Here is a 144179-nt window from a genome sequence, read left to right on the forward strand (position 1 = left end):
GCTGTATTGTTAATGTTTTAGGGGATCAGACTAGATATAAAATGTATATTATATGAGCTATATATGATATATAGGGAGACCACTTGTCTCACTAGTGTTGGATACAAAGTCTTAATATCTGGTCATGCAGCATAGAGTTTTACTTCACAGGATAAACAGAGACATCACCACTTTATGTATTTTGATAGAATTTAAACATATAACTATGCTGCACTACAGACATTAGCAGAAGTTCAACTTTTGGTTAGAGAAACTTACTTAAACTTGTCCCCTATTGAAATGAGGGCAAGTTAACGAGTATTTTCAGGGTCAAAGTTTAGGATTTAAGCACTGTTTACAGTGATTATGAAGTCAATATATTTTTCCTTTATGTGTCCTTTGGTTTTCCTCTTTACAGATCCTTCAGTGACAAATAAGGAAATTGTAAGTGCTGATTCATGACTATTCGTGAGACTTGATCAGTTTTGGTATTGTACTTCACTGTGCTGTAAACTCCCATGGTAGGAACACTACAGTTAAGAAACTACAATTTAGTCTAAAGTGTCTTTTTTAAAGTTTCTTGAGCCTTATATAAAACAGTTTTGCTGTCAGACTGGGCTGTTTCAAATGCACTTAATCTTAACACTTCACTAAAGGTGAGAAATTTAATTTTCTCTTATTTTTTTTCAGTTCTTTTCCATGAGGCATGCTTCAAGCTTCACTGTATTGCTCATTCTCTTGAAAAACTAACAAGAATGCTAGTACATATCTATTCCTTCATTTGTGCAAAACCAGTAACAAGTTATGGATAATGCCTTCAAGTTACAGAGTTCTAACAGTTACCTGTTTGGTCAATGTAAAGAATTTTCAGGTAGAACATTTGTGAGTTCTTTCTTCCTTGAGCACTCAGGGATATTAGAACAACTTGTAAAGAACAGGAGTACTTGATGACATTTACCAGGCCTTGCTGCTCTGAAGACTGATCCTATTCTTACTGTGATGCTGTTAAAATTAATAATACCATTTAAATCAGAATAATTTGTGATGTCAGCAACAAGGTGGCTGCTGCAGATGTAATGGTCTTGCCTTGCCTTTAGTGAACCTCTTCTTGATGTTCTTCTCAGAGGCCAAGAAAATTATTTATTTACTTATTCATTTATTTTTGCTTTCCTGTGTACTGTTTTTTCTTCCTGTGAACTTGAGAAGCCCCCTAATATTGAGTCTGAACTAAAAGCAGGTCCGAGAAGCTGTCCTATATGTAAATCACAGAAGAAGACAGGATGTTGGCAGTACTGAAGGCTACAGCCATATGCTTGAAACCATTTGGAGAGACTATGTTGGTTTATGAACCCACATACAAAGTTCTGCAGGACCCTGGCTGGTGACAGAGTGAATAACTCAGCTGGGACTGTGGGCTGTGAAAGGTGAAGTTTTATTAACCTGCTGATTGCTCACAGGCTTTTTGTCATATTGTTTCAGTTGCTAAAATAAAAAATCATTTCAGAAATGCTTTTCAAAATAAGCTATAGTTAAAGAATATATACCTCCAGTGTGTTTTAAAGAACAATGACAAGTAATTAATAAATGAAAATTAATTGGCAGATCTTCAATAAATAAAGACTTGTAATTATAAAGATTTGTAAAATCTGAATGCTTGTAAACTTAATACAGTACAAATCTTATGCAATAATAATATAATGAATGAAGAACCTCTAATACTTCTCTAGTATTTCAAAAGAATAAAATACTGTTTTTTCATATATACACCTGAAGCAACATTGACACATCTCATTGCTGCACTCCTTGTAAATAAATATATGGAAGTGCTGTCAGACAGTTTTATATTTCCTCCACAGATGACACAAATATTTACTTAATAGGTATTTTAAAACTCATTCTCTTATTTTTGGAAGTTAGCTTTAATGAATACCTAATCTCTACATAAAGCATGTATTTCTAAAGGACTACATCTTCCTCTAATGGATGTAAATGACTTGATTTAACCTCACAAAAAATATTTCAGTGTTTGCTTTTTTTAAGCTTACCTTACTTTAAGTTAATCCCAGATATGTATCCTGGCAGTATGTCTGCTCGTATGTTTACTTTTTTTGTTGTTGTTTTTATTCTGAAAGCAACAAAATTCCAAGGTATTTTAGTCCTTAGGTTATTTGCTGTATTATAAAATAAGTATCTCTTAAATGGCCTCTTAAAAACTGATTGGAAAAACTGAAACCAATACAGAATCTACTTTGATGTTAACCTATGAACTAAGTTGAGCCTAAAATGTTTGGTGACTTGGTAGCTCTGTGCATCCAAATTACTGGTCAGAGTGCATGCTGATGTAAAAGCACATTCATCTTACGAATACAACCTGAGCTTACAAATACAGTCTATCCTTAAAAATGGCATTATCCTTCTGGGAAGGACCTTGTGGCCACGTTTCTCTACCTTGACAGTAGTGTAAAGCATAGAGGTGGTACATCTGTGCCAAGGAAGAGAACAAAAAAATCTCTTTTTTTTGTGGTACATTTGAGAAGTCACCTTACCTGCACCCTTGAGCCCTGGTTTTTTTGGGTTTTTTTTATCACACAGTGTGAATGAGCCCTGAACATCAACTCATTAACAAGGGTGACTTCTGCTCCAAAATGCTGTGCTGGACATCGAGGACTGCATGAGTGTGATGTTAGACTGCAGAAGCAGTATCCGGCATCTAACAGAACTAAAGCTTGGTTTTTTTACAGGGAGGGTAATATCATAAATTGTCTTTTATGTTTAAAGTGTAATTTGCCAGGGTGACTTCCACACCTGTTACTTTTATTTGCAACTATGCTTTGGGACACTCTGAACTGTAATAATTTTTATTATTATTATTTACTTAGGCAGATTGGATTTGCACACTTGGAATGTGAAGTTTCAGACTTCCTTTTAACATTTGTTCTTTCATGTATCTACAATTAAGACTATCACTAGACATCTAAAAACAGATTAATCCTATGTTGGCACGGTTATTTAAAGTAGAGAGAGGAAAGAGGTCTTAATGATAATAAAGAAAAAAGCAATGTCACTTTTAGTGAGAGGTTGGATATAAAAGGGAAATGAAACGATTAGAGTTAACAGTGATATGTGGAAAGACTAAAAGGGAAATACAGATATTCTTATGAGGATACTGAGATATGGTCCAGAAATCTAAGAGAAGTAATTTAAGTTGAGAAAGGGGGCAAAGGGAAAGAGTTCAATGACCACATACAACTGATTATAAACATAGAAAATGGATAGAGTTTGCTGAAATTGAGTTGAAAGGTCACTGTCTGTCAGGAATGGATGCAGTACCCTCTCTCATGAAAAATATCTGAATCTGCAAGATGTTATTTTCATGACAATGTTTTGCTAGGAAGGGAAGAGAATAAACGGTAATATACAATTTTCAGAGATTTCCATAGTGAGTGGTTTGCCACAAGTAGGAATGCTTATTGAAGAGAAAAGCATTGTGTTCCAAGATTATCTTTTTTTTTTTTTTTTTCTGGAATGTGCTGTGTTTTGTAATTCAGTACATTCTCAAGCTGAAGTAAGGTCCTCTGATTCATAGCTTCAGACTATAGAGAAAATACACATTTTCATAATGATAAATAACTGACACTTTAGAAACTGTGATACTGTAGAATTGGTGACCTCTTAATGTTTATGACTGTTCAGATTCCATTAACAATATCTGGACAAGAAGATAGAGATAAAATTAGTTCAGATATGTTTTTCTATATAAAAAAGTTTTGATCTATCCAAAGCTTCTAAGAACTGTAGTGTAATCTGGAGTTTTAAACCTACATTAAAGTGGCATAATTTTATTAGTCTGTCATAGTTAATACATTAAAAACAATACCTGGTCCATTTGATCTTAGTATTTCAACGTTCAATTAGAAAGTTGACATGTGTTCCTTCCCAGAAGTTTTATCTGAAATGGGAAAGAAAAAGAGAAAGATAACTAAAGGAAGCTATTAAATAAATTATCAAAAATTATTTTCTTTGTTTTAGTAAAGTAAAAATCTAATAATAAAAAAATGATTACTATATCATATTGACTAAATTACAAAAGTTTAGAAAATTCTGAATCTTTTAAACTTTTCTACTTGAGGGCAACCTTTTGAAATTTCAAGTAATGCAAAATTAAATAACATTTAATAAATTAAATAAGTTTTGAATAATATATTCTTAAACATAAATTAAATGTTTTAATTACATTATTCTTAAATTAAGTATAAATTAAATAATATTTAAAATAATAGAATCTATTTCTCAAGCTAATCTGTTGATGCACTTCAGTGGCCGAATAAATTATTCTATGCTGAGCTTTTGGCATAGATGTCACAGCTAGCTACACTTCCAGAAAATCAGAGAAAGAGTGAGAAATGTAAAATTTGAAGGGCATCTGGAGTTGTCACTGAGATCTGAAGACTGAGGACTGAAGAATGAGGGCACTGAAAGCAATCTTAACACTAATCCTTACACGATGATATGGTGCATATGCAAGATTTCATGCTGGTCTTTCAAACAGGACAAAGATAATCAATTTACAACCAACTTGTTCAATGTGAATTAAACAAACATGTTTAGCAGACTAATAACAGTCAAACTGTTAACAGTCCTTCTGTTAACACAGGCAGAGATAGGTTGCTCTGCATAATTTGTGGCCTTCACAAAGCACAACATTGAAGGAGCGCAGAAACTGTTTTAAATTCCTGATGAAAAGCAAGCATAAGTCTGTTTACTATTAAATGAGATATACTGCAGAGTAATAAACACACGCTCTTCTTCCCACCCTTGTATTTTTTTGTAGACGTTTACAGGGGTTTTAGACAACTAATGATATAAACTTTTTATTCTGAGTTAGTGCGGAGTAACTTGTATATAGTTATCACCTCTACTTTTAGATATCCTTTCAATTTTTATAGTCTCATTTTTAGATATTTAAGAATACTAAATTAAAATTTGAACTGAATATGAAAATTGAAAGAAGACTATAATAAAATAACGCCTCAAAACTGAAACTGGTGTAACTCTAATCAGCAAAGAAGGCCTGCTATGCAGATCGAGCCACCACTGTATATTTTTGCATATTTTGTATACAAACATTTGTTTAAATATAGATAATTTTGTGACAGTACCATGATAAACAGAACTACATTTTATCACATAGAATGAGAAATCTGTAGCCCATTCTATTGATAATTGTGATACACATTGTGCTCTTGTGAATAATGTATTTTTAAAACCCCACTATTGGTTATATGTATCAACTGCTTGTATGTATTATTCTACTCTGCATACCTGTGAAAATGGCTGACCAGTCACTTTGCGTAGACATAAATCTGATTTACGGTAACTTTTAGAAGTCAGTTCTTTGTTTTCTTACCTCTTTTTAGAGTTGCAGATGTTTGATTTTGCATTCTCTCTAATAAAGAGAAGTCTTGACATTTTTTCATATAGAGATTATGTCAATCCATATCAGAGCAGTAGAAGTCCTTTCATGTGCTCAATGTACATTGTATTTTTCTTTCCTTCAAAGTATTTTTGCACACATATACATTTTTGATCAAGTTACCTGATTGACTATACGAAAGAGTAAACTGCATCAAAGCATTCTGAATTATTTTGTTGTGAAATTTACAATATAGTCTGTAATGCTCAAAAAAAAGCACAGTTGGTATTTCCACTTTCATACTAATACCCCTCAACAGACATTATTTTTACATTTTTCTTTAGGAACATTAACTAGAAATAAAATAGAAGATGAATATATTGGAATGTGAGTAGTTGATTCTGTCCTTTAAAATCTAATCCTTATCCTTGGGCAATGTTTTCATTATTTACTAATGGTACTTGCTTGGCCAGTTTTCTTCTAGAGACAGAAATATCAGTAGGTCATGAAACGTTAAGTATAACTCCTATTTCAAATGACGTATACAATAGGTAAGAGAAAGTGGCTGTAGTCTTCTTTTCATTAAAGTGCTTTTTCTCAACTGCCTTTCTCCCTTTTAAGAACCCTGATAATAAAGCTGAATTATAGTTACTTTCTTTAGGCAGATGATTAAACATTCTCACCATTATATAATACAATTTCCATTTTATTTTAAACATACTTTGCATGATATAAAAATATTGATCACAGTGAGCTTTAACAATTGTTACTGCTATAAACAGAAATGCTGCACAATGGTTTTAGTGGAAATAAATTATATAGTCATTATCTCTTTAAAAAAAAATCACAAGAAGGAGAACCTAGGCTGTTTGGTCATTGGCAGAAAATAAGTCCTTATTGAGTTCCTTACAAAACGTGAACCTCAGTTATTTTCTACATTTGCTTTCCACATCTTGAGAAAAGCATAATGAGTCTGTCTCTGAAGGCCCCACAGGGTCTCTGGTGAACATTTCATTCCGACTATTAGCAAAGTTTCTGTTGTTCTTTTGTTCTAATAGAAAAATGTACACCAAAATAGCAAGTAGTGCTCTCTTCACTAATTCATAAGCGGTCTTTTCCAATATGTGGGTACACAGCGGCACACTTCTTCACTGAAATATAATCCAGCTTCACAGCGTTTCGTTCGAACTGTACATGGTGGTCTGTAACAGCTAAAGAAATGAAAAATAGTGGTCATTAGTATAACATGATCACTAACACTCAACTGGAGTAGAAATCTGTATGTATTTAGATTGCTATTTCTCAACAGTATATTCAATTCCTACAACTATTTCTTATTATGTTCTTGCAACTTCTTTTAATTGAACTATTCTTCAAAAAACACAATAAAATAATAATGAACGTTGTTGATATTACTGCAACAGATACTCAAGAATGTTTTTATCATACTGCCTGTTTGTAGTTGCATTCTAATATTGAGTAATACCTTTTAAAATTCAATTTTGAAAATACAACAATATAATTCTGTATTCTAATTAGCTGGTCATGACCTACTGCATTCTGCCAATTTGAAGTGGCAATACAAATTCTGTTGATAATCCAATCTACCATCTTACTGAGGACTGTTTCTCATCTTTTCACTAATGCAATAGACCTGAGACTCATCTACCTATATTACACTCTGAACTTGAAAATGAGAACATACTTCCTTTCAAGCTGCAGACTCTTACAGCCGCACTCTCAGGCCAGTGGGAATATATCTACACTTCATAGAATTGTAGAATGGTAGCATCTATGTGTATTATGAAGTAAGATCAGAGCCTACATGTTTATGCCTAATCTAAAAGGAAAAAGAACATATATAGTCTCTACTTGATTAAAATCAGTTGAACAGAAATAGAGCATTAAATCACAAGTCAAAGCTACCTAAGAAACAGCAGAAATTTTCTTCATAGATTCTTTGACTGAAAAAATAGAACCTATACAAAGATAGTATCTGTGGTTGTCCCTGAACTCTTCCTTTTCCTATTTTATTTTTCTATTAAAACAAGAACTTGACCTAAAATAACCTTACAATAACAATGCAAAATACTTTCTGGTGTATAATGCAGACAAAGTACAAATCTGGGGGGTTTTCAGACACTGGCAATGTGTCAAAAGACAAAAGTATATGTTTTGAATTGCAACACAGTTACACTTTAGACTTGTGCTTAAAGAATAGGTGTCTGTGAAACACTGATATTATGATCTATTACTATAATTCATACTTACTTTAGTTCAAAGACACAAAATACACTATATTAAGACAATGTCACTACCCACTTCCCTAAGCAGTTCTTGTTTCAGGATGGTGGCTACTCTTATTATATTGCATCTAGGTGAAAATGTTATGTGCTTGTTTTGGATGCCAAGTTATTATTTGTATATGATAATGAAGTCTGGATTACAGTTACATTAATTCACGCCAGCTAGTTCAACAAATGAACCCGGCTATGAGGAAAACAATAAGAATGAGGAAGACTGAAAACATAGCATTTATTAACTAGTGACATCTTGTTAGTTTTTTCAATGTTATTAATCAAAGATTAGTTCACAAATGTGGTCTCACATTAAAGGAGTAACATTATTTTTTGCCACTTAATATACATATTTAAGACGTATAACAGCTCATTGGAATATCTCAATGCCCAATAAAGTTTAGAAATCACGGTAAAAGGCAATAAAAACATTTGCCAAAGGATCTAATACTCTGAGTAAATGGGAAACCAGCAGTAGGTTTGTTCTGGGAAAAAAGGTACTCTGTAGAGATGGAATGGAAGAAACACACAACTCATTCGCCTTGTTGACTTTTTCTGCAATGAAAATTAGACCACTTCATGTACTAAATGACAGCAAAATGAAACAAAATAGGAAAGAAAAGGAAAAAAAAAATGCTACCAAACAAGACAAAGTCAAACTTTTCCACCCTCCTATGACATTGTACAAAATCAAAAGCAGTTATATAATCATTAAAATATGAGTTCCCTTTGTTTAGTGTTCATGCCTCCTAGTGAACTGTGAAGTTCAAAGTAACTTACAGTTGAGAGTCCTATAAAGCATCTCTCCCACATGCGTTTGTGTCTAGCAGCAGTCAAGGTCAGGTTACTACTGTCTTATCCTTATTTGGGGCATTTCAACATGGCAAGAGAGACCTTCTCCTCCTCTAAAATGCTTTGCAGCTGATGTACATAGTTATCTGGCCCTGACAAAACTGACCAAAATAAATTTTTGAGGCGATAGCAGAGTGAACAGCAGCAGAGTCATTGTAACTATATAAATAAGATTTCCTTAGGAAACTCAGCTAACAATAGACAAGTCTTTCAAAAGACTCGGGATGAATATTGTTTATGAAGTGTTTTAATGTGATAGATGTCTGTTTCACTGAGGACAACCTGATCATGCTGGAGCAAAGGCAGATGTTCAGCCAATGTGTATAGTGCTAGGTGAGTCGGTGGCAACTTTCTCTTTATGGTCAGTAGTTTTGCATGTTTGCTACTGGATGCCCAAGTTTGTCATTTTGGGCAGTCTTAACTCCACAGATAAAACTGAAGTAGAAGTGTGATTTTTATTGGTGGCAACAGAATAATCACCTTAAAAGCCAGTATACTTTATTGTGGGTTTCTGTCTCTCACTCCCCTCTTTCTTTTCTTTTTTCTTACCATCTTATGCTTTGTAAATGACTTTGTATTCCTTTCCTCTGGACCAGGGTACAACACTAGAGGCAGAGACATTTTAGGTGCATAAAAATGTTGGTACTTCAGAACTAGAACCTAGCAGAACTACTTCTCTGCACAGTGAGTTATCTAGAACATGGCTATAGGATTCTGTTTATATCTAGGTCTCAGGCATCTTACACAAAGTTGCCCTCAATTTACATGGTCTTATAATAGCAAGAGACCCTTCTTTTAAAGACAAACAGGATGTTGTAGGGGTTTTATTTCTTATTAGAGAAAGTTTCTGGTGGACAGACTAAAAATGTGAGAAACCTATGCTATCTCCTCTCTTAAAGAAGGAGGAGAGTTTGCATTCTGTATTTATCTTGACAGTGTTATTAGTTGCAGAGCTACATAGCAACGCCATACACAAATCATTCTTTCTCCGCACAAAAAAAACTGCTTAGAAAAGAGAAATAGTTAAAAGCATTGTATATCACATTATCCTTGGAAGTGAGAAAGCAATTAAAACTCTTTCTTACACTCAGTCACAAAACCATTGAGAAAAGCAGGGTTCAATTCCCTTCTTCAAATACCAAATCTTTAAATCACTAGAAGCGGTATCAGATATTCATTATGTAATTTCTTAGCTTATTAAATGCTTGACTAAAATACACACGTGCAGCACTACTGGAAGTGCACACTAGAGTAGCATTAAGTGTTAAAGCTCATGTAATCAGGTTGATTTCTTTTTCTCTGCAAACATAAAACTGAAATAAAATCTGAATGATAGAGAAGAAATTATTTATGCTTCAAACAACTATTCCACTCAAAAGGCTAAACACAGGAAAACAGGTAATAACTTTTCTGACATTTTGCAGACATTGACATAAGTATCATCCCTAATATTAGATGTTTTTTCTTTATTCAAAATGAACTAATATATATATATGGCGATATATTTAAACCAACTAATTACATATTATATTAAAAAATACATAAGGCTTACTTTTGACAAGTAACAAATTATCATAGACATTCACATGTCTCAATTTCCTGTTTTGCATTTCCAGTGACTGAACATTTCTGGAACTGTTATTTGTCATAACTGTAACAAAAATATATTATTAAGTGATCTTTCTGTTTAAACTGTATTGTTTCTGTTTTTAAAATTTTACTCTATATGATAACTTTCCTCTCAAAATATACAAAGCAGATGTAATATTTTTTGCTTCTCAGAACCTAAAGTCATTCCCATTGTTATGTGTATGTTGTTGCCACTATGATTGTAGCAGCTGTGGAAGGAAAACCTCCTGTGATGTATAAAGAAATTGTAGAGTTTTCTTCCTGACTAAACCCCATTTTAAACGATGAACTGGGTGGTCTGTTTTGTATCTGTCTATCTATCTATCTATATCTACTTTTTCCAGACATCAGCCAGAGCGATACGACTTTTTATGCGCTCACTTTCAGTATCAATTGAGTAAAAATGAAGGATATGCAAAAATTTAGGAACTGAAAATGAGTGATAGTCTCTCCAGAACTAACCTTTGAAATTTGCTTAATAATATTTGAGTTATTTGAATTGCAATATTCAGTTCTTGTGAAAACGAGAGTGAGACTTTAAGTGGCATTAAAAAGCAAGGAGCTTTAACTTAGAGTTGATTTTCATCAGAAATAAAAAAAAAAAATCAAATGAAGTACTATTAAGAATGTAAGAGACTAGGCATGTTTTAAAATACTTATTCTGCCTAGTACTTTATTGATAAAGATAATAAAAGTCATAAAAGATAAAACTGAAGAGAGGCTTACTGTTTACTAAAGACTACAAGTCTACAAGTCATTTCAACAAGACAGTTAATGATACAACCCAAAATTTTATGCTTTAAACACAATGAAAGGGCTAAAGACTAAGTTTTTACCTGCATGTCTGGTGATGGAATCTTTTTCCTTTCAAGAAGCATTTATTGGGAGATTCTATACATTCACAGGTGCATTTTGTAGGATTTAGTGGCTGATGTTTAGGACAGGTCTTTTTACATACACACTGGCACTTATCTTCATCAAATTCCTTGTTGGGTCCACAGGAAGCAGGAAGAAGTTTGTTTTTGCACATGCACTGACATGATGATCTGTCTAATTCTTTGTGAGGTCCACAGCTTGAAGGCTGCACACCTCCTTTGCAGACGCACTGACAGGTTTCTTCATCCAGCTCTTTGTTTGGTCCACAAATGTGGAATCCTTCAGATGTGTCTAGAAATACAGCAGCAAAATTGCACAATGATCAGAATTTGGTGTCTACACATTCCCCTATTCTTAAGTGAAGAAATGATAGCAAATTTACATATTTTAAGATGTTTTAAGAACAGGAATATGTCAAGAGACGGGCAACAACCAGTAACAGTATCAATAAAGATTCAACTATTTACTTTTCATGTCTTTAATTTCTCCTTTATGTAAATTAAAACATGAAACTATATTTAATCCTTTAAGTAAAACTGCTTACCAGAATCTTCAAGGTGAGAAGAGAACCCAAAATCATGCTGTGCCAAACATCTGCAAATTTGATTATTCCAAATATGATTTTTTGGACAGGTTTTATTTGCCACATGACATCTGTGGAATGAAAGATACTGTTGATTTACTACCATAAGAGTTCAAGAAAAAAACCCTATCAATTTAGATGCTGATTACTTTTGCTTCTCTCCATTACATAAGCCTTTCTAAGAGCTTCAGCTCATTCATAATCTTCTTCTCAATTCCTGCAATTTCTTTATCACCAGAGATGATGATATAACTGGTAACAAATCATGCCTAACTTCATGCATCCAGGCTGTGTCATTTATTCATTGTTTCTATAGTATTTTTTAAATCCTCAACTGTTAAGGCAGCACATACAGTACAGATTTTTAAGCACTTTTAATTCCCTTGAGCACCATTACTCATGCATTCAAAAATGCAGGTGCTGGGCCATTCTTCTGTGATCATCGTTCAAGCACATCACTTCTCATTCACCACATTAAGTGACTCTTTGCTTGTAAAGATTGCTGTAGCTTAACATCACCCTGCATTGCCTCATGTTTTATCAAGCTGGTGTTTCCCGATTTCATTACACTAATGATCTCACTCTTGCTCCCTCACTTGGCACACCCGTCCTTTTCCCTGCTTCCTGATTCTACTTGAGAAATAGTATGGTTAATTTACAGATATGTTATTTTATTCTGCTTTAAAAGAACATAACCTCACACCTGGAACAGTCTTACTCTAGCTTTTGAATGTTTAAAATTACTACAGCAGGATGCCAGGGTGACACTATGAAGAAAACATCATGCACACATGAACCCATGAGAAGACAGTGTTGATAATACAAAAGCCAATTTACCAGAAATTGAAGAGACTTATATGTATTTCAGCGTCAGAGATATTCAACAAAAGGAACTGGAACTGCTTGTTTACAAATTCTACTCTGGCTGCTAGTACAGAAAGTTACTGGAGGATATGGCTGAAATTTTTAAATTACTGACCATAATCTTTTGGAAACGTTCAGAAAGGATAGGCAAAACAAACAAACAAACAAACAAAAAAGAATGGCAAAGTCACTTTGCAGAAAATGGCACTAACTCTTTCCAAATCATTGTCAATTCAAGTTAAAAAAAAAAAAAATCCTTGTGCTAATTTGTTACCTGTCAGTGTCAGGACAGATAATGTGTAGAAGGGGTAATGTACAATGTACATACAAACCACACCTAAAATACATTTATCAGCTCAGTAAGCACCTACCTACAAACTATGGTGGAAAAAAAAAGGTCATCACAGAGACCTAATCTGAATTATGTATACTGAAGGCCTCTTTTGCTTGGTTCCTCCCCTCCTAATCGCTAAACTTCTAGAATGGAGTGACAATTTCCTAACTCAGTCTCGATGACATGCAAAACAGTACAACTTGAGACACCATTAATCTAGGAGGTATTTGAAACACTGGTTAACATGAACAAACATGCCTCAGCTCTGTCAGTATTTAGAGGTAGCTATTAGTTTTTAGAAGAAAAAAAAGGAAAAAAAGTGTGAGAACAGGCAAAGACCTAGACCTTATTTCTCAGGATAAAGTTACGTAGAAAATCTGTCTTACATTAAGAAGAATCAATGATTTGTATTCTATCTTACATGTCATTCCTCTCTCTAACATGTGCCTGTGCATTATGGCCTAATGCAGCCTTGAATTCTTATTGGATCCCAAATATTACTCCAAAACTAGATACTGTACTCTTAAGCTTTTCAGTAATAACATAAGAAAGTTGTTGCTATACTTCTGTTACAATTAGCATGTACATGATCTGCCACTCTGACAAGAAAGTACATTTCCAAGATTTGGCTTTACAGCAGTTTCACGAGCATTCAAACCTACAAATAAAAATCTTAAGGAAAAATAAAAAGTTGAAAAGAAACTGAGAACTTCAGTACAAATAAAAAAAAAAACTCAGTGGGATTCTGAAAAATATTCAGACACCCAACCAAAACCTGCAAATAGCTTCACTTTCTAGAACCTAGAAACACTGAGCTTGGGCTTTGGTTTGTCCATTTTGGTTTTTTTTCCTGTTTTAATACAAAAGCACCATAGATTTTAAACTTGAAGATAGTACTCAACAGTAGAGAAGGTCTTTATATATTCAGGTCTAGTACTACTATGTCTTACCTTTGCTGAAGCACGATTCCTTACTCACAAGATAGCCAGCTCACCTGTGAGTGCTGGTCAAAGTCTTGCATCTGTACACTTAGTTCCCTCTAACTATGGTAGCCAGTTCCTGGCTAGAATAAACTCTTCACTGGTAATTACAATTTCTCTTAATCTGGAAGCACTGAGAAGCTGCCAACAGCCAGTGTAATGTGGCTTTATTATTGACTCTTGGGTTTTGATGTTTTATGATTTCTTAATTATGTAATTAATTGATTTATTAATATATTTATTTCTGAATGTTCTTCCAGTCTACTGCTTATGATCCATGTTTTGATGGATAGATTCAACAATTTAAATTCAAATAGAATATAATCCATCTTTAGCTGGAACATGTCAGAAAACATCCAGATTTTAACTGAATGAACATGGAGAAAATGACCTAGATTACATCTCTAGCTATTTTTCACTATTCACTTACCACATTAAAAATGTCTACAATTAATTCCAGTTCAGCTTCCAGTCATTGGTTCTTCCATAAAGCAACTGGTAGTCTGTTATTTATTTTTGAACTCCTAAATATTTATGCTTCATTAAATCATCACTCAGTTCTCTAAAATATTCTTCAAGTGTTTTAGTAACATTAGTTTCAATACCATATTTCTTTTGTGATTTCTTTCATTCAAAATCACCAAACAAATCAATATGCTAATTTATCGGTCTGTCAATTAACCCTGTACTTTCTCTTCCCATTATATTTTCTTTTCACTTCTGGCATATGAAGGTGTCCAAAAAGATTTACAGTGAGAGATGCCCTAAAAATAGGGCTTTTAAAAGTTATTTTAAACAGGAAAATTCAGTTTGAGAAAGAAATGTCTGCTTCTCATTTGCAAAAGTATTTTTAGCAATTGTTTATTACTTTTTTTTTCAAAGTTGATTTTATTGATGTTTTTATCAGGCTTTTATTGCATTGTAGGTCTTTCTATGAAACAAATGCCAAAATCAACATTATTCTTTAAACATCCAGTTTATCCACTGGGAAAAAGGCAATATTACCTGAGTAACATTCTCTTAATGTAAAACAATATTAACTCCTTTGCAAAATGCATTGTGCTGCTACTGATGTGTAGTTCACCTATTTTAATTGTGAGAGCTTCCAGCAATATTATAAATCTAATTATATAGGCTTGCTTATAATGTGAAAGACAAGCTTCATACTTACTGAGTTTGTGTTGCTGGCAAGGAACGTCTTATGATAGAATGAACTTGTCTGTAAACATCCAACTTCGACATGCATCGGCAGGATGTGTGATTGGCAAAACTGACGGTTACAGGTTTGGGGCCGTTCGAGAGAGGCACTGTGATCTCAAACAGCTATAAAAGGCAAAGCAAAGCAAAACACTGTTTTTTTAACAGATCAGTAACACTACACATAAAAATAAGAATATACAAAAAAAGCTATAAGGAATTTAGGTTTTTGTTCTCTACCATCATTCAGTGACATATTCAATTATACCACTAAACAATAACTATGTGCAAAATGAACACAATAGTTATGGTATGACAACCAATATTTTTGATGTTAAACCATGTTACATGCTTGTTTGCCTGCTATAATATTTAAACTAACATGAAGAGAGGAAAATGTACAAAGAACTCATTTTTCGACAGGAAATGACTACAAATTGGCAGCCTTTTAAAAAACCCTAAATGTAACATTTGGAAAGCACTTCAAAAAGTTGGAAAACAAGACTAATTTAAAAGGGGGGTAAGTTACAACCTAATATTATCAGTTGCACAATTACAACAGCAATATATTGGACTTAGATCAAAACATTTTTAGATGAACAAGTTTTGAACTGCAGCATGCTGTATTATTGACTTTCCAGTATGGAAAGTCTACTCTAATGGAATGCATGCTGAACTATTAAGTTTTTTCAAGGTATTCAGAAATTTCCACTATTGATAAAATAATCATACATATGAATGAATCAACTAGTGGAAGAGGACAACTTCAGTGATGCCTTGTGGAGAAACTGGACCTGTGATAACAGATAAACAGTGAGACTCATTTCAGTAGTCAATTCAGGAGATCTACTTTATCAAGTCTCCTGAAAAATTAGTTTGGACAAACACTTTAGGTCAAAGTCTTAAAAACTATTTTTGGTAGTATCTTCAATAGGATAAAAATGTATTGTTATCTTTTAGGTGCTTAGTCACTTTTCCAAATTATATTTAAGGATATTCCTGCAATTTTTGAGAATTTTGCTACATTTAAAAACAGGATCATTGGTTATTACTGCAGTTTCAGTTGACAAGACTACATAACAAGAGTAATTCTTAGCTGAGATCCATTTGCAATGCTTTTTAATAATCAATGAGTTTATAGTACAGCATACAGGCAGCAAGTAAATGATTCAAATACAAACTACACCTACAAGATGTCCCAAAAACAGTCATTTGTGCTGAAGTAGGCTTGAGTATTCGATTGATTGATTGAGTATTGATTGATTGTATATTGATTGAGTATTCAGCTTGAGTATTAACAAGCATGCAGGTGCAGCAGTGTTGATATGTATTCACCAGGTACCCTCAAGGTAAATAAAAAAGGCACTTGTACAGCCAAAAATAAAGCTCATACTGTTGACTTACTTAAATCTAAACTTTAAAATACATCATCAACTTCAAGAGATATTATCTATCTTACAGAACAAACTTTCACATGATTTAGTGACTGGATTGTTAAAAAAGTGTTATCACACAAGACCTGAATTAGCAAAAGTATTATATTTGCACTTTATTCTATTACAGAAGATTGCAATACAACATTTTTTGTTGCAAAAAAAAGGTAATACATCTGTTATATTAGTTTTAAATGTGAATTTTTTCCCCATTAGAATCTAAAAATGCAAACTGATGTATGTTTACTTCTGTAGAAGGAAAACCAAAACAGAAAGTAGTTTTTTTCATCTTTGAAATACTGATGAAAAAAACTCTCTTTCTAGGGAGCTACCATGAAAAGTTTCCCTTTTTAGAGAGACTTCTAGTCAGAGCATAGTAGCACTTAGATTCTTGCTCCAGCTGCAAAATCAGTAATATTTCTTAAAACTTTGGTCTTGAGTCATTAATAAAATAAGGGGACAAGTTATGCCTAGTTATCACCAGACATACCTCCAGGATTTTTACTAAGTTCAATACAGTCTTCTGGAAAGAAGTTTTCTAATCAACTTTTTATTCTACCTATAATCCTATTTGCCTTCCAAACCAGTTTTGACTCCTTTATTTGCCTCTATTAGAAAAGTTCCTTTAAATCAGAATCACGGGGCATTTTTACCAAGACGTCTCATCCAAAAAGAATAGCAATCATAACACAGAGCTATCATTTTCATACTAATAAGTTATATGAAAAAAAGTTTTATGTGCTTACTATTTTATTTTTCAAATGTCCACTTATTTGAAGGATATTATAGGTTTTGTTATAATGCACAAAGTAACTTAGAGAGAAGACAGGTGGTAGTGTAGATGGAAAGGACTGTGTTTATGCAGCTAGTTTTCATTTCTGCATATAGTACACATTTGATACATACTGAATTCTTTGGGTATATATTTTTTTGAAGTACTGATCTTTAATTAGATGACAAAACTCACCTACACATGCAAGACTTGTATATACATTTCTTAAACTGGTTGTGCTCTCAGAAGGACAGCATAAATGTTGAGACCTCTGAAAATCTGGACAGCTAAGAAACTACTTACAGATGCAAATGCCTTTACTATATTAAATATCTTGTATGAAAACTGATTCCTAAAAGACATATATGAATTGAGGTGCAGAACAGGAGTATATACTTAATTAAAATTTCATATATGTAAAGAAAATCTTATTTTCTCTGCTCTCTTACAAGAATATGAACTCGCTTTTCCATAGCTGAAGTATAAAACTAGTATAGGGATAACTGATAAAACTTAGAAACTGAAGATAAGATGAATCTTTACATGGACTGAACTGTAGTTGACCAGAAAAAAAGTGCATGTTTGGTTCTTCCTCTGTTATTGGGGTAGACCATTTTGCCATGCTGTGAAGTGCAGCACACTCCAGACTGCTGGAGATGGCAGTGTAGGACTATTGCTACAATTCCAGATTATTTAAAAGAGATTCCTGTCAACCCAACTATCCTGTTCAGCTTCTGGAGTGCAGTGAGAGAAACTTCACTGAAACATCCATTTTTGAGTGGAAATTTTGGTACATATGAATTATTTAAATTTACATTTATCTTTTCATTTAAACTGTGAAAGGTTTAGAGATTAATATTGCTAACAAATATTCCCATCAACATTTCAGAGGTGCAATGCAAAAAAAGTCTAGTTAAACAATGGACTAGTTTCCTTGACATCATTTAATTACTTTCAGTTTGTTCAACTAAATTCTCTTAATGATGTATTTTGTATCTCCCAATAGTAGCTACTGTTTATACATAAATTAAAAACATGTAATCCAACTATTTATGCTAAAGATTATACTAAATCAAGTATTACATTTCTAGCTCTCACTCTTGAAAGTGCTTAAGGTGATACCTGGACTAGCATTTTGAAAAAGAATATAAACCAGATCTGTGATTCTATTTTCACACAATGGAAGTGAAATACTGGGGCTAGAACTATTGATTGGTTCTTCCTACACTTTTTTTTTTTTTTAGAATATCACATGCTGTTCAGATATTATATTTTAATCTCAGCTGTGATAGTAGCATCTCTAAATTAAATTAAGCTATTTAAATGTAACGGAATAAACTCTCAATATATATAAGATGGTTTCAATTACCCTCTTAACAAATAATTTCAAATTACGTAAAATGGGACCTTGTGTAATACTTTCTAACTTTGACAACATCTCTTACTTCTTGTTCATCTTCTTCACCGATAGAACAATAAGCTCAACTTCTGTCATCACTTGGCAACACGTAATAGTCAAATGTCAATATCTAGAACAGATATTTCTATGAGAAATGCACCACAATATCTGTATGTGTCTGGTTCTTGACCTCTTTTCTAGCAACACTGCTGGTTGTGATTACTACTGTTGGCACCCACATTGCCCAAATGGGTACTCCTTCTTGGAGATCTGATGGCTTACATTTCTGTCTGATCCTGTATTCAGTAAAAGATTTTACTGTATTCTTAGAGACCCAGGTCTTCTCTTCCTTCCCAACTAATCGCAATATAAGCAACAAGGAAACAAATTTCCTTTGGGTTTGTTCTTCAGGGACCAATGCCTGAAGATGGACATTACTGACTACAGACTGCAAGGAATGAGTTCCAGTTCCCAGAAGAACACGACAGATGACAGTAGTAGGGATTAGGGCAGTTTTTTCAAAGTAGAGAGCTTTTACTGCTTGCAGTTTCCAGAAAAATGTTAGGAATTTTAGTACATGAAACAGCAAATTAAAGTACATTAAACGAAAGTTAAAAAGAAAAAAACAGATTCAATTTGTCCATGCTGTCCTGTACGTTTGTGCTACCTACAGGAAACCAGTGGAAAACAACCAAAGTAATATGTGATAGCATAACTAAAGAGTATTATGTATTAAAAAAACCTCACAAAAATGAAAATCTATTGTAAACATAAGTTGGCAACGTACTGTTAATCTCAGTGGATAACACACACTAATGGAAACTCTACGTAACTGAAGAACAGCTGAACACCATACAGTTAAAGCATTTCATAATAACACATGCCATTCAGCCAGTCTAAGCCTGTTTTGGCACAGAAAGCCAGATGGCAGGTCTTACAGTCTTTCTAATATTTTTTATTACTTTTCTTCAACGTATTGATTTCCGCCCTTACATCTCCACCCGATATAATGATTCTTCATGCCAACCTTCCCTCATTCCAACCCAGCCAAAGTTTCCCTTTCAGCCACCTCATGAAACTTGATTTCTCTTCCCTCTTTTTGGGTTCCTCAGCATAATTCTTTGCATTCTGGTACACACATATCTTGTCCCAGTTAGTTTTGGACTAATCAGGTTTGTTTGTTGTTAGTTCCTTCTTTCCTTCCCAACAAGATCAAAGTGGGTGTACCACTGACAGGCTCTCTCTAGAAAATGAGATTTAGATGCCTAGACTTGAAATTGCGTAATATTTTTGTTCAGCTCCAAGCTAAAAAGTGTTCAAGTTGCAAATAAATCCAAGTTCTCAACAATTCCATTTGCCTCCTAGGTATTTTTTTTCCTAATACTTAAAAGTATACAAACAACAAATCACACATTCAAAATACAAACAAATATCATATCCTTTACCTAAAATAAGAGAATATGATTTTTTTTTTCAGATTAAAGAAAAAAAAAATCCATTTTTTGTTTTTAACAATAAAATCATATATACTTCTTTGTCATTGTGGTCCAACTAAAAGCAAACTCACCATATTTGCTCAAGTTTAAAAGCAAAAAAACCATAATAAGTAAAACCAATACATCAAGCTTTGTCAGGCATCTCACAGAGAAAACTTCAACCCCTATTGTTAAAGAATAGCAAAGTTAAGCTAAGAACGACAATAGAGTTTATAATGGACTAGGCTGAACAGTCTTTGTATCAGGCTACTTAAACTAGAGTCATTCACCATGGAACAAAATTTTGTGTGACTATAAATGTTTACTCCTTCATTTCCTCTGTCATGAGAAAATTCAAGAGCCTTGTACAATAGATGGTTTAAACAGGAGTTGTGTGCTAAAACCACGACAGTCGTTGGTACTATATGGATTTGAAAAAAAAAGTTTGGTTACATGACATTTTTTTGTTTGTTTTGTTTTTTTTTCCTCCACTGACTTATCAAGATGACTTTTTATCTACCTTTCAACCTAGTCAAACTTGAAAGATTTGTCTTCAGAAATGAAAGAAGATATTTTTTTTCATATATTATGATTACACAATCTGTAATAAGATGTGTTTTAGGCTTAATACTTAACCTTCATTCCACTGCATCAGCCAAAATTAAAAAGCAGCATAACCTAAAGACCCAAATGTCAGCTTCTTATGCTTCTATTTTCTACGTCTCAGGACAGACAGGTATACAATTAGAACTTTTATAATTGGACTGATTTATATAAAAAAGAACTTTTCAGACTGACACTTAGCAATCATTTTACAATCATGAGTGCAACACCTTTTTTTTTTTCCAAAGGATTTTCATTCTTTTACATATCAGTTTTTAAACCCTTGAACATCATTATATATGCTTCTCAGGTGAGAAGCACAGCAAGAGGATAATTGGCAAAAGTATTTCTGAATTGATCTGTGCATTTAGATTTGGCCTTTGGCACTCTGCAACCTGCAATTTCTGTGATAACAAGTGCACCAATCTCCCTTCTTCCCAACCTTGTTATTTTTTCAGCCAGAGTAATGTGGTCCCGCAGACCATCCTATAGCAAGCTTTTTTCAGTTCCCATACTGGCAATGGTCTTCCTGTAACCGTTTATGGAGCTGGGGTGCAGAACAGAAACAAGGATGGAACCAGAGTCTGGTCCACAACTTAGAGCTCAGCATGATTTTAACCTTTTTAATAAATAAGTTAAAAACAATCTAACAGCAGACAAGAATCTCTGAATGCTCAAGCAAATGCACTATCATAATTACTGGGTAAAAAATCCCCATATATTCCTCCTCATTAATCCTTAGAAAGGTATCTGTTTTGATTCACTGTATGGGTAGCTCATCTAGACTAGAAAGACTTCATGCCATACTTTTTAGAGAAACAGTTGATTCCTATATAAAGTATTTCTTTGTTTCAGTGGCTAAACAAATTTATCCATAGCTATCATATATGCCATTGTATCAGTACACATTATAATTATTACTCTGGGGACTGATTTCTGAAATATAATCAAAATTGTTATTTTCACATTAGAATGAGGGAAGCTTATCAATCTAGATGCTTTTCAAATACAGGATTTATCTATGATCTTTTTTCCCAGATTTACACTAACTACATTACGTTCTTCTGATGGATTGTGGTTTATTTTGGCAAGTTTCCCTTAAAGTGATTGACTCTCAGTTTCCATGCCTTATGATCTTTGCACTTCCTAAAGTGTCAGTAAGGCCGGCCAAATACAACCACTGTAACAAAGCACAGTGTGTCTAGAAAGACTTTTAAGCTAAAGATATAAGATTGTGTGATTTCAAAACTCCAAACATCTCTATATTGGAAAGAATTAAAATAAGCAATTTGAAAAATGGTGTACACTGCATAACTCTTGCCAAAACACAGGCTTATATGTGATACAAGTAACTTACCTATTTAATGTCTGTTTAATATGCTTAGGTTCCTTATTCTTTCTTTTTATATTTGAATCACTTTTAAAAAAAATAATTTTAACAAGAAACACTTGGAAATTATGCTGATATTTCATGTACTAATAATAGCACCTACTATATCATTGCAATCACCAGTCTAACGCAGAAAAATGCATGGGAAAAGGCATAAATGGTAAAGTTCAAAACAAATGAAAATTCTTTTGACATATGCATCTCCAAGCTGTGTAAAGGAACACCATGTACATCTCAAATATGGCAAATAATTTCAAGCTGTTAACTTGTTTCCTGTGAGAAAACTCCTCTAAATCTAATTTCAAACTGCTTGGAAAGATGTTTTCTCTTGAGAAACTATTATTGTAACCATGAAACGAAGATTTAGGATCTTCACATCAAGTGATCTGAAAACAGCCAAAAAACTGGCCACTTTGCCAGCCACAAGGAAGAATGGAATGAGACAGCTCCTCAACATCTGCTCATTGCTTCCGTTCAACCTATAAACAAGTACCTATAGATGGGGCATAAAAAGGTATAGCTGAGGGACAGGCTGCTGCTGCACCAGGTAGTTCCAAGCTTTGTAATTTCTGTTGAATTACTCTTGTCATAGAAACAGAGAACAGCTGTCTGATTAATACAAAATTAGAAAAAAAACAACACCACAAACACATCATAAATCCAAAAATCAACTAACTACCTTCCCTGTAGACCTTTTTTAGACAAGCCATCACTTACAAAGCTGAGGTATTGCAGTGTCACAGATAAAGAAGAAAAAGACCTACTGCATTTTATGAACTAGCTAAGAGGGACCTTAAATGTTTTCATAGACCTTGTACCACATCTTAATTAAGAAATTATCTCATATCCTAATCATGATTGTTAAAAAATCCTCTCAGTAACTACAGAAATGGATTTTTTGTGGAATAAATCGTATTGAAAGCAAATCACAGTACTTTTTGTTCTTTCTCTTAATAAAGTTAAGTAGCTAGATAGGAGAGACACAGACTGAGCAAGAGAACTATTGACCTCACTCGAGACCACCACAGTGTTCCACAAGCCAATCTGGGAACATCTGACTTAGTCCATTCTCCTGGCAGTCAATGATTTGCTCCCCATAAAAATAATTTCTATGCTTAGCCCTTTTCTTTTTAATTAATTTTTATGAAAGCTGATATCAAGTATCTTTAGATGTTAATGTCTGGAACCAAGGCTAGAGCTTACCCTCACATCAAGACCTCCAGCTGAAATGTTAATTTCACACTAAGCACTTTTTCTGCAGGGTGAACAGTATGAAGTCATCTTACAGAATTTATGCACCAAAAACAAAGCTACAAAAACAATGACTTACAGAAAAATCAGAAAATGTCTAGTTACTAACCATTTGTTTTGATTTCATTCAGGAAACAGATGGAAAATAGTAGTGAAAACACGTGTTTAGGGTACTTGAATTCCACAGGTGGGTCTGGAATCCAATACTTTTTTTCTTCCTAGCTCTCAGCATATATAGAGTAAGCTGTGGTCACATAACTTTAAAAATATTTGAGATGATGACAGATGAAGAGATATAGTTATAGCTCTCTTCCTTTTTTAAGGGTTTTTAAAAAAACGTATTTTGTCAAGGACCAGATAAAAATGGAAAGCAGAAGCAAGATAGAAAACTCAGAGATTAAATTGCTTGCCTGTACAGACTATGAAGAAGACAAAACAATGCTGTTGCCTCTTTCTTCTTTTGGCTAAGTCCTTTAGTATTTTAATTTGAAGAGTCTCTCAAGTATTTTAACTGTTCCTATATTATATCACCAACGAAATCAAGAGCTAAAGAAACTCTGTACTAAACATTTTCTACTAAGCAAAATAAGTTACTTCACTCAAATAGATATGAACAGAAAGATGAATCGAAAGAGATTATCTACTGCAAATTGACATGATGCTGAAAGATCAAGAAATCTATGCTAAATGAAACAACTTTCTGTAACTAGATCATTCTTTATTATAGTAAGCTAAAATTTATACATACGTGTCAAAATACATTGTCATGTTTCATTGTTTGTAGCATGAAAACTCATTTTCATCTTTCAAGAAACTGGAATTGGAGCAGTTGTTTGTGGGAATAATTACGAATTTGAACAAAAATCAACATTGTAGTTTTCCTTCTTTAAGCTATTTGAGTTACATTATTCCTGTGCTGTGTGTTTGTTTACCACTAGTTTAAATTTAGGATTGAAAATTCTTGGTAGAATATACCATTTCAGACAGACAGATCTGATGATAAATGAAGATAGAAAATGTATTTTTTTGAAAAATATTGTTCTGTTTTCTTTATATATTCTTTGACTAATCACCTCTCAAGAATGCTCAGAGCACTAAGTTTCATGATAAAGGGATGACATTTCCATGGGCCATGATTTTATAGTTCACTAGGGAGTTGTATATCTTACTTATAAATGTGTACTGCCTCTTCAGTTAGATGAATCTAGTTGAAAAAAGAAGCAAGATTTACACTAAAATTAGTTTTCTTCAAAGTATCAGAAAGATGAGGCAAAATGTGAAAAAGCCTACAACCAACAAAAATCCCATCAAATACTGTAACAAAAGCAAAACACTAACAAACATTTTGAAGTACAACTATTTGTACACAATTTTTGAGAAATGTTTTTGTAATAAAATTGTTTTAAATATATACCTATCTATTGAAAATAGAACATACTGAACATACATCTGAGGAATATGCATTAAAAAAAAAGAGGTACACTATACTAATATCTCTTAATACCATAAAGTTCAGTTCCTAAAAGGTTGTCTTTGCGATACATATTCTGTCTGCATCTGTCCTACATCAGTCTTCACTAATAAAATTACAGGCTAGTTTTCCAGTGAGTGTTTGCCTCATACAGCAGGCAAAAGAAAGATAGAGTTAAGTTGTGTGGAAAATGTCAAAACTGAGAATGAAATATTTTTTTGTTTGTTTCACTTTTCTCTGACTCCTAAAATAAAAAAAAAAAAACCCTAGTATATTTGAGGGAAAAGACTGTTAAACACTCTTTCAGGTAGCAGTCTTCTCAGCTATTTTTCTTGTGTATTTGAAAATTTTTTTTTTCCTTCCTTATAGTAGCAGTAAGAAAGTTTAAAATATGCATGATCATAAATGGGTTTACAAGAAGCACTTAATGTTGTGATATGAAAACTTACTGTCTTGCTGATGTAATTTGTGCTGATATTCATACACTGTAGTCCTTCACTATTGCAGCAACCTCCACATCTGTAGACGGATACACATGGGGGTTTAAAGAAGGTGTTTGTAGTTGCTCCAAACTCTTTTCCCACATCCACACACACTTCACGTGGCGTACATTGAGTTTTTCTCCATTCAGTATCAATACCTGCCAAATTATAGGGAATGTCATGTGTTATTAAGTAACTGTTTAAAAACGATACTCTCCTGCAGTAAATTAGCAGGATTTTTTTTTTTTACAAATTTAGAATCAAAATACACACTACTAGAGGCCCACCTTTTATACAGTGAAACACACATCTCTCTATTAAATTCAAATATTTTTTTTCTTCCTCATAGGGATATGACACATTGTCACACAGTAGAAGAAAAGGCACAAAGGAGCTAAGAGGGAACCTAAGAGACCAAATCTTGTGACATAGAATCATGTAATAGTTTGGGTTGGAAGGGACCTTTAAAGATCATCTAGTCCAGGTCTGTCTGCAATGAGCAGGGACATTGTCAACTAGATCAGGTTGCTTAGAGCCCCATCCAGCACAACCCTGAATGTTTCCAGGGAGGAGGCACCTAGCATCTCTATGGGGTATATGCACCAGTGTTCCACTACCCTCATTGTAAAAAAATTCTTCCTTATATCTAATCTGAATCTACTCTCTTTTAGTTTAAAACCATCACCTTTTGTCCTAGTGCAACAGACTTTGCTAAAATGTTTGTTCCCATCTTTGTTATAAAACCTCATTCTGTTTTGAAAGTCTGCCATAAGATCTCACCAGTTTGCTCTTCTCCGGGCTGAACAACCTCAACTCTCTCAGCCTGTCTTCATAGGAGAGGTGTTCCATTCCTCTACTTATTTTCGTGTCCCTCCTCTGGACTCACTCCAACTGCTCTGTGCCCTTTTTATACTGAGCCCTCCAGAGCCGGATGCAGTACTACAGGTAGGACCTCACCAGAGTGGAGTAGAGGGGCAGAATCACCTGCCTCAACCTGCTGGCCAGCAGCTAAAGCTGTTCATATCCTTTTTCCTGCACCTGGGGTGAGTCTCACCTTGTCTGAAGTGTGAAGTGCTGCAGATCTCTGCAGCATACACTTAACCAATCCCACACAGTACTTCACTTGGATACTATACATTAGAAACATTAAATTTGATTCCTACACACTCAACATGAAATTAATAAAGTAAATTTGTATTCAGATTAAGTACAAAAGTATCATTTAAAACAAAAAGTTATTATTTAATAATTACATGCTTAATACGATTTAATCTGAAATGTAGTATTTGTGCCCAGATTATCCATGCAGATTTAGGCAAACATTTTATACCATATGATACAGTCTTTTACCAAATGCAATCTTGGCATCAGTTTTTGGTAGGCTACTTAGCAAAAATAGAAATTTCACCCACTGTGTACCTTAAAGTCTCCTTTGAGGTACATGACTTCCAATATCATACAAAAATATACACCTCCTCCTATAAATCCTGTGTTTCTCTGCCTGCAAGCACTTCCTTAAACTGTAAGCCAGTATCTTTTTATCCAGGTCCTCTGAAATACTAAGGGGTTTTAAAGCTGTTTTCCTCTGGTTTGAGTATAATACCATGACAACTGTCTTCTAGTAACAGGAGAAAACTACAAGTGGATTATTTGTCATTCTAAAGCAATAACGCATAAGAGAAGAAAGTATTACCAGCTGTGACATAATTGCAGAAAACAAGTCGAAACAGTTCAATGAATCCAATTATTAGTGTCCTCTTTGCTTGCTGCAAAACTGTTACAGGCTCTAGAAAGCAAGTATCCTTATACTTGAAGACATAACACTTCCTACTTCTACTGAGTTGAGAAAGCAGCCTATACCTTTCTTACAACAGATGTACCAAAAATATACCTGCAGAACAAATAATTTAATTATGGACGGTTGACTGTCAAAGATTTTATGTTATAAACATTACATCAAATCAAACTGCTAGGGTTGGTTTACTGAGAACGTTTAGCTTTTAAGATATTTTTTACACAACTGAGAAACTTTCAAACTTTATTATATGTTAGAACGTGTTTTGTGTCCTGTACTTACTTTTCAGGATCTCTGCATTATAATGTGCTGCGGCAAATTTCAAGGAATCATCTGATCTTGTGTCAAAGCTGGAGTGTTCCCTGCTGTGTTGCCAACCTCCTTTCCTCAACTGACATTTGAACATTTTCCAGTATTCTGGGTAAAGTACTGTCATGAGTTCATCCACACTGGACACAGACCGCAACTGTTCTTCCAGGTCTTTGCTTGCATGAGCCTGTCAAAGTAACATGCAAGAATAATTACTTTTTCTATTACACAAAGTTTGCTGGAAACCAGCCTGAAAAACAACTCTCATGTTGTAAAATAAAGTTGTGTTCCAAGGAGTCCTCATTATAAAAAAACGCTTTTGACAGTCAAGGCCAATAGTACTATACTGATGAATACAGCAATGTTTTGCTTCTGCCACTAATTCTTTATCATATTTGTAGTTCAAAACAACTGTGTGAAAAAGAAGCTATAGTATTAAGTCTATACAAGTGCACTTTGCAAATTATTAAAAAAACAGAAGGCATTTTTATCCTGGAAAGAAAAATTTTCACGATAAAACTTTGAAATGCTTAAACCTCAAAATATTTAAGTGATGTTCCTGTTATTTAATATCACATACTCTTAAAGTAACATCAAATTTTTGTCTATTTTTCCTTATTCCTGGAAAAAAGTGAAACACCCTAAAATGCTAAAATGGTTAAATTAGAAAAAATATTATTAATGGTATTTTGTACCTTTTTTGGGAAAATCTTAATAAGCAAACTCTATTAAAAAAGCATAAAACCTTAAATCAGTAGGAATCAAGGATTTTGGTACCTTTAAGGATCTAAACCACACATTCCCTCACTGCTAAGAACTTCATCTGAAAGTCTTCAGTCTAAGCATTACACTCCTTCTTTCAAGAGTAGCCTCAGATCCTGTAATCTCACTTTCTTATTTGCTGGCTTTTACACAAACTCATTACATTTTGCTAAAGGACTACAACACAGATTTATACTCTAATTTCTCACTTATCTGGAAAATTCCTCTGTCCTCTTAGACAAAATGGTACACTGCCTTAAAGGACTGCTGTTATTCCATGCCTGCCCATCTCACCTGTGAATTTAGTTCCCAAAGGGAAGGGCAATAAGGAGAAAAAGTACTGAAGAACTTTTAGCCACCTTCTCAGCCTTCGCGGCCCTTAGATGGCAGTATGAGCCACAAAATATAAAGATTTACTTCATAAAAAGTGTCTAGCAACTGCTTGCAGACTGTACGGTTTACTGTTGCTTTAGTCCAAGAAACACCAGCCTGGTCTAAAGCCAGAAATAGGATGCCATAGAAATTAAATGTTAAGATTCTTATCAAACTCCACTTACAATAACAAAATTATTTCCATTCAGTGATTTTGAACATTACATAAGGAAAACAACCACTTTTGAACTAGTTCACCTAAATCAAAACCGTTCCTTGTCTCACAAACAACTAAGACTGCATAAAATAGTATATGCTGTCATAAACACTTCCTTATCAGGTGTCATATACAAGAGAAACACCTTGGGGTAAGGCAGATTCGCAGAACTCATTTCCATAAACACAGTTAAATCAGAAGCCAAAGCTAATAACAGATTTCAAAGTAATCTTACATGTCAAAGTGTTAGGAAGCTGAAAAAAAGTTTTCACTAAAACCCCGCTATAACCACATCATGACAGACTACTTGGTCCTGGTAAATTTCAGCAATCAAGCTATCATTCTCACAAACTCGCTCATTCATAACTTCATCTCTTTCCTTGCCTCTGTAGAAAGGGCAGTCTCTGACATAAGCCACTCAGCAAGCAGGATTTTGGGGCTTTGCCTTTGAATTCATTGGCAACTTGAAGCATCTCGCTCCCTACTACCTCTATTCTCCTTACAGGGCACCACATAGGTTCTCAATCACTGAGACAAAGACAAAAAAATACAAGCTGAATAAACAACTAATTCAGCCACTGTCTGCTTGCTTTCATCTTTTCTGAGAGGTGAAAAGAGTAGAGTTTGAATAGTCTCATTCCTGTCAGACTGTTTGCAGAGACTACTGCAGCATATACCCCTTCAGTAACAGGAGGCAGGTCACTTTACCAGTGCAGTAAATGTCAGTGCTGCAGGTGTGTGTCTGCCACGTGATGGGAATATGCATGGCATGGGAGGTCACAGCAGGGAGGTAGCACATATAACCTGCAACAGACTGGCATTCAGCCTTGTGACATAAAAGGCACAGGAATGGAAACTGTTTACTCATCTATTAGCTGATCCTAGGAGGTCCTAGCAGATCATGAAGGTGACATGTAAAGAGAATCCAATCAAAGGCTTACCAACCTTTGATGAAGTCCTTAAATACCTGTGCAGCCCACTATAGGCAAAGCAGTTATTGCTGTTTCAGATATTGCAAATACAGGCCTAGATCATCAGAAAAATAATAATTCAGAACTACTTGTTTTATGAGAAGCCAGGATATGAAGCAGGGAATAGGCTATATCTGTTAGAAGTAATGCATGTTGATAAAATCCTCTTTCATCAGGAAATCAAATCCTGTCTTTCCAGCTGGTTAGTAAATTTGGTATACATGCATAAACTATGTATGAATTAAACTAAAAAGATTACAAAACTAGTGGTTTTAATTAAGAATTGTATTGAATTTAATAAAATATTATTTGCAACTGCATTTCTTCCTGTGTATTCTATGGGCCATAATGACATGTATCTACAACATGAAGTGCTCACTTAATATGAACAAAAGGAAAAAGAATTATGGAGCAGATACATAAAACTGTGTGGGTTTTTTTCTTACAAAAAAGAATCATTATTATTGCTTCTTAATTATTTTGTGCTTAGTTTAATAAAGCCATTCCATTTGTAAAGATGGCTTCAATTCAAACTTTAAAATACACTGTTGAAAACTAACTTGATTACTAGAGGGCTTTTGTTCTCTCCCCTCTTCCAGTTTAGCAAAAAAGGGAGAAAGAAATTAATCCATGCACACTAAATACAGCACATGCAGGGCCTAGAGTTGGGAAAAAAAATCTAGCAATGTTGCTAGACAACATTTGATTTTATCCAAATTTTGGTTAATTTCACAAAAATATACCACCTCAGTCCTTGTCTTTTGTTCCAAGTTCTTTGCTCTTTCATAACTGCAGATGGGATTTTAGTGTAGGACAGTGAAAAAAAATTTAACCTCAAAACAGTTTCGCAATGGAAATCCAGACTATTTAGAATTTATGACAAGGCCAAAGAAAGTAACATCAACAAAAACCTACTACAAATCAGAGGGCCTCTAATTTTTCATTAACTTTATGCAAGCACAGAAGAGTGAAGTTTAGAAAGAAATACTGTTTTTAGATGCAAGTTATTCCTAAATGTAATCTCAAACTAAAAAAAAAATTCTATGCAAGTGTTGTGATATGAGAAATTCTATAACTTAAGACAAGAGTAAGTTTTCTGATACATGTAAATGATTGTTCCTAAAAGCAGTTGCGGTGTACTCCACATGAAACCCTGGACCAACTGCTTAACCTTTTACTGGCAAGACATTCTTGGACTTACATTGTACTTTGAGAAGGAAGCATTAAATAGTGCCAGCAGTGCCTGTAGAAGAAGGAAGTTTCTCTGCCCCGTACCGCGTTTTCTATTTTCTTTGCTCTTTTAAGTCACTTAAGGGGGGTTTGTACCTTTTGATACCTTGGGGCTTTTTTGTGTGGGTTTTTGTTTTGTTTTGGCTTTGTTTTTTTTTACTGCCACCATTCCCTTCCTAAGTGTTTATATCTGGTTGGCCATTCTGAGGGTTTTTTTGCATATTAATAATAAATACACATATAAATAAATCAGTAAAGCATGATGAGAAACATATCCTTCCTATCACTTATTTAACTTAGGGAAAATTTTATGCTATGAAAGTATCTTGGGGCTTTCCATTACATGCTACGTCCAGCTTTTCCTAAAATTATAGCTTGCAAAAGGAGAAACAAATAGGCTCCGTATTCATCAACAAAAATCAAATCTATAATAGGTTTTCCATGCAATACATTATTTGTCTTTCACACGTTCCCAGTGTCTCCCTCTATTATTAATAATAAAGGTCAGAACACTTAATATTTGGCAGCATGCTTGACACATAATTGATGGTGCAATGGGCTATAACAGTACTTTATGCATCTGCTCTGACTGTAGTTGTGAGCTCAATTCACTTTCAAGGATTTTGTTGACAATCCTCAATAGAAAAATGCTGTCTATAAACCCCTGCATTTTAATATGCTGATACTCTGGATTTATTGACTGAAAAGTATTAAAAATCAAGTAGTTAAATCCAAATGTTGAAACAGCGTGCAAGCAAACGGAAATACTTCAAAAGAAAAGTACGCATAAACACTTCATTTGCATAATATTTTATTGCAATGTTCATGTATTTCAGTCCTAGTTTTTTTGAAGTTAATACTGGTTAAAATAAAAAGTATCAAAATTAACTATTTTAGCCATACTTAAGAATTTAATTAAACTTTTTTGTCCACCTCTACAACCACACTAGAATAGTCCTCGTTTTGATCTCCTGTGCACCAATTTGTCACCATTAAAATTTAATGACTGGCCACAGCTGCAAACTTTAAAGTTGCCATTCAAAACAGTAACAAAACAGTGCTTTACAGAAGTGAAATATTAACAGTAAATATTTTTTTTCCATGTTACTTTAAATAAGTAGTAAGACCACTGCAGTTCATTTGAACTAAATCAAAACATCATGAGAACAGCAGAGAGATTAGAATTGGTCCCTGTTCCAAAGAGCTTACACAAAGCATATCAGATAAACATAAAATGTATGGATGAAATAATGAATAAATTCAAATGATTTTAACTATATTATACTTCAAGTGACTTTCATTCATTCTGGCATTTTAAATACCAAGAAGAACATGAGACAATGGAAACAAATAAATGGTGGGGCAAGGGCATGGAGCAGATAGACAAGGAAGAAAAAAAAAATTGAGGAGGAAGAAAAAGACATTAACAATGAGGATAAGCTTAAGACTAAGGAAATTTCACTTTCATATTACACATCACATGAACATTTTTGCAGAGAGAGATGCATAAGCTGCTAGAAAATCATCCAAGGCTTATGTTATTCAATACTGATCTACTGTTTTTAAGTACTTAAACTGAAGTAGGTAGTGTAAAATTTTCATTGTAAAGGAAATTCAATTTTTATGCAAGTCAATGTTTTCATGGTAATATTTTATTTAGATATTCTTAGAAAATGCTGAAAAATGTATCTAAGATTATAGATTTGCACCAAGGTACTTAGGTTTAGTCAAACATCTAGTTGCTGATGAGCTTCTGAAACATGCTTCTTGTCTGGTGCTTATTCCTCAAGTACTTGCATTCCTGAATGGTTCTCAGTCTTCCCTAGTAAAGTGTGAATACTTTCACGCATTCAATGGGAATTACTTTACAAAAATACTTTTTTATTATTATTTGAGTCTAATTTCCCTGGGAAGCAGAGAGAAAAAGTAATTCTAGTTGTTTTCTAGAACAATTCCCTGCTCTGCTGCTTGGCTTCTTTAGAAGCTCACCTTAGATGGCCAGTTCTCTTAGGTTTCTATGAGCTTGAGTAATTTAGACCCTGCTGTAGGGAATGTGGTATCTGACACAATTAAAGATGGTAATGCCACAGTGGCATGAGAGAAACCCATACAATCTACACACACATGCATGTGTGCACAGAAATGGGAAAATAAAAAGGTGTCAGACACCATTCCTGACTATGATGGAAAGTAGTTTTAAGGAAGATGGTTTGTAGCACCCTTAGCCAGACCTTGAATATCTATGACTTTTTTTTAAGCAATTTCACAACTACATTATAGTTACAGAAAATGTTTTGTTCTCCTGTACTTCAAGCTAATTTTGGAAATTTGCATTGTTCCACAGCAGTAGTCTTCCATTTGTGTTCATAAATCCTTGCAGACTATTTCAAAGAATACAGCAAGTCACAACTGCAAATTAAAATACAAAAGTCAAGCCTCTTATCAATAGACTCAATTTACTCTTCAGCAGGTCATACTAGATAAATTCCCAAATTAATGGTCAAAGGCTGAAAAGCAAACATGTAAACTTGTGGAATAACCATTTCCTGCCTAAGTGCAGCTGCATCTGGATTGTTTAATTGAGTAAAAGACTCATACTGAAGCTTCCAGTTAGCACTACAATTAGATTGGGAATCAAAAAGGATTTGAATTATTGCTGCCAAAAAACTTACATCTGATTAAATCTTGGATACATCAGACAGTGCAAAGTGTATCAGATTAGTATGTTAATTTCTTGGTCATCCACAGTTACAGTGATCAGTGGTGACAAATGCAAAAATCACCACACACGGCCAGATTCATGACCAGAAGAAAGGGGAAACCATTTTTAAGTAAACCCATTTGTAAGTAAAAAAAAAAAAAAATCTATAAAGTAAAAATAAAAGACAACATTGTGATGACTGCTGTGTTATCAAGGTGGTTAACAGACACAGCAGTCCACTAGAACTGCAACGCAGCCACTGCAGCCAATAAGATTCCGGTGTCACTTGCCTGTACCCTGATTACAAGGCATCTAGGATGGGTTGCTACCTAGGATGGTGTTCTGGAGAATTTGAGATGTTATAGAAAGAGTATGTTCATTTTTAATACTTGTAAGCAATTTAAAACTAACATCGCGGAAGTGAATCATACAATTCTGAAAAGAAAACTTAGAATAACTAGAACAAGAATACTTGGAATAGGAATACTTGTAAAAATATTTAGAAATTTAATTCTGAATAAAAATTCCAGTTATAATAAGATCTTACCTGCTCAGAAAAAGATAAAGGGCCAGTTAAGCAACTTTTTTAATGGTTTGAATATTTTTTTTAATATCTGCAACCTTTTGTTTTCCTTCCAACAAACAGAATATCTCATTAAAATCACTACATAACAGTAAACTACCAGGCCTTTATAAGATTGTTTATTTTCCGTCTTTATGGAGCTTTCATTTATATTACCATTACTTTTATTAGCAATTGCCATTAGGTTTGTCAGTAAAAGCAAACAAATATGGAGGAAATTTTTGAACAAAACTATTGGCATGGTAATACTGCAATTAATTGTTACTACTTCAGCATGTAGCACTATCAGTGAAAACAATGAAACAATATTGTTTCATATTCACAATACTGAGTAAGGATTTACAAATTGGAAAGGTATAAGGGACAATACCTTCACTTTAATTTCAATGCCAGCTCATTCTCAGATACTGCTTAAACACAGTATGTGTGCTATATGAAGTCATCCTAGATTCTAATTAGTGAGAAGTAAGAGTTCTGGGCAGGTTATGAAGTGATGAGCTTCAAAAAGGCAGTAGTTACAGTTTCAGTCTGCGGTTTTCAGTTCTACAGATCCACAGTACACACAAAAAGGTTTCACTAGGAGCTGGAATAAGAAATTGCACACTACCATTTCTAAGTCAAGCTGAATATGTAGGCTACAGCATACATTAGGTTCTTGTTATGATAACAGTATTCAGTTTTCAGTTCAATGCAATTGTTTATTCTTGAGTTTTTAACAATGTGGCCATCTGTAGGACAGAAGGATTACATAAACATATCACCTCTTATCACTGTTGTGTAATTTCTCTCACTACTAAGTAACTTTTCAGTAAGTTTTTAAAATCACTAGGTGAGGCCCCGAGCAAATATAATTAATCCACAGTCTAAATATTTAGCAAGAGATCACAGAAATTTCTTGAATTAATTATACTTTTTAAATGGTTCTTAAAATAAATAACTTCACAGTCCATGAAACAAGACCCATTGAATTTCAAAGAAAAAGCTGAGCTTTATTCTTAAACAAATGTCTTGATCTAACAGAACAAGATTTCTGTACTGTTAAACAATCCTTGCATAGTTTACAGATCTGTAGAGACATATTAATTAGAAGACCACCTACCTTTTCACATTGTCTATTTAAAAAAATATTCAAGCTATAAACACAATACACTAAAAACTCAACAAAAAGCTAAAGAATAATGAGGCAGTTATAACACAGCAATTCTATTTGAAAAATCATTGTTCTAAATTATTTAAAAAAAGTTTTGTATATATGAAAAAGAAATCACATAAGAGAATCTTAGAAACCTATGTGTTTTATTAAGTTTTAGAGTTTCTAGCTGTATGCCACTAAAATGACAGTATTACCTGATCATTTTTTATTAGCATCATATTTCTTAAGTTCATTTTACACAAATCATTAAAATTTTTTTATTTACATAAATCATTAAAAAATAGTCTATTTGGTAACTGTGACACATCAGACTAACACATCATGCAGCTAAACATGTGGTTAATAAAGTATTGAACTATGAGATCTCATTAATAAACAAGATAGCAGAAGAAGGTTTTACACAGTCAAAGCACTACCAAAAAATACCAGGTTCTTTGCTAATGTAGGCAAAAGAAAGAGATCACCTGAATATTGTTAGCCTGAGGTAGGTACACAATGCAAAGGACCTGCTACACACCATCCACTTGTGCCCACCCTTATAATACGAGTTTGAAATCTATTCCATCTTGAATTCTATGTGGAACATCCTTTGGATCACCATTTGACACCTGTTAACAGATAAGTTATACAGAAACAAAATCACTTGTTTCAATATTGAGCTTGTAATACTTTTTTCCTTTTTGCTTTTCCTGATGGGATAACTTAATTGCAAATTGTGATATAGAAGATCAGTAGTCCTGTGGAGCTGTCATATCCCTTCTGAACTATGGGGAGCAAGAAAAAAAAAAAAGCAACAAGACTTTTTGATCACAGAAAGTAATCCTTGTGTATCACTGAAGGAATAAGCTTATGTACCACATAAAAACCTAACAGGTATTAAGAGGCTGTCAGCAAGATATGACAGATGAGGCAAGGCAAAAGAATCCTTGAGAATGGAATTAAAAAACTAGATTGAGACTCGGTCACAGTTCACTTTCATGAAATCAAATCAGGAGAAATATATGTTGCTTAAATTATTCCAAATAGTGTATTGTACTGTAATGTTACTTAAAAAGGGTCAAGGAACATCAGCAGTACTAAGCTAGATCCTAATTTATACTGATAGGACATAGAGTAATCCAGTGCTGAATAGAGTATGTCATCATAAGACTTTTTGAAGAAGGCTTAATTGCAGAACGAAGCTTTTGCAAGAACAGATACACAAATTATGCCCTTAGCTATCAGTTTCCACAGGATTGCAAGAATATGTATAACCTCTGATGGAAGGTATATAATTGCAACTTGAAATCCATGATAGTTGCCATTAGTTGAAACTTGTCCTATATCACCTTGTTGAGTGGCCTGCATTCTTATCCGGGCATAGAAACTAATGAAACAGAAAACGGATTTATAGGGATTATATATACTAAAAGGAGGTATACAGAGAGCAAAAGAAAGTGGAACAGAGGCTCTAGTTATTCAGTCACTGGAAAGATGTAAGGAAGATGTTTAAAATTAAGCTAAGCATATACATAAATCCTACTGTTATATTGAAGTACTTTCTCATGTTAAGCTCCTTATCTGCTCTTAGAAGTAATTTATTTTCTGAAAAATGTTATGAAAAAAAAATGTTCTCTATCACTGCATTTTGTATTCACTTGGGTCCAGAGTCTTGAACAGAAGAACTTCAAGTAAGCAAACCCAAGTGTCAGGCTTGTGAGTTGAAAATAGGAATGAGGTAAGTAAAAGGGAAGAGAGTAAAAGTTGGCAGGATAGTGCAACTGAACATCCAGACTCTGGCTCAGAGCACCCTGTGATTTTATTCTTCAGAAACAAAGGTACACATCTCAAGATGACAAATTCTAATACAAAAGGAAGAAACAATTAAATCAAAGGGCTCTAGACTTTCTGAATAAAAAAGATCCTGTTATATTAGTCAGTTTCCTCCAAAGAAAAGGTTCTAGAGGTTTTGTGATTTCAAAAAAAGAAAATGTCAAAGCAGGAAGATTTGTGTGGAAATTTAGATTTCTTCAGCACTACCTGCAACACTTAAAAGAAGCTCTTTTTCAAGCATATGAAATCACTTCCAAAAGTCAGTCTGCAAAGACTATTTATAATAATTCACATGTAAAACCACGATGGAGTTATGTGCATACAAAATTAACATAATGGAAGAATTCCTTCGACTTTTTTTCCCTAGCAGCTTAATGCATGTACCATGAAGCACTCACATGTGTTTGCAGGATCACAGGAAACTGGAATTTTGGACACACTCTTGTTAATACCAAGAGCCCATTGTACTCATGAAGGTTACCACTTACAGGACCAGACCATGAAGCAATTACTGTCTGTTCTTCCACACATTTCTAGCATTTCTTTTGCTGAGAACTGCAATTTCCTCAATGCTTCGAGACAGCAGCTCTTTTCAAACAAAGTAGATTCAGATACAGGGAACACATATCCCATTAGAGAAACTGGAAGTGAGAATGATATTACTGGTATGCTGAATTAAATTTTGTTTGAAAAGAAAGTGTTTTGTTTATTTTCAATTTTATTTGAACTAGGATTGCAAAAGAGGGGAAAAAAGTAAATTCATTATCTTTAGGACCATTTTTTTCATATTGAAATAGTTTTAAAATAATGTGGAGAGTAATTATTAATTTGGCTTTATAAACACATATGGCAGATGCTGTTAGATACCTTTATTAATTTACCTGGAGATTGTTTCTGATATTCCACACAATAATCTCCCTTACTGTCTTACATTTCTGAAAAGTCAAATAGCTAACACCCGATATTATCAGGGACTGAACTAGAACAGTATCTATTAAATTCCTGTTTACTTTGAGAATGAAAAGAACAAGGAATGCAAAATTTTGCTGTTTCAAAGACTCAGATTTAAAAAGTGTAGCCTTAGTATGTGTCTCTGCAAATATTCACATTGGTCATTTGAATCAATCAGAACTTTAATTATGGTAAAATTGTGGTTTGGTTTGGTTAGGTTTTATTGAGATGTCTTTAAAATTGACTGTGCCTTTAAACAAATGTGTCCAGATGCTATGGGTACAGCTAATCAGAGGCACAAAGGCCTAGTCAAGGTCTGGCTGCAACTTTGTCTCTAATTGCCCAGTTATACATTCCTTGTTCACCCAAATCTTCTACTGACTTCAATGGGATTTTTGTTTAGTGAGGATTACAGGATTTTGCCTCATAGCTTAAATATTGCATCTATACATCACTGTGTGCAGTATGTTTCAGTCCTTACAGTCACAGTATCTTGCAGTTTTACTAGCCCTAAATATTAAGTCTTTCACTCTCTCAAAGCCTTAAAACTCAGTTTCCTTTTGTTATACTTGACTTTCTTTTACTCTTCCATGGTCAACATTATTGAACTTTGAAAATTAATTACCTGGCAGACAATGTTTGTCCCACTGTTGCTACATTTTTCATTTCAAACATGCTAATTTGCTTTCAAAACCTATTGACCTAACTACTGTATTAGTCATTCTGCTAAAATACAAAGACAGTATTTTTCCTATCCCCAAGTCTCTTTTAAATTCTTGGTTACATTTCAGCTTCTTATTAAAGCAGTCTGGTGATTTTTAGATGATCTTACCAATGCCCATAATAGCTTTTGTTGACATCTCTAAACATTCCTTGTCTGTCACAGCATGTTTGTATAATTAATTCTCAATTCCAGTTTTCTTTACATGTTTACATCAGGTTGCCTGCAGTCCTTCCTTAGTTTACCCCACAACATATGTTCATAAAATTTTTTTTCATCATTATGCAAACACTACAATCTAGACAAAGTACATGCTATCATTTTTTTATCAGACAGCTGTACAACTCAAAGGCAAGGGTACTTCTATGTTGCCAGTTCAGGCCTGTTGATCTCTTCCTCATCCAAACTAAATGCATGAGGAAACACAGACACAGCTGACAAGACAGTTCACTCAAGGGCCTGCTTCTAACAGCACAAACACAAAAAGCTCTGAGTTCATATCCAGCATATCTCAGCTGGTCTGTCACTGATGAAGGCCTTCTGCCACCTCCCAGAGCGTGCAACAAGTACCTGCACATTATGCTCCACAAACAACATTCCACACCCTTTAACATGTGTGTTAATGTGAAATATATCCTTTAACTATTTAAAAAAAAAAAAAACCAAATCAACATCTCAAAAACAAAGCCCAAAAACCAAATCCCTCTGAATGGAGGGACCCTTCAAAACACCAAAAAAAGTCATTATGCCTCAGAGACATTACATGGAAGCTGAGGGGACCCATATAAACTGCTATGCCAAGTGCATGTAACCAGCTGCTCTAGGCAGCACTGACAAGGGTCAGACCTACATCCAAGTATCTGGGGGTCTAAATTTGCTCTCTAGTACAGTCCACAAAGCCTGTCTAGATATAGCCTTTGCATCCTGAAGAAACACCACGTAGATGAGATGTAGCACAACAATTTTCAAAATCTTTATTATCTCCTAATGTCTTCCAAAGTAATGACTGGCACATGGGCTCCCTGGAAAGTAAAAAGGATGAAGTAAATCAGATGACAACACAAATAATTTACAGTATGGTAACTCCCCATGCAGGTCACGCCACAGGGAATCCAAACAGCTTCAAGGTGCAACTCTTTAGTCTAATAACTTTACTGATCCATATTAATTTATTGTTGCATATCTCAAGGTATTTACCGGGAAAAAAAAATAGGAAATGGGCTTTTGCTCAGTACTCTCTCCCAAACAAGGGCTTTGTGAAAATGTAGCTACCTCAAGCTCCCTGGCCAGCTCTATTCTAAACTTTCTGATGGATTAAACAGAAAGTGTTAATGCAGACTCAGTCTCTGCTACTGCAAGCATTTCAAGCAAGCAAAATACCAAATATATTCCACTCAAAGCTGTCTATGGAGAAAATCAAGCACTTACTGGTCTTACCATAGAAAAACTCTACTTGTCTGTCTCACACCCTCTGAACTCCCTCTTGCTTCTCATCCTATCTCAGGTCCACACTGTCTATATTAATGTTATAGCAGAACGCTTTGATATAAATGTAAAAAAGTAAAAATAAAATCGGTGTTAGAGAAGTACATGGTCCATAATGCATTGTCAAGAAGAAACTTAACTATTTGTTCTATCAATTAGAAAGATGCACTGGTATGCACTGAACACTTTGATAATTTTAAACATCTAGATTTTGAACTAATGTTTTTCTAATTCTTAAATACTTTAAAAAAAACAGGTCTGATAACTTCTCCTATAGACTTTGGTTCTACTCAGGCCAGTAATCTTCAGCTTATGCTGATCTTTGGACAGCATCAAATGTTTCTGTTGGCCTCAGTTTTAACTATTCATTTATGATTTGTGAGCAACACATTAACTGTGCACCACAGACTGAGTTCATAGACTCAGTTGTGAGTTAACAGACTGATTTTTGTCTTATGGGAGGCAAATACTCTAGCATGTTTTTATTAGCAAGGCCTCTTTTCTGTATGGCTGTGAATGACAGTATTTTAAAGAAGTAGAAACAAAATATCATTTTCCCTTATCTATGTTTTTATGGTTAAACATATAACTAGTTATTTTCCATTCTCTGGTATACATACATTTTAGTTCATATTTATTGTCATTTGAACAAGTTGCTTTGAGCAGCAGGTGAAAAATAAAGAATTGGTTACATGATAATCAGAAACATTAACTGAAGCAACATGCTGGGTATAATCACTGCTCAAATTCTGCAGTTTTTTCTAAAACATGAGTAAACTCTTTAATGGGGTCCACTTTCAAGGATACATTATGTTCTAACAGTGTGAAACAGACACTGTCTATCGACATGCACATAGGTATTTTTCATGCTTGAAAAACACATGGTAGTCAGGAGATTTTATCAGCTATTTGTTTTAAACACAAACTTTTAAGTCCTACTGATAAAATAAGGGAAGCAAACTCAATATTGAGTTTGGGACATTACTATATGGCTACAATCAAAAGGCACTGTGAGGTATGGACCATATGCAGAAACAGTAGTTACTCTTTTGGGGCTCAAGCACCACTCTTACCATTGTACTCTTGTCTTTCTTGGCATATACGCAACAGCAGTAGAGTGCACAGCTAATGGCCAGATGTTGTATAGACCAGTAGATGCTTGCGCTTTCTGCATGAAAACATTTAACTTTCCTTCAGTCTTCAGAATCGTGGTATTCAATCAGCCAAATAAGGGAGGTTGAGTAACAAGAATTGTCAAGATTGATCCAGTTCAAAGGCTAGGCTGTTGTGATTTAAAGGCAAGATACTCTGTCTTACTATTCTGCCTGTAAGCAACATGGAGATTATGAATCAGAAGTGGACAATCCAATTTTTGAAAGGTAACTAGCTCTGCTAACTAAGTGCACATTTTTAAACTGAACTTAAACCATATATTTTCTGTGAATTAAGTTCTTAGTGGCTTATTTTGACCTCTCAGTAAAGTCAGCATTAAACCATGATAGTTTGTAATCTCCAAACAGAATAGAACACACTTCAATACACTCCCTCTAAAATGTCCAGTATATCTTTTCCATTCTCAGCCTTTTCGGGATTTTTAACAAATATCTGTCATTTAAGGATGGATCCTCGCTCTCTGCAACCATATGATGTCGGCTTCCTGACTTTCATTCCAATATTCCCTCAGAGCATTCCTCACAGGAGAGACCTAAAATTTCCCTTCAACAGTTTTTAGCACCAAATCTCTCAGTACCCACTGTCTCCAAAATGATGCATTTTGTACCTTCGAATGTGCACCCATAGCCAGACTCCAGTGCTTCCAAACTCAGCACTTTTTTTAGGACTAAACACAATTGAAGGTAGTTTTGGAGAGTTGTTCATATAACAGCAACATTTCATAATGTACAAAATTAATATTCAAATAGTAGCTGCAAGGAATACATGAAAAAGGAAGCACTATCATAAATCTTTGGATCCTACAGCTTTACCCAATGGCAATACAAAGGACCACACACATTAAAACCCCATTTCAATTCTTCAAGATATTGAAGAATTCTTCAAGATATTGTCAGGCAAACAGAATTGTCAGGCAACAAAACTTCTAGGAAAAAATCCAAAAAGCACTGTGTAACTGACTCTATCAATATCCCTGGGAAAAAGCTTAACATCTAATGAAAGCAAAGGTAGAATGTTGCCCTTTTTATCAAATTGTGAATCAGGATTCACAAGAATACTTGCTATTCTTCCTAGAATGCCTGGCTCCATCTTCTTAGTAATCTCAAGTTACTTCTCACAGGGCACGTGTTTCAGCCCATCTTGGTGGCCCACTGCTAGACTCAATAAAGTTTATCAACATTTCTTGATTTGGTTTTGTTTTGTTTCCTGAAAATCAAACCCAGTACTCCATGTGTGGTTTAACAAGTATCAAATTGAAGATTGCTCAATTTACTGGTTCTGGTTCTCTAGATAAGAGTCCAGGAGGCTGTCAGCATGCATTGCTGGTAAGGCACAACACTGGCTCACATTCAGCTTACCATCTATTAGGATCTTCAGGAACAGACCTGAGGTACCGCCCCCCAACCAGTCAGTTCCAGTCTTTATCACTGCAAAGAGTTCCTTCATTCCAGGTTAAAGACTTTGCATTTGTCATTGTCAAATTTCATCAGATTCCTGTCAGTCCATTTTCTAGTGCATCTAGGACTCTCTGAATGGCAACACCACCCTGAAGTCTATCAGCTACACCATCTCCACAACCCACAGTTTGGTGTCATCCAAAAACCTTATGAGGGTGCACTGTGTCTCACCACAGTGTAGCCTTTCCTCTTGTTACCAATAGGGATATAAAACAGGACAGATACCAGGAGAGGTCCCTGAGAAAAAGTATTGGCCTCCACATTGAGTATAAACCATTAAATACACCACTCTGGAACCCAAACTTCCAACCGATCAGACCATAAGATCCTAACTTGAATACAAGAACACCGTGGGAAACAGCTTGTAAGTGTTGCTCTTCCAGTAGGTTTCAGAGAGGCTAAAGTGTCCCCTAACAACAAGGATCTCCAAGTTGCTTAAATATTACTTTGTCCCCTTCCTTATACTAACCAAATGAACTGTAACATATGCTTACCATAATGTCACCCCTACGAGCCCCAACTCTGATCCTAATCCACAAGCAACTTGTCCACTCAAACTACTTCATCGTGTAAAGGGAAGTTTCCATCCCTTTGTTCCCTGTCTGTCTTCCTATATCCATCCATCACAGTTGTTCCAATGATGCCTTAGTGATGTCTCTGCATGCAAAGCTCTGGCTCCTCCTGATTGATTCCTTGGTTGCGTGCATCTCTGTGTAGGCAATTCTTCCCCGACAGTCTATAAAACAGAAGATTTATGTTTTGCTCTGGAGTTCTCCCTCAGATTTGACCATCTGCTGATAGTACTTTTCTGTCTGTCAACCAAGTTTTGGATTCTTTTCTCCCAACAATTTTTTTTCCCCCTCTCTCTAAAATCTGTTACTATCCCTCTCCTATTCCAGGAAGAAAACATTAATTAAAAAGTATGTACAGACAATCTGGAAAAATAGCATTTTGCCTGTCAGTTATCACACTTTCCAGTTAGCATTGCGACTTTTAGAGAGGCTGTACTGTGGTAAAATAAAATTATGACAAAGCTGTAGAGGTCCATGCTTTAGCATGTTCAATTAGTATCATATAGACAGGCAAAGGAAGGAAATGCTATTATCCAAACAAGGCTAAAATGTCTTTTAAGTATTGATTTTTAAGACTGGAATTGCAAACTGAAAATAATATTTGGGATTGAGTGAACAGACATATAGGTACAGATACCCTGTACTGGTATTCCAACTATCTCATTTAAAAGTTACCCTAGGGATGGCTACAGATTGCAGTACTGGGATTGCCTAACTTAATTGTTTTGTGTGGACACACTTTGGACTCGGACATAGGCTCTCTAGTTGAGAGGTGCTGTTGGCTCTTGACCGACAAGATGCCTTGCAGAGGTATCTATCTACATTGAAGTACTGGGCCATGATTAATGTCATTAAATTAAACAAGAACAAATGCTGGATTCTGCACCTGGGACAGAGTAATGCCAGGCAGAAACATAAATGAGGAAAGGAGAAGCTGGACAGCAACCAGGCAGAAAGGGATGTGTGGGTGCTGCTCAGCAGCAGGCTCAGCGTGAGTCAGCAGTGTGTGCTGGAGTCAAGAGGGCAAACTGCATCCTGGGGTGTATCACACACAGCAGAACCAGACGGTTAAGAGATGATTATCCTGCTATATTCAGCATTGGTGCAGCCTCACCTTGAGCACTGTGTGCAGTTCTGAGCCCCACAAAATTGAATAAGGATGTGAAGATGTCTGAACATGTCCAGAGCAGGGTGACAAAGCTGTTGAAAGGTCTGAAAGGAAAGTCTTATGAGGAGCCACTGAGGACTTTGGGCTTATCTAATTTGACAAAAGGAGGCTAAGGGGTGACCTCATTGCTCTCTACAGCTTCCTGAGGAGGCAAAGTGGAGAGGGAGATGCTGATTTCTTCTCCCTGGGATGCGGTGACAAGACACAGACAGAATGGTCTGAAGTTGTGCCAGGAGAGGTTTAGACTGGGCATTAGGAATCATTTCTTAACAGAAAGGGTGGTCACACACTGAAACAGGCTTCCTGGAAAGCTGGTCAATGCCTCATGATGCCTGTTGTTTGGACAACACCCGTAATAATTTGCTTTAACTTTTGGTCAGCCCTGAACTGGTCTGGCAGTTGGGACTGGATGATCACTGTAGGTCCCTTCCAACTGAAATATTCTAGTATCTGGAAGTGACTGGTTTTGCCACTTTGAAGCTGCACTGCATGCTGAAAAGCAAGTCTAAAACGACGTTATAAGCAAGAGGTTTCTCAGGAAAGGTGACTGTACTACACTACCACAGAAAATCAGAATGGGAAGCTGCTTTGTTAGAAAGAGGCACAAAATGACTTGCAATCCTTACGCTACCATAGTTCAGGGCTTAGATACATAGAACACAAAGCAATAGAGCCCAAAACTACTCTGAACTCAGAAAAATTAGCAGGGTCTCAGTTCTGCTGGGGATATTACCAAGCAGTACATGCACATACTGAGCAACAGTGAGGATTACCAACCTCTTGTTTTGAAATACAATTTCACTTCCTTGGCCAAGTTTGCAGAAGACCTTTAGAGAATTATGAGAAAAGAGTTTCATTGCACACTACCATTTATAAGAAATCTATGCTATTTCTCTTCCAGCAAGTCAACTTACTGACAGTAATATTTGCTTAGTGAGTGGAGGTTGCTAAAAACCCAAGATGTTATGGACCCCTATAGTTAGCTCATAGAATCTCAGAGAGGAGGAAAAGACACATATCTCAATGTGTGTCACTAAAAAACCTGTTGAGGTTGACTAGTGAATTGAAAAATGTATCCAAAACAACTCCCATTGACAGGTTACTGCTATAATATTGTAAAAATTGCAGATCATTATGGTTCCTCTTAAATAAAATACTCTCCAAATTTCCAATTGGGAAGCTAAAGTTTCATCCAGACTTAATACAAGTTGTTTTTTTTTTTTTTTTTTGCCAGTTACAGCAAGGAGATAATCCCCAAGGTGAAAGTAAAGTGATAAACACCTCTGTAGGACTGGAATGCAGATTAGCCATTATTTTATTTTTTAAACAAAACTGTTATGAAACACAAACAAACATTCATGACTATTCCTACATTTACAGACTCTTAAGCAAGACCATATAACTGTTGAATATAATTTCATATATATCACTTGGTTAGAGAAACTTCTAAGAGAAGCTATATAATAGCACAGAAAAAGCAAAGAAAAACCAAAGATGGAGGACCAAAAGATGTTATGTTCCCCATCATCACTCAATGCAGCCTTTTTTCAAAATTCAGACAAAAACAGGTTGCATAACATTGTAACAGATCTAAACTAAAACCAGAATTTTTTCTATATCTGCTGGATTTTAAGCTTTGGAAAGACAAGGCAGGCCAACTCCTTTGCTAGAAGTGCCTGCAAATCAACAGTCCAAAATATAATTGAAAGAGTAAATCTGTCTTAACAGCTGTTGTGACCACAGCTACACTGATTTTAGTGGAGTTCAGACTATTTACAACAGCTGAAGATCTGGTCTTCCAATTTAAATTCTGTCTTGACTTTGAGTAATTCCGTTGAGGTCACTAGAACAGGGTTACTCAGGACATAAATTCGCCCCAAGGGCTTTTGTTGCCTAAGCTATATTTATATTACATTAATGTATAAACAGAAAATGCCTTACAAGTTCCAGTATAGCAATTCATGTAATTAGTTTGTAACTTGTGCTTAGGTCTGTCAAGGGTTATTGTGGGTCAAATTAGGGAAACCTATTTCTGAAAAGCACAAGTCTAGAAATATAAAACTTAAGCTTACATTCCAAGCGGTAGTACCTCTGTCTGTGGCTTCTAACAATCTTATAAAAAGTAAATTGATTGAAATGACAGAATAAAATACACCTGAAATGACAGAATATCTATTAAAAGGTAAACATTAGTTTTATGCTTTTCCACAACTAAAAATGCTTTAATTAACTTCAGTTTAAGCTTCAGAACACAAGAAAGCCACAAAAGTGAGACTTTTTTTCATATATTCACAAAAACTTGAGGGTTGTAGGGGACCTCAAAAGATCATCTAGTCTAATCCCCTTGCCAAAAAAGGACCTCCTAAGAGTAGTCATACAGGAACTCTAAAACAGAAAAAACAATTTGGGTGCAAACAGAAAGTAAGTATTGTCTATTTTGCATTATCTGCAACCGAATCTGGTTTGGAGATGAAAATTCAGTAAAGCTTATATCAATATAAAGCACATTCAAACTGAATTAAAATTTCAGTGAAAAATTCAGCTGAATTAAATGTCAGTGGAACAGTGCAAGTTATTTTAAGGGAACTGTTGCCACTTGTCATACACATGAACAGAATAGTCCTCTGTTCTTTTACAAGCAGCAGTGTGGTTTCACTTAAAGACAATTATTTAACTTGAGGGTTGAGAAACAATGTAAGACACGCATTACCTATGAAAATGTTAACAAGGAGAATTTTCTTTTCTTAACTAAACCTGTCAGAGAACCCTAAAGAGCCACTAAAATATAATTACAATAAATTATCAAAGGTCACCATGCACCAGTTGTTCATTTGGATAACTATACAAGCAGATACCAGACATTGATAACTCTCATTTATTGAATTTATTAACAAGCTGCAGGAATGTGCTTCTTGCATTACATGACTATGCATATTGAACAAGTGTTTAATTTCTATTTTAGCTTCTTCCATTTTACATACTCCACAGCCATCTACACCATGCAAATACTTCTTTTTAAGACCTCCCTACAACACATCTATTAGTTACAGAAACTGAAAAGAAATAATAAGGAAATGCAATCTCCTTAAGGCCTTAAAGAGGACAGATAAATCATGATTTTAAGACAAATACTTGTACCATGTAGTTCACTAGGTTTACATTAGTACATCAAACCTCTGGATATTTTCTGGCTAAATATGTAAATCTCTTATTTAAGGGTTGCTGTCAAAAGCAGAAACTTTGAGAGAGGAGATCAAAAGGAATACAATAGTCAAATCTGAGTCCAGTTAACACAAAAAATGTGATGCTTCCTTATATGAACACCAAGTGATGTGGGCAGCCACTAACACATCAACTTGAATGGAGAAAGACAGAAATACTTATTTCTGAGGTACGGGCAGAAATAGAAAAATACTTTTCACATAGCTCATGAAGCAAGCTGTGATAGTACACAGGAATTCATCATGTTGCTTTCAGGTTGCATTATAGTCTTACATCACAATGTTTCCAATTTGTGTAGTTAGTCTCTAATTTGCAACTGTAAAAAGTCCTTTGAATTAAAAAGGAATTCAAGCAAGTCCATCCACACTGAAATGAAAGGAAATAATATTGTTTCTGATTTATGAGGGAGGAACAGCTGGCCCTTATTATGTCTATGTACTACATCAATCACCAGCAACACATAAATGTCTATAGGTCTACCTTATGTCCCTATAAATACAAAGTTGTTTTTTCCTTCCTAGATCAGATTTGTTTGCTTTTGCAAAGTCATACAGCTCTAAATCCAGCCCTTCAAATTATTTACCAAGCACAAATTTATCTAGTTTTTTAAACCAAGTCGAGTTCTGCACAGAATACTCTCAGAGGATAAACAGCACAGGTACAAAGAGTATGAGCAAGTACTGCTGGTTTTGGTCAAAGCTGTAATTACAACAGATGCCAATTTGTGCATCATTATGTCTACTATAGCATGTTCTGTTTATAAGCAGTCTGATGCAACTGGATAGTGACAAGAATGAAAAGAACAAAGGTGTTGGTAAGGATATTAACCACAGAAAGAGGTGTAGAACATGCCTGGCCCCTCATGATCTGACCACCTAATGTACAGGACATTAATAGTATGAAACATACGTGTTTTACCTTTCCAATCTGGTGAGGAAAGAATTAAGCAGAACAGATTGTCCAGCAAGCTTCTGTTATGCGCTTATCACAGTTTTTAGTACAGAAGACAGAGAATACTATTAGAAAGCAAACATTTCCAAATTTGACTTAAAACTACATGGGAGGACTTAGTCCAGAATGTGAAAGAAATAGAGTCTGATTGAATAGTTCGCTAATCTTCAAAAGAAGGTTGATCTAACTAATGGAGAGGAGCAGCATATTGACAGATTGCACTGAAATGACAGACTTATATTTTTTAGTCTCTCTTTTTCTCTTTTTTTTTGAAAAAAGGCAATTGTAAGCAAGCAGCTGACATGATTAACACAGCAACAAAGAGCTCCAGCTTAAATAGGGAAAGCATTTTCCTGCATGGTAATACAGACATGCAAAAAAAAAAAAAAAATTACTTTCTCTAGTTTTCTCTGAGATACTTTCAATTTTGACAGAACCAACAAGAGAGCTATTAGTTGCTATCTTTCAGAAGGATAACCACTCTGGAGGATTGATGGTTTCAGTAGACTGTAAAAAAATCAAAACAGAGTTCCTGTCCCAGGCTCAACTCCAGTTGCACAAACATTAGAGGCAAAGGATAAACAAATAAGCTGTTTGCAAGTTCTTGAGGAGTGGTAAAAGAAGAATCCTTACATTCTACTCCCCCAAGAGAGTGTAAATACCTGATATGGCTGTGTATAATACACAAATCATGTCAAGGTTAACTTTTCTTCATATGACAGGGAAAGAGTTCATTCTGACAAGGAAGCACAATACAGATCAGAGTTAGGATAAATTCTCTGCACGGTAGTAAGCAGCATTCTAACATTTTCACATGGGGAAGAGCTGTGCTTTCTCCCTGCAGCTCAGCCTCACTGCTTCCAGGACCTTTCTCCCAACCTTGCACTGTCCCCAAATGCAAATCCAAACACTGGTCAGATACAGATAGCCACTACTACTAGACAGATCATACATACCTTAAACACACTAACTGCAGTATAATAAAAGGTTTCAGCCAAAATCTGCTATAACTCCACAACAAATATTTGTATAACAGCTTCCTCTCCCGCCCCATGATCCTACACCACGCATGACTTTGTGAGGTCCTGTGGTCAAAAGAGACCCGCTAAAAGACAGCAATAAGCAAATCTGTTCTTTTCTCAAATGTCTTGCACTGGTTAAAGACTACAAGAAACAGAAACAGTTGTCATGGAACTGCACTTCCTCTTACAATTTTTCTTGTGAAAAATTTGTGTCATTTTTTGTCAGCTCAGCTGCCTGACCCTTATTTTCTTGGAAAGCTTGTGACCTCAGTGTGAATTACCAGCCTCATCTTGTCTACTCTGTAATTTATTTTTACTTTAGTAAGACTTTTTCCTTGATTTTCAAAGGTGCAGGAAATATGGTCTAGAGGAAGTTACTACAAAGAGGGAAGCAGAGCTGTTGGAAAGCTGTATCCTACATTGTTTATTGGTGGCTCACTGTTGGAATGAACACAGCTGTACTCTTGGTGCTATGCTGTTTAACATATTCATTCTGGATCTGGGAGCCAGAAGAGGGAGATGCTTACAAAATATGCAGCTGACTACTTTGCGATAGGCTGTGAAAACTTTGGAGGACAGGATCAGAATTCAGAAGGAACCAGTCTGATAACAGAAATAAAGAAAAAGAAAGATGATGAGATTTTCTTAGAATATTTCCACTCTTCAAGATCTTTTAAGTTCTGTCCTTCAAGCAGAAATACTCAACTGGACAAATTGAAGTTCCAACTTCATAGCAGCTCTCCAGAAAAGCCATCCATGAGTCCCAAACTGAAGGGACCATTGTTTAGTCTGAAGAACAGAAGCCTGAGGAGAGTAAAGGGCTAAATACAAAGGAGGAAATAACTCATGGTCCATCTCCATACTATGCAGGACAAATAGTGACAGACTTATACAGCACATAATACTTAAATTGGATGTTAGGAATTAAGAGTTCTAAAGATCTATACAGGTAAATATATAAGCAAACTTCCCTATATGTCTCATAACAGTCCTTCCTTTACTGTCCTATACAAAGATCTATCATGGCTTGTAGCATACAAGTTCTGCGGTAAAACCGTATCATCACAGTCAAAGTCATAGAAAGCAGCAAAGACAAAACTCTCTAGTTGAAATAGATGAGCGTATCTTATTAAAAATTATTATAAATATTCCAAAGTATATGTAACAAAATAAGGATACATTAATCCAAATTTTCTTTTATTCTGAGGTTTCAACTGGATTCAGTGGATCAAACGCTGCTTCAGAATTCCTGTGACAGCTCTATAAAGGCACTATATGGGAGTTTAATTCAACAAAAAAAGTGTTCTTGAGATTAACAATATATATTGGACGGAAAGTACAGTTGCTTTAAAAATGCCCAAGAAATAATCCAATAGACTGATTTATCATTAAATGTACTGTATATAACAAGCCAACAAAATGTCTTTCTGAAAATGTATTAAGTACTTCTAAACTATTACTTTGTGTTGCAATTACAAAATGGCCTAACTGATGCTGTTTGGACACTTGTTCAAATATCAGGACTCTGTCTACTATATTTCCACTGAGTACTTTAAGAGGATGGGGAAGAAGAAAGAGATTAAAAGGGAGTGAATCAATTCCAAATGATGGTTTGGTGCAGTTTCACTCTCACGAGGAATATAAACATAATTTAAAATGTAAGAGATTTTGAGGTTTTTTAAATGGAACAAAATTTATGATGACTTCCAGCTGAAAAGTTCAGTCAAACAGTGTAATGCCATTTACATAAGCATATATAAAAGTGAACATGAAAGCAGACAGAAATGCACTCGGGCTTTAAGAAGATAAAATATAAAGGAAGCAACTACAGTGAAATGTAACCTTTCAGTTAGCAGAATACATTTACATTGCTGTCTGACTACTTTTCCCATTCATTCAGATATAGGCCACCAATCCCTGCACTGGGTCTACATAGAAAAAGAATCTATGGTTTAGCCAAAAAAATAACTCTTTCTTTCATGCAGCCACTCAGCAGAAGACAGTTTGTGTAAGAAACACTTGTAGAGTTGCTAGATTTATTGATCCACTACAAAAATCTTAAGTTCTTCACTAGGAGAAGAAAACAGTCTTGTAACAATACCTTAATAATATATACACCTCAACATCAACATTTCTATGCCTCATACGCAGAACACTGGGAATCATTCTTAAGTTAAAACTTTGTCTTTACAATGATGTCAGCTTACTGAACAGTTAGAAAGAAATTATCACATGAATAAAAAATTGTTTTGGCATTTTGTTTTAAACAAAGTACTCATACTGAAGTAATGAAAAATGTGGAATTCATTTGTTTGGTGAAATACGGAGTAAATTGTAATATACACCAATATAATAATAATAATATCTTGCTTTCACATAAAGTAAGATAATTTAGGACACATAAACCCAGAAATTTTATCTCCTTGTCTTAAAAACAAACCAGTTTTGGTGGATGATGAAGTAAACACGATGATGAACAAAACTCTTATATGAGATGTTGGAATGTACAGAACTAGATTTGAGACACAACAAGCACAAGTACTGCCTCCATGACTTATCCTCCAAAATTCTTCAGCCTGTTGACTATACAGAAAGTGATCTGAAGCGGAAGATGTAAGAAGAAGAAATAAGATGAGAGGTGTCAACCAAACTCATTAAGTATTGCCATCAGCAATAATTCGTACATCTGAGTCCAGTTAGCCATCTCCTCAAAAAGGTTTACAGGAACACTTAAAAGGAGCCTTTGCTGTAGACCTTCTTTGTTTAAATAGGCCTATAATGTAGCAGTAGTTGATATTTACATTTAGCATACATGTATAGCTACAATTTGTCTTTCCTATATATCATCACAATATGGAAAGAACCCATAAGCAAAATCAAACTAATCACAAGATTAAGATACATGAGAATTCTTAAAAATTAATGAGTAGTAATACGAAACCAGCCAGACTGCTGATTTTAGACTGCTAATTATCAGAAATATAACAGTAGGAACCCTAAAGCTTTCCTTCACTTTCAATATAATGCTTTAAAGCAATTTAATATTTAACTACATGAGTGGTTTAAACCATAACATCAGAAACAGTCCAGTGTATTTCAAGAGCTGAAAACTGCATCACACAGAAAACTAGATGTTACATTTAAATAAGATGTGGTTTAAAACTATGATTTTCTAATCAGCGAAAGTGTTCTAAAGTTCTAAAAATGATACTGGTATAAGTCTTGTCAAAACATACTCAGTATCACATTATGGCTTTATTCAGAAGGACAATTACTGAAATCAAATTATCAGTCTATTTGAATTTCATGACAGTTTAGAGTAAGCATCTTTTGTAATAATTATGTCATAGCCCCTTGCACTATTTGGCTTTTCAGAAAGAATTTTGCCATATAATAAAGTCACTAGCACTGCTTCTGGATGAGGTTAAGTGTTGTGCTGTTTTAAACTACTTCATTTTAGGGAGAATAAAATTAAAATTACTTTGGTCTCACTTTTAATACAAGTTTCATTTCAAGGACTTGCTAAAAAATTTGAAAAAAAAAATAAAAAAAACCCCAACCAAAACAAAAATTCTTAAGCACATAATTTTAAATGTTCTCTGAAAGAGCTTTATAGTGAATCTTAACCCTAGTTGACTAATCTCATTTGCTGCGTGTGAGAAATCCCACTGCAAAAAGTATTCTCTTACAGCTTTAGTCTAGACCAGAATCAATTAAATACATTTTAAACCTATATATCAATGGTCAATTTTTTGTTCTTGATGACAGATCACAAATTGTTTGAGTAAACAAGGTTACAGTGAAGTGGATGGGGATCCACACAGAACTGCTAAATAGACATAAGAGCAACACAGCTTGTCTGTCTCCCTTCAAAGGGCTTAAAGTCCAAACAGATGAAGGGTTCTGCTCTTGCTACTACAAGATGCAGAGCAACAAAAGATGAAGTGCATTGAAAGGCCTAAATAATACTTGTTAACACAACCTGTGATACTGCAACAACTATTGCTAAGTGAGTATTAATGCATGCAATAACATTACGCACATATTATGTTTTTATTAAAGTCATTAATTTGCAAAGTTTTTCAACTATGCCAGATATTAGATGGTGAGAATAAAAATACACAAACAAACTTTCAACAGCAAAAAACCATTAAGATTTTCCAGGACACACTTTTTAAAGGTATTTTCTTTGCAACGTGTATACTCCAATAGCTGAATAACAGGTATTTTCTGTTCTACTCATTGCACTCAAAACCCTAACTGTACATTTTGACTAAGCAGAAAACAAAGCTTTGTTAGTAAGAAAACAAATGTGAGCCGGCTGAAATATGCAATCTGTATCACATGTTTGTGGACATTTGCTTGGCATACATACTAATTTTTAAACACCTTAATATTATTGTTTTTATTTTGGATTAGCTGGAAATTTACTATATGAATCATGATATAGAATTACTGAGATTGTAGCAATGATTGGTTCTCAGAAGACTTAAGTTTTTAAGATCATTTTTTAAAAGTAAAGGTATCAACATTTTTTAAGAACATAAAATGCAGATGGATCAGTCAGCTATCTAAAAAAAACCCTAAATTCAAATAGTTACAAAAATCACAAAAGCAAATATATGAACAAAAAAATCTCTTAAATATATTAACTAAAGGTGGCTTCACAAAATACTAAGGCTGAAGAAAAGGTTGCATTAACTACAGTATGATAAGTCCCTATTGCTCTGTTGCATCCCGGTGTACCCATTTCTAAGGATATCATTTAGATTCTTCTGTTCGGACTACTGTTTGAAGAGGTAATGGAACAAACTACAAAATAACTATTTTTCAGTGAGAGGTGGAAAACAGGTTGACTCCCTGCATTCAGAAAGTAGTGAGGAAAACAAAGGCACATGGTAAGAAGTCTCAGGAGAAAATGAAATTTTGAAACAGTAGAGAAAAGGAACGTGGTTTCATAGCAAAATAGTATTATGGAGTACTGTAACTGCAGCTCAGGAAGAAAGTGCTTTCATCTCAGCAGCCATTTGGAAGCAGAGAAATCTTTGCTGTCTTTCAAAGCTTTCTAAATGGTAGTGGTGACTAGAGCAAGGAAAGGCTCTGTAACATTTTTACTTATCTTTTTTGGAACTCAAAAGACTCAGAAACCTTCAAAAAACCCCAAGCTGCTCATTGATTCAACTGCTTCCAATAGTTGGAAGAAACTGTACAGTTAGGAGACTGTGAAAGCAGATATTTTAGCTGCTCAATACTCAGGATGTCTAAAAGCTCTCTTTTCAGAGATGAGGGGTACATCAAGGCAAGATATACTGTTCTAGTCTATCTTGATTAAGAGAAACCTATGCAGATTTATCATGGAGAAATCCAAGCACAGCAGATCCACAAGCAGTGGATTCCTAAACAAACAAAACATCTCAAAAGTCCCACAAACCCTAGCAAGCAAACAAAAAAAAAAAATATTTAAAACTCCCTTCAATAGAAACTACATCAGAAATAAACTTGATATTTATTAACATAAAAAAGAAGTTTCTCTAACAATTTTTAAAGTCCTCAAAATGCATATACACTAAATAATCTCAGTTTTCCCAAGTCTTTATCAGTGTAGAGAAAAAAGAATTTCCAGTGGCTAATTTAGAATTTGTATTGGTTCAATTATCCTCTGAAGCTTCTGCTTCTCAAGACAGCTTTGAGTGACTATAGGGACTGGACTGTGTTCAAAAACAGTTAACATGCACATGGAAGTCCTCAAATGGTAGTAACTATTCCTTTTCTCAGAATTTTGAAAATTCCTCATTTTCCAAAGATTCCTGCATTTCTCTAGAATGGGGAAAATGGCTGACATCACTTACTTGAAGGAATTTTATGCTATCTTTTCAAATTAACAGATAATAAAAAGCAATCAAATATGTCATTAGATTTTCACATATCCTTATCCTATCCAGTTGCTTAATAATATTAATGTACTTCAATCTTTAATTGACTCTTAAAAGTCATGGAGAAATAACTTCTTGGCAGTATTTTTAAATTTTTATATTTTCTTGAAGTATATACTTTAGTCCCATGATAGTAATGATTTATACAGATACTATGACTAATTCAAAGCCTGTTAGATCTTTCACTAACTTCAGAAACTCTGAATTAGATCTTCATGTGCAGAGTCAAGAAAATTCAACTAGATTGTAGCTAGTAAACTCAGGAGGAGATACATAACTACTTGCAGAAAAGGGTTTAAATTCTGAGTTCACAGTTTATGTATCCAACACTACATATACCTAGATACTTCCACATGCTGTACATTTATCTTTGGGTTTTTTTTAACTAGAATTCTAAGTATCTATTGCAGCTGTTACTCAATGTCTGAATATGCAAGGTAGGCCTTCAAACCAGTAGCAAGACACCTGAATTAAGAAAGCCTGGCATTGTCTTCACCATATTGACATTACATTATACATTTAGTCATGGCATTTCTTTCCAATTAAAACAAAAAATGTTGATGGTACATTGTGACAATGCGTGAGTTAACAGCAAAATAACTACCTAGTGCGTTAACACTGAGGTGGCTCTTGCAATGCAGAACTGATGAAAACCTTCCAAGAAACTTCACGCAGGCTTTCCCAGAGAACCATCCTGCCCCAGTTACATGTCTTGAAATATCACATTAGTTATCTTAAATAGGGATTTGTTGTGGTTTAGGCCCATCCAGAGACAAAAGACCATGATTAGACTTAAGTACCACAGACCCCGGCACTCCCAAAGGACAGAGAAGGTTTAATTGCTGCTTATGGTCCTGGACAAAAGAGACAAGGTAACTCAACTTGGGGAAGGAAATGAAACCTAATTTAATCTGCCTCAAACTAAAATATAACAAACAGAAATATCAAATGGAAAAACAATCCAGAATAAGGTAATTGATGGGAGTGCAACCAGCTCTTTAGGATCACCTTTCCCCCACCTCTTCTCTCTTCCCAGCCTCAGAGCCCTGTCCCCGGTTTCATTACCTCCTCCTCCTGTAAGCAGCTCCAGAGGCAAGGAATGGAGGGTGCAGTTAGTCCTTTCCTGATGTGTCTTGCTTATCACGCTCCTGAGGAGAAGTGCTCTTCACCAGCCCTCCTTTGCTACAAGCTCGGGGTCTCTCACACACCGGGCAGCCCTACATAGGCTGCTCCAACAGGCCACTGCAATCTCAGTTCATCTTCTCTGGGTTGGGGTCTAAACTGCTCACTCCTTCTGACCCAGATTCTCCAACTCTCATCCTCTCTGGAACAGGGTCTCTACTTCTCGTTACAGGCTGCAAGGATGTCTCTGATCCGGCACTGCTCTTTCTGTCTTTTCCTGACTGTGGGGTCTGCATAATTGCCTCCATATTGCCCTTCCCTTCCATCTCTCCCAAGCACTTAAAATTCCCATCCTTAAACAGTGATGGCAGAGGCATCAGATTGGCCCAGCCGGGCTGGAGGTGGGTCCAAACCTCAGAGCTAAGGGAAAGTCCAAGAACTATTTACTGGGCCTGCACTGCAGCCCCCTCCTCCTCCTGTTACCAAGAAAAAGTATGACAGGGTTCAGTCAAAACCATGACAGGGTTCAGTCACAGATATCTTCTGACAAATTCCTGACTGTAACTGTTTTCTAACCCTCCTTCCACACTGTGTTCCTTAATTAAACAGCTGGTTGTTGAAAATTACAGAAGTAAAATAAAAATAGTTTCTGTAGGCCTTAACTTTCTGCAGCAGTTAATATACCTTTGCATATAGACATAAACTCATACACTGAACAATGCAGCATCAGTTTTAGGGTTTATGTTTGTTTTTCTCCAAACATGGAGACCCTCACTACCATGCCCATGACTTCTCCAAGACTAGCTTCTTACTTGGCTGCTGCCTCCTGCTTCTGAAACAGGTAATTAGTCTGACCTGGTCTACTCTCGCTACATGAAACTTCAGTTGCATTCACAGGCAGGGACAGACACTCAGCTTCTGAAAGGACTGTTTTCTTAAGCAGAAGTGTTTTATATGAAGTGCTACAGGTTTTCCAAGTAGAGCCTCTTAGTGAGTGAATCTAAGGAGGCCAAATGCCCACAGCAGAACTTCCATGCCACAGGTATCGTGACTTGAAATTTCAAAACAGCTCTAATTTACTCAGCAGGCTGCTTAAAAGCACACATATTACAGGGGCTTAAGGCTGACCATACCTCTGCACCCACCTACACTTTCTCTGTGCTTCTGAGAGGATAAAAAATAAAAATCCATTCTAATAGGTTCTTTCTAACTTGTAATAGGAATCATCTGATGTACACTGATGGTGTATCTAATATACTGTTATCACACATCACACAAAACAGCACTCAATCTGGCTACATCTACGTGGATGACAAAATAGTCCAGAACTGTGTCTCCTGTCTAACTGTTCTTAGTACCCTCAGCTACAACGTTTCACCATACTTTACTATGCTTGCTTACCAGTTTGAAGAAGTATTGTGTCCTAGCCCACACTGCACAGGTATAGTAATTAGGGACTCATGAAGGAGGGTTGCCAAGGGAAAGGTCCCCAGGAACCTGAACACTCTGGCATATTCTCAAAGCATTTCACACAGTCTCACAAGCTTGAGTTCTGCATACCGTGCAGCAGGTACTTCCCTTTCAGAAATGCACATAGATAAAAAGTGGTTATTGACTGCATTATTCAAGTGTCCTGAATACTTGACTACGAAATGAATGTCTATTATTCCAATGCAGTTTCTATTGGAAGTTTAAAAGCCATCAAGTTTTACCAGATGCCAGTTTCATCACGCTGTCTTGCTCTGTACGAGGCTGCTACCCAGGATCTCAGTGCTTTGAAGTTAGGTATGGATATCCTTAGTGAGGTCATGCTGGCTCACAAGATCCAGCCCTTGGCAGCTTGTTGCTCTTTTCTCCCTTTATTACCACTGAAAGATCATATCCTTGATCTTTTACCCAAAAGTACAACCAAGAATAAAGACTTCGGATTTGTACTGAGGCATATTTGGTTTCTTTCTATGTATGGCTCTGCATGCAAGTCTGCAAATTGGGACAAAAATATGGATCACATTCTGTTTTTACATTAGTGCAAGTCCAGAGTAATTGCTGACTGAATATGTTTGAGATATACAACTGAGTAAATAAAAGAATGTAACCCAAAATAACTCTTAGATTTATAGATTTTAACTTCTTTAGTTTACAGTCTTTAAAGTTAACAAATCAGAGAAGTCACATATTTTTGATATGCAAAGTGTTTTCCAGGTTGTTTGGTATGCTTAGTTTAAGTAAAGTGGTGCATTTAGTTTTAAAATAAATTATCTTTGTTGCCTAAACATACCGCTTGAAAGCTTTGTTGTTGTTGTTAGCAATATTGCAAAATCTTATTTTCAGATCTTCAAACAGAGCTTTTACTGTTTCACGTAAAACTCCTGGAGGCAACCAAAATTCAAACTTTCATATATTCTTCAATACAAAACACAGCAATGACAAAAAACCCTCTAAAAATGTAATACTTCCTTTAAAGCCAGAAAGGTCATTTGGACTGAGGTGCCCAAAATCACTGTCTGGATTTGGCTCACGGGAATAATTCCTTCTGCATGTAGCTACGGCTTCCTCCCTCTTGTCCTCTTTTTCAAACACTTTCTAGCTATAAATAAGGGCAAGATGAGGCTGCACACATTATTTGCACATTTTGCTTCCTGTCATGACGTTTACAGAAAGACCACCACTCTTCTCTCTTAACTAGAAACCAACATGCCATGATGATATCTCCTCTAGTTCACAGATGTATGATGGATGAATGTCCACTCACATAAAAGCAGTATGTGTGCGTGTCAGAGGACAAGTAAGGACATGTGAGAGGCAGCACAATCTCTGATTGCATAATGAGACATATAACCATTACGATGAAGAGACAACCATATGTTACTCACTGATGAGCATGTCTCAGGGTGAAATCATGTTTGGATACTATACTTGAATAGGAAATAACTACACTTTGGTGTTGTATGATTGCACCTCATTAATTCTCCACATTCTCTCACATCATGCACTAATCAGATCATCTCATCTGAAAATGAAAAGAGGATCTGACGAGCAGTCGAAGACAAGAACAACAACCCACAGTGCCAAATTATTTCTGCATGAGAGCTGTAAAATAAATGTAAAATTAGGGATGGCAATGTCCAAATTATTATATACTACTACTTCTTGCAAAGCTAGAACTGGTTGAAATCTAAAGAAACAACCAAATAACAAGCGTAAAACAAAGGTTCCATTTCTTTGCCAAGACTCAATTACATGGTGCAACTAAAACTTATTGCTGTGGAAGACTATGGAGGCAACAGCTGTAATAACAAAAGAATTCAGCAAACATGGGGCAGGTGAGTATATAACTAATAAACTTAGTGGACTAGATTTACCCTGGCTCACTCCTAATCTGCTGCCAGACAGAAGCCAAAGGATAAAACTGAGGGAAAAAAAAAAAAACAACCAACCTAAAAAACCCCAATCTTTACTTCAAACAAAGGCCTCCAGTATTCAAAACACTGTCAAATGAAGTACTAACCCTGATGTCTTCAGCATGGAATTTCTAATGCTTTTTTGTACTTGTTATCAGGCCAAGTAGGATTTTGGCCTGCCATACCATATGCAAGATATAGCAGAGCAGGCCAGCTAGAGTAGGTCACACAGGAATTTGTCCTGGTGGGTTTTGAATGGCCCCAGAGAAGGAGACTCCACAACCCATCTGGGCAGCCTGTTCCAGTGCTCCGTCACCCTCACAAGTGAAGAAATTCTTCCTTGTATTACTTTGGAAGCTCTTATGTTCCAGCTTATACCCATTGCCCCTTGTCCTGTCATTGGACATCACTGAGCCAGGTGATGAGAAGAGATGCTAAAAAAGCCACTATTTCCCTTGACAGTTTATTCCAATGGTTATTCATTATCATAGTTCAGAAGAAAAAAGTTTCTGACTTCAGCTTTTAATTTCTTATATGCCTTCTGGCTTTTTTTTTTTTTGTCTTTTCAAAAAAATTGTACATGCTTTTCCCAGTCCTCTTTTGATCTACAACTCTTTAAGAATCTCACTAGAAGTTATTTTCCTTCTTTTTTTTTTTTTTTTTTTTTTTTTTTATATTGTTATGCTTCTCTTTCCCTCAACCCTTCAGTGCAGGTTCATCTGAAGACATCACATTGGAGACAGTAGTTCAACAGCTATCTCATTAGTGCCACACACAAAAGGAGGATGGTATGTCTCTGCTGCAACTCACTGTTGTTCCCTTCTACATGTGTAAGGTTCTTATGATCTTTTCTCAGTGATAATGCTCTAATGAAGGATCATGTAGAAACATGAATGTATTATGGCTTTTAAATCTTTCTTCTAGTACTATTTGCCATTTCTTAGTCTTCTATCTGTGTAACAAGACTATTCAATCTTAAATACTAAAATGCAAATCACAGTTTTATTTCAAGTACTCTAAGTTTAAAGTCTCGTTATTTTGCTTTGCTGTACTCATGACATTTCACATTTAGGACTGTCAGCATTTTACAACAGAGTAAAAAAATTTTTGTATGTGACTTAGCAGATAACAGTGACATAGGAAGTACTTCTGTCAAAGTAACAGATGCTTGTTTATTATTCTCCCTATCTTTATAGGTTGTAATTTTATTGGCCATCTAAAACACTTGCAATTTATTGCTAGAGCCATTCAAACTAGCATAGCATGACAGGCTTTCAAGAAGCTGTTTTCTGTAATGCTTTATTTCTGCTAATGCTCATTGCCAATCAGAAATATGAGGCCTAAGAGATCATTATTATCTGAAAAATCAAGGCACTCCCCTGGATTTCAAGTAAGTTTTAATTTATTCATTTCCACTTTCCCTTCTACAGAAGTTACACAGCCTTTTTCTAGAAAAACATGTATGGGGAATGCAGGAAGCTGCATTCAGTGTTCCTCATTGGTTATTTTCTATGAAACTATCATTTGGAACATTGAGGCAGAGACAGGCACCAATCACATGGGGAGTTTTTTGTAATCACAATGTACTAAAAGCTTCTTCTTCTATTTAAAGCAGAGAGATAAATTATGTCATACTTCAGTTTAGGGCAAATCTGAGAAAAGAATGAGGTAACTATGAAACATTTATGAGTCAGATAAAATGAGTAAGACAGAGAAGTGATTCAATTCTCCACTCAGAGTAAAATATTTACTAAATAAAAAGAAGTAAGGAGCTACAAGCAGCAGTGAAAGAGACCTCATCTTTGGCACCTGAGTTACCTGAGTGTAGACAATTGATTCGTTGGCACTGCTATTGGTCTCTGTGTATCAAAAGGTACGTTTGTGAACAGTCACATTTAGTTAGGGAACAACCTGTGGAATAAGTTATGATCGTGCATGTACTTTAGTCTGTGCAGATCAGAGAATAAAGACCTGGAAAATTACTAAAAGGGTGACAGATTAATTAAAGGAAGGTTAAGTTGATTACTTCTGTTTCATGCAAATCTTTATCAACTTTCATACTATGAAGCGATATATGTTGAAATACTTTAAGTGAGAGAAGTCAAAGATAGCTCAACTCAGCCTACTACTCATCCACACCAGATAGAGTGAACACCACGATTGGACTGTACAATGAGTCAGGAAACTAACAGTTAAGAAAGCTTCTCTAAACAAAGACACTCTTTTGGCTTTAAAAATATTTTTTTTCTAAATAAAAACAATCTCTTCCTGATAGCTCATATTTGCTGCACTCTAATATACCATATTTCAATAGTATACTTAAATATGAGTGTACAGACTTAAAACCTCGATGTCTATAAACTATATATAAAAATAGGAAGTAAATATCCCGGAGTCATACACCTAGGAATGATACTGTCATCAAGACTGTTACAAGTATAATGAGTTCTTGAAAGACAGGTCATCAGTCTGTAATTAGAGACTCTTCCCCACATTTATCAGAGCCAGTAAGAAAGTTTTTGGGACTGTGCAAAAATGGGCAGTTAACAAAATGAAAACAAAACTAAATTGGAAATAAATACCTATTCTTAAGAATCTATTTCCATTTAATTTTTTTTCCCCCACAATTCTGTATTTTCTAAATTGCAACTGTCCTATCGGAAATCAAGCCATAAAATTCGAAGAGATTATTTCATAGTAAAAAAAAATGAGTAATCTTGCTTTAGCCGTAGCAGAATTGCTAGCTGACTGGTTTAAGTACACATTAAATATGTTTAAAATAATAATACACATTTTAAAGGATCTATGTGTGTATACAGATACAGACACATTTAGTGTACGTGCATTTGTGTGTCTATACATATACAAATGTTAAATCTAAATTAAGCAAAAGCATCCAGATACAGAATAATACATTAAAACTGTATGACCTCAGAAAATTCCAACAGCTAGTGTTAGGTATCAGATGTATTGATCTAATACACTGTTTATATATTTTTTTTAAAGTTAAATATACATTAGACTCTCTCAGCATAGAACACTTTATATAGTGTTCTTATTAACCTTGGTTTCTGGTTCCAACAACATGTATATTGCTGGAGCTATCTGAATAACTGGACAGCAGTTCCCATGTCTTCCTTGATGTTGCTTTTTTTTTTTTTTATCCCTTTCACCTTCTTTTTCAGTCCCTTGCTATTTTTAACTCAGCACCAACCAAGGGGATTTAAACATTAAGCAGAGCTTCAGTACTTCAGCAACCTTCTAAGCTTGGTCTGCAGAGAAAAATTTCACCTACTCAAGAAAAATCTTTCTGCAATTTCAGCAGAGAGGATATGGAAAACACTGAATGCAACTAAAAAGTGTTGCTGCAGTTGCACCAGATAAATGTGCACACACCTATTTATTTATTGCTCCTGCCTCAATCAGCATGCCCACTTGAAAGTGGTAACTTTTGAATCTTGAAATTTCTGAGGAAACCTTGAAACTGTGGCTGATGAGGTCATGTCATGTCAAAGTATCCTTCACAGGTGCCTGTCTCTTAGTTGCAACAAGAGTTCAGACAGCAAGGCTCAGTTGCTTAACCTTTAAGCAGATAAAATGAGATAAAGCCAACCATTAATCATAGGTGTTTTCCAAAGAATTACTGCCTCTTTCAAGGTATTTTCTGCTTTAAAGCTATTTTTTCATAGAACATTGCAGAGTGAATAGAAAATAGACCCTCACAGCTAACTGTGATCTGAAGTTATTGATCAACTAATGTCCTAGGCTACCACCAAAAATCACATCCACCTCTACTCTTTCTACTCCCAACTGCTGATTTCTGCCCTCCTACAACTCCTCATCTCCTTTGCAGACACAAGAATATTCAAGTCAAGAGGTAAACTAGACTGAAAAAGAGGACCAACTGAAGTATTCCTTAACCCTCACACTTTCCCTCTGCACAAGTTGACATTCATAAGAAGGTTCCTGACTCAGTTCCCCACACAGATCCCCACATATTCCTACTGGCACTTGGGAAGGGAATGTGCAGGAGACTAATAAGCAAGTGGGTGATGGGAATGATGTTTGGGCTAGTGGCACTGAACTACACAGGTTTAAGTAGTTAACTCCAGCTGGAACCACTTCATTTTTCCACTTACAAGACCTTGTTTCCAACTGTTTATTCAAAGTTTTTGACAGACTTGAACCTGAAGCTTGATTTTTTCTACTATTGAACTGTCTTAATACCTGTTTCTTGTACACATTAGAACAGTGCAACCTCCTCAATCTAGATCTGTAGCATCTTTGTAGCAACTGTCAGGAAGGCATGATCTGCAGCAACATAGAAGAGAAAGAAAAAATGGGGTACCTAAGGGGCATACTTTGTCATCTTTTCCCACTATTTACCAACAAATAAGCATTACAGCTTATGAATGTCCAGTAAAGACTTTGGCAGATTGCTGTGCTGAAACATAAAAAGGTTTAAGGAATGATCGGTACACATTAGAAAAATTTCATTTAAAAAGGCAGCTTTTAACTCTAGCACTGTGTAACTTCTAAACACTAGATTTTTATTGAAGTAACAAACTGTACTGTATATATTTGCAAATTACATACATTATGGTTGCAATACCTGTCAATACTACTAGATTTATCTTGGCTCTAAGGCTACTGTATTAGGTGTAATAACAGCAAAATATTGATTAGAAATCTTCATATTGTAGCAAGATAAAGGTTTCCAAACACCAAACTTGTGTCATTGAAAGTCCAAATACAAAGTAGAAGGTAAACAATATTTGTTTATATGTCCTTCTATTAATTTAATAGGGATATTACAATGACTAATTAAATCCTAAGAAATTTAACTAAATTTATATAAATCCCTTTGGACAACTGCCTCTATCCAAGATTAACATAAATAACATACCAAAGGATGGGCTTACAAGCCATCATAGTAAGTTTAACTTCTCAGGAACTGCATGGATTTTGTTGCAATAACTGATCTGTTTACAAATATGTCATTAAGTAGATCAACCTCTTTCTCCACTGAACACACCCACAGTACTATCTAGTTACAAAAAAAGATTAATTGGAGCTTAACAGTTGAACCTGGACCACCTTCTGCAAGCAGCATAGCTGACTAGTTAAATTAGAAATGTGGTCTAGTATTAACAGTATTATGCACTTTGATATCACTGAATATTATACCCATAAAGGAGGGGGAAAAAAGTACAAAAAAGAAAAATTACTTTGCTTATTAAGACCTAAACACCCTCATTGCTTGCAAAGATTCCTAGTTGACTTAATATTCTTCAGGAAAGGATCAAAGTTTTTAAGCGGGTAATGCTGGATGTCTGCTAAAGCTCATATTGTATAATCCTGATCTCAGGAGTTTCCCTTAACTCCCTTATCTTCTCCTTCCTCCTGGAAGAGAATAATTGAGAATTAAAGGAAATTTGTGAGCCAACTGTTTAGGGTCCAAATCCATTACCTTCCTCTAAATATTTCTTCAATTCTTCCCATACTTTTTAATGGAGTAGAGCATTAAGAGTAAGACAGAATGTCCTGGTTTACCCCTATACCCAGCACTGCCCCTGTGTCCAAGTGGCACTTGGAAGATGAAATTGCCTGTAAACAAATCCATAATAAGGACTCCAGGCACCATAAGCATTTAGAAAAAGCTAGAGATTTGACTCTGATCTATAGGGAAAATACTATCCAAAGCTGGCAAAACCACAGGTAAAGAGCAGCTGAAGAGACTTCATGCATGTAATAAAGGTCTAAAGATGAAAATAAAATCAGCTTCTTAACAAAGAGGCTGGTAGAAATCTGACATTGGACCCAGTCCTTGTGACTGGCCAGAATATAAAAAACACATTTATATTTGATGGAAATAGAGTATGAAATAATTGACACATTTATGTTTCTTCTTGGGTTTACTCATTGAAAAATTCAGGACATTTATCCCAGATTACAAATTAAGTAGCTAATTTTCCTTTCTAAGAGCTGAAAATAACTTTTGTGCCTGTGTAACACATTAGATTCAAAGAAGATAGGAGATAGTATTAACTGCAAAGTACATCTTTACAGATATTTTAGGTTACCAAAATCAAAGAAGCTCCACTGCACTCAAGCTGGCATCATCCTGGTGTAAAGTAGTTCAAGATCTCATGGTGTCTTCAGTATGAAACTAGACAAATCCATGGGCAAGTTGTCCTCAAATTGCTATGGAAAGGAGTGCCGCGAAGTTTTCGGCTCTTGGCCTGAAAAAACCAGGCTCGAAGCCTGAAACCAGGCTCGAAGCCTGAAAAGTGAACCAGACTCGAAGCCTGAAAAGTGAACCAGACTCGAAGCCTGAAAAACCCAGGCTCGAAGCCTGAAAAACCCAGGCTCGAAGCCTACTTCATGTGGCGATCAACCCAGGGTCCGATTCTCAGCTGGGTGGGAAGAAATCAGTCCTACTCAATGTGAGTGATAGCAGAAATCTTCTTTATTGAGAATAGGCTCTAACTTATATACACAGCAGCTTCAAAGCTAGCTCAGCAACAGCAGCTAATAGATTACATTCTTGTGTTCATCCTACTTGCAGTTTCTGCGATAAGCAAGCTCCCTCACATTTTCCCATCTTGTTTTTCTCCAAAGTTGTTTTCCACCTTGAGCTGTTAGCTCGTTAGCTGAAAACAGTCCGACCTTGAGGGAGCAGAAAGCGGCCTGCTGTCTGTGCTGACTACATGACAGCAACTGCTTTAACCATGGCTCTGACTCGGGTCTTGATTGTGCATTAAATTCATATAACTAGAACTCAGATTGCCTTGCCCCAACAGGCCTAACATTATACCCTGGGATCCATGTCCATTCTCCCTTAACCACTCCTCCACAAAGGAGGAAGCAGAGGCATGTCTTTTATAATAGGAAGAGGCAGAGGCATGTCTTCTAATATCCTCTGCAGAGCAACTGGGGATGTTAGGAGAGTATGAGGGGAGTGAAATGCAGAAAGCAACTAAGCCTAAATGTTCTCCTCAAACTGAACAGCATGTGCTGCTGAGACAACAGAGGCCAAACACTTGTCTGGGCAGACCATTAGTCTGCCTCAAAGGAGTATGTATTATGTTCTTATGCTTTAGACTAGGTCTGACATGTATCCAAAACTTTGCAAGCATGGGTAAGTTCCTGATAAGTTTGCTTAGTCATATGTACTTAGTTAATGCAAATGACCAAGCTCTCACAAATCTTGCCTGACAGTAACATCTTACCACTAATAAGTATAAAAAAACCTTTGCAAGACTGATGGCATATTTCACAGATTATTTTGAGAGCACATCTCTTTTCTTTAAAAATAAAAAAAACCATTAAGGACATTAAATATACAGCTCATGGTTTATAACACAGAAGATAGCTAGCCCCATTAAATCTCTCATTGTGCAGGCAGAAAAAAAACACATTCAAAGCATAATGAACACACAGGTTAAATAAATACATCATCTCTAAACAGGCCCCTAAGAACAACTTTTATGTGAATTTTGAGGAAGTAGTAATAACTATGAAAGGCCTTCCCTCATCCAGTTCTTCTGTATAAATACAGGTCTCTAAAAAAGGCATTCTAGTCATACAAACTTCTGTCATGTTACAAAATACTCTCCAATCAAGACATATTTTTAAAATAAATAAATAAGTGGAATTACTGGGGAAGAGAACAAAAAAACACATCCCTAGACACAGCCAGAATTCTGTGTGCACTCCTGGCTCTCCCCTTTCCTTGTTTTGCAATCTTAAAGAAAATTAAGAGAGATATGAAGTTGGATTATCAAACGTAAGGAATAGTTTCATGAAAACAAAAAAAAAGCAGGTTATATAAGTGAAGGATCTTTAGCCTGAAAATATCAATGGAGAGGGAGATTCAATAAAACCACGAGCAGCATGGACAGAATTGTTCCCTGCCTTATCCAGGACAAGGACTGAGGAAATTTCCTACATAATTAACAAGTGTCAAGCTCAAGACAAGGAAAAGTAATGACTCTTCCAGTTTTGGGGCTTGTTTTTTTTTTTTTAATTTTACTATAATATACATTAAACAGAACATCCACTCAAGGCCAAACTTCTTGATACAGAAAGGTGTTGATGTCAAAAGCTTCTGTGGGCTCAAAGAAGTACCTGGATACCACATAAAAGTCAACCAAAAGCTATGAAATTAAAGAAAAAATAATAATCTTCCCACACTCCTCATCATTTAAATTAAGGAAGTCCACAAGCTGCCCTGCTGTCAACAGCCTGTAAGCATATAGTGACACTTTCAACTTCTTTGCTCAGGAGGAAGTTGCCAAGCAGCTCCTGTAATTTGGAAAGGCCTTGGATGATAAGGGTATAAATGAAACAAGAAAAAGTTTTCCAGGCAAAACAGCTAACTAAGAGGTACTGGAAGGGCAGAAGAGTGGCTGTAGCTAGATGCATTTTGCCACAGTTGTTCTTTCACTATAAAGTGAGGGAGAAAGCGTATCATATCGCTCTTCATCCTGTGCTGTGCATGCAGTTTCCAATAGTACTCTCCAAATTATCCTCTGCCACATCGGTGGGACACACTTTGCATGTTTAGTGACTGTGCAGCAGGGCTGCCCAACAAGATAGCCTGTGTTGCACTGCTGAAAATGCCATATAGGGCTAACCAGGCACTTTCTCTAAGCATAGCCATTTTTTTTCATCATATGTGATTCTTACGTAACACTCAAAATGTAAACCATAAGACAACTAAGCAAGGCAAAAAGCAGCAACTTACAGGCTCAAGGGAAAAATATAGATCATCTCTCTGTTACAGGAGGTGAGGATTTGAAAATTTCACTAATTTTCTGAAACTGTTAGGCAAGATATTCAAGGAGTTTCAATACTACAAAGAGCCTTTTAATGCAACTAATCCAGATTAGAAATGACTGTTCAGTTTAAAGTTTGCCTAATTCTCTAGTTCTACCTGATGCAGTAGAACAGCCTAATTGTTCCTTCCTTTGAAGCATAGTCCTGCCCTCTGAAAATCCTTCACTGCTCCTTCCCCTACTTCCTGCTCCAAAATCACGGTTCAATGCACCTTTACTGCCTGATCAGGCTGTCCACAGACATTTTGGTAAAGAAAATACTTGGAACTCCTCTACAGCTTTTTAGTCCTTTCATTTGTTTTTTAGCAACTCCATCACCTGCTGGCACAGACATCTGTAGAAAAAAAGCAGCAGGGTTGTCATTTTCATAGTTGACCATCAGAGAGAAATGTGTGGCTCTTCTTGGGTAAGTAAAGCATTTTTTAAAGCATTCATTTCCACAACTTTTAGTTGTACAGGCTGCATTTACTGACTTGAGCACCATGATCTTGGAGGGTACTGCAACTACAGAGAATCCTTTATCAGCCAGTTCATCCCTGTGAGGTGGCTTGATCTCCGTTTGAGTCCACACTGTTCATTAAATCCACCTCCATCATTACAGAAACAGTGAATCCCCTCCTAAGAGGTACTCAGGACAATCTCAGGTGCCCAGTACTATTAACATGGTACTCCTGGCAGACAAAAGCAACTGCACTGAGGCAGCCAGGAGCTTCCTACCAGCTGCACTCTGCTGAACCACAGGAGGAGCCTAGATCTGTCCAAACTGTGTGTTCAGAAAAGTACATTCACCTGTCTCAGGGTACACCTAGGAACACAAGGCAGAAGGTCCAAACTCAGCATCACTGACACTTCAGCAACCAAACAAGGAGACCCACAGAGAACTTCATTTGGAGCCTAACCTCTTGGCTTCTGCTGCCTGGTAGTTTAGATGAAACCTCCACAAAAGGCCTTGAAACTTCACAAAGAACATAGGCCAATGCCTACCACATCCAGTCACCTCAGTGGGATATTTAGCAGTTGTTAATGTTCTCCTGAAAGCTGTGCCCTGTGGCCTACACAATAGGGATCTTGGTATTTTTTAAATGAAACAACATTTTGCTCTTCTCTAGCCAGCAGAAACACACCCAACTGGAAAGACAAAAAAAAATAGTTCTTTGCTCTCCTCCTTCCTGAAAAAAATGCTTATCCACATTTACTGACATTACTGTGATTCGACAGTGCAAGCCTAAAGGTTACCACCAAGATGGTGTCATTTCCCCAAAAATCACAGAATAAAGTATCAGCGATACAAAGAAAATAAAATGTAAAAAATCCTTCTGGCAAAGAGATACTGAAATCTTAACACAAGTACCTTGACATACATGAATAAAATGAAACAAAGTAAATGGTCATGTTTGTACCACAGCAGTACTTTGCCAGTTACGCAAGATTTCCTGGGGAGCGGGTGGGGTGAAGAGGAAGTCATAGGCTCCAATTTAATTTGGAAACATCTGTCCCTAGGCAAGGGACAAACGTCAATAAGGCACTACCTCGCAAGCTTCCTACATTCCTTAGACAATTGCACTGCTAATCTAGCCATATGCAGTGACTCTATAAAAATGATACATACAGTCTTTGCTAAGAGTCTTGGTACTATTACATTTACAGGCACAGTATTTACTGTGAAGTGTATCTGGCTAGTTACATTTATATACATATATATATATATATAACTGGAATTATTGAAGCTACATACTTTCCCTTTTCTGCATTATTTTTCAGAAGAAACAGTAGGAATGGCATTCTGGAAGTAAGAGTGAGCATGAAAACAAGTAGAGATTTTATCCTCAGCAGTACACCAAAAAATGAACTATCCTTTTAGGGGTACAAAATAGAAAGACTTTCGGTGAAACCCACTTTTATGGAATCCTCCTAGTCTCCAATTCACAGCAGCTACAAAGCTGTTGCACAGTTTGCAATACTTAACAGTTGTTAGTCAAAAAGAATGACAGATCAAGACTGGTGAATTCTCAGAGGTCTAAAGGCAACATTTTCAAAGATTTCCCCCCCCCAAATACCCTCAAAATTACTTCCAACACTCTTTTTTAAGGAACAAACAAAACCAAAGCTGTTCAATCAATTTTTTTCCCTTACAGTTTTCTTCACTTCTCAGGTTTTCTTTATGTTTTAAGCTCTTCAGATTTTTTTTTCTTCCATGCCAAGTTTCTCTAATGTGCATTTAGCATAAAGTGAGGCCACCTAAATGGACAGTTCCTGGATAAGTTCAAACTGTGTTTGAGCACTCTCAAGTGCAGATAAGTGTGAATCCAAGCCTTGGTACTTATGAGCTTCACGAACAGGTTAACAGGTTCATATCCACAACCATTTGGGCTTGCTCTGGGTCACAAGAGGCTCAGAGAAGGGAACTCACACACACTGTCCTCATGTTGCTTCCTCAGCAGCAATCCCATAAGATTGTGAATCCAATCAGCAGAGCAGGAATATGGATCCCACCACATGCAGACAGTCTACCTCAAACAATCCCTACCAACTTTTCCTCACATGATTGTGTGCATGGATCCTATACTTGCAGGGCAACGGGCAGTAGCCACACATTTGGCTCCTGAATGGCTCTTACTTCAATCATAATTATAATACAGCCTTGCTAAAATAAATGTTTGACCTGGCAGTAAAAAATACTTCAACTCTAAAATTACTGCTCTTAGTCTCTCTAATAAGACTGGTCCTTGATCAGGCTGCAGAGGTAAAGTAGCAGCTGTATCTCTCTTGCCCAATTTGGAACAAAAACATCCATTAGAAAAAGCAACCAAACAAAACCCCAAATGTTTCATTTTATACACAAACATGAGTAAGCAGACAGCAGCTAAGGTGTGGAGCTTCACTTGGCTAGTTTTTCCCTTGACTCTAAATATTGTGACTGATGTAGCAAGCACATTTTAGACAGCCCAAGCAGTCCAGCACAAATAGATCTGGTCTGCTGAATTCTGTAGTCCAAGAAGTTGAAGGATGGCTAGAGTAGTTTTGCTGCTTCTGAACTATCTCTAACAAAATAGACTAGACTATTTCAGTTGGAAGAAACCTACAACAATCATCTAGTCCAACTGCAATACCACTTCAGGGCTGAACAAAAGTTGAAGGAAATTGTTAAGGGCACAGTCCAAACATCTGTTAACCACTGACAGGAATGGGGCATCAACCACCTCTCTAGGATGTCTGTTACAGAGTTTGACTATCCCCTCAGTAAAGAAATGCTTCCTAATGCCCAGTCTAAACCTCCCATGACACAGCTTCAAACCGTTCTCACACATCCATGGAATCTCAGTGAGAAGAGATCATCATGTGTCTCCCAACTCCTCCTCCTCAGGAAGCTGTGGAGAGCAATGAGGTCACTCCTCAGCCTCCTTTTCTCCAAAGCCCAAAGTCTTTAGCTGCCCCACATAGGACATGCCTTCCAGACCTTTTACTGGCTTTGTTACCAACCTCTGGAGACATTCAAGGACCTTCACACTCTTCTTGAATTGTGGGGCCCAGAACTGCAAATAGTGCTCAAGGTGAGGCCACACTAATTTCTGACAGTCTTCACAAGTTCCAAAAATTGTTGGGGAGTTTGGGTAAAAAATGAGGAAATAGTGAAATGCTGTATTTGGTCTCAGAAGGGAATCTCTTCTGCTGAATTCCTTTCTCTTCTCTCCCTCAGCATTTGTGAAAAAATTACTTTTTTTCACAATACTTTCACCAGCAGGTAAGACTAACACAGTGAATGCCACACCTTTGACACCAGAGAGAAGCATCCATACCCTCTGCTCCTCAGCAACTCTCTGGTGTCTTCCAAAACTTGTTGAGTTCTTCTCTGGTACTTTCACTTGTCCAGGATAGGAAGTCCTAATCTGTTCAATAAGGAACAACATGTGAAAGACCTTCAACAGTTTTTAAGCTGCACCCTCCAAGTCAGGCTATTTGAAAATTGTCACTGAGTAGGTGAAGCCATTATGTGAATGGTATGGATTACTACAGGGTTCAAGGTGATAGCAGTATCAGATAATTAAAGTCATTAACTTGTCCAAGCAATCATTTTTCATTTAAGTTAACCATAATCAGATCCCAAAAGTCTCCTGAAGAGGATATATTGCCTTAATAATTACCCCTAGGAAGATAACATATTCACCCTAAAACAGAATTCACCTCTACTCAGCAAAGACTATAATTTAGACAAAATACACCAACTACTACTACTTTTTCTTCCTTTGGTTAGCAGAAGGTGTTTTTCCTGAGTTTTCTCCTCTTCTCCCAAAGAATACCATCCCTGTTGGTTACCTTGCTAAATAGGAGCATCTTACCAAACCTCTTACTCCACTGGCAATTGTAAATATTTGGATATATAGGAGTTAGACACATAAGGAAATGTCAAAAGATAGAACAAATTACTATAGAGCTAGAGGGACTGATTCACAATGATTAGGAAGGAAGAGTAGAAGAATATAAATTACTTACAGTTCAGATATTTCTTAACTAGAGTCTGAAGTGCAAGAAAAAGGGGAAAAATACAGTAACAGACAAAAATTAAGTCATCAGAAAAACATCTGGTGACAGATAAACATAAAACAAGAAAAGCAAGCTGAAAAATAAATATACAATAGGAATTCAACAAACAATCCCCTGTGGTCTCCCTAAGCCATTAATGTTTTAAATTAAAATTCTGTTGCAGTTTATGCAGCTATTAGTACCTTTGAAGCAGATACACTTGATATTACATACCACTCAGGTTAGAAGCAAGGTGGAAATAAGAAAAAAAGTATTTAATATTTGTAGTAGATAATGAAAACAATCATACCTGTTCTACTCACTAAAAGAAAAAAAAAACCATCACTACCTTATGAAATAAAACCCTTCAGAAGTAACTCAGACTTCAAAAGAGTTTACATCTTTCAAATAAAAGCTTTGCTTGGAATTTTTTATAATTCATTCATACTATAAACATCTGTAGCACATTTTTAATATTAAACCTGTCTAACTGCAATTGGATTCCCCCCTTTGTTCCAAGCATTGTGTTTTAATGAATTGCTGACCACATTAAAAAAAAAGCAGAAGTTGAGCATGAGGTTCTAGACAGACTTCCTAACCTGGATATCAATGGGAGAGGATTACTACCATCAGTCACACTTAGCTACAACAACCTGAAGAACAAGTCTTGGTTTGTTGTTACTAAAATAAGCAGACACATACCCTTGAAGAACATGTAAGAGTTTAAACACACACTGAACCTAAGTGAGCGTAAAAATAATATTTTTGATGGGATGTTTCTGTAAGCCTCAAAACACTGCAGTTAAAGTGATCCCCAAAGTATTTTAGAACCTTCAGAAGTGCAGTTATTTGTCAGCACCAATCCTCTGAAGTCCCTCGTAAGCACATGTGTGCTTACACAAGACACTCAGGAATATACATACCTATACGGAGAACTACGAAGTGCCATGAGTTCTTAAAACATAGTATTATACTCTATTCTCACAAAAGGCTAGACCAAAGCTTAACAATAATTATGCTTACATAAGCATTGCTTATTCTTCATGATATATCGTATTATATTACTATGTTCATCGTATTGTATGATGCAAATCATGCTTCTAAAAAAAGGTAGAATCTTTCTGTGTGTGTCTATGTGTCTGAAAAAAGAGAAAGGCCACACATGAAAAGGAAAGTTTCATGAGACAAAACAGCAACAGCAGCAAAAATAACATTCTCCCTACTCTCTCCATTAAACACTGCTTGAATACAGGGAGTGAAATTTATCTTTGTTTTCAGAGGAAAAAACAGACTGACCTCTCATCAGTGCATGTAACATCACAATGCAGAGTAAGGTACAGTTCATAAACTCAGAGGTGGCCATAAAACTGATGAGTCTGAAATTACACCATCAAGATCCAGCAACAGGAGGAAACACTAGAAATTGATGCACAGCTTTCTCCTCACGTTTCCACACTAACAGTGTTATTAACACCATTAGCCATTAACTAGCAGCATTTTATAATTAGGTCAGATTTAAGATAATAAACAAAAAGACATCTCACAGCTGATGTAGCATCTGTCATAAGCGAAGCTCAAGTAAGCACACCTATTTTCACTGCAAAAAGCAAATCACAGAATCAAAGATTGTTCTGTGCTTTATTGCCGCATGTGTAAAGAGGCTTCAGTGCTACTTTCAGGGACAGACCTCAGAACAAATACATTTTCATTTGGTATTTGCATACTAATTAAAAAAAAAAGAAAAATCAAACCTCTAAGGATCCTTGCATCAATATAGTTTTAAACCTTTTAAAACTAGGTGGGATAGTTGACCAATATTGCATTTGTATAGTCACATAATCCTAAAGGTTTAACTATGCAACAAAATGAAGCTGCAGCTACAGCAAACCGTTCCAGCTGTGTGGCTGCTTTCCAGTTATTGTTACAATATTGCTGTTAACACAACTGTTACCATAAAACCTACTCCTGCTACTCCTGCTACTCTTGCCATATTACACTTAGTCAAAGCACATGCTACTGAGGCTACTGTCGCACCTTCATTTCAATAACCTAAGAAGTAAAATTCATGTCCAGAATGCCTGTGTAGTCCCCCCCAAAAAGCTCTGAAACTTTCAGCAAACAAAACAATAAAGAATTGGTTTATATATTTAAGTACTGTGCCCCCACAGGTAGGCTATGTATACCCACCACACATTCCCAGTTGAAAACTACCTAAAGAACAAGAGCCAAAGAATAAACTGATTATATGGATTATTAAAATATTCATAGACAGAACAAAGAGCTAAAGCCTCAAGTCACCCATGTTGCATGACTGCTCACCCTCTTCTTGCTGAAGCTGCTCCAAGCATCCCTGCCAAACTGCACACACTCTGGGGTTAGGAGAGCTGAATCCCCTAGTCTCACCTCCAGCTGAGAGAAAGCTAAAATACCAGGTCATCTTCCCCAGCAGGCCACCCAGATGGAGAGAGGGGGCCTGGGCCACTCAGCCTCCTGCTGTGCTAGGGGCAGGCAGGGTGCCGCTGTCCCTCATCAGGGCAACCCCCCTGTGCTGCAGGAAATCCAAAAGAGGTGATTTACAGGCAGGATTCATTCCCATCCCACCGAGCAGACAGTTTAATCTGGGCCCTGTAAGCTTGTTAAATAATGAACTTTACCCTTAGGCTGAAAAATAGAAAAAAAAAAAAAAAGGGGAGGGGGGGGGAGAGGCTGTGTTGCACAAGCTTATCAGTGCCCACTTGCTGCAGAACATGCCCTTGCAAGAGCTTATGTATGAAGAGCTGCTATTTATATCTGTAACACCTCAAACTTGCTAAAAATCTCTAGGACAAGACTAATGCATAACACTCATCTGAATAAAAATGCAATACTCTTATTTTCTGCCCAGCTTTTTCTCCTATGTTGGAGGCCCTTCAACTTCACTCCCACTTTTTAAAAATGGGAGTGAAGAGAAATAAACCTATTTTGTAAAGTGCTGACTCAAAAAGGTGTACAAGCTGCACTTGCACAAATTCAAGTGATCACACATTTTTAATTGAAGAAAGTTCAAGCACATTACTTTTTACTGACAATCATATTTTTCTTGAAACAATTACTTACAGTTTATGTATATAATCCTTTCATCATTACTTCAGACATTCATCTCGATGTTTTCTCATCACAAGAACAACTATGCACAGTACTCACTCAGTTTCACCAAAGCAACAAACTCACAACTAAAGACTTCCAACATGACTAAGTCTCCTTGGATCCAGAGTCACTCTCTCTCTACTACTCATCAGCAGTCAGGCACAAAAACATTTTTCTGTTAACATAATCGCTTAACACATGCTATCCCACTCACTTCCCAGTCTCTTGACCTTTCTTCCTTTGGTTTGCTGACAGTTCCCCTTTTTCCAGGGAGTGCTTGCATTTCTGCACAATGCACTACAGTGGCAGCTCCCAAAGAGTGTGAGGTCCCTTCAAGAAACAGTGACTATCCACAACACATGCATGGGAACATACAGCATCACTAAGAAGAATATCTTCATTATCAGCTGTTCTACCTCAGCAGTTCAAAGTGTAAAACTACACACCATGCTCCAGTTTGGATTCTTTCTACCTTTTCAGCATAAGCTATTTTGAGGCTTTACCACTCAAGTGCCAGATTCACCCAGTAAATAACCAACTCACAGTCATGGACTGAAAAGAGTTGAGATATTTTCACCCTTCACTACATTCTGCATTTTTTTTTGTAAAGAGTCCAAAGTGGTAAGAGTGCCCAGATGGATTGATTTGTGGTCATATTTTTAAATGCTTAAGTTTGAAAAATACTTGATAAACGTTTAAGCAATATGATCATAGATAGCATAATAGCATTAAGAACATTGCAAGGTAAGCATTTGTCTGAAATTAAGATATTCTGAAAACAAACTACAGTATACTCAGTAAACCTTTTCCATGCAGAATACTTGAAAGCAACAAATTCTGTGAACAACTTATGGTCCACAGGAGCTGAATATGTACAGCTACTCTATCTATCTTCCCATATAGTTACAGTAAAATCTCCAATCTCTTCAGTAAAACAAACAGCATAGAAGAAAAAAATCCCAAAACAACTACATTAGAATATAAATTTAATTTAATCCCCACACTTCTTTTCCTGCCCCAAGCAGAAATGAATAACGAATGAGATGGTTCATGACTGTTTACAATAAGTATGTCAGAAATTTTTAAAACAATAAGACAAGGGTAAGAGTTGTTATATGCTCAGACACCAAATATCTTCCTAGTAATGCCACATGCTTATACAACCACATGCTATGCATCATTTTTATGCATTAGGATAGCGGGAACTGCAAAACCACAAGCATCAAAGGTACTTGAATACTACGTTAAGAAATATCCTACGCAAACAAAAATTACCACAAATTTCTAAGTATATGGAGCTGGAATCTGAGAATTTAAACCTAACTTTCACCATGTGCCTGGGCAGAATGAAAATTTCAGTGTCACCTTACACCTCCCGTCAAGTCTGTCCTGCAGCAGCAACTCATCCAAAGTAACAATAACGCCAAAACACTTTTCTGCAAATGAAAAGTCTTGAGTTTTGTTGTCACCGTCCCCCCACGCCTCCCTAGCTGCTTCGTTCCTCTGCACGGCTGCTCATCGGCGCACTTCTCATCCCTCCCTCCCGCGTCCCCCGGCGCTGCCCGTGCCAGCCCAGGCAGGACCCAACAGCTTCGCCCGCACCGGGGCGGCCCCGGCCTCTCGCCTGCGGGAGCGCCTGGGTGCCAGCGCCGGGGCTGGGATCCGCTGGAGTCCGGGGGCTGCTGCCGTGTCCCAGTTCCGCTGCAAACGGCAGGGCCGCGGCCGGGACCGCTCCCAGCCGGGCAACGGCAGCACGGCGGCAAGAGCACAGACCTTGGGCTGCCTCTATTCATCAGGTGTTTGTCGTTTCTTTGGATATATAGTTGTTTCCCGTGCAACCGTCCTTTCAGCAACACTAGAAACCCAGACTTTTTTTCCTCTCCCCTCCTCTTTAAACTTTTTAAATAAACCTCCACTTAAAAAGGCTTCACGCAAACGTTTTCTTTGATGGGATTCCAAGTGGTCCGTTCAAACGGACTCGGAGCCACACGCCCACAGGAGCGAGCTAGCATCTGCAGCGGGGGCATAGGCTTACCTTTGCCTCTCCCGCGTCGGGCTCCTCCTCATAGTAGCCCTGGCCGGACTCGTAGGCGGCGGCGGCGGTCGGCTGCCGGGGTCCCAGGAGCACAGCGCCGGCAGCAAGGCAGCAACCCAGGGAGAGCACCTCCAGCAAGTGCATTGTGCAAAGATGGCAGGGCAGGCGCGGAGCGGGGCAGTTGGAGGAATGCAGGCGAAATTATGAGGCTCTTTTTCTTCCTCTTCCCCCCCACTCCACTTCTTTCGCTGTCCTCCCCCAGCCCACCCTCCCTCCCCTCGCAATATCCAAGGCAGTAAAATCCGTGGGATGGAGACGATGCGGTAGCAGCAGCTCCTTCCTAGACGCCTGCAGGGGAGTTCTCAACTTTCCCAGCCGCTTTACAAATTCTCACCAAAGTTATCCGGAGTTTGCCAGGTAAAAAACCCACCAGGAAACCGGACATCCGAGGCTGCGCTCACTCGGGAGCAGGGGAGGTGGGAAGCGCAGAGAGGAGGAGGGAAAAAAAAGGGAAAGAGGGAGGAGGGGGAGAGAAAGAGCGCGAGTGAGAGTGAGGGAGCGAGCGGTAGAGCGGGACCAAGCAGCCAGTCGTCCCCGGAGAGCTCTCTTTCGCCCTCCCGCACGCACCGGGCTGGGCTGGGCCGGGCCGAGGTGAGCTGAGGGGCTCCGGACAGGCCCGCTGCGCTCCTCCCGCCTCGGAGGTCTCTGCGGTCGCCTGTCAGCGGCGGCGCGGCCAGAGGGGTGCGCGGCACTAGGGGCTGCGCGGCGGCGGGGGCTGCGCATGGTGAAAGCGCCCTCTGCCTGCGCCTCTGGGCGGCGAGAGGGGCCGGCGGCCGCCGCCTTCCTCCTCCTCCTCCTGCGCCGCCGCTGCCGCCTCCTCCTGCTGCCGCTGCGGCGCCGCCTGCCGCTACGCCGGCGCCCCGGGGAGCCGAGCCCTCCGCGCCGCGGCAAGGAAGCCGCCTCGGGGCTCGTGGCGTTGCGGCTGTGACGGGAAGGGGCCGTGAGCGGGCCGGAGCGCCCCTGCGTACCTCAGAGGAGCCCAGTACAGCTGGACTTGTCTCGCCCCAAGCTTTGGCCCCGCGAAGGTGAAGTGTGCCGTAGGTCCCAGCCCCGTGGGGAGTGCACACCACCCGACTTGTTTTGCTCGTCTTTGAAACCAAGAGATGAAGTTGAGCAAAACACACACAAAGAAATCCTGTAGGAAAGTTTCTGTTAATCCTAATCAGTTGCTTGTGGAGCGATGTCGGCAGCTTCACTTGAGAGAGTAGGCAGCTTTTGGCCAGCGAGAAAGAGATTGTGCCACGCTGGAGTAACCCAGAGTACCGTATTTATTTGTAGCCTTCCTACCAATCACATCTCAGAGCCATCTTTGAACAGAGGTTAGAAAAAAAACAACCCTCAAGCAGTAAAACTAACACAGATTGCACATTGCAAACAAAGTAACACATTAAAGCCTGCTCCAATCTCAGCTCTGAAAAAATTCTATTCCCTATGCTATTGTTTTTGCTCGATATGAACAGCATTATTGAACATTGTGCAAATATTTAGTGTTTTTCAAGTTGTTCTGCATCACTTTTATATACGAGATTGTATGGGAATGAACTGTGGGGGCAGATCCCTGCCTGCCTTGGCTGGATACTGGCAGTTTGCTCATGTTACACTGCTCTTATTCTTCCGGAATCCCATGATGTAACTATTCAGAGAAGGACATTCTGGGGGTTATGCATAAAGGTTTCTCTCACAGGCCTTTAGGTACCTTCTGTTCTTTTTGATTAATTTCTTACCATTTTCAAATTCTTGTTTCAGCTTGCTATTACACAAATAAATTATTTTGATGCTAGGAAGTAATCACTTAATTTGAAATCAGAATGAAATCTGAAGTTTAAATAGGGCTGCATTTTAAAAGTTTTTATAGTTACTAGAATGTTATTAAAGCACTAACAGTTTTTTAACATCTTCACAACACAATGAAGCAATGAAGCAAAGACATTGGTAGAAGTTAAGCAGAACTGCTGTGAAGATATTAAATACCATACATAAATTAAGAAGTCTATTGTTCTTCAGTGGACCCTTACAGCGCTGCAGATCAAAGCCTAGGATTAAAACCTAAAGAGAGCATAGTCCAGGATGCAAAACCCATCTAAATAGAAATACAGCATTACTAGTTTGAGTTTAAACATGTTGAAATCTCTCAGAAACATCACAGACTGGTGCAGAAAGCAAGTTCTTTTGCAACACATTAATGAAACCTGCCAGAGAAATCATGCCTGGATAATACTATTTCAAAAACTGAGTGCCATGCAAGGAGCGTCCTCCTGTAACCAAATCACAAAACAGGACGGAGCACATCCCTCCTGCTGTGCCATCTTAACATCAGCTGGCTTCATTATTTATTTCCCCAGTTCCCCAGCACTTTCTTTCTGTCTTTTTTTTCCCCTCAATTCATAGAACATCCATCATGGGATCAAAAGCTTTTATGCAAGAGAGGATTTCCACCTACTGCTCTGTATAGCAAGTTTAAAGTCTCATAATTGAAAGCTAGATGTTGTAGTGCCTGAAGTCATAGTCTAATCATAAGGCTTTTAAAATAAAGTGGCTAAAATATATAATCCTTTGCATCTTCTGTCTACAGACAAATAGTTATTCCATTGGCTCTGGGACACTAAAATTTTCCTCAATTTTCCTCTGTTTCTACCCAACATATGAAAGATGTCTAATTTAAAGCCTTATTGATTTAAAAATCTTTTCTCCTTTCCCCAGCACCTAATGATTAATATTCCTCCTCTCGTCTTCAAGTTAAGCAGAAAGCAGCCTACAGGACAATTAACTTTACGTTCTTGGTGTCATTGACCTTATAACATGAATGACTAAAGAGTTATTCCTAATAGTGTAGAGATACAGGCCTAGGTCTTGCCCTGTTTTGTTTCAATGGCAACAACAGCTACTATTGACAAAGAAAGAACATTTTTGATGTAAGAGTCCTTCAAATGAATTCTCTTCATGTTGTTTGAAAATTGCATTGAAAAAATCCAGACCCCATTCTGTTGTTCAAGTTGGTGTAACATACATCTGTCAAGCACATTCCTTTCCTGTTTCTAGACATACTTAGTATATTTATTTCTGATATATCCTGCTTTTGAAATGTGGATGTGTTTCCATACTTGTTTCCTATCTCTATTCATTAGCAGTATGAAAAGTCAGAGAAGAGCCATTATAAGAAATGCAAGCTGAGAATGGGAAGGAGAAAAGCGTCAACATCTGAAAGGAAAATCAGTAGTGTGCTACTGTATTTTGGTCTGTTTGCTTATTGTAGAGTGAAATGCTAATGTCAAATGTTTTTTCTTTACAGAATGTAATTATTATTCTCCCTACATTTAAATTTTTTAGTTTAATTCAGACCAATCTCCTTTGCAATCTCCTCTAAAAAAGACAGAAGCATGCTCAAGAGGGGTTTTTTTTAAAGAAAAAAAAAAATGAACCAAGAAACCACGGGTAACATAGTTTTCTTTTGTTTCAACAGACATAGTCTTACAGGTGAGTTTCAGTGGAATTTATATTTAGTGTAAATCTCAAAGGTAGGAAACTTTTTTTTCCCCTGAATGCAGCAACTCAAAAGACTGTGGGAATGCCATTCTGGAATCACTCCAAAAGATTAAGTCACTATAGTAAGCTTCAGTTCTTAGTTCCTCTACAGATAGGACTCCTCTGTATTTTGTCTAACACCTTAAAGCATAGGAAAAAAAAAAAAAGATTATTGATCAGTGTCTTAAAAGTCAAAGTCCTATTAAATACTGTAAACTATCCTGATATGTATAGCAAAAAAAAAAGAAAGGAGGAGCTTTTCAGATTCAATGCCAAACTACTAGAACACCTGTTCACTAATGTATTTTCTGCCAATTGGAAGACTTAGCTAATGAAAACGGATGATGGAGTGAATTTCAGGCTGTAGTCCACTTCGCAATTCCTCGTCTTTATATAAAATTTATTTGATTTAATGGAAGCATTTAGGAGTACTGAAGTTTTACTGATGATGTACATAATGGTCTTCCTCATAAGCAATCTTAAAACCACATTTTTTTCTCTGTATGAGACCTCATTTAATATTTTCTTATATGAGCCTGGAAAAGGATCTAAGCATGGTGGCTTGAAGATCATCAAAAGCAACTGAAATATTTTCCTTGACTTAGATCAGTCAGCCTTGCTGTAAAACTTAACTCATGGGAAACTGTTCTACACCAAACCTCCAGCTAGAGATCCTAAAATATATCTTTATCCATTCATTTTCTCTAAAAATATTGCCAGGACAAATAGCTTTAATTCAATAAGAAACATATTAGTGCTGCAAAGTCATTTTCTGCAATGCCTCACCTAACGACGTGCACTTTATTATCTAGAAATTTTTCTTTCATTTGGTATAAAAGTTGATCCCTCTTGAAAATTAATTAACAAGGCAAGAATTCTTAGCGTTCAGCCCTTTGACACTGGTTGATATTCAAGGATTATGGGGTTATTGAGATTTCCTTGTTCTCAGGAATTCTCTTTCTAAATTTTTAAAGTCAAGACTAACACCTTCTAACATTAGAATTTCTCTATGCTAGAGATTGGATAACTGTAGTAGCTAAAACTTTTTCAACCCTTGCTGTAATAATGGGTAATAAGGGATATCACAAGGCAGCATCTCAAGGAAAGTGTCTGCATTCACCAAAGCAAATTACATATCTCTAAAGCTGCCCTAAATTTAGAATGAAGAAAGCCCTAGTCCACTTTTTTTTTTAGCTGTATTCCATTAGCAACTTTACCATAGTTCTTCTTTCCTCTTGTGATGCAAAGATCTCAAACAAAAACAGGTATGTAGAGAATATTGATTTAACATCCTGTAAACTAATTAATCTCTCAATGTTCATTGTTATAACCTCTGACTGTAAACAACAAAATGACTGATTGTAAATTTATGCTGCCTCTTAACTGAAAGCTATGCACAATCCAAACTGTGTATAACTGAAGCCATGTGACAATCTATTAAAAAGAGATAGATTGTATTTAAAATTTAAAATTATAAAATTTCAGAATGTAACAGAAGAAAACAGTCCTATATTAATTCAAGAGATGTTTCTATATAACTACTAGAACAATGGCAGAAATAATTATTTCTTACACTAACTTTGTTCCTGCATGCATCTTCTCCGTTCATAAATATATACTGCATTCTCCCCTTTTTATTCAGTGCTTCAAATCTGCTGTTCAGTATTTTGGCTCTTCTGGAAATTAAGAACATGCTAAACCCTTGGAATGCAAATTGTTGAAGAACCAAAACTTCAAAAGAATTGTCAAACAGTATTGAGACAAATTAATTTCAAAGCCCAGAATAGTGTAATCTATTATTACTGACCATGATACTAAGTTTTCCTTATAATTAATAGCTTTTTCTTACCAATACTTCTACTCCTCATCTTGTTGTAATCTAAGTAAGATTACTTTAACCAATATTTCTTTATAGATTTTTATTTTCTGCTTATCTTCACAATCAACATTTGAATAATCTTTAGTTGATTCAGAAGTTTTTAAAAGATGATACTCAACATTCAAAAAGGGTTCTTCAAAACTGGCCTGTGTTGAGGTGAACAAACAGGAGCAAAACAAAACACCCAAACCCATTCTTCTGCATGTACATTCCCATATGGTATTTGCCTATTGGATATATTCTTGTTCAGTTTGCAATCAGCTGTAACTCCTGGATACGTTTTTAGGGATTTTCTGTTCAACCCAGCATTCCCTTTGCTGCAGTTGCAGATCTGACTTTCAGCATAAGTGGAGCATTCACATTTCCCAACAGAATGGTGTCCACTATCTCTTTTTTTTTTCAGATATTGTGTGACTTTATAAAAACTGTTTCCTCTTTTAAGCTTTCTTGTCTGTGCTGTCCTTATTAGTTAGGTCTCATCTGTAAATGTAAAAAAGAAAAAAGCATATTCTACCTATGTTGCCTTTGATTCCTTGTGGTCAGCGTTGTTAGTGACTTATTGCAAGGTTGAGATGAAGGTCTAAATCTGTCCTGAAGTGCTGATTCAGACTGCAGAGTTTGCTTCAGCCCATCCTACTTGTTTAGAAACCAAAAGTGCCAATGTGAGCACGTTCAGATCTGAGATTCTTAGGTTCATCTTCATTTTTCACTTAGTTGAAAATAGCTGGAGATTAGTTTACAAATTGTGAAAGAGAAGTTTGTGGTTTGAGTTGGGGTTTGGTATTTTGATTTGGATTTCTTTGGTGATTAGGGTTTTGGGTTTTTTGGTTTATTTGTTGTGGTTTTTTTCCTTAATACACTAAGTGGTGAACTTCTAGAATTTGTTGTTATGAGAAGTTGAAGGCAAACAACTGTGAGGTTTAAAAATGGATCAGACAAATTAATGGAGATGAAGACCATAAATTGATACTAAAAAAAAGGCTGTGGATAAAAAAAACCATGTAGAAGCAGAGGACTATAACATTGCAGATATTGGAAAAGGAAATGAGCTGCTGTGGCAGACAGTGTTTTGAGTCCTCCCTAAATAGCATGTTCAATTGCAACTGTTGGATACAGAAAACAAGATAGACCGTCTAGACTGACGGTTTATCTGAGCCAATAAGGACATTTCTTATATTTTGAGGGGAACTGAATCAATTTCTGATTGATTCAGGTCCAAACCACAAAGTAAACTTGTCTTTTAGTCTCATATTCAGACCACATATACTTAGTCATAACAAAAATACTTATTTTTTACACATCATTATTGCACCAGAAGTCAGCCAACAGATAGGGTTGGAAGAAAGTACACAGGAAATCTGATCTATAAATTATTATTTATAATCTACAACAAAATGAATTATTCATAATCTACTGCCATCACCATTGCAATTAGATTTAATCATTCTGTTTTAAAAAGAAAAAAAACCCAAACCCCATGTGTCTGCCTTTTGGATACATATTACAGAAAACAGTAAATCAGCAGATTTTGGAGGATTTTTTTTTTCTTTTTTTATTAAACCTAAATAATAAGACAAAGCAAACAAGAAACCTACATAACAATTTTCAGTAAGGAAGTTACCATTACTAATTGTTTGAATTGGCATCATGTTTAACTTGGTTGCTAAGAAGGTTTTGTTCACTGCTAAGCAATTCCTTAATAAAAACCATAAAATATTCCCTTTTAAAAGTTGTATGTTTTGTGCTGAATCAAGGGTGGTGGTGTTGCAATCAGACCTAAGGATACACCCTGGGACAAAAGGACCTATGGAGAAGAATGAGGAGCCAGTATCTGTAAGAATTCAGAATTCAATCCCTAACTTTTTTTTTCCCCAAATGCTGCTAAAAATATCCCAACAAAACCCCCCCAAAAACACACAAAACCCCAAAAGGAAGAATTAAAGAACAAAGGTGTATTGATATGCAGATTGTGTCAGAGGCTACAAGCAATTCCTTCCTTCAGTGTCTGGCTGGGAAATTTTCTTAAGTACTCAACACTGGGTGACAGATCCTAGTTCCGTGTGATGCAGTGACATGCTTATTTCCCCTCTTATTAATTAATTCATGTAATAGGTCACTTTCTTAGGCCAGTTCTTGACTGTTTCTTCCTTTCAGTGCAACTTGTTAATCTCTTTCCTTTGGCTAGTCTCTTGACTAGTCTTTTTTGATACTTCAGGCTAGACTAGACAGCTGATGCATGCAATGTGGAATCAGATCATTGCTGGGCAAGGCAGCCTCCAGTATAGCATATCCATCATTCTTCTGGTTGTTTCTTTGTCATTTGAATATAAGCAGTTACTACTGATCTAAAAAGCAGGTTCCATGCTGGGCCCAATCTATTTTTATAATTCCTATCTCATCACAAATCTACAGCTATACTCCACAGGGACACTTCAACTAATCTGTCCCAGCATAAAACTCTTAAGTGCAAAGGGTAGAGCAACAGACAATTTTCAGTAGTAGGTTCCAGCTGTGGAACTCAATCTTCTTTATTGAGAATGAATATAAGCCTGAGTGTATTCAAAACTAAAAACAGCTCCAGCTTCGTAGTAAGACTCCCAGCAGTGATAGCATCTTGCCAGGACAACCAACTGATCTGGAGAGAGGAGGAAGAGGAAGATAGATAACCATAGAAAAGAAAATAAAAAAGCTGAAATATGTAGATATTTTATTAAATAAAAAACTATATTAAAAATATGGATTGTTATATTAAAATAATTTTCAGACATACTTTAACATTTTGAATAGTGGAAAGGCCAGCTTGGTCATCATTCTTTTTTTGCACCAGATTTTGTTTAACATCCCTAGTCAACCCAGCAGTTCGGTCATGATTATGTTCTAGTCCCGTAGTAAAACTATAGGGCCATTCACAGCAATCACACCTTACCAAGACAGAGAAAAGTTCTGATCATACTTCTGTCTTATTTTTTTATTTCCTTGAGAGGAGACCAGTCAGAAGCAGCACCTGTACCAAGGAAGGACTGCAGAATAAGGAACATGCTGGTCCCGGGTAATGAGCTGCTGCAGTTGTGGAAGACACACTGTTGGAGAATTTGGTGAAGTTGAGTGAACCCAAACTACACAGTGCCACTGCTGCCTGCCACAGAAATGGCCACAAGAGATGATACAAGCTATACTATAGTTTTAAAAGCATTTTTGTGCTTGTGAGGGATTGCAGACTGATGGCTGCAACACACTCTTGGGTTACTCCTAGAAAGTCTCTAATGTCTTATAATGAAAATAAATGTTTATTTGTGGATCTTTGGCATTCTAGTATTCTAGCTGGTAAAACTACACAAATATTAAAATAGGATATTTGTTCTGAAATGTGTTATATTCACCCAATAGGCTGATGTTTATAGTCCACAATTTTGCCCTAAAATCTTCAAAGCATCCAGAGGGAATTAGGACCAATTATTAATTGTAATTATATCCTTTTATGTTGTAATAGGCTTCTTTCAAATTACATCTGATTTTGAGAAGTGAGTTTTCCTTTTCTTGCTTTTATCTATGAGTGTCAACAATCTATCCAAAAAGGATACTAACAGAAAGGCTGTTAACATCCATAAGTCTTGAAAAATCACCTGATTTTCAGAACTACAGAGGAAAAGTATATTCTCTTCTTTTTTCCAAATAGAACTTCAAAGTCTAGACATTACAGTACAGTGGTTTCAAGGGTTTTTTCTGCTTGTTTTTTATATGACCTGTTGTTGAGTTAAACTACACAGCAGATGCCTTGTTAAATAATAATGCTGAGTGCCAGTAGAACTAAAACAACTTCATGAGTTCAATCTACTCTCAGTCAAGGTCAAAAAGAGCTAGGACTAAGCTCAGTGTGTTTTGAAAAGTTTATCCTAAATACACAGTATTAAAGTTCATAATTAAGAAGACTCATCAGTCAGCTTCATGTTTGCACAGCAGTGGGAGTAATTGTAACAGTAGTCATTCTTTCAGATTGGGTTGTACACTTGTCCTTGTAAGGAAACTTCTTTTTTTCTCCCTCCTAAGATGCAAAGCCAAATCATTTGATTTTAACAAAACAGAACTGTCAGTTTGACATTTCAAAGTACATTTAACTGATTTCTTTCATTAAAATGATAGTTTCTCTTAAAAATAGAAACTTACAGGCTATTTTTACTGATTCTTATCATGCAAAGATTGAAAAAAAAAAAAAGATTTCTGCTTGCTTGACCTTTCCTTTTCGTCAGTTTATTAATTGAACTGTATTTTATTTCAGCCTCCATAATATACAGAAATCCCCAAATTCATGCAACTGCCAGGGTGCCTCGAGGGCAATGTTGCTTTCGTATTCCTCTAACATTATGCCAGCATCCACTGACTCACGCAAGGCCAAAGAATGTGAAATCCAAAAGGAGAGTTACAATTGTTCTCAGCATTAGTCATGTGTGGGCAGATATTCAGCAAAATTAACTGCACCTGGAAAGAGTAAAACACATGGAAGATGACCTTACCTCCCTTTGTTGCCTCAAAATTAAGGTTCTAGAATTGCAGTTCTAGTCTAAAGCTGAATGTCTGGTTGCCCATTAGTCAATGAAGAGTGACAGGCCTCTTTCCAAAGGGGTACTCATTCTCCATTTGTTTGACACTTACTTTAGGACATGCACTAAAATATTTTATCACTGTTGGTAATAGGGGGTGATTATATCCTAACTTTGACATCTCTAAAGTTACAGAAGTCCCATGCTGAGAATCTACATTGGAAAATCTGTCCCTGGGTAGCCATAGAGCCTTAAGAGGATGTTCAATGGATACAGGAGGAAAGGAGTTCAGGAATTCAAGTGACACAAGTAACTAAATATATGAACTTAGTCTCCGACTTGGCAATTTGATTATCAAAATGTAGCAAAGGTAATGGTGGCATTCTTGATAAAATAAGAACGTTTGATTGTTGACTGACTGGCTTCATGCTTTCATTTTAGATTTATGTCACTCTCGTTCTTTTTAGCTCAACAAAAATTGAAAGCTGTGATAGATCTAAATTTTTAGACATATCTGTAGGTTTTACTGGACAATTATCAAATTAGTGAATGAAAAAAATAACATTGCAACTGGCTGAAGTCAATCTAAAATGTTATAAAATGAAACCAATGTCATGTTAGAAGATGATTAGTGAACTTCTAAAAGATCCAGTGTTAGTTATCTCGGTTAAAGTTTCACAATTTTTTTTAATGTTCATAATGGCTACAAACTGTATATGAAACAGCTTGTGGTAACAGAGCTATTTGGTAACAGGGCTACTTTTGTTAATTCTGAGAAGCTTAGAAATTAATTCTAAGCACTTTTGATAATCTGTCACTATAGAGACTAAGAATAAAGTATTATTTCCAGAAGCCAAAAAAAAGGTTTATTAAAAAAAATTAAAACTCATTACTTTTCATTAGAGACGGGTTTTACTCTCCATATGACAGTCAAAACCTAGACAAAAATTACTTCAAAAGAGCAAAATTACATTGACTGTCAAACATGCTATATAATGAAAAGTTCTTTTCCATCTCCATCATCTAAAATACACTGTGGTTCCTTCGGGTGGTATGAAAAGTTAGAGGCACTCCAACTGTATGATCTCTTTCCTAGCAGTACAATATTCATACTCTACAAGCAACCAGTAGTAATCAGAAATTAAAATAATTACATCCCTTTTTCTGAGTTATCCATAGACAGAGCCCTTGTTAGTCAGGGACAATATACATACATGAGTCCAAGTCATGCACAAAAGGGATACTCAAAAGGTTTTTTTCTGTATCTGCAGTAATGTTATTTTTCTCCAAATTTCCCATTTTCTCATATTACCTTACTTTAGTTTTTTTCACATACTAGTATGCACTCAAAGACAATCTCTCAAAGCTCATGAGCTCAGCTACATGGGAAGAGAAGAAACAGAACAGAGATAGGATTTTTTTTTCTCAAATTTAGCCATTAAACAAGTGCAGTTCATTCTTTACTTCACTGCTGGGGAAGTTCTGTACAATTATCCATGAAGGAGAAGGCAGAGTCAAGTCCTAGAGCTATTGGAGATAATTTTATAGAGCAAGGATTTTATGTGTTCTTTCTGTACATCCAACTGGGAAGTGTAAATGGAAGGGAAAAGCCTCAAAGCCTAGCCTGTGCCAATATAGCAAATGAATATCTAACATGAATACTTTGACATCATTTTGCCTAAAAAAGCTACCAGCAGCATGGAGTACATGCCATAGCTGCTTTGCCACAGCAGTGTGTAGATACAATATAGGAATTCCATGTTTGTATGTTCATTTTAGATCCTCAGTGCTCTCATCCGAGACAAGTTTCCTGCCAAAGATATTTGGACTGCCAAAATCAAGCAGAATAGAAATATCATATTGCTAGATGACCTGAAATTCTGACTGAATTCTGGGATACAGTCTTGCTGTTAATATACCATGAAGAGTGCTAGACCTCTACCAAGTGAGAAAGTAAGTTACTGATTAAATGAAAGCAATTGCATTTTAGATACAAGCAGAGTTGGAAAAGTGTTAAAGTGAAGCAAGAAAACAGAAAATGAATGGATTCCAGGCCAGAAAAGCAAGAAACCCTACTTTTCATTTGATCAGTATGAACTCTGTTTAAAGTAACACTATTTACGTTACTTCTACTATAGTAATCATTTGATCTTAAGGAGGAAAGGCTGCAGGAACTGGGGCTTTTTAGTCTATAAGAAAGGAGACTGAGGGGAGATCTTATTAACATTTAGAAATATGTAAATAGTGGGTGTCAGGAGGTTGGGGAGTATTCAAGACCCGCCTGGACATGTTCCTATATGACCTGATCTAGGTGAACCTGCTCCTGGAAGGGGATTGGACTAGATGATCTCTAAAGGTCCCTTCCAATTCCTACCATTCTATGATTCTATGTAATTCAGAGATTACTTTCTCAGGGAAGGTGGATTCAGACTACTTAGTTCCTTGCAAGGAGGTTTGTGCTGTAGACTTCTACAAGTGTAAGTACAAGAGTCTTTAGAACCTCATTATGGGGTCTTGCGGTTGTGGTTTTGGTTTTTTTTTTGTGGAGGGGGATGCGGTTAGGTGATGTGGGAGGGATATTTCCCCTTCAAACATTACATATCAGAAGGCTGTCATTTTACATCTGTAGCTCTAAAAAATTCAGAGAACATCACTCCCCATTTCTTTGCTGCCAGTCTTGTAAACTCTGAAAACTAAAAATGAATTTGCTTCTTTCTAGTTAAAGAACCTCTCTTATAAAAAAGACTTCTTAGTGAGAGAAGCTTGCTAATAATTTTGATGATGTGATTAATGTGTTTTATGTGGGTTCTTCTGACTCTCATGGCTCCTTTGTTTTTCAGGGGTTGTACATTCAAAATATTCTGGTTAGCAAAGCAAGGAGATACTGCTCAATTAAAAAAATTACAGTTTTATGAAGAAAGCAGAAACCATATTTATATATTTATATTTTGTCTATAAAAGAGAGCATGACATTTTTTCTTTCCTTTTTCTTGCACAACAGCTACAAGCCTTTAAAACATATATACTTTATAAGGATTTTCATCATGGTAAACTGCCTTGGATTTATTCCAATTTTTTTTTTTAGTGATTTGGGAAATATTTCTGTAGAACTACTATGCTTTATGGTGTATGCTAATTTTTGGAATTAAAGTAGTTGACAGGAGAGTGTTTTGCAAGTATGATTTTATTGTAGGTTAAAATACATTTAACAAAACTTCACACAAAGCCTCTTAGATGATACAATGGATGAACAATATAGATAATGCTAAGTATTAAAATTTATCCAATTTATTTTTCCTCTTTCAGACAAGATTTAGAGTACTGTTCTGAAAGGAAATAAAGCATCTGAGAAAAACCAACAAAACAACCCACAACCACTTAACTGGGAGTTCTTAACCTCATTGAAATCACCACAGTACTGCCTAAGCAGGTGAGAAATGAAGCATTTTACCCACAATTATAAAGTCTTCTAAGTCAGAAATACAGATACAAGACAAAGTGCATTCCTGCATGTCTGTCTTACTGCAAAGGAACTTCTGTGATTCAAAAAGCTTAACTCTGATCACCACTGATCCTGGTCCAGTTATGCATGACTGATTATATGTCCAGATCAGCTTTATGAACACTACTGTGTCATGTTTTCAGTAAGAGTCAGAATTTCATGAACTATTGGCAAAGCACACAGTTTCCTTAACTTACATGATGCTGTAATAGTCCTTACACTCTACATGCATTATGGGATGGATTTTCAGCAAACCATATGTGAAAACTCTCCACAATTTTCCTTCCTTGTGTTGGAACCAAATTTATGATTACAGCTTAAACAACACTGCTTTTTATTGATATATCTCACAAGAATGAAATAAATGGAAAGAAGACAACTGTGTTCCAAGTATTCTTTCATATTTAGATAAATAGCAATTATTTTATGTAATCAATCTGATTTTTAGAAGTATCAGGTTTTATGAGAATGACTTAGTTTAGTTTGTCTGAGTGCAACACTTGGTTTCTCTAACATGTAAGACTCAGCTTAGAAAATTCTGCCCAGTACCTCTATACACATTCTTATTGCAAAAAGTAAATGTCTGTCTACCTGTGGATGAGGAGTTTCTATACCCATCCACCCTAACTTTCTTGTGCAATAAATGCCAGCTGCTCAACTGAATTAATAGCAGAGTAGAAAGAGCTGAGATACAACTTCCACGTGATATCTGTTCTTCAAAGGCACTGTAGTTTTAATTCCACCTCTTTTTTTTAATCCGGAATTTATCTGGTCTGCCGCACAATAAATTTAACAGCTATGATAGTAGATTATTTTTGGTTTAGATTATACCATGTATGTGGCCTTCATCATTACATAATTAAGTAAAAAGTACCATATAACCTTCTTTTTACACTACCTGCAGAGATTTATCCTTGATTCTTATGATAACAAGAAAGAGATAGTTGAATTTACCTTTCTTGCCTCCTACTTGAGGTAGCAATTTTAGGAAGTTGCAAAGACTATAATTGCCTTATGACATTCATTACATATTCTTGCTTCAAAGAAGAAAAAAACTGCATGAAGTAACGTATCCTATTAATCACAGAGATTTGAATCCATCTAATCTTTCTCTATAATTTTGGCTGGAAAGCTGTTATAGTGTCAAATACTATTAGTGAAGCCTTAGCTATTCAATACATGCAACACAAGTTCTTGCATGAGAATTGAATTAGAGGTATAAGACAATAAAAGGGCAGCAGGACTTGTGGCCTCTGCTCTCCAGTTCAGTAGCATGAATAAAAAGCGAATCCACTAGGAGCTGTCAACTCTAAAACATCTCAGTTCAATATGATTTCACCAAAGATCAAATGGAAAAGCTAATCTTGTTTTCTAGACACTTAAATCCCATTTTCCCAGGCAGATTTACCCCCTGGTTTGTCCAAATGTGTCTTAAACAGAGTATCTTATTCTGCAGTGTCTTTTTTTTTTTGCTATTATAACAGCCACAATAGCACTGAATACATCAGGGTCACACTTATTGTTTCCAAAGATTAGGCAGAAGGCCGTAAAACTTTTATGGAAAGTATAACACACATCACTAATACTCTTACAGTACATTTATACTTTATGAAAATATTTACTTGAAAATCAGAAGTTTTCAGCTTGTTATCCTCCCATACTTGTAATCACCTTGTGTTGATAGAAAGGAACACAAAACTTTATTAGATCTGCTGAGGTGTCTAAGCTCTTTTTGCTTTTGTTTAAACAAAAGATTGTCAGTAGTGTAGTTTTACTAAAGTCTGGTGAGTGTTTTGTATATGAAAGACATCCTGCTGCTCAGTCAAATGCATGCAACCAGTTGAATATAACATGTAGCCAAAATGTCACATAAGATAGGTTCTTATAGAAAATCTGTAGTTATAAAGATTCTATAAATATGGAATTCAAATAGGTATTTTCCTCTTTTAACATCTGACTTTATTTCTGAAAGCATTGCTTTGTTCTGTTCTAAAGATTTTTTTCCATTTCCATGATTTTTCTGCATTTCCCTTCAGCAAGATTTTATTTTCAATTCAAAGACCAAGAAGTTAAATAAAGTAAGAATCTATGTCATACTTAATTAGCAGAAAAGTTTACTGAGTTTTAATCTGTGAATGTGACTCAAGTAACTGAGTTTTGAAGTTTGGCTTGCGCTCATCATTTGCTTAGGAAAGAAAATAAAATAAAATGATAAAGCTGAAATTGCAATGCTAGTAAAATCCAAAGTTTACTGCTAAAAATGAGCAACAAAATTTTCCACAATCCTTGGTGAGAAAGTTTCTTCCCAAATGTTTTGCTTTTTAGACTGAACAGGACATAGTGAAGAAAACTATAGATACTTTGGTTTTCAAATGCCTTGGTCTTGGCAAAATTGCTAGAACATATCTCCAGAATTTTGTGTTGCAAACCCAATCTCTGATTCTCAATCAACTTCAGTCCTGTATTGAAAGGAAGAGAAGTGATCTCTTTCCAACTTGGCACACCTGGCAACATATCTTTTTATTTCTCCATTCTGTAGGAATGAAAATGTAGTTTAAGGACAAAGCTTACCGTAAGTTGATTCTGTTATTACAAAAATGCTTCCTTTTCCATTTAAAAATTACTACTTATTTGAATAGAAGCAAGCCAGCCAAGAATGTAGACAGGTAATATTATTTTAATAAACAGCTCCCACAAAAATAATTATTTTAAAACTATAGTAACTTATAGATGCATACATCCAGAAAAGAAGACAAGGCTTAATTGGTTGTTTTTGCCCTCAAAACAGGACTTTATTTCTTTCTTGCCATCCACTCTCATCACAACTGATGAAGCAGAGAAACAAACTCATACAACTGATGGGCTTGGTGGGGGTTTGCAATTGGAATGGATCTTTAGAGATCATCCTGTCCAACCCTGCCTGCAGAAGCAGGTCCACCTAGATCAGGTCGCGTAGGAACATGTGCAGGTGGATGCCATCCTATCCAATAGAAAAATGTGTCAGGGCAGGAAAGCAGTGATGAATGATCTTCAACTGCACACCAAGATGAGAGGTAGAAGGCTGACCACCCTCAGGGAAAGTCCAACCATGGAAGATCCTCTTGCACCCATCCAGGGAAACCTGTATGCTTGGGTAAGCCTGTACACCAATGCACACAGCCTGGGGAATACGCAGGAGGAACTGGAAATGTAGGTGCAGATGCAGGACCATGATCTCATTGCAGTTACAGAAACTTGGTGGGACAGCTCACATGACTGGAGCACAGTCATAAATGAGTATTACTATTTAGGAAAGACAGGCCAACAAGGTGAGGAGGTGGAAGTTGCTCTCTATGTGAGAGAGCAATTAGAGTGCACTGGGCTCTGCCTGGGCAGGGATGAGGGGTGGGTTGAATGCTTATGGGGGAGAATGTAGGTTGATACTGTGGTGGAAGTTTACTATAGGCCACCTGATTAGGAAGAGGAAGTGGATGAAGCCTTCTACAAACAGCTGAGAGCTGCCTCACAATCCTTGATCCTCATGAGGGACTTCAAGCACCCCAATATTTGCTGGCACAGCCCCTCAGCCTAGCATGTGCAGTCCAGGAGGTTCTTTCAGACTGTTGATTACAACATCCTGTCACAAATGACTGAGGAGACAAGGAAGGGTGTACTGCTGCTGGACTTTGTTGTTGAAAAATAAAGAAGATCTGGTTGGGGATGTGAAGGTTGGAGGCAACTTTGGCTACAATGACCATGAGATGGAGGAGTTCAAGATCCTGTGTGGAAGAAGCAGGGCACCAAGCAGGACCGTGACCGTGGACTTCAGGGCGAGCCACCTTTGGCCTCTTCAAAGACCTGCTTGGAGGAATCTCATGGGATGGGATCCTAGATTGTAGAGGTATCCAAGAAAGCTGGTCAGTCTTCAAGCATTGCTTCCTCCAAGCCCAAGATCAGTGTGTTCCCAAAAGAAGAGAATCAGGAAAAGGAGTCAAGAGGCCTGTGTGGATTAAAAAGTTGCTATGAGAACATTTCAAGCAGAATAAACAAGCCTGTGAAAGGTGGAAAGAGGGCCTGGTTGCTTGGGAAGAGTATAAGAATATTGCCAGAGCATATAGGGATGAAACGAGGAAGGCTAAAGCCCTTTTGGATTTAAAACTGGCAAAGGAAGTAAAGGAAAACAAGAAGGGCTTATTCAATTGCATTAGTAGGAAAAGGAAGATTAGGAGGAAGGTGAACTTGCTGATGAACAAGAAGAGTGCCCTGGTGAAATGAGGATGCAGAGAAGGCTGAACTACTGAATGCCGCCTTTGCTTTAGTCTTTACAACCAAGGCTGGCCCTTGGGAAGCCCAGTCCCTGGAGAATAGTGAAATAGTCTGGATTCCCTAGATAGATGAGGATGGGACAAGAGAACTTTTAAGCAAGCTGGATATTCATAAATCCATGGATCCTGGTGCACCCATGAGTGCTGAAGGAGCTGGCTGCTGAAGGAGCTGGCTGCTGCTATTGCTAAGTGACTCTCCATCATTTTTTAATGACTGTGGAGCACAAGTGTGGTGTCTATGATTCTATGACTGGAGGAAGGCCAATGTGAGTCCAGTCTTCAAAAAGGGCAAAAAAGAGGACCTGGTAAACTACAGGCTGGTCAGCCTCATCTTCGTCCCTGGAAAGGTGATGGAACAGCTTGCCCTGAATGTCATTTGTAAACAGATGAAGGAAGAGATGATTATCAGGAAGAGTCAACACAGATTAACTATGGAGAAATCCTGCTTGACCAATCTGATAGCCTTCTATGAAGGTGTAACTGTCTGGCTAGATGAAGGGAAAGCAGTATTTAAAAGATATATGTCAAGATGATGGGGCAACATGTTTTCCTGTTGTTTCTAGTGACAGGACTAAGGGTAATGGATATAAGCTGGAACACAAAATGTTCCACTTAAATATAAGGGAAAACTTTTTTACTGTAAGGGTGATGGAGCACTGGCAAAGGCTACCCAGGGACATTGTGGAGTCTCGTTCTCGGGACATTTTCGAAACCCATCTGGACATGTTCCTGTGTGACCAGATCAAGGTGAACCTGTTTTAGCAAGGCAGTTGCACTAGATGATCTCCCTTCTAACTCCTACCATTCCATGATTCTATGTGTATATATGTGTATATATGCTCATATACATCTTTATACTATATACAAATCTGGAAGTATTTATACTTAGCTCTGGGAAAAAAAAAAACAAAAACAACCAAACTACTAAACCCCCAAAAAAGCCAAAATATTCTTCCTCTCTCAAATAAAATACGTAGCTTAATGTTGCACCATTGAAGAAGAGGAATAGTGATAACAAACACTATATAATACGGGAAATTGTCTATAAATCTGTGATTTTTATCTCCAGATATCTAGCATTTACTAGATTAAGAATCAAGTTGGAGGCCTGTGGCCAGTGGAGTTCCACAGGGGTTGGTTCCGGGACCAGTCTTGTTCAACATTTTCATCAATGGCCTGGATGGGGGGACAAAGTGTACCCTCAGCAAGTTTGCTGATGACACCGAACTGGGAGCACTGGCTGATTCCCCAGAAGGCTGTGCTGCCATTCAGCAGGATCTCAACCAGCTTGAGAGTTGGGCAGAGAGGAACCTCATAAGATTCAACAAGGACAAGTGCAGAGTCCTGCATCTGGGAAGGAACAACCCCATGCACCAGTACAGGCTGGGGGTCGAACTGCTGAAGAGCGGCTCTGCAGAGAGAGACCTGGGAGTGCTGGTTGATAATAAACTAACCATGAGCCAGCAATGTACTCCCATGGCCAAGAAGGCCAATGGCATCCTGGGATGCATCAAGAAGAGTGGGATCAGTAGATAGAAGGAGGTTCTGCTCCCCCTCTGCCCTGGTGAGGCCTCATCTAGAGTACTGCATCCAGTTCTGGGCTCCCCAGCTCAAGAGAGACAGAGAACTTCTGGAGAGAGTCCAGCACAGGGCCACCAAGATGATCGGGGACTGGAACATCTTTAATACGAGGAAAAGCTGGGGCTGTTTAGTCTAGAAAAGAGGAGATTTAGAGGGGATCTCATTAATATTTACAAGTATATAAATGGTGGATGTCAGGTGGTTGGGATATCCCTTTTTTTGATTGTATCTAAAAACAGAACAAGGGATGAAGCTGGAACACAGTAAGTTCCATTTAAACGTAAAAAAACCAGTATTTTACTGTGAGGATGACAGAGCAGTGGCACAGGCTGCCCAGGGAGGTTGTGGAGTCTCCGTCCTTGGAGGTCTTCAAGACCCACCTGGACGTGTTCCTATGCAACCTGATCTAAGTGGACCTGCTTCTGCAGGGGGGTTGGACTGGATGATCCATAAAGGTCCCTTCCAACCCCTACCATTCTGCGCTCCTGTGGTTCTATGATTCTGTTTTTTCTTCTGTAAAAAAATAAATTAACTAATATTCTTCTTTGAACCTAATGCAAACACAAATTTGTAAAGGTGATTTAGCAGGATTTGCAAAGCCATAAAACTTCATCAAAAGCAAGGAATTACCTCAAACAATACAGTTAGAGGTGCCTACCAGGAACCTTCAGCAAGCCAGTACAGATCATGAATCAAAACGCCAAACCATATATTACCAAGTTTCTTGTTGAAAGCATTGGTTCTATAATAATCAAGTTCTATTTTACAGGCTCAGTAGGCAAGCACTGTTACTGTTAAGTATGAAAAAACACAGAAGTACGGATTGAGAAAGATGACAGTCTATTATTTTCAAGGGTAATGGACAGTGTAGCACCACAAACTTAAGGTCAAAGAGTTTGTAAGATGATACATTTAGTTGTAAATTGTATATTAAGTCATTTTACTGGCATTACTTTTACAAGATAGGAGTGTATAATTTAATGTCAAGAAAATGTAATCCTAACTGAGACTTGTTTTGTTTTAGTTCTGAAACTGAGTTATCTGAAATCAATTTGATTTTGGGACAAAAACTTTCTGGCTTTGAGAAACAGGGAAGATGCAAGGGAGAAACAAATGAACAAAAGTATTAGGAAATAAAGTAAGAGAACCAATAAACTAGGAAAAATACCCCAATAAATAAAAAATGAACTCAGTTAAGACAAAAACAAAAAATCCCCACAACCCAAAACCCCAACCCTTGACAGATAAAAAAACCACTTTATTGTCCCTATTCTATATATATTGCTACAGTATTTTAATTTAAATTACTAAAAAATGAGAACTAAATAAGAAAAAGAGAAGACAAAAATATTAATAATAATAATTCAGGTAGCACATATCAAATCGGATGAGTTATTTTACTCAAACAGCTATATCCTCAAAGTAATATATTTTTTTTCAGAGAGGTAAAATATGCTGGCAAAAGGTCAAAAATATTTTTCTACTTTCTGCTTTCCTGTTAGGTACCCAATATTTCTCAAATAGATGCAGCTTTTATGTTGAGTGAAAATACTGAGGAGAGAGTCTGTGTAGTCTGCTGTCTTGACTCTTACAGCAACCAACAGCATGTGCTTGAAGAAGATGAAGGCAAGCACATAGCTATATTTCCCCAGAATATTTTCTAGAACTTCTTGAGCTGAAATGTTATCTTTTTATATATAACAGTTCTTAAGTTATTTTACTTCCAGGAATCTGAACCATCACCCTTTGAGATCATGTAAATTTTCACTGCCCATGAAACTATGAGGCAGCCTAATAATATGTTTTGTCAGGAACCATATTCCTTGGTTTGCTCTGTATACCACTGGGGTTTTTTTATGCCTCTCATTCTTATGTTGGAACTGAAAAGAATCCTTATTCACCTTCTCCTCTACACTTCTGATTTTGTAAACCTTCTTCCATATACCCCTTAATTTTCTTATTCTTTTTCCCTAAAGGTTCCTAGTTGGTGTTCTTTGTTATCCTTCTCTAAATCTTTTTCTTCATTTTGATTATGGATTAAAAAATAATTGCATACAATTTTTGTATGTTTATTGCAGATTTAAATAATCACATAGGTGTTTTCTATTTAATTTTTTATTATATTCCTAATAATTATTAACATTTTTGAAATTAATAATTATTAAGTAAAATGATTTTTCATATGTATTTGCTAATATATATCTAAACCAATCAAAATCTAAATCACGTAAAAATATATGCTTTCATATTGCAAGTCATGCAGCTTTTTATGCTAAGCCTATGGCTTAATGTAAAGCTACAGGAGCTATACTTCACTTTAGAATGTAAAAGTAAAGATGAAGTGATATTTTAAGAAAAGTGCCTAATTTGCTAATATCACAAAATCTGCCCTTGCTAAGAGGTCGTTTTATTGTTTCTAGGGTAGCATTGTAATGCTGCAGTGGCTCCTTCCTAAAGAATTACCTGACTCATATACACCATCCAGAAACTTATGAACACAAGGTTCTTGAGAAATAAAGACACACTAATACTTTAGAATTTCACTCTGGGGATAAGAAAAAACTCAAAACTGCACTATAGCACCCAAAGGGAGCTATCAGTCCTGTTGTTGCTGGAATAAAATCAGATACTACTGTTCCTGTCTCTTTTTCTGAAACCCTATTGTGCTGTTTGCATTTTGCTATTTAATGGGCAGTAACTTGTATTGAACCCTACAAGAATGAAGGCATGAAAAATACACTTGCAGCAGAATACTTACCCTCTAAGGGCTGAATGTGGTGTGTAAGTCAACATATCAAAGTCAGTTTTGCACGGCGAGCAACTGACAGCAACATCTGTTAAAGACATTCAACTGACAGTCAATTCTAGAAAATTACATTCATAGGCAAGGATGTGTATATTTAAGATAAAGTATTCAGTTGGGCTTGTGGTTAAGAATCGTTTGCCACTGCCAGCTCTTAAAAGATTCATTGTTTTCAGTTTGACTTCTCTATTATACCATAAAAGATCATTTTTAATGCTCTTAACTTTGAATTCAGGGTTTAGAAGAAAACAAACTAAGATGCAGTGTTGCTGCAAGCCTACTGTTGCCTTTAACTCAGGCATTTGGCTGTGGAAAGCCTAAGACAAGTGAAAAACCAATGGAAGTTTAAAAATGATAATACTTAATATATAATTTAGCAGAAATATAAACCAACTAACAAACTGAAGCAAGTACTAATGAAAACAAGACTCATAATTAGTGAGCGTGACACACATTGAAATAAACCATCACTACAAGCTTTCTAGTTAGATCTAGATACTGTGAGGACATGTTCTAGGTTACAAAACTCAAGGTAACAAATTTTACATACAGTTATGATGATCTGATCAGATTTAAATCTGGGCAACTAGAATTCTTTTTTTATTCCTTCACCTTCCTGCTTCTAGTAAAGCATAAATATATTTACTCGTTAGTACCATGTGCATTTTTTATCAGATGACCTTGCTCTCATAGCTGACAAAGTACAAAAGGTGTGTCAAGGATCTGAAAGACATATTATCCCGCTTTCAGTAGGCATAGGTATGAACATGTTGCATTTCCCTGGTACCTTTCAGCATCAAAATACTCAGCAAGAGAAGCTTTAAATTAAAAAAAAAACATTGTTAATCTTTTAAGTCCACAGCACTCAGACTTGTAAGTAATATAGATTTAGAAATTTCAGTATACTCTTAGTTACATTCATCTTACAAGTTCTGTGCATTTCAGATAAGAACTCCAGTTATATTATTTATTAAGCTGCCAGTTGCAGCCTCCTGTGCTTGTCACTTATCAGTTTTTAGCTGCTCAGCATGGAAATTTTATGCTAACACAGTTTAAATTACATAAATGGACCTGTATGCACTGTTGAACTTACAAGCTAATTTGCCCAAGTGAGTAGCTACCAACAAACAGGTAAAGATTCATTTCTCCAACTCTCTACTTTTTGGTTAGTACTCAAAGTGCCTCCGAGTCTCTACCTAACAAGAACACTTCTGAAGTACATACTAAAGCTGTGAACTTTCCAGAATTGAAATATAATAAAAAAGAACAGTCAAGAGCTTCCATTGTCGTCTTTTTTAATCCTATGGCATAAGAAACTAATGCATCATGCAAAATTGAGCAGTACATAAAGTGTCTTATGAAGATAATAATATTTGCAGTCATGGCTGAAATTAATGAAGTCTTTTCCATTTGTTAATTCCAATATAACCATTTAACAGTAACCACTGCAACAGAATGAAAATGAGTAATATGTCTTCCAAAAATTCATTTCACAACCAATTCACTTGGCTGAGATTACCATATATTGTATTCTGTCTACACTTCGTAAGCAGTGTTTTTCCAGAGGAATGCATCTTTCACAGAGACATGGTTGCTGGTGCAACATAGTGCTCAAGGGGAGACTGGGAGGTGAAGTGCAAAGAAAAAGGAGATTTTTGCACTTGCTAGAAGTGAGAAAACATTATCCACATACACTCAGGATATCATCTGTCTAGAGATTTATCTATTTAGGAGCAGGATAGGAAATGATGACACAATTTTACAATGGATGAAGCACAGCACAAAAGACAGTTTAACATGCTGAGAAAGGAAAGAAACTGACATGGTTGACATTATTGTAAAAAAAAAAAAAAAAGAAAGAAAAGTTAAATAACCTCCATAAGATTTGGATAGTGTATGGTCTGTATTAAACAAAATATACAAGAGGAGTACAGGAGAGCAGTCTCAAGTTGCCTGCCAGAACTCCACAGGCAGTACTACATGTTGGAACATACCACATGCACCATCAAGCAGGACTTCACAGATGGAGACACTTTGAACTTTTAAAGTGTTCATAAGAGGGCAGTCCTAAAATTCACCTTGAAAATTCTTTTTCTACAAGTGCAGAAAAAAAAAATCTGCTCCTCCTACCTGCGTTCTGACCAAATTTTTCAAATTCTAATGGAAAAGGACTTGTAAAGTGAAAGACTCCATTGTACTGAGAAGAATGATAATTTGTCATTTGAAGTCAAAGTAGAACAGATAGAAAGAAGTCACATTGTCAATGCAAGAGGTGGTAAATGCAACACAAATAGACATAACACAGTTGGTGAAGCACAGACTCAGCTTCACTCCCTTCTGGTATTCTAATTCTGTCTGAGATAACAGAGTATTGAAGATGGAAAGAAACATTTTCAAATCACTATCATCATATGATTTACTCTATAGAAATAATTAGTAAGTATTTTAAAAAGTGACAACAGCAATAAGGAGCAGGCAGATCAAAAAAGCAAAACAGTATAACATCATTAGCTCATGAGTTAATGAACTTGAGTTTACTGGATGTAGACTCTAAAAGACAAAGAAAAGATGATGTGGAGGTCTGTTGCACGCTGTCTAACCCAAAGATTAGAATGATTTATTGCTTAAGCATCTGTGATATATAGCTTAAAGGAGTTAGGAGGGCATCCAATTTAGGTTATATATGCTAGAATCCCATGTAGTAAATCATTGGAATTCTGCAAACTCTAGATAATTTTCCAATATGGACAGAATCAGTTCCAACACACAGTCCTTCCAGGAGAGTGCAGATTAAACACTGAACCAGCAGCTGATTACCTAGGGACCAGTAAGTATGGCCTGTTTATATAATGAATGAACAGAGGACATTTCCAAGCAACACCCACTCACTCATTCTCATATATCACATACATAGTACATCAAAAGAACTAAATGTTCAGTGATCTTGGTATAATGAGCCAAAGTTAGTAGTAGGCTAGTAGTAATACTCCCAAGAGACACAAGTGTTTATTTGCTTTGTGGGCCTAGGAATTCAAGTTATATTCCTAGTCTTAAAATGGCAAATAGCATTACAATTATGGGTATTCTCCAAAGTGAAAAGCAGCCCACATGGTCAGACTACTTGAATTTCTTTAAAACTAAATGGTAATTTAAAGTCAGCACTGACCTCTATGTCCCCATCCCTTCAAGGAAAATTAATGGTTGGACCTAATCTATGAGGACTAAGAGCCATGTATAAGAGAGATAAAACAGTGTCAATAACAATTAAAGTCTAACTGTGACAATCAATAAACACAGGCATGCCATGTCTGTCGCAGAATTACGGTTAACCTGGTTATCTTAAGTAACTTACTTTCCATCTTATATTTTCCATGTAAGAGTACACTAGTATCTACTGCTAAAGTATGTCCTGCTATGCAAATAAGATGTAGTCAGAAAAGCACATAATGTTCAAATTTAGAGCATTTTTGTGTGTCAGTGGCAACTTAATGATCTCACTGAAACAAATAAAATAACGTAAACTATTTTTAAAGTGCATACAGAACTAGCTTTTCTTTCCATCTACGTTTATCAGTTGTCATCCCGCCTTTAACCAGTTTGAATGTAACAAAACCATAAAGGTTCTAAACCACCATAAATATGTACCTGCAACCCCACTGTTTGGAACTGTTGTTTAAACACATGAACATTTGTTCAGTCACAGAGCTTTGCGTAATAAGAAAATATACTTATTATCTACCTCTATAAAGATATTTAGCTTAATGAAATTAATGAAAAAAATTTTCTGAAGTTTTATTGAGATAACTGGAGAAAATGTAAAAACTGAAGCATTAATAATTTATAACAAGTCATAGTCATGAATTAAACATACTTGCTTTACATAGACTACTGCTAATTATTTACAATCACATTCAACAGTGATGCTTTTTGTTTCTACCTATGCTCCAGCCCTTGAGAAGAAAACATAAAAGCTTTAATAGTCAAAACATGCTTTCTCTAGTCCCTCTTTCCAAAAGAAAAGATTGCAAATAAAGTGTGTAAAAAGTTTGAGAAGGAAGTAGCTCACAAATTGAGCCCACATAAAAACTGAAATAAAATTAAATAATTGGCTTGTATGCTAAATCGGCTAAATAAGCATGAAACTGGAGCAATATAGACGCTCCATTTCTGCAGGATATCCATTAAACACCAGGTCTGAATAACTTGTTCTAGAATTGCTCTGAGGTTCCAGGTTTAAACTCTTACTCTAATCGCAGTTCATCATGACTTGCCTACTGTTTGTCATGATGTTTCAGCCGTATATAGTGGAAGAGGCCAGCACAACTGTGTAAGAGAAGCTCTTTGCTGGAGTAATGTCAAGGAGAGCTTTTCTACTCTGAATTGAAAATAGGTTTGTATTGCAGATAACTGTTGGGTCAAGAACTTTGCTTTCCCCATTAACCCACCATTTGCTAGTTCCATAGTATATTCTATTGTGTTTTTTTGTTTTTTTTATCTTAAGACCCTATTTTACTACCAGTCTCCATCCAGCAGTAGTGAAAAGAAACAAATGTGCAAATTAGAGCCCTAGAGAGGTTAGATTGACCATTCTCAGAACTGTTTTGCCTAATACGGATTTAGGTTAAGACAGAGACTAACACAGAGCCTCAAGGCAAGCAGGCGATTCAACTCACCATAAATGTTTCATTGCCAAGAACCCTGACAGACCATCACATGGCAGTTAGCATACTTTAAATAAAAATAATTGAAACGTTAGTTAGATCACACTCAAGACTGGGAAGGAGACTGCCCTAAAATCCCTCTTTCTGTTCAAATTTTTAGCATATTTTTGGACTAATTTTCCTTGCTCCCTAAACGAGAAGCTGCAGTAATAAATTCCAGATCATTTGGCAAAATCCTTTCCTGCATCTGAAAGATACCTGAAGTTAATAAAACTTATTTTCTCAGGTAATAAGCTCAAGTTAGTTATACATACTGTGTTATTGTAAATTGAGGTTTTATGGAACCCGAAAAACCAGCAAGGCTAATTACCATACACAAAGTTGCACAGGTCATTAAACCCATGAAAATAAATACTGTCTTTGAGATCATAGTTTAGGCTACTGCTTAAACAGTAACCTAAAGCAAAAAATTATTAAGCAAATGTATCTTTCACTCCTGAGAGCTAGACTGTGAAAGTTTATTCACACTCTGGGAGGCCAAGAAGTCCATGTAAGGTACTATTTTTAAAGGAATTTTAAAAACAATTATTGTTGAGTAAAGAGTCACATAAAGCTGCAGGGACACAGCACAGACACATTCAAAAGGTTTTGAAGTGGCCAAACTTTTGCACACAGAAAGGCTAAACATTTCTTGTTTCTGGGTCACAGGCGATCAAGACCTTTGACCTTCAAGCTATAGATCTCTTACGCAGGCAAATTACTTACACTGCAATACTTCATAAACAACAGAAGCCCTAAGTGTCCCACCAGGCATTACAAATAGGGTGGGGTTACACTTGAGATAGATTTGATTTGGATGGAAATGAGCCTCCCTGGGAAGTCTACTTAAGCCTTTTAAATAGTTCTTGAGCAATTGCGTGATGATTTAGTCTTAGAATTGCAGATAATCATGCTGCTTTGTTGTTCTCAGAACTTAGCTGGTATGAGTCAGCATAAACGTTCAATTCAGATATTAAAAAAAAACCCAGAAGTATTGTACAGTAGTTGAAAAGGGAAATACATCAGCTCTCCTAAATTTGTACAGTGACTCTTGAAACCATTCCCTCTCACTGTTTAAGTAGCATTAGCTCTCATTTATTCTTCCTTTTATTCAGTTTTTAAGAACCACCCTAAAGCATCAATAATTAACAGATATGCCAATATCCAGTACTCTGTATTCAGAGGGGTAAACAGAAAGAAGTTACAAGACAACTGTCTATGATTCAGTTACACTTCATTCAAAAAGAAAGCATTAGGATTAAAAAAAAAAAATCTTCATTTCCATCTGCTATTTTGATTCTTAATATGTGGTTCAAGCTGTTAGAATACTACCAATAAGCAAATATTAAAGTATGCTCCAGCCATATTAAGCATATCAGTATACACAGAGTCATGGCCATTTTTTCCCCAGATGCAAATGTCACAAGGTTTCTTCGTCCCCTCATAAGAGTAATAACTCACCAATTTCAGCCTGTATTTTGAACTGTTTTTCCAGAGATGGAAGAGCTCCTGACACAGCAGGTAAAGGTTTATCAACTCAAAGACAGGGAGAGGAATAATAATTAAAAAAAATCTAGTGAGTGGGGAACTCGTTTAGGAGATTGGAGACTAACATCATATAATATTTTTTTTTCATGTTTAGGCAACAGTAACCATGCTTCCTTCTTGGGGAGGCAGTACAAAGTTAGACACTCACTCAATTATACTCCAAGGTTAGCACTGATATTTTAAAGACACTATTATTATAAACAGTACCATAATAGCATTAACAAGATGTTTAGGAAACATATACATTAAAGATTGTGTTCTTCCCATCCTTAATTTGAGAAAAAACATTTCATTTTTCCTATGTCAGATGCTAAATGGTTTATTTTCAAAAACTCTGGCCATTTGTAAAAGAAAAAAAAAAAAAAGAAGAGCTTATCCAATAGATAGGGGTAACAATTCTAGAAATACAGTGGGAAATATCACATTGTATTAGTCTTTCTAAATCTAAGTTATAAAAAATCGTTAGGTAATTTTTGCAGTTATCTCTAACTCAGCATTTGTGTCTTGAGTGCCTGGTAAAATTCAATTCCTATTCTACTATCCAATTCAGCTATTAAAGTATTCCATAATTTTGTTACTTATCTCTCCTTAAAGGAAATCCACATAGCTGATAAACTTCTGGCTTAGTATTCATTCCATTCAGCTAAGAAAAGAGGACAGACTTGCCCAAGTTTTTTTATGACACTTAGAAATGTTTTCAAAATAGTACAGCATTTAACCTCAGGCTTTTAGGTAACAAAAATTCCTCTTATTTCACATAAAATCTTTTAATCTTTAAAATGTTGTGGTTACTACCTATAAGATTTGGTCAGCATATATAAATGTAGCCTTGTCAGTAGGTATGGAAATTAACAGCTTTTTGATCGGTATCAAGGTCTTTATTTCAAAAGACTTTTGAAACAGTATAAGGTTTGATATTTGATAAAAATACATAAACACTATATAGTAAGAGCCTACTAACTCAGAAAACACACCAGACTTGAGCAATATTTTGAACTTTTTAAAGTTCCTAATTTCTGTGAACACTAACTTTGTGACATTCAAAACAATGAGTTCTTAAATTATTAAATTTCTTAGAGTTAAGTGATACTTGGTTTCTGAGTGTGTCCTTTGATTGTGTGCACATTACATTAAGGTCAATAGCATTATGCTAAAAATGAAATTTAAATGGATGTAAGAAAATTAGATGCTGTAACAAGAAGTGCCACAATCCCAAAGAGTATTGCCTTAGATAAATGTAGGTTCTGTAAAGTCTTCTTAAGCATATTTCATAGTTCATCTTTAGAGTCTAAATAGTCATAAGATTCTGATTTATGTCAAGGAACTATCATTTTAAAAATTGCATTTAAAAATACCTCTGAAATAGACTATTCCACTATAAATCTGATATTTATGAGAAAAAAATATTTTGGAGAGTATGCACTTCCCACAATTCAAAATTGAACTTTCTTTCACTTTTTGTTTCACTAATCTATAAGGAAAAATTGAATAAATAGGAAATGTTTCGCAAATAGGAGAGTTAAGAGGAAGGAGACATAGTATTCTTTGAAAATTGCTCCAAGTATGAAAAGAACAGTCTAATTTCTTTGTTCTCAGGAGTAAGACAAGAAGTAATGGTCCTGCATGGCAGAAAGAAGTTTTCAAGAACCCAAAACCATAAGAGACTGCTTGAAAAAAGCTGTGAATTCTCCAGCTTGGAAAGTTTTTAAGCATGTTGTGAGGCAAATTTCAATTAAGATGCCACAGGTGCAATCGATCCAGTGTGAGTGTTAAGAACTGCAGTAATTGACCTCAACCTCCTTATAGATATATTTCCTAAATTAACCATAACCAGAAGATATTTGCTAAGTAACATTAACAAGGTTTAACCGATAATGAATGAAGACTTAAATTCTTGGGTCTTTAAAATAATTGCTTTTAAAATTCATTGCCAACATAAAGCCGCAAGTATTGTAAAAAAAAAAAAAAACCAAAAAAACCCAAAACCCAAACAGAATATTTCAAAGTGATATCAAAAGAAAAAGTTATTGAAGAAATGTATTAAAACCACAAATTACATAAATTCCCACAACTTTTAATTAAGTGCTAGATTTCTTAAAACTCTCGATTCTTACTACTACCTTTATAGACTGACAAATCCTACTTTTTCTTCTTGTTATGGTCTATTTTTTCTGCAGTATGACACAATTTTATTTCAATTACTAAAACAACTAGTAGCAATGATATAAAAGGTATGTTTAATTTACACTTCAAATGGTTAAACAGTTTAAGTGAGTCCAAGCTCTTTAAAGAGATGTCAGTGTTAAAGTACATTTACTAACCCATTTGTTTCTGTCTTCTATTTAGTAGTTACATTATGTTTTACATCTGTTAAACAAATTGTCTGAATTTCTCTTTCTGCATTTTACCTCTTTGTTAAATACTGAGGGCAGATGTGTGTTCATCTGAGACTTTAGCCTTAAGTTTTCCTCCTTGATGAAGGGTCTGCCTTTTCCTCATTGACTACTTTGCAATTGCAAACTACATAAAAACTTGGAAAAGAACTGTATTTTGACAAAGTGAATGATTCTTTCACATTGATGTCCTCTTGCAGTGATCATAAAAAACTAACATCATGACAGTTTCTCTGTCCGTTTAGATCTCCTAAAGACTTATGGCACACACAATACTTTTGTATGAGAACAGGATAGCCCTTTGGACTTTTGAGTGCTAGATGATTTATTTTTAGATGGTAAAAAACCCATTTCATTTACTTATTATTACAATTCTGAATATGAGCCATAGAAACCTACAGAATGGCAAATCTTACATTTTGCTTGCAAGTAAGAATTTTGACATCTCTAAACTCAATTTCACAGTGTTATTACCGTAGTGGACTAAAAATTAAATGGGTTTTGGTACTCCAACTCACAACAACACTGTTGTGCTTTACACAGTATAGTGGTACGTGATGTTATGGGAAGAATGGTACATGATTACTGACAGAGTATCAGGTAGATGGAATTTGAATCTTAGGTCTTTTATTTCTAGATTAATATCCTCTGAAGTATTTTTAAACAAATAAAATGAATACCTACAAGGACAACACATGGGAACAATTTAAAGAGACAAGAGTATTATCTGCAGAAACATCCCTTTATCCCATTCAGGAACAGTGTATTTCAAAGTGAACTGAAGCAGGTATTTTTCTTTCACCAAAAAGTACTCAAATGATTAATTAAGAATTTCTCCTTTCCCTTTCTAGCTCTCAAGTTTCCCACATGTTCATCTAAATGTATTACTCCATATGTGACATTTGGAGAAGTTTTAGTACGAGTCAATATAAACTCTTACTGGAGACATGTAGCTTTTTAAATTTTTTTTAGCATATCAGACTTGTTAAAAGAGATTATAACATTTTAAGATTCAGAAACAAGATTCCTCTTTGTGTTTAACACCAAATCTGTCCTTCACTCCTTACTACAACACAAACTCATTTTGGCCAACTGTTTTAGTATCTTTTTTCTGGTTAACATTTTTGGCCACAATTTTGCCTGCATATAAATATTCCAGACTGTTAGGCTGTATATGATCTAATAGTAATAGCACTAAGTCTGGAAAAATAAAAGATTACATTTTCCTCATTGAACTTTAGTTACTTATCAGAAATATGGTTGTATAGAAGAAAATTATTATAAAAATCACACGTCAAAATAGCAGAAAGGTGTCTCTATTTAACAACAACATCAGCATTTGTTTATACTAATCAGTCAGATCTGCAGATGGGAGCGAGGAAAGAAATCAAACTACTACCTTCTGTGTATGCCTTCCCTATGTCTAAGTTTTAGTTGTTTGTCACGTAGGAGAAAAAAAGTAAAGTTACAAATTATAAGCTAGTATATTTTAAACATTTAAAGTTATCTTTTCATAGCATGCTTTGTATTAATTTGTCCAAATCCACCGAGCAGTAAAACAATATAGTAATTGCTTAGACATTTAGGTTTGAAATTTTTAATAAGGATGGAAAACATGATTAACAAGCTAGAAATAGTTATCAACACTGCAATCTCAAAGCAGAAAAGCACCTTTCTAATGACCATATTTCCACCCTGAGAATTAAAAAAGGACACTTTTCACAGGAATATCTCATTTCGTTTAATTTTTTTCTCTTCACTTACTTCATTAGTTTTCCTCCAGTTACTGATTGTCAACTGAGGTGTAGTGTCTTTCATTTACTCATCCAATTTCTGTCACTTTAAAAAACCCAACCCACTGACTAAAACTAATTGGGACACTCAAATTGCATTAGAAGAACATCTGCTACACCTATTCAAAATTCTTGTAAATGAAAATGTGTCAAAGTACTATGATTGCCCTCATTTTGACCCAATCAGCAAATCATAAAGGTTTAACAAAACTTTTTACAGTTTCAGAAACTACTCTGAATCTCATTCTATTTACCTCCTAATTCCAGAAATATACTTCCCAATTAAAAACTATCAGAAGGAAGAGAAAAATCGCTTTACAAGTCTCTCTGTGGTGTCTATTTAAAACTGTTTTCTACTCATAAAGTCATATTTCTGTAGGAAGCCACAATTAGTAAAGTATGTAGTGTTGTACATCAGCAAACAGGAAGACTCATTCATGGAGATGAAGCAATTTTAGTAATAGCTGTCTAGCTGAAACATTATTATGTGGAGCAAGGTAATAAGCTTAATTGATTTCAGAGATCTAGCAGGAGAAAACATAGGATAAACTGTAAAATGGTGCATTTGTCTCAGCATCAGCAGAGCTATAGTGGTTTTACTTGTAAATCATCAGTATATAATTAATGATGTGTTCACTCCTGTTAATCTAGTTTCACATTACAAATACATTAGTCCTTCAGAAATTAATATATTTATTTAACATAAATATATTACTTGTTAATGATATAAATATTATTTCTTACTTTTTTCTATTTCATGCAGTTCCCCTGCTCCTCCATCTTCAAAGTTTTAAAAAGTAAACAGAGCATTTAAATGAGAAGAAAAATATTCATTAAAGTACTGTACACAATGATACTTACTCCTACTGAAATAATTTTACCAAAAAATGTTATCGAATCAGATCCTAAAAGCACATGCCATGTATGAAGAAGTGCTTTCTCAATAACTGATGAATTGATACCTTTTAAGCTTTACTAAACTCCTTTCCTACTCAGTATAGCAGAAATGTTGTCATCAGAAGAAATATCAGCATCAGTTTATCACATTTGGTAATATTATCTTCATGATTAACACTTAGCTAGTTTAGAACAGTCTAAAACAGATTAAGCACAATTTAATATTCACTTAGTGACTAGATTAAGTTCCTTTTAAAAAAATTTAATAAATTCTTTTTTCCTAAAGTTGAATCCATATTTGCTAGCAGCATTTTAATTGAAAAGCCATTTTTGGCATCATAATTTCTCCTGCAGAGAGTGTTGATTTATTGTTCACGTTAACTTTCATCTTGCCCTTTTTCTAGAGTACTGAAACATTAAAGCATTCAAATAATAATAAAAAAAATCTGTACTCCTGATTCCTCTGCAACTACTATGAAGTACAGAAAGATTCCACAACATACCTATCCAAGCTCTGTGGAAGAGATTATTGTATTAGTCAAGCTACTAACCAATGGTTACAAAGGACAACTAGAAAACTTAGTCAGCACTCTGATCACACTAGAGCTGAGTAACAGTACTTCATCAGCACAAAATAATTAAAAGTGTCAACACCTAAACCTTCCTCTCCCTCCTACTCAGGATAAACTGTGATTGACTGGAACAGTAGATCAGATTAAGGACAAATGATTAGTATAGTCCTACTAGAATGGAATAAATCTAATGGCTATGTTGAAGAAAGAGATTGGCTAATAGTATTACCAATCTACTATTTTCTTTTCATTGATCTATGGGAGTATACGAACTTTTTCCATTGTTTGATAATGCTGGGAGAGTTTCTTAACAGAAATACCTGTGCAAAAACACTTTGATAGAGAAGAGAATTAAGGTATTACACTTTAACTATTGTTTTGACTTGTTTCATACTCTTTTTATTGATTTTGTCATAATAGCAATGCTAACTAGTTTATTTCAAGCCTAAGGATATTGCAAGTCTAATATTGACCCAGTAGACAATTGTTGAAAGAAAATTAGGTGGAATATTTATTTCAAAGGATACCCATTTTTTACTAGAGTCATCTGACAAACTGGTATGGGACTCAGAGATAAACCCTCTTCATTTAATGAGGCCACACAGAATCTAGATTCCACTGAGACTAAATACCTCATATGAATGTTTATGTGTTTTCTCTGTGTCCCTTATTCCTCAAATTGTAAAAATGGCGTTGCAAGGTAGACACCAAATACTTAATATTTCTTTAGAAATTCCCTTAAAACTGAGCGAAGTATGCTCTTTTTACTGAGGTGAACTATTTCTAAATTACTAATTTCATTTTTAATAGCAATTTCAAAGCATTGCACTTTGTCACAAAAAAAAAAATCTTAATTTGCATAATGTGGTAAAAGTGTTTCTCATACCATGTTAAAAGCTCTCTTAAATGAATTTCATTTCATGATGATGGCAACAGTGAGACACAGGTATTATTGCCCTGGATTTTGCTCCAAAAGACATTTAAGCATATATATAACTTGTAATCAAATTTTCTACGTTTTTTTTGCTTTACTGGGTATGTTCTTGAGCTTAGAAGTGCACTCTTACTTGGTAACTTCGCTGGACTGGTGCCTGGTGGTTGCTAATTACTCTTGTCCAACAATAACACTTTAATATTTCCATCTCAAAACTACATGCTTTCACATGCTTGGAGGGTTAGCTTTCCAAGGTTAAATAAAAGTAATATAATTTGCAGTGCTTCTCTACAACATTATCCTTTATGATGAAAAAGAGAAGTATTGTATTAGCAAAAAATATGAAGCTTTATGTAAATTGATCATAATTTTGAAGACAGAGAAAAAAATCACATGGTCATCTAGTTAGATTACTTATGAAAGGGCTACAGAGCTGTGTTTTGTCAGTCCCGCAGTAAAGATCAGTAGGTCTTGTTTAAAGGAAGCCTATCTTTCAGAAGCTGTAAAGATTTCATTTGAAAACACCAGAACATAAAAAATGCACTTTCGTTTGTTTGTTTGTTCCAGTTATTAACCACTGTTATTGTGATACATTAAAAATTAAAAGCACAAAATGTATTTGGCTAACTTTCAGTCATTATTTTTATATCTTCATCTATTGAAAAGCCTTTTTAATCCAAGTATTTTTTCTCATTAAAAAGTTATAAGCTGAAATCCCTCCTTTTATGATAAATTTGATAAGCCTTATGTGCAATATTTACCATGTTTGTCTTCTTGTGATTATATATAAGATTTTTAAAAATGATACATTTTAAAAAAACCCACAATAATCTGTGACTATGTATTTGCAGAAAAATCTTCTAGTAGCAAAAAGACCTTTTTAAATTAATCCTATAAGTTTATACATCTTTCAGAAAGGATTGTGAAGTTCTGTTTGAAAGGTGCCTCAGAGCTTTTTTTCCAGTCAAAGGAGAAAGAAAATGGACAAAATTCTATTTGCCAGCGGTCACTGACACATTAACATTTCTTATTTTATTTTCTTTTGTGGTTGAGTCAAGAAAAGAGAGATAGATACATAAAAACGTCCAAGCAACTGTAGCCATTAATTTACAGATGTGTACAGCCTCAGTAACCTGGTCAAGTTTATACTAAGCAACAATTCTAGGTGTTCCACAGTTTTCCAGAACTTTAATTATTATTATCTCTTTCATGTTATAATGAGGGTAGGAAATGACATTGTCTGGTGACCTTAAATGTGTTAATTTGGAAAGTGGGAGTAAAGTTTCCAGACAGATAGATAAGAAAAGGCTTTGTCACACAACATTTTAAAACAAAGTAGGAGTTCTACCTTAAAACTTCAAGGCAGAGTTCAAGTTTCACAATAACTTAATTCTTATTGTGAAACACCAAAAAAAAAAGGCTTTGAGCTTTATATACGAAATCCTTATCTAACTGTATGAATCTACATGGTGCAAATTAGTTATATGAGACCAAGTTCTGAAAGGAGCGGAGTTACTGTGCTTGCCCTAGCTGTTGTGTTGCCTAGTTATGTTAGTTAGTTTCTCAGTTTTGGATAGCTCAAGAGTTTCTGCACAACTTTCCTAACAAAATTAACATGAGTCTTAAGAATTGAGTTAGAGGCCTGTGGACTAGTGCAGAGTCCTGCCCCTGGGAGGAGACCTGGAAGTCCTTTTTAACAATAATCTAACCATGAGCCAGCAATGTGTCCTCGTGGCCAAGAAGGTCAATGACATTCTGGGATATATCAAGAAGAATGTGTCCAGCAGGTGGAGGGAGGTTCCGCTTCCCCTTCTACTCTGCCCTGGTGAGGCCTCATCTGGAGTCCTGCATCAAGTTCTGGGCTCCACAGCTCAAGAGGGACGGGGAAGTTCTGGAGAGAGTCCGCACAGGGCCATCAAGATGATCAGGGGAATGGAACGTCTTTCATATGAGGAAAGACTGCAGGAACTGGGGCTGTTTAGTCTGAGGGGGGAATGTCATTAATATTTATAAGTATATAAATAGTGGATGTCAGGAAGTAGGGACATTTCTTTTTTCTATTGTATCTAGTGACAGGACAAGGGTTAATGGAAAGAAGCCAGAACACAAAAAGTTAAATTTAAACATAAGAAAATACTATTTTACTGTGAGGGTGAGGGAGCCCTGGCACAGGCTGCCCAGGGAGGGTGTGGAGTCTCCCTCCTTGTTGGTTTTCAAAACCCAACTGCATGCGATCCTGTGTGGCCAGATCTAGGTGGACCCGCTTTGGCAGGGGAGTTGGACTAAATGACCTCTAAAGGTCCCTTCCAACCCCTACAATTCTACAATTCTATGATAAGATACTGAACAAGACACTTGGTCAGTACCATATATGTTTTACTTTACAGTGGTCTTCTGCAAGATCAGGTATATATTTTTATGTGACATATCATCAGAATTTTTATGGAATACATATTTCCTTTTTTTCCCTTGAAACTATTGTCCTTTAAATACTGTTTTCTTTGATGATTATTTTCTAATTTTCATTAGAAGAAAAAAAGTTATGCAGAGTGCACCACGTTCCTTCTTCCATGGAAAGACTTTCAACCTTAGTTTCATGCATATACTCTTGGGATATTTCACATGGACTTAAAAATGGTGAGTCACTGAGCAATTTGTACACAAGATTTTGTGCAATCAAGAAGTTATCGAAGAGTCAGGACTAAAAACAGCCAACCAAAACCCATTAGTGAAATTTAAATATTTTGAGGTATCTTTCTTAGGGTAGTGACCTTTTACTGTCGTGGGATTGTTAATAAGGAATATATCATATTGGTATTTTTTTATATCCAAGATATAAACACTGATTCTTTTCCTTATTTATTTTGTTATCTGTGAAAAGTATTTGCAGTCGAGGGAAATTAGTGTTGTCCAGATATGTCAACCAGAATAAATACCTTTTCTTATTAGCAATATATTAGAAAGTATGTATAATTTTCTTGGTGGAATAAGGTTGCAAAATGTTACCTAACTACTCTGTTAGTTGAGACAGTGTAATGCTCTGACATTCAAATTCAAAACAATAAAATCAAAGTGCATATAGTCAATCATAGCCCAGGAGAATGACTAAGAGTATGAAGGAACCTTTGTATTTAAAATTATTAACATATAGTATGACTGTCTGCCAGAGAAATAATATAAAGGACCATGATATTTACATGAATGTCAGGGTTTTTTTTCCTATTCTCCATCAGAAATATGGTTTTCTCATGCTCTGAAGTTGTAAAATACTTGAATATTCAACTTAATAACAAGAGAGTAAAAGTCCTTATTTCTCTGTCATGTCTTAGAGAGGGAAATAATAAATACAAAGGAAACACAAAACATTGTGCAAGAGATGAGAATTTAATCAGGTTAAAAGAATTCACTTATGACTGTAGTTTTTGATCAATGAAAAATACATTTGGTAATGCTAATAAGAAAGAGGATGTTATTATATCTTAGCACTACTTTTTAATTGACTTTTTGCTTTTGTTAAAATAAGAGAGAAAAATTACTCCCAATTCCCTTGTACTTACTTTAATGTGCCTTTGGCATTTTTTTAAACTTTCATAATGCCTTCAAAACTTGTATCATATTATGTACACCATTACAGAAACACATTTATAACAACATTATTTAGAAGTATGAACTTAGTGACTAAATATATTTTATGATTCTGCCAAGGATGTTGGCAACATTAATCATCATTTTTTTCTATTTTCCCTGTAGAAGGAGACAAAAAAACCATGCTGAAGACTCACAAGAACTATCTGGGCAAGTTCTCTTTTTGTCTTCTCAGGAGGAAATTTTTTCTTGTTGTGAAGCTGGATACGGACATCATTATCATAGACGTGTAATCTATGATATATAGATTGTGTGTATCATGCAATCAATTTTAACCATGAGTCTATAATTTTGAATAATACACTTTTTTTTTAATTACAATGAGTCGATCTTTGCCTAGAAAATTTAATTCAGAGGTTGAGGTGAACGGGTTTTTTTGCTTAGTTTTGAATACAATGAGATGGTATTCTTTAAGTTATTTGATACCTGAGGAACAAGAGAATTTATCAAGGACCTAAAAGCCTGTAGGAAATGTCTCTTCCTTGACAGTGCAGTGCTTTACCTGTCAAAAGTAAAAGGCTGGAAAATGCTTTGGGAACTTTTCTCTATTTCTTCTGTTGTCATTCTTCCAATCTGAGAAAACAGCTAAACAAGCTATCATTAAAAAATCTCAAAGCAATGTCTTCAGAGTAGGTTTTAGAATTGTAAAGTAGTGATTTATCTTAGAGAATTCTCACACTCATTTTGTCTCCAGCATCTCATTCTCTCAACTTTAACCACACTGTGTTTTTTTTGAGACAAACACTTTAAGCAGAAAAATACATTGTCCTATGATGAACAGATACTTCTTTAAAAAGGGCAGTCTAGATAGCTGAAATGGTAATGACACTACATTTTTTCTTCTCCAAGCTTCTAATAGGTCGCATAAGATGAACTATTCACTATCTACATCAGGATGTACTCAGAATTATATAGTACACGTCTATGTAAATGATGGATTATTTTTTCAGGCAGAAACCCAGTAGAAGCATGATTCAATGTTTGCTGTTGGATAATTTATAAAATAGTAAGATCAACATCATAGAAAATAACAGAAGCTGAACATGCTGAGTTACAGTCCTCTTCAGTCTTGTTCTCTGGTTAGCTTTACAAGGATGAAGAGTATTGCAACATATGAGAGAACATACAGATTTATGGCTTTTCTTCTTTGACTGTCTCACAATTCTCAATACTGTTGCAGATTTATTTTAGGTCTTCTGTGGCACAGTGATGTTTCATCAGAATGGCTTGACTAACTGCGGAGCTCAACTCTGCTTTCTTCTGGGACTGCATGGCTCAGAAGGTCATGGGTGTTTTGTGCTTGGCTAAATCTTAAATTACTAATGTCAGTGAGGATGAAGGGAATAACTGCAGCTGGTATGCTTTCCTTGTATATGTATTCAGACAGGATCCCTCTATACATTCCATAAATGCTTTCAAAATCGGTTCCCATTAAACAAACCAGCATGTGCTTAGGGATTTCAGTAGCCGGCTAAAAGTAATTTTCTTCTAATCAAGTCAGTTTTAAAAGGGTATGTGTTTGCTCCATTATAAACATGCTGTTATGCTTTGGAAGACAAAGCTCTAGTTTTCTTCTCCCTGCTGCTCCCTCCCCTTCTTGAGTATACCCCCTGCTCTGGAATTCAAGACATTTTATTCATGTCTTTTTTCATTCCAAAGTTTTCAGTCATGCCATATTGATGGGAACAGTGAAATCAGGCAGTGAAATCAGGAGACAAAGATACAGAGTGTAGGACTATGCATCTTGGAACTTTCTCCCTTCTTCCTACATGGAGCTCATATTGTAAAAAAAAAAAAAAATTAAGAATATGAGATAATGACTAGAATAATTAATAACACAATGAAAATAACAAAAACATTTGTTACTTTATAATTCTATAAACTGTTAGATTTTATTTTGCTGCAAATAAAATTATTGTACTGTAATAAACAGTATTTTTTCTTCAATAAAAATTCACATGGATATACTGTAGAACTGTCATTTCTGAAAGTATAAGTGAAAAAAAAAGATGAAAAGAGAATTTAGAAACTGGAATGTCTTTATATTTTTGCAGCCACAAAGTTTGAAGGAAAATCCAAGAAGACTGAATTATTTTTTTTTTCATGATCTGACTTTTATTTTTCACAAACTTGGGATTTGAATGAGAACTATGACACTCCCTGAACACATATCTAATTTGGACTATAGCATATGCCATAATATGTCCCAGACGGAAGATTTAATGACTGCCATACAGAAAAAGAGAGGGAGTGTTGAATAGAGAATATGAAGTTACACCATTTATTTATTTTTCAGATCACTGGAACTGAAATACTCTTTGTATTTGGTAGCACTAGTGATACCTCTTGCTGATACTAGTGTTAGTACACTGCCAACAGCTGCAGGCCAATACCTTATTTGAAAGCTCAAAGACAAACTAAAGAGTATGGTACATTTAGTGACCAAGCTTTATTACTCATTAAATGGCTATTGAGCAGCAACAGAAGAGAGAATCTTTTTTCTCATATGTATGTATGGCTTGAGGTTAAATTTCAGTTTAAAAAGTAATTTTAATTTCAGATAAAATGTACATATTATGCTGGCATTGAAAAACTATAGCTCATTCTGACTGGATATATATAGTGTGAGAAATATTTGCATATCTATTTCAAATTTATCTCTTTTCTGGACAAAATTTTTAATTTTTTTGATAATTTGGAATTTAACAGATTATTTTTATTTTGTTTAGAACAAAAAATTACTTAAGCAAGAAACAGCCATAAGCCTCAGTAACAAAACATGTATTAACAAAGACAATAAAAAATTCACACCTCTACAGGTAAATTTTAGGGAAAAAGATCTCCTCTTCTGTTCCATATAATCCCTACAAAGTTCCTCTTTGAATTGTTGAAAGTGATCTAGTTATGAAATAATACCATTTACCTGCTCCTTCTAAGAAGCAGTTTCAATCGATGAAGGAGTCTTTACATCCTGCCCTAAACCACTTTGCTGCTATTAAGTTTAAGAGCCACTGCAGCCTTCTGGGGACAAAAGTAGCTATTCAAGTGCAAGGTCATTAGGAAAAACTGGAATTTCCAAGTTTGTTGTTATGCCTCCTGTTAGGAAAGGTATCCTTCCTAATGGAAGGGTGCAGCAGCCCAATTTGGCTGTGTTACAAATGAGTCAATGATACAATGGAATCTCAATTCCTAACACAAAAGCAATACAACAGAGTGTAAGGAAAATGGAAGTTTTTAATTTACATTCCTAAATTACAGATTTGTGAATTAATCTGGGAACTCTGTAACAGGTCATGGTTGTCTTATTACCAAATTTGCCTTGGTACACAAGTGACAATTATCTCCATTCTTAATGATGGGGAAGAAAATATCTGATTCCATTGAAATATATTAGTGTAGAAAATTGTTCCAAAGTACTGGCAGCTATTTTTATGCTTTGTGAATTTTTATAGCACCACTCTGAATAAACTGAATATACTTTGACTTTTGAAATCTAGAGTTAGATCTCATTTTTAAATATTCTTGATGTCTTTCTTAACGGAACTCCTTGCAAGAGTAAGTGCTGTTTCTGAAGGGAAAAAAATTTACAAACTGAGTAATCTAACAATTGAGTGAAAATATCGAATCCAACACATCCAAACCAGGAGTTATTGTATATCAAGCTCTTAGTTGTGCACAAAGTGCTCAATTTTATTATTAGTCTCTCCCTGTAAATAGCATAAATATTATGAGCAGTTACATAAGCATCTCCCAACTGGTCAGTTGAAAGCTTTATTATACAGAAAGAAAACCTCCTAGAAAAAATAAAATCTGCTACATTTTACGATAAGATAATAGGATATCAGTGTGTTATTAGGAATAGATACAGAAAAGAACCTATTGCTTAAGCTTAGTGATTCCCTTTGTGCAACATATCACTTAGACTTTCAGTATTGATTCAAACTGAACCGGATCCTTTGGTTTGTATCATTGTGTTTGATCTAGTCATCCTTCGCTGGTAGGGAATGAAAGTAATCATAATGGACACAAAGTATTTGTTCTGGTTTTAGTTCTGCTAAGCAAAATTGGATTCAACTGGCAAAATGTATTTTCTGACATTTTGCATGAAATCTGATCTATCCTTTGCATGGCTATGAGATGAAGATTAAAATGATTTTATTAGAGATCGCTCAAAAACATTGATCAGTAAAGCACTTCTACTTCACCAAAGAAACTTTTTATGGAAAGTGACCACCTACTAAACTCCCAATTTAAAACCCTAAAACAATAATAAATTTATAGGAAGGATAATCCTATTAATAATAAGGATTAAACCTATATAGAGGGCAACCCTATTAACGTTGTGCTTGTATTTATAGGGAAAAAAAAAGAAAATTTGAGAATTCATATGAAACTACAAGGATGAAGAAGCTATTCCAATTATAGGAAGTCTTCAGCAAGGCTCTAAGCAAAAAGTGGAGTGCGTGAAAAAGCTACAGAAGGAGAAAAATTGGTTGACAGAATGAGGGCAACAAGGAAGCACTACTGTGAACAAGAAAAGAGTTACATATGATTGAAACTTGAACAGACCCTTAGAGATAAGAACTAAGTGCTCAATGAAAACAAATCAATGCTGGAAATTAATCAAGATGTGAGTGCTAAATGTGGATATTAATTGGAGCTGTTGCTGTCTCAGCGAATTGGAGAACAAGAAACTAGCAACGGGATAGACTAGGTGACTAGTGACCAGGAGCAGTCAATATGTGTATAAAATACAACATGGTTTCAGCATTATTATTTTAGTATGCTTTTAACAATTGGCTGCAACAAAGGATCTACAGCTAACTTGTTCTTCGAAAGTCCATGATGCATCCCTGTTTATCACCAGATCACTTGTGGTGTATCCATATGAAGCTCTGGCTCAGGTGACCTCAAGGGTGTTGTCTATACAGTGCTACTAGCAGTCACACTAATGATTTTTTTTCCCCTATCTTATTATCTAACTCCAGCATTGTCCTATTTCAGAGGACTTGCCTGCCTTGGCTGGTCAGTATTCGCATTGTCATTGTGCTTGAAGCTGTACTAATGAGCTGTTACTAACACCCTAAATTAGACACTGATGAAGAACACATGCTGAATGTGGATAAAGTTTCTCTTTTCTGATGTTCTTGAAAAACAAAAACAGCTTTTCTAGTTTAAAATGACCAGTCTTATGGACTGAGCTATGAAGTTACACTAGTTTCCTTTCTTCATTAATACGTTTTATATCATAATGCCATGATGCGCAGCACGTGTTTAGAATCTACATATTCTACAGATCAAGTGGAAGAAAATTAAACAAATAAATGCAACTATGACAAAGCTAATTTCCCTCTGACTTCCTCCTGGTTATCAGTAATATAGTTGCATCTTTAAGCATCCAGTCAGCTGTATCCAGCTGTTTTGTCAGGACTCATCATTACTAATTTCATTACATCGATGAAAAAAATGTATGTTTTCTTTCTTTTATAGAGATTTTTGAATTTAGTACACAAATAGAGGTAAAAGGAAAAAGTGCTAAAGAACTATTTTTTTTCCATGTGGTACAAAATGTAAACAGAAAAGAGTGTCATGATACTGAAAGCTAATACAAAGCTAATAAAAAAAAAAAAAAAGTGGTGTGTTCTTAAAGTCCTGTAAAAAAAAAAAATCCCAAGTTTCCTTTTTCTGATTTCTCTTCTGCATTCACGCAGACTTAACAGGCACCTCTCCGAAAGTATTTTTGGCTAGATAAAAGAGTTTTACAGCTCTGGGGAAAATAACCTTACTATTGCTCTTAACTATCCCCTTGATACTTTCATAAAAATGTTAGACCAAACAGAATCTCTCCAGGAAATTCCTAAACTCTAACCTTTCAGGGTCAGAGAATGCAGCAGACAGTTTGTTGTCTTGAACAGTGACCTCAGTGCAGTCCTACTCCAAACAAACTTTTAGATGCTATCTTTGTATTATCTCAAGGGAATTCAGTGCTAGCCCTTAGAGATCAACAGTAGCACTTTCTGTATGACTTTTTTCACTTTCTACAAAGAATGAGGAAATGGTTCTCAAATCCATTAAGTTCCAAATATGTTGTAATTATTGATTCCTTTGGAACAACACTAGTTCTGCAAAAATTTTATCTGGGAAATGATTTTTAAGAAGCTAAAATATTAAATGTTTCAGTCTTTATGATGTGAATAATTCTGAAGCCAGAACAGGTTTTTTGCATATTTTGGACATTGTAGAACTGAAAACGATTTTCTGGGTAACCAAACACATTTCTGTAAATGAAAACATGTTGAATATTTTTTTCATAAATGAAGGCAATTCCTTCTTAAAAGTACTTTTAAAAGAGTCCATTTATCACTTCATATAACCCATTATCTCTTAGATGAATTATAAATTAGAAAATCTTGTAGAAATTACTAGCTCGGTTCTTTATGGAAATAAACTTCTACAGAAAAACCCCTAGTGTGACATTTTTTATTTCAAATTCTACCCACCAAAAATTACATATGACTTATTATTATATTGACAAGTCTTTTGTGCAAAAAAAGTTTTTTCCATGTTTGTTCTTATAAAATAAAAAAAAATTGAAAAATCTCTATATGTAGAGAAAATTATTCAGTGGATAGACTAAACAGACTAAAGCCAACAAACTAAGAACTATTTCTTGAATGAAGTAACATACTAGAATAATCATAAGGTTCCACAATAACAATATATCCTTTTTGGTATAAAGGAGTTTTCAGTTAACAAAAAGTTTGTTTTAGAGAGACCTCTGTGAATTCTTGAGGCTTCTCAAGATAGGACACATTCCAAACTTTGATCAATCTCTTCTAGAAAAACTACTCAATGACATTTCTTGCTATTTTACCCACTATTTTCTCCCAGAAGGCCAAAACGTAAGGATCTCTGTACTTCTCCAGCTGTAAAAGCACATATGTCAGTTTAAATTAGATAGACAGCTTCCTATCGTCAAGGGGCAGACTAATGCCATTAACCTTCAAGCTTTACAAGAACTTCTTGGTGTTCAGTTTTCAAATGTAATACATAGCAGCAGTATGTGAAGATGATAAATGCCATGAAGTGGCAACAAAGTACATAGTAGTATTTATCAGGGACTTTAGAGAAAGGAAAAATAAGTTTTCATAGCAGTTTTAATACTAATAAAAATTTTTCAAAGTATGCATTTACCAAGAATTAGATTTTTAAGGAGAAATGTGTTCTTTGTATTTTCCTGTAAACTTATAAAACACAGGATAAATGGAAGCAGTATTCAGCTGGACAAGAGAAACTTGAAACTCTAAACTTGTAGAAAACATACCTATGTCTTTATGGCTTTCTTACCTTGATAGATAGAGGGAAGCTGGAATTAACATGATGTTTTTTTCCCCTTCTCATTATAAGCTCTGCCTGCAACATCCTGAACATGATAGCAACAGCCTGCATTATCTGGATAACAAGGAAATTTGCAATGTGGTTGCTGCCACACAGTGCTACATAAGATTATTATGCTTGCAAGTGCCTTCAACAGTTGCAGATCCTTTATATCTGTCATTATATATCTGCATATCCCCATTAATATATCACATTTTAAACAACCACATCACACAAGATGCTTATCGCTGTCACATCCAGCATAGCTTTTCATGACAAAGGGGGTTCGTTTTCCTGTGGGGTTTTTTTTCTGTTGGGTTTTTTTGGTTTTTTTTCTTTTTGTTTAAATCCATGTGCAAGCTAATGCTCAGTGTAGATATAAATCTACACATCAGTTGCCTGAAAGAAGAAAATGCTTGCTTTGGAGCAAAGAGGGAAGTATATAATCCTAAGCATAGATAAGTTTAGTAAAGCTGAAATTCATGATGTATGATGTTATCACATGGAAAAATACAGAGAAGTAAAATGGAGAGGCTCAATAAATTGTCCTGCAGCCAATTTTTCTTTGAAACAATGAGAGCATATATAAGTTTCAAAATATATTAATTTCTTGTATACATTCTTTTTTAATGCATTTCAGTTTGCTCTTCAGTTGTTAGTAATAAATAATGGAAACAATGCTCTCAGTTCAAAAGGAGCTGATGAATCCTTCTTGAAGTGCAAAGAACACAACTCTTATTCCCACTGACTCCTATGGTATCTAAGGACCGAGAACTAAATGAAAGGAGTGTGGCAGACAGCTTAATGCATAGTGTCAGAAAAATGTTCCTCAGGAAAAAAAATCACTCAGAGATGTCAATGAGTATAGTAATACAATTCTTTGATTTTATGAACCAAAGTTATAGTTCTGTCCTGTGGAGTGTCCTTCATTACTTAAAACTGCCTTTCAAATCAGGTCTCTGATGAAAGCATTCAGATCCATTAAACAGTGACCACATTTTTTTGGTAGATCACATTTCAGACTATTCCTCTGATGCTAATGAAGTATTATTGATTGCACTGCCTACCTGTCAGACTAGTCCGATGCTGCCAACAGCAAAACCATGCTCTACTGGAGATTATTAGTTATCAAGCACAACGTAAGTGAGCATTTGTTTAGCAATACCAGTAGTGAAAGGAGAGGAAAAAGACAGCAGTATAAAGATAGCTAAAGACAGTATGAAGCAAAATGACAATTTAAATTTTTTTTTGCAAGCCTTTAAGAAATATTAAAAAATACTAAATGTTTCCAAGTTTGAAAGTTTTCTTTTAATAGTCAACAATTGATGAAGCTCTTATCTTTCAATCTTAAAACTGTTTGCCCAATTATCTTTCTCTCTGCCCTTGAGCTTCTCATTGATGATCGTGTCATATGTTTAGTAGAATTAACTTAAGTAGAGACTAGTTTGGATTGAGCAAGTATCATGAATTCTCATTTCTTTCAAAGATGCAACATAAATTCAGTTTATTTTTGTAGTTTCTACCCATATTCCATATGAGTACAGGTGAGAGCAAAACTTAAGTACATGACAACCACTGTTATCTTGGACTGTGTACCACTATAGCTTCTACATTCCTATTACCCATAGCATAAAAAAAGAAAACTCTTTCATAAAGAACAGAACTAGGGATCAAGTTTGGTAGAGAGACTTTTGTTACCTTGCTACCTTCAGCTGAGAACCTTTTTCACAACTGCTTGTTGTTTGCAATTCTTTCTGACCTAGCTAACTTTTATATTCCCCCGCACCTCCCCCACTAAAACAGAACAGTTTTAACAGGTGGGATGGAAATGGTACTTGTCCTTTTGTCTTTTTGTGACCCATATGTTGGTTATTAGGACAGAGATTAAAAGGCTGAAAGAAGTTAGCTTCAGCTTTCTCAGTCAAAATAGTGTATTGAATCTGAGTCTTTCTTATCTTAGGAGAGTGCTTTAACAAGTAATGTACTGTATAAAAACAAAAGTGAGAGGGCATCACTATCACATCTTCTAGACAGGTTTTGAAATAAAGGATACAGGCAGCTATGTGATGAGTAAGATTTGAGCTGTGAAATGTGAATGTGAGAAGACACCTCTGTTCAACTCTGAGGAAAAAACCTAAATACAAGGATAGAAATTAAACCACATTTCTGTTTTCAGGATTATGTTGGGAGAGCAAGAAGTGTTTCTCTGCTCAAAATGTTGTTGATCATTTCCTATGCATTGTATAGAAATTGGGGAACAATGAGTTCAGTTAGGCACAGAGCTGCTCATCACTTTGTCATCAAGCTTGTTTAGTTGTTTTCTTTGTTTTTTAATTCAGCCTTTATTTCCATTCTAAATATTACACATGAAAGCTAGTAGAACCAGAGACTGAATGTGGATATGCCAAGTAATAGTTCCCTACCATAACCACAAGACCAATGTTCCTAATGAGGAACAATAACAGACATGAGTCACCAGGGTTGTGGTTCTGAAAAGTAACATTTAACTTTCTGATTTAATAATTGTCAAATTATACTTATGTTAATTTGTACTTCTGAATAGTGGTTTGTATTCAGCTTATGATTTTTCCCTCATATTGTTTGTTTTAGAGACACCAATGGAAAGTTTTATTTCAAAAGAAAAATATTTCTTATAAATAGTATATAGTACATCTAGAAAGAAACAAAACAGTTTCTCACACTCCTTACGATAACATTTAAACATCATTGTTATGGTACTTCAAAAATATTAACAATATTACATAAAGTACATACATACAAGTAACTTTTCACTAGAATAATATTTTTTAAATCTTCCTGAAATAGATGTTGAATACTCTTGGCATGCACAAATTTTGCCTAGATGAAATGACTTATAAAGGCTGCATCTCACAAGGTAGACAAGCAATTATCTGTGACCCTACATTAATATCTGTATTGTTGTTCATTTACTCATATTGACAACTATGCTCTGTGCTTTGTAATTTTCTTCCCACTTTAAGGAGAACAAGTTTTCCAAATGCAAAGCTCTTAAGAGAATCTTCCTAGGTGCTTATCTATTAGTACAACATAAATACCACTGAAAATCCCCTCAAAAATAAAAAAAAAAACCCCAGAGCTGAAATTTTGATCACTTAAATATTTGGACAGCTCAGTTGAACACTAAATGTCTACATTTAACAAGTCAACACACAGTGGCATTCTTTTAAACCCCACAGTGTGGTCACTGTTGAGAAACAGGCTGTCTTTTTAAGCAAAGACAGCTTACCACCAGACACTGTTAGAAACATAGCTGGGTTTAGTCCATAGTGAGGATATATTCTAAGTTAATTGAGTTTGCCTGTAAGCAAACATGTCTAATTCTCTAAGCCAAGCAGGAATTTTTATGTGTCTCCTACATATTACCAGCAATCTTTAACAGAATGTCTTTACAGCTACGTAATCTACAAGAAGTGCCAGAGAAGACTGTCCTTTTGCCCTCTTATTTATACCTAATTGCTTTAGAATCATTGCTGTCTAATGATACTAAAAATTGTGGCAGGTCAAACCGATACAAAAGTTTACTGATAGCTCATTAAAAACAATTTACATATTATCCTCAAATTTTTCATAATTTCTTCTAGTAAAGGCCATGTTGAATCTCGGAAGAAATGAAACAGGGCAAATGTGTTTATTGGACTTTAGAAACATGCTCAGACTTTAGCTATTCAAGTGATGTTTCAGGCTACAAATACCGGTCTGTTTCTCAAGGAGAAAATCCCAATGTGTCCTTAACGAGAACTAGTTTTTATATAATCAGAATCCACCCCCACTAAAAAAAACCCTAACAAACTATTGTTTTTGTTTCAGAAATATTTTGCAGACCCAGTCTGAACATGGCTCTGATGTTCTATGTGACCTGCAGAAATAAAATGTATTTTCCACATTTAAAACCATTTTACTATCTTGAGTAAAAAAACAGACATTTCAGTAGTGACTTAATACACAAAATAGAAACCAAAACACTTCCATACTATACAAGCAGATTCCTGAAGTTGCTCTCTACCTTCAGTATCTTCTTCTCCAATGTTCATATCTTTTGACTAAAGTTTTATTTAGATAGTGTTATGTTTCTATATTATACTAAAAAATCAAACCAAACCAAACTCCTGCTAATTGAATCCTAAACCATCCCTGAATACTGTAATGGATAGCACTACACAAAAATGATGGACAAAGTTAAACCCCATACATGCCAAATGCTTTCACATGCCTTTTTTTTTTTTTCCTCCAGCAGAGGTATAAGCAATACAGTTTATAATTCATTATATTATCTTTTATATTCAGTATATGCATTAGTAATGCAGAAAACCCAGAAAACTAAGTAGCCAATAGCAAGCTTCAAGTTGCATTCAAGCTTTGCCAAAAATAATGTATATACTTCAGCATATTTTGGCTATATACCAAACATGAGAAAATTTGCACTGGACTATTATTTGCTGAATTAGTTGTTTTATTTGCTTTAAATGTAAGTTTGTATATTTTCCTTTAATGTAATCAGATGATATGTCATATACTATACAAATACAGAATATGAGATAGCATCATCTGGTATTATTTAATATTCTAAACATAACAGTTTGTTTCACAAGGAGTAGGAAAAGATTTGTTTGCTGCAGGAGACTAACCCTATAAAGCTAGACTGTTGATCAGAATGCTCAATTAAAGCCTTTTGTTCTCGAGGTAATTCACACACATTCATGGATTTTTAATAAAGAAAAATATTGTTTCTTTGTCATATTATGTAAATCATTGACATTAGACATATATACAAATAATAGAAATTGCATAAGATATATGATATATAACCTATAGAAAATACTGTATATTTTACAGTACATAGAATGTAGTATATGTAAATATTATATAGGTTGATCCAAATCTGTTGAAGTGAATAGTTGGTCAACAAGGCTTTCATAAATAATCTTTATTCAAGGTCTTAGATAAACAAGGCATGAATGGTTTTTTGAGATTCCCAGGGTCAATAGATGAAAGAAAAGGAGGGTTTTCTGGTCAGAAGAATTCCATGATATTGGTATAGGCTACAAACAGTTAATATCAGAATAAAACCTAACCATAATTGATATTTTCTGATCTCCATATCTCTTCACATTATTCAAATCCAAGGAGAAGTATTTAACATTGCATATAGCCCGCATTTGATGACCAAGCATAGAGAACAAAAATTATGTCAGCTACTAGCCAAAAGGGAAAGCATGAAGTTAAAGACAAGAATCTTTACAGTCAACAAAAATAAAAATAATCAGGAATTGAACAACAAAAGAAAAGTAGTTTTCCTGGATACATAATGAGTTCTATGAAACAAACTGAGAAACGTAATCACTCAAAATGTCTTCATCCTGCCTTGCCTGTTTCTGAGTGACTAGGTTGCTCTGCTGATGTATGAATTCCATCAGGTTGAAGACACAGTATACATCTTGCAGTCACAGGTCAGTCTGTTAATCAAAATAAAACTTACTGTTGTATATGTTCAAAATAACATTATGAGTCTTCAGAGAGGATGTGGCACCAAAAATAAGTAATGAGATTTAGATATGACTGGAGAAATACATATAATATCTACTAATTTATTCTCAAAACCAAATAGTAAGGATTTTTTGCCAGTACACTCCAGCAGTTTTTGATTCTTACTGTTGTTGTCCAAAAAAAACCCAGGTGATTCTCCCCTGTTCATCAGTTAGGACTGTCACAGAAGCCCTCTTTTTCCTTTTCTTGTATCAGCTCATACTCTCTCTGAATTCACAGTTTCTCACAGGACTCCTGCTAGTTGCCTCCTGGAATTAATGATCTATCAAATACCTTTGCTTGAGTCTTGGCTCTTGAGTGCTCCTCTAGAGTTCTGAATAGAAATCTGCAGTACCACCGCCTCTGTCTTTACTTCACTGTGAAGCTATCTTCATGAATGCTTCAGTTTTGATATAGTTCCATGCATTTCATCAATCCATCCCTTTGCACAATTCATTCTCTGCTATTGCTGTGAAAGGAGGAACATCTACTAGTGTCTATGCGGTCCTAGATTATTTATTTCCTCTGATAATTGAGGAAAACTATCCAGGCTGTGCAGTCTGATTGTGTGGGCTGGTGATTCACGTCTTCATTCACGATTTAGGAAGCAAAATTCTAGTCCTAGTTATGTGTCTGGCTGTTGTGTGGCCCTGGGAAGGTCATTGTTGCCATGGTCTTGTGCTCTGTGACCTGTGAAATTGGCAACTACTCATGAGATAGTTTTTGCTGTGTGGGCAGATGGTTCTAGAGAAGAGCTTGAAATTACTAACCTACTAAAAAAAAAGAGCTTAACAAATGGATTTTGCCATAACAAGTCCCTACTGACAGGATGTAGACTAGTAACTGGCAACCTGAGTTCACACTTGACATATTATACAGTCATGGGATATTTTTATTGGAAGCATTATTTCAGCTTTTATTGTAAACTTTACCTGAAGAGACCATCAGAAAATCCCACTGGCTTAGTATGACCTCTGCTGGCCAGAGTCCTTTGTTAGCAGAAAGAAAATGAACAACAGACATGCAGTCTTCTAAAGGCTTGTTAAACTGGTCATACATTATTTTTAATTTTTAATAAATTTCAGACCTCAGGTGAAAATTTCTGCCACTTGTTTATTTGGAGTTTCAGGGTTTTTTTTTTTAAAATAGCAAAGTCTAAGCTAAAAAAAAAAAAAAAAAAGGATGTGTTCAACAATTAAATGTAGTAGAGTGTTTTTACACTACACTTAAAATCAGCAGTTTGGTAAGCCACCATAAGGATTGTAGCAAGTTATGATTGCTCTCGATAAATAGTTAAATAGAACTACCATATTTTTAATTGTCAGTAAATAAAAGTATCTCTTCCACTTAGATAACGAACCCTTACTGCTATACTGAAGTGTATATCCTGTTTTTGATGTAGGTATTTTCTACATAATAAATAATTACTTGTTCCTTCTTCAAATTTGTGTAATTTTAAGATCTCAATATCTTTGGAGTTGTGGGTAGCCATGTCAAGTCACTTCACAGGAAAATGAAAGGCATTGTTAAAATTTCATTGTTAGGAAATAATAGCCTAAAAGAATGGTAATTGTGCTTCCTTCATTGTCATTCAGTATTTAATATTTAGTTGGGAAGTACTGATTACGTCCTGGCAAAAGCTAGAGGAACGTTTCAACTACATATAACAAAGAAAATTGCTTTGACATTGACAGTTGCTAATCAAATAGCCCAAATGCATGAAAGATTATAGATTTTACAACTCTCTCACACTTTTCTGCATTTAAAGCTAATTGGTGCAAGAATAAGTAAAACAGTAAAAGAAATTACTGGAATGAGGTCAGTAGCTTTCCCATGAAAGATGGGAAAGCTAGTCATTTAAGGACTAGATGCCTAGAAAAGTCAGAAAAAGATCACAAATGACCTAGCTGTATGTATAAACTTTTTTTTTGTTTAAATTTTAGTCCAAAATTTCAGTCTCAAGGCCTGAACTTGAAACCACCTAAAATCACTAAATATGTAAGCTTCTATGAGTGAAGATAGCTGCACAGGCAGAAATTTGAGTTTTGGCACATCTAGAAGCGTTCAAAACTTCATTTAACAAGCAGTTGCTCAAGAGATGGGAAAAGAGCTCAGTAAACTTGCAGTTTACATCACAGGAGAGCAGTCTGTGATATAAGATATGACGTCATAATGTTAGAAAAGCAAAGAAGAGTTTGGTTCAATTGATTAGAAAATCTTATCCTTTATCTCACCACTGTTTATGACAGATACATTTTTATCAGGCATAATGTAATAGTCACAAATGATGAACACTCTAAATCAACAAAACATTCAAGCAATTGCCACTATTGAGCACACCACATGTATAATGATAGGACATAATTTTGTATGTTCAAAAGAATTCCCTAGTAAATAGAAAACAGCACAACTAGTATAGATTTTTAAGAGTTCATGTAACATTTTAGAATGAGGAATTTTAATATTTTGTCTTGTCCAAGAGTTAGGATGATCTTATGACTTACAATTTTTAGTATCCCTAAGAAAGAAGACCAATAAAACATAATTAATCCATTTATTATTTAAGAATATGATCAAAGCAAGTTTGTAATTAATGTATTGCAGTGATGTTTCCTATTTTCTTATAACTAGAATTCTACTGACATAATTTTGCCTGAAATACTTGAGTGTTTTTCAGTAAGTGCCCATCCCCTACTGGTAGGAACCTATCCATTAAAAGTAAATACTCCTCTGTTAGCAAACTCTATCTGTTACACACAGTTCCCTAAAAAATTATGAAATAAAGAGAAGTGACTGTGAAATCTTGGACCACATTTTCCTTTCACTTTTTAATACATGTTGTGGTAAGGCTGTTCTATAAATCACTTTCTTCATTGTCTCTCTTCTGCAAGGCCACCACACTTTTATGAATGATATATAACTAAGCACATGGAAAGGTGCTTAAAAAATATATTATCAGTACTCATTTGGTTTCATTTCTGTACCTGTTGAAATACAGATTCTACCTGAACTACTGACCTTCTCCCATAACAATGAGTACAATGTTTCATGTCAGTGTTACAAGAAGTTTGAATTCCTTCTAATACCAACAGCTCTGACTTTTCTAACATATTTCAGAATCCAAACTTCATGTTCCTACTTGAAAACATAAGTAATGTTAACAAATATCTTCCTATTCTGTGGGGACTGGGATTTATGATAAAAGAAAAACAGGCATGAGGAGCAATGTGTGCTCTATGCATAAAAAGGGAACAGTCAGCTAAACCACTTTAGTGATGGAAAACAGAGTGGCCTTTGATAGATGTATAAGTATATATTTCTTAATCAAGAGAAAAAGAAACATTCTGGAGTTGTAGAAAGATCTGTAAGCTCTAGCACTAAAATTCGTTTCAGCTCAATACACATCAGGAATGCAATGTACTAATAAACTGAGAGAGATGAAAGAATGAAGGGCAAAAACAAATTCTAAGTTTACTTCCAAAGGATATGGACTAATTTTGTTTAAACTCTGACATATTTCTCAGACTGTTAGTGCCCCAAAAATGTCATAATATTTTCCCAAGACTGCCCAAAGCAGTCTATTAATTTAACTTAAATGCCATAAGAATATTAATATTTTTGTTTTAAACTTCATGTAATTTCACCCATATGATTTATTTCCACAAAAGAATATCTAAACCCTCAGAATTACTTGGGTACCTAAATCCTATCTAGATACATAACTCCCTTTTTGACAATGTATCTAAATAGCTTTTCCTTGAAGACATAGGCTTTAAAATTTTTCAATACATTATTTTTCCTTTGTTGATGAGTACTTCCATGTGAAGTGCTTTTACGAAAACTTAAAAAAAGGTTCCACTTTTTTAGAACTTAACAGCTACTTTTTTGCTTAAGAGTATTCAGAAAATATTTCATAACAACTGTTTCAGAAAGGTAAATGTTTGCTTTCAACATCAAATGAGCAAAATGAAAAGGCAAAAAGAAAATTAAGCTAACCATCATTTCCAAATACAAACACTTTTAGGAAATGACACTTAAACCTTTACATCTGCCAAATTCGTTTATGGATGTAAGATCAAAGCATGTTCAAACTTGTTACTCTGGAATTCAAATTGTTCTTAAAAAGAATTCCTTATCTCAAATTTCTGACATCTTGAACATGGCTATTGCATAGCCTTAATTACTTATTTATGTTTTTGTAATTTTGGATGAATAACATGGAAAAACATCTACCCTGACTATGTTGACTAAGTAAAAACTGTAAGAATTGTTCAGATGGTAAATTGTGATAGGGACATTTTCTCTTGGACTATAATTCAAAAGAATGTATTCCCACTTGTACCTGATATTGGATTCTGTATCTGTGATAAGCTGATTTAAAGAATGTCCTGAGATCATCTCATGTCAATTTCGATCAACTGCACAACTATTTTTCAAATCCAAGGATCAAGCATTTTCTACTCAAAATACTGCTAAGAAGGAAGCATATTCTCCTGAATCTGATCTGCTTCCATTTTATATTTAGAGACTACTTTTTGATAAACTTTGCATAGCTAACACAGATGTTTAATATCTTCAGTAATTTGATGATTTAAAATTTCTTGGACCTCTAGCCCTCATTATAATTTGAGACTTTTAGACAATGATTGTTTATTATACTTACCATAATTTTTAAATGTAATTTATCTGAGTGTGAAAGGATCTCCTGACTAGTGAAAATTTAAAATACACACTGAAGTAACATGATTTATAAAACTTGCAGTGTTCCTATCCTAGATTATTCCTGTTATTTGTGAGAGACTAGCCAGAATTTCAAGAACACAATAAAAAAACCCTCAGCTATGTAGGTTATACTCTACTCTCAATGTAATCCAAATTTCCTAGATGAAATCACAGATTAAAAAAGGAAAGCAGAATCTAATCTATTACTTCCGGATAAGGAAGTTCCTGAAAATGTTTCCCTTAAATTTCTGAGGTGGAAAGATGACCCCTCTTCCTATTCTAAGAATCATTATTTCTCAGAAACTTTATGTGGCCTGGTTTAACATCAGCTATGACAGTTACATGATTCTAGATAAAAAACATTCTGTAATGAGGCGAGTCCAAAATATTGTGTTATCTCCTCAGACCCAAATGTTTTTTAACTATGAAAGAACACACAGTATTTCAGTGATTCCTTTTCAGTATGTCCCTAATTTTCTACTCTCCAACAAGCAGAATTTTTTTAAGGATGCTAGGCATTTTCTGTTATTTTAAGGCATGGATATGATGATGAACAAATCAAATAGAATATTTCTTTGGGGAAAATGACATCTTAGACTTGATTTTTAATACTGCAGATGCAATCTTTAATTTACCAACCTGGCACACAATCATTTAAATTAACTGAGAGATCATAATGAGATTAGTGAACATTTTATCAGACTCTGGATTTGTACAAAATTTATCAGACTTATTACTTTCTTGAAATTGAAATGGCTGGTTTTGAAACTGTGACTAGTAATGTATCAAATCTGTGAGGTTCATATTAGTTATATGGTGAATATCCCATGTGATTACAGACAGGTCTGTTTCAAAATCTGTCTAAGAAATTGATTAAATTGCTGTCATATTTTTTACAAAAGATTATACACTTCATACTTGCCATGACACGTATATACATATAAAATATGTCTGAAAGTCAGGCTCAGTAAACAAGTTCACAGAATAGATTTCACAGACACAGAAAGTGACTTGAACAAATGCCTTTATAATTAAAGACTGATGAGGTTTTTAATCACTGTTGAAAATATCAGTCTCAGCAGGCAGGACATTTTTGCAGATATTGAAAATTATCAGACACTTTAATTACTTCCTATATCTCCTGATTTTTTCTCTCAAAACATTTTAATGACTGAGTGCATTGCCTTTTGGCTTTTATTCAGAAGCTAGAAATAATCCAGAAGTTTATTTATAAAATTTGACAGCTTGTCTCCTTATGACCCATGAAGAGATTGGATTTGGCAAAATGATCTGAGGAATCAGCTTTCCCTAGATTAACAAGACGACTCCTGCCACCTAAGAAAATCCTCCTGAGAAGATAGATTTTCTTTAAGCAAAAGTTAGAATAATTCTATTATGACTAGCAAAACATAATAGTCCAGTTCAAGATATCTGTTAAAACAGGAGCAGAAATACACTCCTTTTAGCTGTCTCAGCATAGTAAGTGATGTCTACTGAGAACTTTTTAAACAGAAACAAAATCTTAAATTATATAGGTTGACAAAGCTTTTTCACGTGCAATGTGAAATGTGTATTCATAATTTTTGACAAAGCATTTCACTAAAAGGCAAACTTCTGACATCAATTTTCTTTAAGACAAAACCATAGACCTTTTCTAGAGGTGCAAGCTTAAAATGATTGTTTCAATTTAGCAATTAACCACACTGGTAACTCTTGAATATTCTGCTAGTGTTATTTTGTTATCTATGGAAATGGTATGTGTCACTGAAATATGTTAAGATCATGAGAAAAATCCAAATGGTACTACAATAAATTTTACACCGCTCATAATTCTCATGTGTCAGTAGCCCAAAATTGCTAATATAAGACATTTAAATTTCCATACATTGTGAATCATCTATGACACAACTATCAAAAAATGTTGATATGATGAATAATTTCCCATGTGCTAGGCATTCCAAAATGACAGTGATGCATTCAATCAGGCAGGCTACTCTTTTATATGATAAAAAGTATATAAGCTTAATTCTGTATTTAATCTGTGAAAATAAACAGTAAAATAATACTTCACTTACAATTTACTTTTAGACTAAAGACTGTAGTGATTTTAAAATGTCTAAGAACCTTCAGTTTTACATGTGAAAATTTTAGTATACTGTAGTTAATTTCTAATGGTGTCAATATTGTTAATTTTCCCAAAAATAGTATTTATTTTATTTTAATGAAGCACCAGTAATACTTATCATCTCCAGAAATGAAAGACAGAATTGCTTTAATCCACGTTAGTAATATCCCAATTCAAAATTTTTTACACAAAGTACAGATGACCATTGACTCTCAGTGAGAATTTCAAGGGTGGTTCATAAAGTCTTGAAAATCTTGTATGTATCTTTATTCTGACTCATGAAAAGACTGGATTTGACAAGATGGTACAAAGAATCCTCTTTCTCTAGAACTATGGTGCCTCTGTCTAAGAAAATCCTACTGGAAAGATAGATCTTCTTTAAGCAGAAGTTAGAATAATTCTAGAATAAGATATTGACTCATCTTAATATATCTGATAAAAGAGAAAGAAGTACACAGTTGTTCTTGTCTTCAAGTTTTGATATAATATGAAAACATGGATGTGCATAAACACATACATTTCAAAACTGATGGCTAAAGTCATTCTTTTAATCCAATAGCCTTATTCAATTTGTATTTTAACTTCTACTCTTATGAGATGAAGATTGAGAGTCTAATTCTAGATTTGTGATGCATCACTGAAGATTCTTAAGATTACAATTTTTTTTATGTTTTTGAGATGTTTTGATAGCTATATATTTCTAAAGTCCTAGTGACACTGCTACTGGCAGTTCTTGCCAAGTATTTGGTGGGAAGTTGGCATTTACTTTGTTTCCCAAGGCTGTATAAGTGTCTGGTTGTTTACATTGCTGTTATCTCAGGAAATAGGCTGGAGTGTCTTTCAGTATTGTTGTTCATTTTCCCTTGTTGATATTAGAAGAAATTACAATAATGAGGTAGTATAACTTTTTTTTTGTAATATCAAATTTTTTTTGCTTTTTATCACTTTTCATAGTACTTGCTGTATTTTACTCTTCTGCATAAAATACGATAAATTTAAGCTTAGTATTACTTAGCACAATATGATGAGTATCTACCTGTAAAATATTATAGTCAAACTAAAAAATGCATGCCCATTAAATAGGCATATACATTTATCTGTATTAGTATTCTATATATATTCTATATTTAAAATACATAATGATATATGTACATAATAGAACATAATTGGAGATATACTACTACTATTTGCCTGCTTACAGACAACTATCAAAGTCAGGGAAAGTGAAAGCTGATACTTCAGTAAACATATTCTTCTGTTTGCCTATGTGTGTTTAAGTCTTGTTTCTTCTTTCCCCTACATTATTTGCTTAATTATGATAAGCAAAACTACTAAGGTACTTTCTGTACCTTAGTACAGATTGAGTTCATAATGTCACAAGTTCTCCAGTTTTCAAGGGAGTGTACAAAAGTAGATCTTTTAAATATTGAGCATCTAAAAAAGCCATTCTATAAAAAAAAAAAAAAACAAATATAGAGGTGATTTTTGGATATTTGATATAAAAGTTCCAATGTAACTACTGGACTGAATGGATACTGAAAAGTATTCAAGTATCAGAATGAAAAGGGGAGCAACAGACAGAAATAAAGCAGCTCTAGTCTGCTCATGGAATTATTTTAGACAGGAGTACTCCCAATGAGCTAAAAAAATCGTAATTGGTGTATTAATTACAGTGCTAATAGACAACATATTTCATAACAGTATTTTATTTACAGAAAGATTCCTTCCAGAGATCACACTTTTCTTACAGCCAGAAAAAAAATATCACCTCTTAGCACAATGTCTCAAGAAATCACACATAGGAAAAACTTCCTCAGACTTCTAGTTAGCTCTGTCATTGTTCTTGTGATTCTGTATCTGACCAAACTCCAACATTCTAAAGATGGGATTTCTGTCACTTTCCTCAAAGTCCACTTTATAATAATGATGAAGTAAAGATCTAGCAATGGCACAAAACCTGTGCAATTAGTTGTAGTTAAAGGGTTTTTCAAACACTGAGGAATTTCTTTTAACACAAAATAGCATTGTTTCTACCTCATAGATGTTTATCTTTGGGATAGAGAAGTGTTACTAGAAAAATAAAAAAAACCTACCTCTTCAGAACCAATTTTCCTTTTAAATTATATTATCATTTTGGATTGTATGAAAATGCGTTATTTTCTAACAAGAAACTTCTTATTTTTTAACAGAAAAGACCAAGAAAAATCTATATGAAGCATTTATTATTGGAACATTTCTACTGGAATGATAAATACCATTTTTAGTTGATAAAACTGACAAATCATAATTACGTTTGTAATTTTTAGCTTTTAAATTACATTTTCAAGGGTTTTTTAAATTTACTTTACAAGTTCTCATTCATGAAAGTTTGAGTCTAAATTTCACAAAAAAAAAAAAACCACCTTGTGTGAGCACTTGGCATGCTTCAAAGGGTTTTTTTATCTCATTTCCTGCTTTCAATTTCAAACAAACTTCTGCATTAAGTAGTCTTTGGCAGCATTTCGAAGCAATTTTCTCGTGCAAACACTAATTGAGAGATTTTGTGCATAAAACCCACACTAAATAGCTGCTAATCTCAAGCAATGTAAAGTATTTGCTGTAAAACTGTTTGCAGAGTGATTTTGCTGTCAGCATGTTGCTTCTTGGATATTTTCCTCATCTAGAATATTGTTTTTCTATGATTTAGAAAGCAAGCCTAAAATATGGAGAACACCGAAGAACAGCCATGTGTGGGTACATATTGTACAGAAGAGGAAGTTTTCAGTAAGGCTGAAATTGTGCCTTTGATGTTAGTGCAACAACCAATAATGTCTTTCTGTAAGCAAACAAACAGATCTATTTGAATATTTCCTTAAACTGTATATGTAGCAACACATGAGATTCCATATGTCTTATTTGTGTTTCACACTGTCCTCCTTTAGTGAATGCAAATGCATTATTTGCATGTTTCCATTAAAGGATGGCTTTTCCATTTCTCTTTGGGAAACACTTATAGGAGCCACGCATCAGCATTCAGCAGATTATTTTAAAATAGGTAGTCCTTCCTTAAACAAAGCTCTACTTAGCATGTCTAAATATATGAATATTTAGTGATTTCAAATAAGAACCCTTCTCTGTAGTCCATCCTGTTTCATTCTCCTTCCAAGGCATAAATTGTTTCTAAAATAAGATCTTGTCAGAGACATATAAATAATTTCCTGTCACAGCAATATCTGACTTTTACCAGTACACCAGTATGGAATTCAGTTATCAGCTGGGAAATGCAGACATGCTAAACTTCAATCTGTGCTAGGAGGTATTCTGCATGTGAGAATGGGACAATACCAGAAATGACGTAAGCGTTAATGGCAGAAACATTAAGCACTTATTTACTCAGTATGAAATTTTAAATGAAATTTTTGCTTTCTGTCTGGGTAGTAAATGCAAAGCCAGACTTTTTCAATGTTACAGGATCTCTCCTTACATAGTTTAGGAGACATTCAAGCCATAATTCTTTCCTAAACAGAAAAACCTTTCACACTATAGCTCTCTCTAGATATATTGTATCTCCAGTGATTACTGGTAAAGTCCAGAAGAGGTAACTGTAAATGGCATTCTCCGTGAGCTGCCTCTGAGAAGCTGGGGGTTTTTTAATGTGATTTTTTCTTCTCTTGAAGGAAGGAGTGTGAATTAAATACAGAAGAAGTTAATTTACAGACAAATCTTTGTTGGAAATATAATTTCAGTGTATTTAGAATCTACTAGGTACCGGGCAAATGTTGGTGTCAGGAGCTGTTGTCCACCCTCTGGAATCCTAGTTTAGAAAAGCTCCAGAATGTGCTTAATGAAATTAGTCTGCAGTAGTTAAGAAAAAGTTTATTATAGTAGAGAATATGCCTGAGAGCACTCTAGGTAGATAACCTGGTTTTTACCACTCTAGCACCAAAATATTTATTTATGAATGTCTCCATTGTGAAAGGCACTGGACAGAGAAGTAAGAAAGATTCATCCTGGGATGCATCACGAAGAGTGTGTCCAGCAGGATTAAGGAGGACCATTAAAACTGAATGGGCAATCTCTTAAACTGACCTAAAAGTAGGATGCAGTCCTAAATCTTTACACCGCTTTCCTGGGAGCAAGGTGATAGACTCTACTATTCCGTGTTTGTACAAGCAGAAGAGGAATCCAAAACAGAGGGAATAAGCAGGAATTGATCTTGTGTAACAAGTGTCCCAGTTAAAACACTAAGGACAAATCTGATTTTTACCTGATTTGACAGATGAACTTCAGCTGAGGTAATTTATTCTACAGAAAATGTCTTTACTATAAGACTTCCTAGGTGTTCTGGATTTACAATATGGCTAAAAGTAAAGTAAAAAAAAAAAAAAAAAAAAAGAAAAAAATAGTTGACTGATACCTGAAGTTTTTTTATTGTTTGGCTTTCATACTTGTGGTCAGAACATGCCTACAAAATTGAGTCTACTGAGGAAGAAGGTACTTAGGCTGAGAGTCCTCCTTTGGGACTAAGCTTCAGCTAAGATAACAGTGGACTGGAATCAGAACAGATGTTGTGAATACAAACTCATGCAGGGAAACTGAAATGCAGAGAGAGTGTACCTGCCTTTGGAGAAAGGTGGCAGTTAGTGATATCAATGTTGCCTAAATGGGTAGTTAAGTGCCTAAAGTGGTGTACATTATCACCAAAGTACTCCTGAGAAATGGGTCTGAGTGAAAATCCAGCTATACATCTATCTCCAGGTATCTTCTAATTGAAACATTGTTTCATGGCAGTTTTATTTTGGTCATATTTTGACTTTATCTGTTCTTTTCTCAGTCACAGTATTTGTTCTAGTAAACTCTGATAAAAAGAGATCAGCTGTGTTGTTTATGTAACTTCTATTTCTGTCTTATTCGTGTTCCAACATTACCATTACACTTTGCAATACTTGGCCACAGGATTATGAATTCTTGGTTTCTGGCATTTCTCTTGAGCTTTTTGACAGTAAGAAAAAAATCAAGCAAAGAGTCTGAAGGAGGTCAACAGTTTACAACTTTTTATTATTTTAACAATAATAACACTGTAATTTTGCTTAGATTAACATGTCACTAGCACCATCAATCTAAAATGCAACTCCTTCTAGGCATGGCTCTCCAAATAAGCCAGGAAATACAAAAAAGATATACGTTTGCATATAGATACGGACTCTTTTTTTTTGCAATCTTCAGCAAAGTAACTGAAAGACAATGGAATAGACTTGTGTCTGCTCTTTTTAGCTATCAAACTCTTTATCCTAAACTGTTCTGTGCACTCCCTTATTTACAGAATATGTCTGGTGCTAATTGGACTATAGCAAATATAGTCAACAACCTGTAGAGATCAGGTTTATGAATGGATCCCATGATGGTAAATATCTAGTCACTTTGCCATTTTCATTGTATTCACTCTTCCAACATATCTTTGAAGTAGGTATTATTATTCAATGCCTTTTGTAAAATACAGAATCTACAGAAAAGATATATAAAGATGTTGGAATTTCAAGCTGTAGGCAGTACAACATTTGACTTTTAAAATCCTATGCAAAAACTGCATTCATTAATTAGTCAAGTTAAATGGAAAACCTTAAATATAGCCTAGGAAGAATTAAAATGTAAATCAAAATGATTAGAATGCGGAGATGAGGTTATCTGAACTATGAATAAGTAAGCTATACACTTTGAATAGCCCCTGTTCAACTAGAAGTTGTTTTTGTACTACTATAAAAAAAATCTACAATTTCAGTCCAGATGCATGGTAAATGTTTCAGTGAAGGGATTTTCTGTCTTTACCCTGGGATCAGGATCCTCTTAAGGAATCCGCATAGTCCAAAAGTTTCTCTCTGTCCAAATTACATATTCTGGTCATAAGTAATTCAATCTGTTTGTGTATTTAATGATTCAGTGAAATTAAAGCCAAATATTTAAATTATTTTGGTTTTTTTTTTTTTGGCTGTGATTTACTTTTTAATATACATTGCAATTATTAGTGCCACCTGCATTTGATTTTTTATGTGTGAAGGTTTTTCTGATGTTAAATATTTGTAGTATTGATAACAATAGAATTTCTCATTTTCTGTAAAATAATGCATGTTCTTTTTTTTTTTTCCCCCCAGTAAAAAAACACTATGAAAGGCCTTGATTACATTTGATTCCTTTACTCAAAAAGACTTTTCCTGGCAACTAACGTCATTATCTCATCTCACCTATGGTAAATATCCAATTAATTCATGTCACTATTGTACATTTTTCTGATTATCTGAATAATAATTTCTATAAAAGTTCCATACTAGCTGGGCTTTGAAGAGTTAAACTTTGTCTAGTTGTCTCTTAAATGAAGTATAAAATATAAACCTGGCATTTTCAAAGAAAGGGATATGAAAATCTGAGGAAAATCACGAGTTTGCATCCTTATAGAAAAAGGTCTAGTTAATGCACTAAAAAAAAAAAAGAGCTTCTTTATTTTTGTACAATCTTATGCGTGCTATCCCATTAACTGCATTGAAAAGAAGGTATTTCATTAAAAAATAATGCAGACAACAGAAATTAAAAATCAATTTTGCGCAAACATCAGTATTGACAGAGATTTAGCTATACCTTAGGTTCTTCCTGAAGTTTTAGTTTGACACAAAAATGAACCTGACTGGGAATAATTTTCATGGAGAGAGGGTTGGGGACTTAAGATTTTGTAAAGTTTGCAGTATTTCATCAAAGATGCACAACATTACAGAGATACACCATGGAAAACAGACTACATCTCTTTTCACAGCTGTAAGTGGTGCTGGTGCCATAAAAAGGAACTAAGACTCCTTGAATGACTTC

General features: G+C 35.4%; 1 protein-coding gene across 1 annotated transcript; it reads right to left on the reverse strand.

The window, feature by feature from the left end:
- Positions 1–5785: 5785 nt before the first annotated feature.
- Positions 5786–79119, reverse strand: VEGFC (vascular endothelial growth factor C). Its single transcript, XM_061992826.1, has 7 exons — positions 78886–79119; positions 27358–27571; positions 25248–25438; positions 14979–15130; positions 11591–11700; positions 11007–11337; positions 5786–6603 (listed from the first exon to the last, which is right to left on the reverse strand). The coding sequence occupies exons 1-7, from the start codon at positions 79027–79029 to the stop codon at positions 6489–6491; spliced, it is 1257 nt and encodes a 418-aa protein (XP_061848810.1). The 5' UTR covers positions 79030–79119; the 3' UTR covers positions 5786–6488.
- Positions 79120–144179: the final 65060 nt, after the last annotated feature.

The sequence above is a fragment of the Colius striatus genome, chromosome 3, assembly GCF_028858725.1.
Source record: "Colius striatus isolate bColStr4 chromosome 3, bColStr4.1.hap1, whole genome shotgun sequence".
In the NCBI taxonomy this organism is placed as follows: domain Eukaryota; kingdom Metazoa; phylum Chordata; class Aves; order Coliiformes; family Coliidae; genus Colius; species Colius striatus.

What these genes read in the sequence shown, in the direction of transcription:
- VEGFC (XM_061992826.1), bottom strand. Translation starts at nt 79,029, where the DNA reads ATGCACTTGCTGGAGGTGCTCTCCCTGGGTTGCTGCCTTGCTGCCGGC. An exon ending in CAAATTACATCAGCAAGACA is followed by an intron (nt 15,131 to 25,247) that starts GTAAGTTTTCAT and finishes TGCCTTTTATAG; the next exon opens with CTGTTTGAGATCACAGTGCC. An exon ending in TTCCATCACCAGACATGCAG is followed by an intron (nt 6,604 to 11,006) that starts GTAAAAACTTAG and finishes TCATTTCTTTAG; the next exon opens with CTGTTACAGACCACCATGTA.